This window comes from Panthera leo, chromosome D4, assembly GCF_018350215.1.
Source record: "Panthera leo isolate Ple1 chromosome D4, P.leo_Ple1_pat1.1, whole genome shotgun sequence".
NCBI classification, from domain to species: domain Eukaryota; kingdom Metazoa; phylum Chordata; class Mammalia; order Carnivora; family Felidae; genus Panthera; species Panthera leo.
This window is the reverse complement of record NC_056691.1, coordinates 65,250,258-65,394,436: the sequence shown is the minus strand read 5'-3', so window position 1 is coordinate 65,394,436 and position 144,179 is coordinate 65,250,258. Positions and strand designations below refer to the sequence as shown.

The 144,179-nt window shown below is 36.9% G+C and overlaps 1 protein-coding gene and 1 long non-coding RNA gene across 4 annotated transcripts; both read right to left on the bottom strand.

Moving 5' to 3' along the window:
- Window positions 1–57,796: 57,796 nt before the first annotated feature.
- Window positions 57,797–124,222, bottom strand: SMC2 (structural maintenance of chromosomes 2). Of its 2 annotated transcripts, XM_042912676.1 has the most exons (26): window positions 124,048–124,222; window positions 122,738–122,963; window positions 121,640–121,789; window positions 119,571–119,693; window positions 118,289–118,327; window positions 115,171–115,281; window positions 114,948–114,992; window positions 113,621–113,854; window positions 113,261–113,410; window positions 110,388–110,621; window positions 108,828–108,987; window positions 101,075–101,192; window positions 100,256–100,394; window positions 99,780–99,899; window positions 97,577–97,781; window positions 87,934–88,069; window positions 85,513–85,637; window positions 81,530–81,723; window positions 80,419–80,562; window positions 76,980–77,174; window positions 74,315–74,515; window positions 72,021–72,137; window positions 65,814–65,974; window positions 61,968–62,115; window positions 60,782–60,958; window positions 57,797–58,118 (listed from the first exon to the last, which is right to left on the bottom strand). In XM_042912676.1, exons 2-25 carry the CDS (start codon window positions 122,903–122,905, stop codon window positions 60,800–60,802), a joined length of 3,576 nt encoding a protein of 1,191 aa, XP_042768610.1. In that variant the 5' UTR covers window positions 122,906–122,963; window positions 124,048–124,222; the 3' UTR covers window positions 57,797–58,118; window positions 60,782–60,799. The 2 variants fall into 2 exon arrangements, with proteins under 2 accessions (XP_042768610.1, XP_042768609.1); XM_042912675.1 differs by lacking the exon at window positions 57,797–58,118 and having other exon boundaries at window positions 58,731–60,958.
- A 2,186-nt stretch (window positions 124,223–126,408) lies between these two features.
- Window positions 126,409–141,843, bottom strand: LOC122205032. Of its 2 annotated transcripts, XR_006195878.1 has the most exons (4): window positions 136,765–137,093; window positions 135,615–135,747; window positions 129,310–129,400; window positions 126,409–126,844 (listed from the first exon to the last, which is right to left on the bottom strand). It is a non-coding gene; the product is annotated as an uncharacterized LOC122205032 (long non-coding RNA). The 2 variants fall into 2 exon arrangements; XR_006195879.1 differs by lacking the exons at window positions 135,615–135,747; window positions 136,765–137,093 and adding an exon at window positions 141,670–141,843.
- Between the last annotated feature and the right edge of the window lie 2,336 nt (window positions 141,844–144,179).

Here is a 144,179-nt window from a genome sequence, read left to right as displayed (position 1 = left end):
ACATTGGAGATCTCCTGCCATTCGTTTCTGGCCTGCCAAGTTTCAGTAGAGAGATCGGTCACGAATCTTATAGGTCTCCATTTATATGTTAGAGCATGTTTATCTCTAGTTGCATTCAGAATTTTCTCTTTATCCTTGTATTTTGCCGGTTTCACTATATGTCGTGCAGAAGATCGATTCAAGTGACATCTGAAGGGAGTTCTCTGTGCCTCTTGGATTTCAATGCCTTTTTCTTTCCCCAGATCAGCGAAGTTCTCAGCTATTATTTCTTCAAGTACACCTTCAGCACCTTTCCCTCTCTCTTCCTCCTCTGGAATACCAATTATGCGTAGATTATTTCTCTTTAGTGCATCACTTAGTTCTCTAATTTTCCCCTCATACTCCTGGATTTTTTTATCTCTCTTTTTCTCAGCTTCTTCTTTTTCCATATTTTATCTTCTAGTTCACCTATTCTTTCCTCTTCCTCTTCAATCCGAGCCGTGGTTGTCTCCATTTTATTTTGCAGCTCATTAATAGCATTTTTTAGCTCCTCCTGGCTGTTCCTTAGTCCCTTGATCTCTGTAGCAAGAGATTCTCTGCTGTCCTTTATACTGTTTTCAAGCCCAGCGATTAATTTTATGACTATTATTCTAAATTCACTTTCTGTTATATTGTTTAAATCGTTTTTGATCAGTTCATTAGCTGTCATTATTTCCTGGACGTTTTTTTTTTTTTCTTTTGAGGGGAATTCTTCTGTTTCATCATTTTGTATAGTCCCTGGAGTGGTGTGGAACTGCAGGTCACTTCCCCTGTTCTGTCTTGAATAACTTGCGTTGGTGGGCGGGGGTGCAGTCAGACCTGATGTCTGCCCCCAGCCCACTGCTGGGGCCACAGTCAGACTGGTGTGTGCCTTCTCTTTCCCTCTCCTAGGGGCGGGATTCACTGTGGGGTGGCGCCGCTCGTCTGGGCTACTTGCACACTGCCAGTCTTGTGGTGCTGGGGATCTGGCGTATTAGCTGTGGTGGATCGGCAAGGTGCACGCGGGCGGGAGGGGCAGGCTCAGCTCACTTTTCCTTCGGAGATCCTCTTCGGGAGGGGCCCTGTGGCACCAGGAGGGTGTCAGACCCACCGGAAGGATGGATCCGCAGAAGCACAGCATTGGGTGTTTGCGCGTGCAAGCAAGTTCCCTGGCAGGAACTGGTTCCCTTTGGGATTTTGGCTGGGGGATGGGCGAGGGAGATGGCGCTGGTGTGTGCCTTTGTTCCCCGCCAAGCTGCGCTCTGTTGTCTGGGGCTCAACAACTCTCCCTCCTGTTGTCCTCCAGCCCTCCCGCACTCCAAGCAGAGCTGTTAGCTTGTAACCTTCCAGATGTTGAGTCCCGCTTGCTGTCAGAACACACTCGGTCTGGCCCCTCCACGTAAGCCAGACTTGGGGGGCTCTGCTTGGCCAGCGGACTGCCCCTCCACCCCGGCTCTCTCCCGCCAGTCCGTGTAGCACGCACCACCTCCGCCCTTCCTACCCTCTTCTGTGGGCCTCTCGTCTGCGCTTGGCTCCAGAGAATCCATTCTTCTAGTCTTCTGGCAGTTTTCTAGGTTATTTAGGCAGGTATAGGTGGAATCTAAGTGATCAGCAGGACACGGTGAGCCCAGCGTCCTCCTACGCCACCCTCTTCCCTTCCACATCCAATATTTGTTCTTTTAATCCATGGACATGGAATGTTTTTCCATTTCTTTGTGTCATCTTCAATTTATTTCATCAGTGTTTTATAGTTTTTAGAGTATAAGTCTTTCTCGTCCTTGGTTAGATTTATTCCTAGGTATTTTATTATTTTTGGTGCAATTATAAATGGGATTGTTATCTTAATTTCTTTTTCCACTGCTTTATTATTAGTGTATAAAAATACAACAGATTCTTGTATATTGATTTTTGTATCCTGCAACCTTACTGAATTCATTTCTCACTTCTAGAGTTTTTTTGGTGGAATCTTTAGGTTCTTCTGTATATAGTGTCATGCATGTTACCTGCAAATAGTGAAGGTTTTACTTCTTCCTTGCCAGTTTTGATGCCTTTTATTTCTTTTTGTTGTCTGATTGCTGTGGCTAGGGCTTCTAATACTGTGTAGAATAACAGTAGTGAGCATGGACATCTTTGTCTTGTTCCAGACCTTAGAGTAAAAGCTCTCTGTTTGTTCCCACTGAGTACAATGTTAGCTGTGGGGTTTTCATATATGGCCTTAATTATATGGAGATATGTTCCCTGTAAACTCATTTTGTTGAGGTTTTTTCTCATGAATAGATGTTTCACTTTGCAAATACTTTTTCTGCATTGAAATGACCATGTTGTTTTTATCCTTTCTGTTGTTGATGTGAGGTATTGAAACTGCAGTCCTGAGGCAGAACTTCTAAAAACCTCAGTTTTTGCTTTTAAGGCCTTTAATTGATTGGATGAGGCCCGACAGCATTCTCAAGGGCAATCTCTTTTAAAGTCAACTGATTGTGGATGCTAACTATATCTGCAAAATACTTTTACAGTAGCTCCTAGATTAATGTTTGATTAAATGACTAGGTACCATAGTCCAGCAAGGTTAACACATAAAATTAACCATCACATAGGCTAAACACAGATCTCAGCTATCTGTCTAAGACAAATGAAGCAAATGATTGATAATGATCCAAGGTGCACGATATCAGCCATTTCTGAGTAGTAATAGGGAGATCCCTAAGGTAAGAACATCCAAGAACTGGGTACAAAGTAAGAAATCTAGTATCTAATAGGAACTGGAGAACATGGCAGGCATTAAGTCATTGGGGCACAGAGAAAATGGACAGAAGGTTATATTACTGGATACTGGCTGTGAAAAAAGACATAGCATGTCAAATGAGCAGTTTTAGAGTCAGAGTTCTGGGTTCATAGTCCAGCTCTGCACTTACTGAGAAAACTGTACCTCTATAAATGTTACATTTCCGCCACTATTATGGATGTTATGAAGCCATACAGAAGGTATATGATGAAAATGAAATAACATCATATAAAATACATGGTTAATAGTCACTGTAACATAAGAGATGCTCACCATTTTTGAAACTTATCCCTTTCTCTTCACACGTAGGGAAGTAAGATGAGGTGGGAAACAGGTCACTAAGATCAGAGCAGAATCAACAGCAAGCAGTCTCAACTGAGACCTGCAAGCTTTAGGCCAACACTTCCATCTCCCCTTTCCATTTCCCTGAGGTCTACAGCTGATAATGCATTTAGTCAAGGAGAGGAGATGATTCTGGGATAATCTGGGAATTTAAAATTTCTTACTGTTTATGAAATTCATTGGATCAAGTTTTGAGCTTGTAAGTATGAAGGTAAATTCCATATGTCTCACAGCCAGGAGGTTCCAGGTCATTATTCAGCACATGCTGTGCAATTCTATAATTCTTGTAATATCATCATCATATCATCACAGGTGGTGAGCTAGGTTCCTAACAACCTGACTAAAGGGCTCATTTCATTGATGAACGCCATTTGGGTCATTTATGGGTTATCTGCAAGAGTTAATTCCTTGAACCTGTGCCCCAGCCTGGCCATATGGTTCCAGACTTTCTGAAAGGATGCTTTCAGGGCAAATGTACAGTGTCAATTAAAAAAACAACAACAACAGTATCTTTAGCACCTGGAGATATAAAGTGTAGCTGATTCATTAGACCATTGGTGTCAGGTACAAAAAGAAAACTCCAGCAAATCAGTGATGATGAAGTGACTTTGACACTTTGATGGAGGCATTTTATAGACATTTAGGATATTTTCAAAAAACCAGATGGATAGGAAATGAAGGACTCTTTGTCTCCCCACCCCTCAAAATCTTAACCAATTCCCAAAAAGGACATGTAACTATTTTCACAAAAGAATCCAATAGCTTCTTAGGGCAATAGTCATAGGACAAGTAAAGTGTTACTGTACTACTGCAAATTAACAGAGGAAGCACAAGTATTGTGAAACGGTAAAGAAAAAGATTTTTTTGTAAATGAACTAACCTAGCAAGAATATAATTCATGAAACTGTGTGTGAAGTCCTTGCTGCTTTTTTTGCCAGACATACAAGAAGGTACTTTCTTCTTTGGTTTTAGGAGACGTTTTTTAAAATATTAGGGGAAAATGAACAATTATCCTCTCTCAATAATCTATTTGTCATGTTTTACCATCTAGTGTTTGTCTTCATATATCATATTTTACAGTTGTAATCGGTGTAAATACCATTTTATACTGACAATACAATTACTATGCTAACAGAAAATTTTCCATATGTCTAAATAGAGTTTAAAGTTATTATTTTTTCTCAGTACTTTTTTTTCTTATTTTATAGCTCTCCAAAGAATAGGAGGTAAATACTGCAAATATTTATGGCTTGCCACATCTGTCAAATTTTTAGGGCAACTATTAGGGGCACAGTAGGGCCTCCCTTCAAAAAGTAAAATCAAATTGTGGCACAGTGCATCTTATGCCACAGAGGAGGAAGCTCAATGTGTGGCAAGCACTCTGGGTTCTGGAAGTAGCATATTTCACACTGTGAATACTACTCAGACCTCTCTACTATAATCGCAAAAACAAAAGCAAGCAAACAAACAAAACTTACCAGTTTGAGTAGGGACCAGAATAGGAAAGTCTGCAACTGGACCAGATTATGGTTCAAGAAGTCCTTCCATGAGTGCAATTAAATATGGCAGATTCTATGGCAGAATACATAGGTTATGAATTATATGCATGATGACTACCCTTTTAGATAGCTTTTAATGTGAAATTTCATCATAAGATTTTGTAGTTCTCATAGTTACTTTATTAGAATCCCAATCTGCATGTCTACCTATTCACTGGACTCCTACTTATTTCTCAGATCTAACCTGAAATGTCATTTTGTGATAGAAGAATTTGTGGACTCAGTTGAAATTATTCCATCCCCAACTCATCCAGAGTTATTCTGTCTTTCATAGACCCTGTTATTTTCCTTTGTAATAATGGGCACACTTGGTAATTATATTTGTGTGTCTATTTGTTTTATATCTGTATCTTTCTATATCTGTTTCAATGCATTATGAGAACTGTGATCACCAAGTCTCTTTTGTTCACCACCATATACTCAGTGCCTAGCACAGTGCCTGGCAATAGATAAATGTTGAATGAATGAATGAATGAATGAATGAATGTTTAAAGTTTTTTTTTTTCTATTCTCCTTTGTATGAAGCTTTCTTGTAAATAAATGTGATAAAATTTACCAGTTTAATGGAAATAGAAGATGAACTTGTTAGAATTCTGGCTTTCATGGGGCTTCTATTCTGGTCATGGAGCATCTTTAAGAATGTAACATCTGAGCTAACTCTAATTATTGATAGAGGCCTATCCTGAAAAGGGAAATGGGGGAGCCTGTTATATACAGAGATGGTAGCAAGTGAAGAGATTTCATGCTGGAATTAGGTTTGGCAAATATGATGAGTAGAGAGGTACTCAGTGGGTCTATTGAGCATGGTAAGAAGATAATTATAGAAGCTGAGGCTGGGAAGGTAGGCAGAAACAACATCATATATGACCTTGTGAGCTTTGGTGTGAATATTTACCTTATTGTAAGTGAAGTAGAAGATCATGGAAAGTTTTAAGCAGAGCAACAATATCTAATTCATACCAAAAAATGTCATTCCTTATGGAAAATAGATTGGAGATAAAAGTAGATGTAAAGAGTGGAAACAAAGGTACCAGTTAGGAGACAACTGCTTAAGTAATTGAGAAATGTGGTGGCTTAAACAAAAGTGATAGTTTGGAGGCAGAGAAACAAGAAAGGACTTTGTACACATTTTCAATTCAAGCATGAGTTGAGGCTGGGTGGGTTGTGAGACCATGAAGGAAGGAAAGGAATCAAATATGAGGCCTATATCTTTGGCCCAAGACAGGGAGTGGAAGGTGAGATCATTTATTGGCAGTAAGGGCAGTTTTGATTGGAGGAAGAATCCAAAATCAAAATTTCTCTTTGGGGCATGTTAATTTTGAAATGCTTACTAGAAATCTAGCTGGAGATGTCCACTAGACAGTTGGATAGCTGAGTTTAGGATACAGGGAAGAGATCAGCACTGTGAGGATATATAAGTGAGAAATCAGTATGTAATTGAGATCAAGGGGGTGTGAGAAGAGAATAAAGAAAAAAGGGAAAAGTGTTGGTTTCCAAGCCCATTAACATTTACAGATTAATTGGAAGAGGAGAGGCCAATAAAGGAGCCTGAGAGTGAACATGATAATGTTTTGTCATAGAAGCAAAGAAAATAATTTCAGGAAAGAAAGAGCAATCTAGTCTACCAAAAACTGTAAAACAGAGTATAATAAGGACCACTGGATCTGGCAAGCTGGAGACCATTGGTGATCATGGCAAAAGTAGTGTTGGTGGGATAGAAAGAATGGAAACTTAATTAGAGTAGGTTGATGAAAGAACACCTTAATACTATTGGTAATATCGCTATTCCACTGTAATGCCTATTCAGCAGATTAGATATTTAATCAATAAATTCCCAATTTATTTATTCAGTCATTTAACAGTTCTGCCTAGATAAAAGCTAAGATTTCAGAGTAATTAAGGGATTATTTCTCTCCTTAAAGATATTTTTTAAATATCTCAAAAACCCTCAGAAATATATCATTCAGTTCTGGAAATTTTCCTAATGTAGTTGTTCAATTTTGTATCTGCCAAAATATGACTTAAAATTATACACCTCCCTGGGTGGCTCAGTCATTAAACATCAACTTCAGCTCTAGTCATGATGATTTGTGAGTTTGAGTCCCACATTGGGTGAGCTCGAGCCCCACTTTGGGTGAGCATGAGCCCCGCTCCTCTCTTTCTCCCTCCCTCCCTCCCTCCCTCCCTCCCTCCCTCCCTCTCTCTCTATCCTGAGATTCTCTCTCTCTCTCTCTCTCTCTCTCTCTGTCCCTCACTCACTTGTACCCTCTCTCTCTCAGAAAAATAAAATAAAATTATATACCTCCCTGATGCTTTACTCAGTAAGGAATGAAGCTAAGGCCTGATTTAGTCATACACCTTTTTAAATTCTTCACCCTGGCAGAGTGTTTTCATTCATTTCATAATGTCTTTTCCATGTTTTATATACTAAAAAATCTTTTTATGGGCTTAAATGAAGGACAGGGTGGCTATTTGTACTTGTAACTTCTTTATTTGGCCTATATTCTTGTCCTAAATGACTTGGCAGTTTGGGGTCAATAACTGACTATGAATAGATACTCTTATTAAATTTCTAGTTCTTCAGTAACAGCAGAGAATTCATTACAATGAATGAGTTTCTTAGTGCAATAATTAGGGAGTTTGATATTGATTTCCCATGCTATGACAATTGCTGGCATTTCTGTGACAAAAATCACCATTATATTTAGAGAATCCTTTAAGTACTGGATAGAAATAGAAGTTTGAAGTATAAATACATCCATTATCATACCAGAACTAGTTTTAAAAATGTTTTTCCCTTTACCACAATCCAAAGATACAGAACTGTTCTTTTACCTTATTGACTGGAAATACAGGTTAGAATGTCTCTTCACGCTATTCTACTTTCAAACTGGAAGGTATTTACTATTATCCCTGATGCAGGGTTAGGGCTTTAAAAAAATGACCATACAGAAATCTTAAAAGTAAAAGAAGTCCATGATCCCAATATCCAAAAATAAATATTGTTAATATTTTTATATATAATCCCTTGCAAATATTTTCTATGCTTATATCTTTAAAGTTAATGTGTAGCTGAGAACCGATCTGGCTGGTGCAGCAGCACTTTCTTCATGCTTTTCAAGGACTATTTTCCTTGTTGTTGAATCTATCTGCTTTTGAAGAAAATACGTTTTGTAGAAAACTAAAGTGCTATTGAGTAAAAAGAACCCCCTTATCATCACTACCACCAGTCTCATTACCCAAATATAAAAAGAGCCACTATTAACATTGGGGTGGTCCTCCTTCTAGAAGGCATCTGTGATTAGTTTATATTAGTAGAGAATTTGCTGTGGATAATTTTATATAAGTTAAATCATGTCACCCGTACTTTTTCAGCTTGCTTTTTTTTTTTAAGACATGATATCTTTCAATGGCAATGAACACAGAATATGTACTTACATGGTTTTAATTTACTATTTAATCAACCACTAATTGATGAGTGCTTAAGTTCTCAATCATTTTTTCTCTTTCAAGTTGCAATGAACCTTCCGGCACGTTCACATTTGCACTCTTGTTGTTTTCTCTCCTTTCTACCCTTAATCTCGGAGTAGTATTCTCTTAGAATTGCATTCAGGTGTTTTTGCAATTTAAATGATATGGCTGTAAATACCTATGATGTTAATTCTCCCTCTCTCTCTCTCTCTCTCTCTCTCTCAGGGTGTTCTGGGCCCCTATTTCTGTCCTGGTTTTCTTTTATGAGGAAGTCAACAGGTTCATATGGGGCCATAAAACATCATTTAACAGGTGAGAAGGAAACTACGGCATTGCAACTCCATCCTATGAGACCAGTAACTACACACTGAATAATTTTTTTTGAGAGAGAGAGAAAGAGGGGTGGGAGGGGCAGAGAGAGAGAAAAAGAGAAAGAGAGAGAGAGAGAGATTGATTCCCAAGCAGGCTCCATGCTCAGCATGGAGCCTGATGTGGCGCTCAGTCTCACAACCGTGAGATTATGACCTGAGCCAAAATCAAGAGTTGGATGCTTAACCAACTGAGTCACCCAGGTGCCCCTGAATAATTCCATTTATATAAAGTTCTAGAAAATGCAAATAAATCTATGAAACAGAAAGCCTATCATCATTTGCTGGTAATGGTAGTGGAGAAGGGGGAACAGAGCAGAGAGATTATGAGGGCGATTAAGCTTTTGGAGGTTATTAGATATGCTCATCATCTTGATTTACTAATGATTTCATAGGAGTATACATATGCCAAAACTTAGTAAATTGTACACATTAAACGTGTTCAGTTATTATATGAAGATTGTATTGACAAATTATTGGTAAATCTGTTAAAAGCAAGACAAAAACAAGTATTAATAATGAACACTAGAGAGTTTTTGAATACACGTGGTTGCTGACCTATCACCTAATATTGCATATTTGTGTTTTGCTTTTCCAATTTTTAAAGTATTTTAATTACATTTTCCCATTTGATTCTCATAATAGTTTTGTGGTGCATTGGATAGGCATTTTTTAAGTTTATTTATTTATTTATTTTGAGAAAGTGTGAGAGTGCACAGGAAGGTCAGAGAGAGAAGGAGAAAGAGAGAATCCCAAGTAGATTCTGCACTCAGTGCAGAGCCTGATGCAGGGCTTGAACTGATGAACTGTGAGATCATGACCTGAGCCAAAATCAAGAGTTGGACACTTAGCCACCTGAGCCACCCAGGCGCCCCTGGGTAGGCATTTTTATCCCATTTTACATATGAAAAAAAGGAGACTCAAAAAAAAAAAAAAAAAAAGGAGACTCAGAAAAGTTAACTTGCCCTAGATCAAAAAGCTACAAAGAGTGAATTTAGACTTTCACCTATTTTATGCTGAATTTATATTCTATACAGTTTTCTGTGATGTCACATTGTCTCTCACATTTTCATGATCTCTAATTTGATACCATTCATTAGGCAGCACAAGAATTTGGAGCTCTTACTATGGAAAAATCAGTATCAAAACATATGAGGTTTTTACCCAAAAGAATTAAAAGCAGGAATTCAAAGAGATATTTTACACCCATGTTCATAGCAGCATTATTCACAATGGCCAAAAGATAGAAGCAACTCAAGTTGTCCATTGATGGATGAATGGGTAAACAAATTACTGTATATATACACAATGGAATATTATTCAAACTTAAAATGGAAGGATATCCTGACACCTGCACATCATGGATGAACCTTGAGGACATTATGCTAAGTGAAATAAACCAGTGACAAAGGGAAAAGCATTGTGATTCCACTTATGTGAAGTGCCTAGAATAGTCAAATTTATAAAGATAGAAAGTAAATGGTGTTTTCCAGGAACTTGGGGGAGAAGAGAATAGAGACATTATTTAACGGGTAAAGATTTTCACCTCTACATGAGGAAGAGTTCTGGAGATGGATGTTGGTGATGGTTGCACAAAAATGTGAATATACTTAATACCACCATACTATATACTTAAAAATAGATAAGATTAATGTTATGTATATTTTACTACAATTTAAACAGAAGTTTAAAATGAGGTTTTTAATGTACTGTTTATATTTATTTGGAAACTTGGAAACCTAGGAAGCATGTGGGGGTTTATTACAAAAAAAAAAAACCCAAAGTGTCAAGTATTTACTTTGTCACCATTCTCAAATGTGCTTCTGAGACACAATATAACCTCTAGCAAACTCAGGCTCAGTGAGCCTATATGCAAAGAGGTGGAATGAAATAAAGCACATGAGATGTTTTCTGCTGAGGCTTGCACTCTGACTGAGAATCTCATAATTTGGAGCCTTGCTGACTTGGAAAAGCCAACTACTGGATTTGGTCAATTCCACCATAATTTTTAACTGCAATCACCCTTCCTGGTTTTCTCTCTTGACTCTTAGTTCATTCTCTACATAGCAGCTAAATATCTTCTTTAAAAATATATTATGTCATTCTTCACTCATATGAGGACTTTAAGAGACAAAACAGATGAACATAAGGAAAAGGAGACAAAAATAATATAAAAACAGGGAGGGGACAAGACAGAAGAGACTCATAAATATGGAGAACAAACTGAGGGTTACTGGAGGGGTTGTGTGAGGGGGGGATGGGCTAAATGGGTAAGGGGCACTAAGGAATCTACTCCTGAAATCATTGTTTCACTATATGCTAACTAATTTGGATGTAAATTTTAAAAAATAAAAAAATTAAAAAATATATATATATATATTGTCATTGTGCTAAGTGAAATGAGGCAGAGAAAGACAAAATACAGTATGATCTCACTTATATGTGGAATCTAAAAAAGCTGACTTACAGAAGCAGTGAGCAGAATGATGGTTGCCAGGGGCTGAGGGTTCGGGGAAATGAAAAGATGTTAATCAAATGGGAAAAAATTCCAGTTATGAGATGAATAAGTTTTGGGGATATAATGGATAGCATAGTGATTACAGTTAACAGTACTATATTGTGTATCACTTGAAAGTTGCTAAGAGCGTAGATTTTAAATGTTCTCACCAAACGCAAGAAAGGTAATTATGTGAGGTGATGGAGGTATGAACCTTATTGTGGTGACCATTTTGCAATAAGTTCATGTATCAAATTATCATGTTGTACACCTTAATTTACATAATATGACAGTTATATATCTGTAAAGCTAGAAAAGAAGACTTTAGGTCAATCCACTACTTAATGGCTTCCCATTTCATTAAGGATAAGATCTAAACACCTTGTGTGGCGTATGAGGTGCTGTGCCATCTGGTGCCTTTGTGATAGCTTGTAGCACTCTGCCTCTCTCAGCACTCCCTAGACCACTGGCATTCTTAAACTTTTTGAACATGCCAAGTTTCTGCCACAGGGCCTTTGTACAGGCTGCCCCTATGCTTGAAATGCTCTTTTCTCCACTTTTCAAATGGATGCTTCTTTGTCCTTAGGATGTCAAATATCCATTCTCCACAGAAACCTCTCATGAATACTTTATTTCACATAGGTCTTCCTCTTATTATTCTCTACCTCTTTTTCATCTTTCTTGACTTCCTGGCATTTGAACACAATTTGTACTTATATAATGTAATTGTTGGTTCACTTTTTGTTCCCCTCATTTGGATCCAGGTTCTTGAAGGGCTGGGACTGTATTTGATTTGTTCACTGTTAGCTGAGCACCTAATGGAAATATGGCATATAATATGAAATCAATAAAAATTTGGGTAAATAAAAATGAGGATTAAATATAACCTACATGTCCATCAATATAAAAAATTATTTTCCTATAAAATACCATTCAGTTGTTTAAAAGAGTGACAAAGATTTTTATGTACTACTGTTAAATGAAAAAAGCACGTTGCATAACGGCATTAATTACAGTCATATTTGTATAAAATGTGTATATTTATGTGTGAGTATATACACACCTACATGTATATACACAGGTGTCTGTGTCCAGTTCTGAGCACCTAGAGAGGAAACTATTAACAATGATTACAGCCAGGTAAGGAAATAATACTATGAAAGTTGGGAATTGGATGATTGGAGGTTTTAGCTTTTATTTTATTGACTTCTGTTAGAGATCAGATTTTTACTTCTGTGGGCATATTCAGGTTTTTGGTGTAATTTAAAAATAAACATTTTGGGGGCGCCTGGGTGGCGCAGTCGGTTAAGCGTCCGACTTCAGCCAGGTCACGATCTCGCGGTCCGTGAGTTCCAGCCCCGCGTCAGGCTCTGGGCTGATGGCTCGGAGCCTGGAGCCTGTTTCCGATTCTGTGTCTCCCTCTCTCTCTGCCCCTCCCCCGTTCATGCTCTGTCTCTCTCTGTCCCAAAAATAAATAAAAAAAACGTTGAAAAAAAATTTTTTTTAAAATAAACATTTTGTTGTTTGCTGATGCCTTTATTTGCTATGTTGCAAATTAATTTAGAAAATTGAATGATCGAATAGGTGTGGTTTACCAGGATCAATAAATGGTCCAAATAGGGATGTTATATATAGAGATAAAGAAATTTACAGCCCTTAAACTGAAATTGTTAGACAAGAATAAATTTTTGATGTTGGAAGCACTAGGGGGAAAACACATTTTTCACTCTTTTAAGAAAATAAGTGGTTTGCGGGGCACCTGGGTAGCTCAGTTTGTTAAGTGTCTGACTTCAGCTCAGGTCATGATCTCATGGTTCCTGGGTTCGAGCCCAGCATCAGGCTCTGTACTGACACATCAGAGCCTGGAGCCTGCTTTGGATTCTTTCTCCCTCTTTCTCTGCCCCTCCCCTGCCCCTGCCCTGCTTGTTCTCTCTCTCTCTCTCTCTCTCTCTCTCTCTCTCTCTTAAAAATAAATAAACATTAAAAAAATTTTAAAGATAAGAAAATAAGTGGTTTGCTATTTTCATGAGTTTTAAGGCCTAAAATATTGATTTTTTATCCTAATAAGATATGTGAGAGTTTTACATTTTATTCAGCAGTGTTGCAGTTGATAATGAACAGAGACAAGACATCAGAAGATTTTACAACCAAGCACAGTTGTATACATTACATTTATACATTTGAGCAGTTCTGTCATATTGTCTCAATGTCCAAAAAACAAGCAAGCAAACAAAGAAAAGAGTTTTGTCTGTTTACAGGCTGTTGGATCAGTGTGGTAAGGTATAGTGTCCTTTATGTACCTGCAAATTTGAATCGAAAAGACCATTACAGAAATGCAATTAAAGGTTTCCTGAAAGAATTATTATAAAATGTAGACCAAAGGACGCCTCAAGAATTCTGACAATTTGACAGCTTGCACTTTCTCACCTGGAGTAGGCACAGGTGCAAGACAGCTTTGGGTCCTCGAGGATGAGCATCCGATCAGACAGCCTTAAGGACTTTCACAATGTTGAGCTTCAGGCCTCTTCTTCTTCTTCTTCTTCCAAGTTCTGCTTTGATCTTTTGCCTCAGGTGTTAGAGTCTCTTCCTGCATACTATCATCTTGAACATTGTTGTTACCAACACACCTGCCTCTTTTCCCTGCCTCACTGCAGAGTAGAACAGTCTCCCAAGAACCTACTCTCCTTGGTATTCCGAAGAGAGTGTGTAGCCTTTGTGCCCTTGGGCATGAAGTAGCTCAGCAAAAATGCTTCAGAGTCTCAGGCAGAGCAGGAGTGATTGGGGAAAACATCCTAATGGTATAGAAGGATTGTGGTATAAAACCATGGTATAAAATTGTAAGTCTCTGTCAGTACCAAATGGGGAATTTCCAAGATAGTTTGGATGGCTGCCATTTCTCTGGTATATAGTTTCATGAACACTATTTCCAAAGCATTTTCTTCATCGAGACAGTATGCATTCTAAAAGTATTTTTTCTTGCTGTTCATTCTTCAAACTTTTTGTTTATTTATTATTGAGAGAGAGAGAAAGAGTGCACGAGTGAGGGAGGGGGCAGAGAGAATCCTAAGCAGGCTTTATGCTGTCAGCATAAACTCACGAACCATGAGATCATGACCTGACCTGAAGTCAGACGCTTAACCATCTAAGCCACCCAGGTGCCCCTCTTGCAATTCTTGATTGTAGGGAGGACAATCTTCTCCCTCACCCCAAGGTCCCTGCATCTAATTGTAAAATAGGAACTACTATCTTCTTGAAAGTATTAGCAGAACATGTTCTGTCCTCTCCTTGCCACTCATGCTAGCCAGCGAAGGAAGACCTTAACTGAATGGAAGGGGATGACCAGGGGGAAGGCCACTGACTTTCTCTAAGGATCCACTTGCCCTATGGGTTACAGACATTCATTGCCATTTCCTCTCCTGGCTCCTCCCTGTAGTAAGCCTAGTAGAAGATTATTTACCAAAAATAATGCTGAAAAATTAAAAGCTTTGTTTCAAAGTTTATTTCTCAATTGTTTCAGAAATGTAAGGGAGAAAGTTCTCATAGAAGTGTTCACTGCCTTCTTGGGTTAAGTTTCAGATAGATGGTTGTATGTCTCTGATCGACAAATCACCAAGGAATGTGGATATTTGAGAAAGAATGAGGTAACAGTTTATAAATGTAAGTAACATTTATTGAACTTAGCACAGGAAAGAGACATTTACCAAACAAGCCTGACAAAAGAATGAATGAAGATAAAAATGGCTGATATTTGATGAGTAACAACTATGTGCCAGATGTACACCCATCTGGTAACATGCCCCATCAGTCAAGGTCCTGCAAGAAACAAAATTCCCCCAAGATAATTTCAATTCAGGGGCCTTTAAAGAAGGAACTCTTTACAGAGGACTGGGCAAAGAGAACCAACAACAGATGCTGAAGGGCCCAGGAGCTAGAAACAGGTGAAAGCCATTAATTATGACACTTAAGCCAGAAGGACAAGTAAGAGCTGGTGCTGTGGAAGAGGGACCATGGGACAGAAGGAGGGCCCAATCTCTCACCATAATATGCCAGAACCAGGACACCTAAGGAGTGTTCTGTCTCCTGTCTCCTGTCCATGCTTTGCATTAGCCATGGTACGCCTGGGTGCCTCAGTCGGTGAGCAGCCAACTCTCGATTTCAGCTCAGGTTACCATCCCAGGTGGGATGGAGCCCCACATCAGACTCTGTGCTGAGCATGGAGCCTGCTTGAGATGCTTTCTCTCTCAAATAAAAAGAAGAAGAAGATGAAGAAGAAGAAGATGAAGAAGCAGCCGCAGTAGCAGCAGCAGCAACCAGAAATCAGCCAGCCCAGGGGGTCTGGGCAATGCAGTGTGTAGGGATCAGCCTTGGGGCACAGAAGAAGGTGGAGAACAGCAGAGAAGATGTACAGAACAGGGAGGGAGAAAGCAACCAACATAAATGCATTATAAGAGTTTTCTTTTGGGATGCCCAGGTGGCTCATTCAGTCGAGCCTCCGACTCTTGATTTCAGCTAAGGTCATGGTCCCAGGGTCATAGGATCAAGCCCGGAGCTGGCCTCTGCACTGAGCATGGAGCCTGCTTGAGATTCTCTCTCTCTCCCTCTGCCCCTCTCCCCACTTCATGCTTTCTCTCTCTAAAATAAAAAAATTGTCTTTTAATTTTCAAAACTATCTTATAAGATAGATATAGTAACTCTCATTTTTAAAGTAAAAAAAAAAGATTGAGATTTAGAGATGGTAAAAATAAGTTACTCAATTCCTTGAGTTGAAGGGCTGAATGATGAAACTACTCTAGATGCAGAGTATGTGCCCCAAAACATTTGCTTCAATAATTAATTGGTTGAATGGGGGCTATATTTGATGTAATTAGGCATGCATTGTCTTTATAAATGTAAGCTAATTAACTATGGTAATTATTGGTCCGTAAAAAAGAGATGACTTTTCTCCCCTGAGTTACCAAATGCCACTTAATTAGGATTAGGAACAACTGAAGGAACATTCAGGATTAGAGTTAAAAGGCAGAGGGAGCAGAGATTCACTAGAAATGAAGAACTGTATAAGGCAGGTTTTTCTCAGACAGCCAACAGAGCATAAACTAGCTGAGTTCCCAAAAACATTTCTCCTCAAGCCTCCCATGTGGTTCAAGCAAACCGTGTCAATTTAGTGTCTGGGCATGTAGTCCATGCTCTGATTCTGAGCTGTTCCCTCGGCCTGAAATAGCTTTCCTCCCTTTTCCGGATCTAATTATCCAACTTACTCTTCAGAGCCAAGTTCAAAGCCATTTCCTCTGTGAAACCCTCTTGAAGGCAAGCAAGGTGTCTTACACTTCTGTGTATTTCTCATACCTTACAAACAGCCCGAAACATAACATACTCAGTGCATGTGTTTAAATTAATTAAACTGAGGAGAAATGCAAATTGGGTTCTAAAGTCTGCAGACTTTAGGGGAAACAATGTAGACGGACCTAGGATTGAAATAAAGTAGATGTTAGAGGGTAGATCAAAAAAATATAAAATAAAGAGCCAGAAATACCATTTATGTACAGCTGGATCTGAACCCTATTCCCCTGCAATTGCCCACAACGCCGTGTAGACGTCTGTTCAGAGTCTACCACCTAAAGTCTCCCTGTGCCTCTCTTCCTTTCTCTTTGGAGAATTAAACACTTGTGTTTCATTACCTTTTTCACTTTTACATTTTATCCTCTCTTTTATGATATACAGTTAAAATGGACTTGAATCATTTTGCTCACAAGTAAACATACTCTCTTCTCTAACAGAAGGACTACATTTTAATGTCACATTAGTCATTATTCATCTCAATCTGATTAGTCTTAACATCCATTATTAAAAGCTTCTCTTGCTCCAAAGTCCACCTGCCCTCCTCCCCTCCCAGATTTAGATTGAGTTGATTGCTGTGATGTTAGTTAAAGCATCATACAAGACATGGAAGAGGCTCTGAAGATAAATAAGATTGTGGTTTCTGATGCTAGGAAGTTTAAAGTGTAGCAGAAAGGGTAAGAAAAATACAGAGTAATCTCAAGAGTTAAAAATTTTTGTGGTGCAAAAATAATTTCTAGGAGGTAAAGAAATGAGAGAACTCATTTCTTTTTTCTTTTTTCATTTCTTTTTAAAAAAATTTTTTTTAACGTTTATTTATTTTTGAGACAGAGAGAGACAGAGCATGAACGGGGGAGGGTCAGAGAGAGGGAGACACAGAATCTGAAACAGGCTCCAGGCTCTAAGCTGTCAGCACAGAGCCCGACGCGGGGCTCGAACTCACGGACCATGAGATCATGACCTGAGCCGAAGTCGGCCGCTTAACCGACTGAGCCACCCAGGCGCCCCGAGAACTCATTTCTTATAAGCAAAACAGGAAGGGCTTCATGAAAATATATAAATATATAAAAAACATATTTTATTTTTATCCAGTTTTCAAAGTGCCGTAGACCTTATGTTTATGAACCAAGGAATGGATGGGAGAATGATCAAGGTTTTTTCCTATGTCTTTTAAAGAGATAAGAAAGGGAATGGCACTCCGTAACAAGAGTAACATTGCAAGAAAGAGGGACAGCACGCATGAAATGGAGGAATGATTTATAAAATTATCCAATTCAAGGGAAGCAGAAGCTCAGAACCTTCCATGACTCAGGAGAGTCACAAATTCCTTCCCTTCCCATCCAGGACCACCATGCTGGACAATATGAGATGGCATGTATATCATAGTCAATGTAAAACAGTAGGGAGTCTTAAGGAGTCTTTTTAGATATTTTTTTCCTTATTGCTTTCTCTTGAAATTTTAATACCACAGATATACTGTATGTCCATTTATGTACTATATGTATATTTGTACTTCATACATAAAAGAGTAAGAGTTTTTTTATTCCTTCCCGTCCCCACTCCCACCAATAAGAACAAACACTCACCGTTTGGGAAGTGAAATCATCTGTGGTGAGAATGTATGGTGGATAAGAGGTACCCATTTATGTTGCAATGGACATCTTTACTACAGACCACACTGTGAATGTTCTCTAGTTTCCCCATGGCACTTGGAATCTCTTGAGAAAGTAGGCAGTAAGCAATCCTATGGCAGGCAAATTTCACTTTGAGTCATTTTAATTTCACTCTCAAATATTAGGTTATCTCAGTTGACATCTATGTCACATTATGAATAACAACAAAAGCCATTGCCAGATACAAAGGAGAATTCCCACATTTTTACAAAGCTGATGGAATGTTTTTGAAAAGCTCTAAATTATCAGCCACACAGGCATGTGAGTGGGCAGCAGACTTTAATGAGAGATTAGGGCTGCTCATCCTCAGACTTTCCCACTCAACCCAGTCCCCCAGACTTTATTACGTAGGCCGACTGGCCCTCCTGATTCTGCATCTCTAACACCTTTGTATCATAATTAGCATTATCTTCATTAGGGTTGTTACTCTGAACTGGCAGAGACTTTGAAATATCATTTGTTCATTCTCACTCCTCCCATTAAACTTTTCTGTAGAAGAGGACAGTGTAGAGACTTGTTTTCATTCTGATATGAATTATCTCCCCAGTACACAAAGATATTAAAAGGTTGAAGTGGTTATTGTTCATTATAGTTTTAAATAACTTCTTTTTTCCATTAAGATGAGTCATGTATCATTATAGGGACTTTAGTTTAAAATTGAAAAAACTCTATTTGAGGTTGTTAGCCAAACTCATTTTTCTTCCCATTTTTCAAGTATTGTTCTTTGTAATGGCAAACAACAGCAAAACACTTTCACTGTTCTTTAATGGAATGATCTGTCTTGAGAATAAATTAGATCCTCAAGGGCCTATTCAAGCCTAAGACTCAAAGGCTACTTTCAAGTTTATTAAATATAAGGAAAATTCTTAAATAGAAAACAAGTGTAGACCTTGAAACCACTTAAGGTCCCATCTAACTCTTAGGATTCCAAAAACAGTATTTTTTTTTTTTTAATATAGCAGGAACCTTGGAGGATGTCAGTGCACAAGATTCAGGTTATAAGCCAGAACCATGATAAGTATTTCACCAGCCATTTTCCTCCCCAATATTAGCCAGAGACCTGGTCTATATCATACCCATCAATCTCCTTTCTTGTCTAAATTTTTGTGATATTTTATTACTATAAGTTTAGGAGATTTTATTGTATAGTGTAAAGGATGTGTGTGTCCACGCTGAAAAGAAACACAAAAGTACCTAAGAAACTCTTCTTTAAAACATCCAGTCTTCCTACAGTGTGATTCCTTCCTTATCCCCTAAAGACAGATCTGATCCCATCACACCAGGCCGTCAGTAACTTCAAATTGCCATCAGCAAAAAGTGGCAATTGCTTAGTATGACACACAAAATCATCTCTAGCCTGATCCCATCTATATTTATGACCTCGTTTCAAGCTAGCCTTTCTCTTGACTTTTTTTTTTTCTGTTACAGGGCTTTTCTAAACAAAGCTCCCCCCACCTCATTTTTATGCTTCTTTGCATGTCATTCCTTCTGACTAGAAGTTACTTTCTCCTTGTAATGACCATCAACAATTAACAAGTGACACCTTCCCTAACAAGCTCTTAGATGACTAGTCATGCTTTCTTCCCTATTGCCATGACATTTTGCATGTCTCTGGCACAGTTCTTCTCTGAATGAAATGCAGTTATTTGTATGCAGACGTGCTCCTGCTGATAGGCAGTCTCTTTTTTGAGGGCAAGGGCAGTGTTAACTCAGAAAAATGCTGTGACATTATGCATTCATTTATTAAGCTGAACTATATAAAACTGCTGATATTTAACCATTTTTGACCTACAAAAATGACAACACTTATATTATTTATAATCTACTTAATTCTAAAACTACTTCTCAAAACCTTGTCAAAAATACATTGAGACAGAGGCAGTCTGCTCACCAAGTGTTCTAATCGAACCGTTACTTTTCTGGACCCCCCTGTCATTGGGTCGGGCCTTGCAGCCAAGTATGGTCAATAAAGCAACAAAAAGATGAACAGAAGTGAGTTCTGTGAAAATAGCACATGCATCTTTCCAGACTCTTCTCTAGCTACAACAACCAGAGACTGCATATTCCAGATGGTGCAGCTACACTTGGTAAAACTTCAGCATGGGCTGCTGACTGACATATGGAGCAGACCCCTACACCAACCTACGATGTGCATAAACAAGAAATAAGCCACTGTTGTGGTAAGCCACTGGGGTTTCAGCTTTAAATGTGGCTAATCTTATGCATAACCAAGTTAAATAAAATAGGCAAGGAAATGAGGGAAAGGGACATAGAGAAATAAGGCAGGATAAGCCTAAACCCGAATACAAGCCATTAATTATGTCTTCTATGTACTAAAGGTATGATACACATTTGATTTGGGCCTCCCTGTGATCAAGAAAATAGGAGAAAAACCATCTCTTACAAAGTTCAAAGTCTCCAAAAAATGAAAACTAACTTATAACAATGCTTTAAATTCTTTAAATATTTTGAAGGAATAAACATATCATTTTTATGTGTGTACTATATATCAGGAAAATAGAGATAGCAACATTAGCTCTAGAAAGATTAAAGATTCTTCCTGAGAGTAGGTCAGAGAAACCTCACAACTATGTGGAATCTAGTCTAACATTAGGTCAATTATCTTTCTATCTCTAGAGGTATTAACCTCAAATTTCCAGTTAGCAAATGATTCTAAACAAAATAAGGCTGTTATGGAGGTAAACCACTCAATTTGTGCCTAAATGTTTAATAAGCTCTTTTTTAAAATATTATTTTAGGTAATGCTCAAATGCATATTAACAAATTCACAACAAAAGATTTTATATTAATAAACTCTTAGCTCAGAGGTGAGAATAACACCTCCAATAATTTTGTGAAAATCACAGGGCATAGAGACTGATAATAAGATATCAATAACTTTATCCTCTAAACTTCTGGTGAAACTAAGACAGTAATCATTTGCATTGTTTATCTCTTCTGTACATATTTCCAAATTAAGATATAAAGATAAACTTTTTATGCATATACAGTATATACGTATATAGCCATTTAAATCAAAAGGCTTGTGAGATTATGGGTAATCTCTATTATCTTCTTAATCCTTTGCTTTTTTTTCAAAATATTTAATAACAAATTGGATTATTTTTGTAATCAGAGAAATGCATTTTTCAAAATATATGAATTCAAACACTTTGGTATTTTGATGCAGCTTTTTCTCAAGACTACCCACCCACCCACACTTCCTCATTCACATCCTTCAACTGAAGTTTCTTTAAAGATGGGGATCATATCATACTTACCATTTATTACCCTGTTACTACCTCTATCATTGAGAGCTTCTTTGAGGACAGAAATTCTTATTATAAATAAGCCTGATAGGTGTATGAACTACAAAAGCCTCTGCTTTCCCGCTGGCAAAATTCATAGAGAAGCCCACTCCTAGTTTACTTTAGATACCCCTGCTTCAGCTAATGTGCACCAGGGTCTCATCCTCAATAATGCAATGTTCTTGTTTATTTAATATGATCTTGGGTTGTTATGTTGTCTCTTTTCTCAAAGCCAAAATCATTCAAACACTTTCTTTTTATGCACTTTTTATCCATTATTGTAAGCACACTACTCATTTCCAGAAATGCACATCCAGTTTTTATTATTCTATCCAAAGCAGATGTCATCTCTGCACAGCAGTTCACTTCTCATACAAAGCTTTAATAAAGTGGAAAGAAGGAAAAATAGGATTGGGGTTTTTTTTTCACATTAATCTAAAATCTGGAACACCAATCTTTTCACTTGGTGTTCAATAAACAATTATAAAATGAGTCAATAAATTATACCATATTGCAATAATATCTTTATCTAAAATTTAGTAAAGGAAGGGGCGCCTGGGTGGCTCAGTCGGTTAAGCATCCGACTTTGGCTCAGGTCATGATCTCGCGTTTCATCAGTTCTAGCTGGCGGCTGATGGCTGGGAGCCTGGAGCCTGCTTCAGATTCTGTGTCGCCCTCTCTCTCTGCCCCATCCCTGCTTTTGCTCTGTCTCTCTCTTTCAAAAACGAATAAACATTAAAACAAAATTTTAATTTATGAAAAGAAACTTAGGAAAATGAAAGGAATACTTCTCTATTCAAACCATTGAACCCTCCATGTTTTGAGTACGCAGCATTTTGTGCACACACACACACACACACACACACAAACACATACATGTTCACACAACTCTCCAGGTAGGGCTGAGTGGCTCACCAAAGTCCTCATTTTGTTCTCCCAAATCTTTAGATTCAGGTCCTCCTTAAGTATAGTTCTCACAAATAATCCAAAATAATGTCATTATATTCCCCAAATTCAGGTGCTTTTGTTTCTATTACTCCTGGGACCAAGTTTATCTCCACCACAAAGGAGCTACCTGGTTTTTTCCTGAAGAAATGCAAAAAAATACATCATTAATACTTTGACAGAGCTGGTAGGAATATTTAATTCACACAGTCTTTTGGAGGGCAGTCTTGCAATATATCCAAAATGTTAAATGTCTACTTAAACTGTGACCCCAAATTTTTATTTCTAATCATTTATCCGAAGGAAATAATAATGGATGTATGCAAAGTTTAAAAGAATATTTATCATAGGGCGCCTCAGGGGCTCAGTTGTTAAGCATCTGACTTCGGCTCAGGTCATGATCTCACAGTTGGTGAGTCTGAGTCCCACATTGGTGAGCAGAGCCTCGCTTTGTGTAAAAACATGAGCCCTGGGTGAGCCCTGCTTCTCTCTCTCTCTCTCTCTCTCTCTCTTTCTCTCTCTTTCTCCCTCCCTCCCTCCACCCCTTGCTCACTTGCATCCTCTCTCTCTCTAAAAAAAACAAAAAACAAAAACACCTTATGTTGTTCCTGGAAAAAAGATCAACAGCTTTTATTTCAAGATATTGTGACTATGTCTTTTGTTTTCTTCTGGATGATTTTTTCATGTATTTAAATTTTCTTGAAAAAATTAATCAGACATAAGAATTCCAGTTCCTGATCTGAGGACAGGCCTTGCCTACAGGCAATCAGCAAACTGAGATGACTGACATGAGTAATTTCACCTTTCATGGAAGACTCCTTCCTCCAGAATCAGGAGGGCCTTGTCAAAGCCAACATTCAAGAGTGTTCATCTAAAGTAAAATGAGGGCCACTTACCCACATTGCCAAACAGGTTTTCAAATTCCCATTTGAACTATCTGAAGCAATTTCTACTAAAGTCCTTTTTTAGCTACTCAGTTTAATAATCCATATTTGCTTTCTTATACAGGTATAAGTCATCAGCCCCCTGGCTTAGTTTGAATTATTGACAATGCCTCAGTAGCAGTGCAAATATAGAAATATTGCTTCCATGTATTAATGTTCCAGGGAATAATCCTGGCCAAAGGCTGTAGCTGACACCCAATAGCTAGTTGATGCCAGACATTTGCTGACAAATGTCTGAAACACTTGCCTCAATTTATAAAAATCTCTGAATTGCTATTTAAACCTCAGAGTTCCCTATGAAACTGACTGGGGCAGCAGTATGCTGGAGCCAGGTCATAGCTACTCAAAAACCCAATTTTTAAATATTCAGGGAAAGCACCCTGGACTTGGTGACCAAAAAACATGGGGGCTGGAACCTGGCTGGGTCATTACCTTATCCTCTTGAGTAAAGTTATTTAACCTCTTAGAGCCTTAGTGTCATTATTCAAGAATTCAATAATTGCTGCCTCATAAGAATATAGCAAGGATTAAATATAAAAATGCCTGGATCATAGTAAATATTTGCTGAAATAAGAATATGCTAGCAAATTAAACCTGACCACAGGAAAATTCTCCAGCATGTCCAGTGAGATCCTGGCCATTTTCCTTTACAGTGTCCCCCACCCCTCTTTTTTTTTTTTAATTTTCTCTCTATTTTTTTTTTTTAATTTTCTCTTTTTTTAATTTCTCTTTTTTAATTTTTTTTTTAATTTTCTCTTGACTGGAAAAAAAATGTTGCAGTAGAAATTAAAAAGACTTGTGTTTCAGTTCAAGCTCTGAACCTGTGGTATGGAGTAAAACTTTCTGGGTTACAATGACTATAACTAATATGAGGCAGGATGGTTATTTAAGGTACCTTCAAGTTACAAAATTGTATGTTCTCATTTTTTCAACTTTTCCATACAAACTTTCCTTGTGACTCGAGCTCAAACCCCTCTGGCTCTCCAATTTCTCATAAAACAGCATCCTTTTCCAAGTAGCTTTAAATATTGTAGTCCCAGCTCAGCTGTGATATAGGTTCAAAGAGAGACAAAGGGGAGCCTGGCTACCTCAGTTGGTAGAGCATATGACTCTTGATCTCAGGGTTGTGAGTTCAAGCCCCACATTGGGCATGGAGCTTCCTTAAAAAAAATTTTTTTTAATTAAAAAAAAGATAAAGAGACCAAGAACATTGTGATGCAACTTAGCTTAAGTTGCTTTCAAGGAAGTTGTTGCCAAATGGAACTTGCTCGTCTTAGTATTGCAGTTATGCATTGGGACTCACTGTATGTGATTACCACAGGTCTCCACTGACCTTCTAGCCCACTGGCTAAGCTCAGGTTTGCCTTGAAATTGGTAAACCTTGGGTTCCTCTTGTTTCCAGTCTAGACCTTGGGCATCACACAAACATCTATTCACTCACCTTGATTGCCTTAGTAACCTTTCCCTTTCACTCACTGGAGCCTCCGGGATGTTTTCTTTTTATCCTCCACAGTAAAATATCTTTCACAATTGAGATCTCATGAGTCTCAGATAAGAAACCAATTAAGGTATGTTGGGTCATTTTCTCTGCACCTTGAAAAGATATTATTGCCATAATATGTTGTTTGCTAGTTTTTTCAACAGACTTCCCCTTCTGAGATCCCTGAGTGTCTCTTAGTGCCTCTAATTAATTACTCCTGACTTCGAATAGCAGCATTACAGATTTAATACAAAAGATAATACTGCCAAAAGTCCAAATTGCTTTAAAGACCATGTTTATAAATGTAACTGGCACCTAAAATGTATAAAATGTTATCTTTTAATTATGAGATCAATATTTTATTTTCAATATTTATTTCACAGCAGAATTTTTACAATTCACTTAAGAAGTAACTTGGTAAGGGGGAAATAATCTATTAGGCTTTTGAACTATAGTTTAGATCAGTTCCTATAGGTGCTAGAGAGTCTCCATAAGAGAAACCCCTATGTGAACCATGTAACAGCCCAAAGCTTCTCATTTTGGGGGAAGCTTGCAGGGTATGTATTTGAAGAGAAAAATCCAAGACAGCTGTTGAACTTCCACCTGAGGAACAGGCACCTGAATGTATCATAAGATATAGTTTCTGCTCCATAGTATAAGCGCTCTCCAGCTATTCTTTGGGGGCAAAGCTCTTGCTAGCCAAGGAAGATTTTTACGGATACCAGAGCACTCAGTAAGCCTGGTGGCTCCCTGGAAGCAGCTGAGATTGTAGCAGTGACTGGGACAACCTTGGTGCCCTGGGCTACAGCAACAGAGGTATTAAGTGTAGGCCTAAGTGGACTACATAACTATGTGGTAGGTGAGTGATGTCCAACAGACACTGAACAAAATTCAAGAGGATTGTAAAATCATGGAGATGGTCCTGACAACTATTGGTGTTTAGCTTGGAGCTCACCGGGTCCCTCACTCTGGGCCCTGCAATGCTTATCCAAAGGTTACGCCTTTAGAAGACAATACAAAGTGTATGAGAGGATCTTATGTTGATGCAGCCCAAAGAAAAGCAAACTGAAAAAGAACAGTCACTGCTTCTTTTTTGGTCCTTGTTGGATAGAAGTGGGTTCCAATTCTAACACCAACATTCACCAGCAATATGATTTGGGACAAGTTCCTTCAACTTTCTAAGCCTTGCTTTCCTCATCAATAAATTAGATAAAATAACATATACCTTATAAGGTCATTGTAGGAATTAAACTTAATGGCATATGTAAAGTACTTACTATATAATAAGTCCTTAATATGGCAGCTGTCATTACTGCCATCCTGATGATGAGATGGTGATGGTGATACCGATTTTTCAACAAATACTTATCACAGAGTTTGGCATACAGTAAAAAATCAATTACATTTTCCTTCCTTCTCATTTTGAGATTTCTTTATGTCAGATATTTATAGTGTAGTCTTCCTATAGCTTTTCTCCCTGGTGCCCTAAAGAAAAACGTACTGCATCTTTCTCTCAAAAGTTATCACTAACCTCTCCATAAGACAGTCTATTGTAGTTGCTGCTAAGATGTGGGAACAATGGCCTTTGGAGGCAGAATACTTGAATTTCTCCTCTTTATTCTCCAAGTATTAATGGACATTTGTGTTAGAGTCATTTTTCTCTTATTAATATAGAAAACAATTAATTAAGTTAGATCATAGAAGGCATTAATTGCACCAAAGCTCCTGAATCTTACTACATCCAAAATATAATGACCATTTGAGAGCATCTACAGTGTATAGGTATACCACCTCATCTAATGCTTATAATTCTATTAAGTGATTATTACTGCCATTCTGAAGAGAAAAAATTGACAGATAAAGGTAAAATAAAACTGGACCAAGGTCACATAACTAATAGGCAGTACAGTTAGGATTTAAAACTTCTGTCTGACTCTAAATTCCATGCTTATATCCGCTATGCCATTTATCTCCTTGTCAAAGATGAAAACTCTTAGAAAGCTTATTCTCTTAGCGAACTATGAAATAATAAAAATCGAGTGAACAAAATGTCAACTTGTTCATTAAGATAGGAAGTACACACAATATAAAAATGATAAATCAGTTGACTTTTTTTTATAACCTCAGTGTTCCGTGAAAAAACTAAACTCATCAATCTTCCTCCCAACTAATCTTTTCAACATTAATAATTTCCTAAAGTAAATTAGGAACTGGGAATTAATTTAATGAGTTTTTCTTCCTAATGACATAAGCCTCATATCATTGTAGTTTCCAAAGCAAATCACCATTTAAGTTATCAAAAGCTGTGGATTGCAGCCCTCTATGGAACTCAGAGTTAAAAACAGAATTTAATAATTAGAATTTCTCATTGAAGTGGACACTTTTCATTCTCAGAAAGAAATTATGTGTGTTAACTATGACAGCAGCCTGATTTCTGTAGCAACTTAAGGATGTTTGTTTCTTGTCATGTGTTACTGCTCTGCAAAACACATGTTGCTGATATAAAATATGGCTTGTATACATTTTTAAATACACAATTATAATTTTCAGGGCGCCACATACAAGAGATATATTGGTTCATGTCACTTGCATAAAATGTCAGTCAAGTTGGCAGCTAGTTCATCCTTTCACTGTCCTTGAGGCAGAGCACAGAATGCTGAATCTCACACTGCCATTAGTGATGCCAATCGTAATAATAATCAGTCACTCACTTTTAACTAAAAGAATAAAAAACTGAATTACCTCTGATTTGTCAAATCATTTCATGGAGTAACGATACTATTAATAAATCATATTAGTCCAACAAAAGGACCAGAATTCCCACCATAACATTCATGAGCCAATCATTATATTTGTGGATTAGGAGGATTAAATTGAAAGGTTTGGACATTTCTTTAAGTATATTAGTACTTGAAAAGGATTAATTAACTTGAAGTATTTATCTGTCCAGTCAATCTACATTGGTTTGTTTGTTTGTTTGTTTGTTTGTTTGTTTGAATGTCCACCCTGGACAAGATGCTTTTGATAAGGGGATGACAGAACAGTACAAAAAGTTGAGTTGGGTTTATACCAAAGAATGAGAAGTTTACAAAGTTTAGAGGAGAGATGGATCCATGATGGTAAGGAGTCTTGAAACATATTAGGAGTGGTTGATGAAATTGGATTTATTTAACCTCAAGAAGATTCAGCAGAGGACATGCGAGGTGTTTTCATTTATTTGAAACTGTCCTATGGAAGTTGATTAATAAACAAAAACAAAGGCAAATTGGTAGACACAAGAAGGCAGATTTCTACTCATCATGGCAGGAGACTTTGTAAACATCAGAGCTGTGCATTACTGTGTAATCCAGATACCGTTGAAAATATTCAAACAGGTGGAGGTTGAGAACATTATGGGGGGGGTGTACACAAGAAAACTAATGTTTTCTTTCAGTAATGTTTCCTTCAAACCTAAACTTCTCTGGTCTGGAGAATAAGACACAGACAAGAAATTACCCAATAAATTTTTTAAAAAATGTTCCTTTATTTTGAGAGAGAAAGAGAGAAAGTATGAGTAGGGGAGGGGCTCAGAGAGAGGGAGAATCTTAGGCAGGCTCCAATCTCAGCTCAGAGCCCAGTGCAGGACTCAATCCCACAACCCTGGGATCATGACCCGAGCTGAAATCAGGAATCAGATGCTTAACTGACTAAGCCACCCAGGTGCCCCTACCCAGTAATAATTTTAAAAGAAAATGACAGAAATTAACAAATACAAAACAGAAAAATTCAAATTGAGTGTGAAGTATTGTTACAGGTTGGGTTCTTCCAGAAGCTGACCCTAAGACTGGGTTTAGTTTGCTGAATGTTTATTAAGGGACCCCCTTGGAGACAATCACTGTGAAAGGGAGGAGAAGGAAGTAGGACTGAGCAGAGAGAGAAGTCCAGCGATGAGGCAGCCAGGGCGAATGGCATCCTCAACCTATTCCCAGAGTTGCTCTGGAGCTAGAATATCCCTTAGCAGTTGTCCTGAGTTGGGTCAAGATGGCCAGGCTTTATAGACTTATACCAATCGTTCATTAGACGTAGACTCCCGCAGCAAGGAGTTCAACCTTGGGCAAGGTGACTCACTGCAGCTGAGGTAGACCCTGAGATAGCTGGCAGCTGAAGGCTGTCAATCTGCGTCACTCCCAACAATTGGGGCAATAAGTTCTTCACCGAAGGGAGATCTGGGTGATACATCGTAGTGTCTACAAATCACCCCTTGTGCAAGTTGAATCTGCTTCAGATACAATTTGGGAGCAACTTCTATAGGATTCTCGTAGACCTCTCTTTTTGAATGAACTTTGCAGGAGAGGAAATTTGTTGGGACAACTGTAGCCACTTCAGCTGGTTTCAGAGCCACAACTGATACTCATTGTCTCCCTCCACCAATAGACCAGCACTCTCCATTCTAGATACCCCTCCCTAGCAATATTAGCTCAGTCAGCAATGGTAACAGAAAATCTATACTACTGGGCATAAGCATGGAGCCCTCTGTACTATGTTCTATTGTGTCAAGTGGCAGGAACAAGACTTAAAGGAGGAGTCTGGGATGAGAGACATCTGACATCTAGAGCAACCAAGTGTTTCTCATCCCAGAACTCCCTTGCCACCCTCTCCCAATTCCCTTATATTTCCCGAGATTCCACAAGAGCAGGCTTCCTCTGTGAAGAGTGGTCATGGCACAGATTCCACCATTCTCTGAGCTGACGCTCAGCACATCCCAGACCATCCTCTCCCTGTGCCTCCACTGGACCCACGCTTACTCCCCCACACACCAAATGCCACATAGCCCACCTTTTGGGCTCCTGTTTGCCTTCCTGGGAAGCTTCACATTCCCCTCCTCTCCCTGGTTCTGGCTTTCCGGTGTCACTCTTGGTGTTCAAAGGAGAACCTTTCCTGATGGAAGCACTTGGGTGGAGGGGCCAGCTCCTCCATATCAGGCTGCTGGCAATTGGGCTGGGTAGAAAGAGGACTGTGCTGAGGCTGTTCTGGGGAGGGCCAGAGATAGCAAACAGCGACGATCTCCTGTGATGAATTCAAGACAACTTTCAGCTGTTGGGAGGAAAAACTGAAGCCAAGGATAGTATAACCGAGTGATCAGGTTGAAGCAGACTTTGACTTTGCCGGAGGTAAGTCTTTCATCCCTGGAGCATGTGCTGTATCCTCAGACCTGGGCATCCTGGAAGGTAATAGACTTTAGGTATTTGCATGTGTCTCTCACTCCTTGCCAGCCACTGGGATGAGCCACCATCACAGTGTGACTCAGACCATTGGGCCGGGGTAGGTTTGGTGTAGGGCAATCGTTTTGACATGGTCTCCTGAGATTGAACAGGTGTGGATAAGATTAACCAGATGTGTAGGAGGATGGGAGTATAACTGGTGAATTACATGGAGGTTGTGTGCTAGATGATAAGGGATTTGTGATTGATTTTTGATGTTGCAATTTTATCTTAAGATGGATTGTTGCTGGGCCCACCTGACTTAATGACTTGTTGAGTCTGACAGAATCTAGCTAATGATGGGTGATTAGGGCCAAATGGTCACTTGGTAACCCATGGTTTGATACTCCATTCTCTGTAAGGGGTCAGTAGCACACCAGAAGTTGTTTTTCTACAGATATTGGGGTCTCTGCTGCAGGTGACTTGGCCCTGCCCCATGGGTCTGCGTCATGAATATCTCATTGGGGCTTGTGGTGGGTTCCAACATGTCATTTTCCCCCATAGCTTGTAATACCACATGTTCCAAATGGCAAAGCTGCTTCCATCATAGCCTGGGTTTGCTAAAGAGCTTTTACTGTTTTGGGGCCCACTCAGAGCTTCTATGTCATTTGGTATCTGGGTCAATACAGTACACCCAGTTGCTGAATACATTGCCTTTAGAATCTGAAGAGGCCTATTGGTCATCATTTTTCTTGCTTTGTATTGGAAGGTGAAGATGCATTAATTTATCTTTTACTTAGTACAGAATGTCCTGGAATACCTGTGATCACTAAATTACTAAAATTTTCCTAATGCAGCATACCAGAGTCATCATAGGGTTTATCTTCCATCCTCTGGAGCACATGTGTCTTAGCAAGGTCCCTAAGATACTAGCCCTTCTTGCTCCTCTAGCATAATTCACATGATGTCATTGATATAGTAGATCGATGTGGTATTTTGTGAGATGTTTAGTTTGTCCAGACCTCTTCGTAATATATTATGATAGCAGAAGGAAAACTTAACATAATCCTGAGCTAAATTGTAAATATATCCTGTTGTCTGTTATGTAAATTCAAACTTTCTGATTCTTTAATTTGATAGTGATGGAAAAGAATACATTTGATAAATCAGTAGCTACATTTTCTGTACCTAGGGCTGTTTTAATCTTCTCAAGCAAAGATCTCCCACTTGGTGTGGTGGCTGTAATTAGGACTACTCTTTGGTTGAGTTTGCCATAGTCTAATGGTAGTTTCTAGAATCCATCTGGTTTTTGGCAGGAACTAGTGAAGTAATACTAGTGAAGTAAGTGGAGAAATGGCTAGACCACCAACCCTACACTCTGTAGATTACGATTGGCACTAATATCTACAAATCCCATGAGATATGGGATTTTTTATTTGCTGTATGGGAAGGGAGTTTTGCAGTGTCAGAAGCTTCCACTTAGAATTTCACATTAGAATGGTTTTTAGATGGTATGCCATTAGCAAGGATGTCTATTCTGAATACATTTGGAACCAGGAAAAGGACTGCTAGGTGGGTCCATGTACCCAGTGTCCCCCTGTGAGCCAGTTTTCATTTATTACCTAGCCTCCATATGTCTCCACTCTAACAGATCATGATGATACTTGAGGCCTCCAGGTATCACTTTAACTCAGATTATTTACTCATCGTTCCACAAAATGTTTGGCTATTTACTTTTCCCAAGGGCACAATTATCCTAGCATATAATTAGGTCATCTTTGTTTACTTAATCTGAAAAATATGTCCTTTAATTGGTGTGTTTGCATTATTTTCATTTAATGTTGTTATTAGTAGACTTGGATTTTGGCTTACCACATTCTTACTAGTTTTCCCTTTGTCCTTCTGTTTTTCACTTTTCTGTTTCTTCTAAAAATTTAAGTATGTTTTGGTATTTCACTTTAATGTGGCTGTTTGGTTTATGTCTTAGGTTTTGTTAGTGATTGCTGTAGGGATTACTGTATATATGTATATAGTAGGATGAGAGAAGGGGGGGGGGTGGTGAAGAGGGAAGAGGACATGAACCAGAAAGTAATGAACTAAAGAAAAAAGACCCTGCAAAAAGGAGCAGTGAAAAAGTACCTAGCCTCTAAATATTTGTGTCCTATTAACAAAAAAGACACCTTCAACTATTAGGTTTTTTTTTAGTAATTAAAAAAAAAAATTTTATCCCAAGAAGGCTCCACACTCAGCAAGTAGGGCTAGATCCCATGACCTTGGGATCATGACCTGAGCTGAGATCAAGAGTCAGACACTCAACTGAGTGAACCACCAGGCTCAGTTTTTTTTTTTTTAAACACCGAGATTTTAAGTGACATTTAAAATTCTTATTTTCATTCCTCCTATCAAATGTAACAATATCCCAACTATGCATGTTCCTTATTTCACTTATCTATATGCCTCTTTTATAATTTTGGCCATGGCTAAGAAAGGCTTAAAGGCTGCCAAGGTGGGGTGCAGGGGTGATGCTTTGGAGAAAATCTGTATATTTAAGATCAAGCAGACCCAATGAAAACCCCTGAAAGGAATTTATAAGCTTTCATACATATTTTAGAGAATTAAAAAGTTTATCTATTTACTATTTCTCTGTTTCTTCATTCTTAAATTCCAAGTTTCCCTCTGGTGTCATTCTTCTGTCTACACAACTTTCTTCTTTTGGAAAAGATGAGCTAAAGATAAATTCTCTTCATTTTATTTCATCTTAGAATGTCCTTATTTTTTCCTCATTTCTGAAGGCTGTTTTCTCTGGATAGAAAGTTTTCTCTCTTAGCCCTTCAAAAATACTTTTCCACTGTTTTCTGTCCCTCATGGTTTTATGATAAAAAACAAATGAGGTGATTTAAATTGGCATTTGCCTGTATGTTGTGTGTTTTACTCCTTGGATTGATTTTCAAGACTTTTCCCTCTTCATTTTCAGGTTTTAGTAGTTTGTTACATATTGTGATGTAGTTTGTTTTTGTTTGTTTGCTTTTTGTTTTTGCATTTTTCCTGGTTGTATGTCACCAAATTTCTTCTATCTGCTCAATAAGTCTTTCACCACTTTTAACTTATTGTTTCTTTCTCTTTTTTTTAAGTTTATTTATTTATTTGGAGAGAGACAAAGACTGTGAGAGCAGGGAAGGGCCAGAGAGAGAGGGAGATAAAGAATCCCAAACAGGCTCTGCACTGTCAGCACAGAGCCCTATGTAGGGCTCTATCCCACAAACCATGAGATCATGACCTGAGCTGAAACCAAGAGTCAGATGTTTAACCAACTGAGCCACGTGGGTGCTCCTAAATCACTGTTTCTTAAAACAAATTTTCTGCTTTGATTTTCTGCTTCTCTCTTGCTGGGACTCCAGTGACATGAATACTTACTTTTTAAATATTGTTCCACAAGATCCTTGAGGCTTTGTCCATTTTTTCCAGACTTCTTCTTTTTTCAGACTGGAAAATTTCCATTGGCCTGTCTTCAAGTTAGTTGATTCTTTCCTCTGTCATATCCAGTTTGCAAGTGAGCTATTTAAGCAATATTTTTAAATTCCATTGTATTTTTTAATTCTAAAATGTCCATATTTTTTCTATAAAGCTTCTACTTCCTTATTGAGAAATTTTATCTTCTATTCATTTTAATAATATTTGTCCTTACTTCATAAAACATGGTTATTTCTCTTCTAAATTGTTTCATAACCCCAGCATGTGGGTCATTTCAGGGTTAGCATCTGTGAGTTTTATTGAGATTTTACTGGTACTTCTCATCAAGTACTTTTCAAGTGTATCCAAAATTTTTTAGATGTTATGTTGTGAGCTTGTTAAATTCTTCAGAGAATGTTGATATTTTAGTAGCAACCAACCCCATTAGGTTCAGATGCATATCTTAACCTGTCTTTTGTGGGCCTTGTTTAGATGTCCATTTAGTTTTCAAAGTTTACACAGTGCTGTTTGTGCCAGTCTGGGAACTGGTCAGTTCCTGAGGTGTGACAGCACACCTCAGGTCAGATTTTTGTTTGTGCAATTCAGAGGGTGAGTGTTGGACATGATATACAGACAAATATCTTACTATAAATTGCTCCTTTATGTGATCTCCACAACACCCAACTTGATCTTCAGGAGATCCTTTTTGCTGATTCTATGGCCATGAAGCTAAAATATTAGTGTCCTATGATATCATATACTTCCTAGGATTGTGTCTACCTCAGCAGCAAAGTTGTGGGAGAAAAAAAGAAAAATAACCTGAATCCCACACTCTTTGGATAATAGAGACTTCTTTTCTGGGTTCTTCTGGTCAGAAAGAAAGATTTTATCTCACAGTTTTAGGTGCCTGAGTGGTCACCACTGCTATCCTTGCTAAGCAAGGGCAACTTCATGGCTGGGGCTTGCATAAGGCTAGTCCGGGAGATTCTTTTGTTTTTGTTTATTTGTTTTTAACTGGAATTTCCTTTACAGCTGTTGTACAGGGCTCCCTTTCCTCATCCTTTGGCCATCCTTTCCTCTCTCCTGTGGGGAGAGAGTTTCTTGGTGGCTTTTCTGTCTATACCCACACATTTGGGATGCCCTAAAACGTAAGGTAGGAGTCATGGGAGGAAAAAAAAAAACAACAACAGGATACTCAAGGCTGTATTGGTTATTCTTTAAGTTCGTAATTCTCTCTCAACTCTGCTTGCTATTATTTACTTTTCAGACTTCTCAGTGTCTTTATGTATTTGGTGGAGAGTTCTTAATAAGTTTTAATAAGTGGGAGCAATAAGGTAGAGTGTGTTCACTCCATCCTAGTTGGAATTTGAACCCCCAAAACTGGTTTTAAAAACTAGGAAATAAATTATTGTAAATCTCACAAACATTGTTAAGCATTACTAAGTCATTACTATTTTGATTAAATTAGGGTCATGCCATTTAAGAAACCTAAAAAATATCAGGAACAGTCAGGTACTCTTTTCCTATTAGACCATTTTTACTTAGTTGGTTGGGTTTTGAATTATCTTATAGCTTCAGTTCTTCTCATGCATTAAATGATTTCACCACTCCTTGACATAATACTTTAAGTGTTTTGTTTGACAAATGGCTCATTTTGACCTATTTATGAATAAATGCAGCTGTTTCACATTTCTACTACAAAGAGTAAAGATTTCTTAATTTTTCTTCCTAAGCGAAATGACTCCTTAAATGTTAAGGGTTATAGTCATTTTTGAGTATAAATTGCTTTGTAGCAAAAATGATTTTAACATCTGCATCACAATAAATTATATAATAGCATCTATATGCTCTGTGTGCAGCTAAATATTTTCTAAAGGTACCATCACAAGCAAGAACATTGACAGTAATACTATGCCTTGATGATGCACTAAATTAGTTTTCATAATAAAAAGGGACAACTTCGCTTCTAATAATTGTGATGCCTTCTATAAATTCCTACCTTTTCAAATTCCCATAAATATTTTAGTCTCGATCATGACATTTAAATTAAAAAATAAAAAACTTTCTCTATTCTGCCTCTTACTAACCATTTTGAGCAAGTTGCTTCATCTGTTTATGCTGTGGCTTCTCTAAATCGTGGTGTCAGTGCAATGTATTCTTTCTTCAGTGCCTCCCATTTTCTCTTCGGTAAAAAATCTTGCCAGAACAACACACTATCATTACACTGAGCAAAAATCACAAATCCTATTCTTTGTTACATTTTCATTAAAATAGTGAGAGTCAGAGGCCTGCCTTGTAACAAGAAAAGAATTAAGGATGCTATCTGCCCTGAAAGCAGATGAGGTCCTAGCAGCTCCTATGAAGTGTCATGGACCACAGAGAAGGATACACTTCCATGGCAGATTTGCTTAAGCCTCACTGCTTGCTTATGGTTTCTCTAAGTGTGTTTCAGTGAGATACTGTAAATCCCAGTCACATCTATTCTCTCTCCAATTATTCATTTTAATCCATATAGCTCAGAATTCTCCTCTCTAAGTGCTCGATGGGAACAAATACACATATAGAGTGAGAGCAAGTTAAGCCTGTTTTCTAAGGGGATAGTGGGAAATAATTGAGTTTGAAATAATAAGAATGTTGATGGGAATATATTAAATGCTTAAGTGGGTTACAAACTGCTGAACATAGCCTCCAGCCCTAGATGACCAGACAGCCTGGTCAGACACTCCAGGCAAAATCCGTCAGTCCTACAGCCCTGCCACTGCATGAACCAGGGCAGAAGTCCTGCCCAACTGGAGTATAGACTCCAGCTCCACCTGACCACGGAGCCTGAAAAAGGACTCCAGGCAGCCAAGGGGCCCAGACTGTGGTACCAGTTCAATGTGTACTTTTTTCCCCCATACCACTAAGAAACTCAATTCTCTATGGACACTGACCCCATGTCCCCCAAATTTAACCCCATTCTGACACTGTCTACCTGGGGGTGGTGTCCGATTCCACAGGTTAAGGACTCAGTTCCACAAGACTGCCCCCACTTTGGGTATCAATTTCAGGTCCAGACTGTTACCTAGGTTTTTGACCCTGGTTATAAAGGTCCCACAATCTTCTTGTGTTTCATTAATTTGCTCGAGCGGCTCACCAGTTTACTTACTTACCAGTTTCCTTACTTATGGGTTCATTATGGAGGATTTTAAAGGGTATGAATGAACAGCCATATGGAGACATCATAGGACAAGGTGTGGGTAAGGGGCCTGGAGCTTCCATGCCCACCCCACTGCATCACTCATTCCCCCAGCACCTCCACAATTCCTCATGCTGGAAGCCTGCCCAAGCCTTGCCTTTGGGGTTTTTATGGAGGCTTCATGATTCATTAAATCATTGGTCACTGGCAATTGAATTCACTCTCTAGCCCCTCTCCCTTCCTCTGAGGTTGGGGAAGTAGTGGGGTTTGCAAGCTGAAAAGTTCCCACCCTTCCCTGGAATGGAACAGTTGGCTCCCCAAGCAACCAGCCCCAACCCCTTAGGTTGCCAGAGGCAGTTCAAAAGGCATGTCGTTAACATAACAAAAGACACCTTTACCATTCTCAACATTGAGCAAATTTTAGAGTTTTAGGAGCTCAGTGCCAATAATGGGGACCTGGCCAAATACAGGTGTCCTATAATCACAACATGATAAAAACCCACTCTGTAGAGAGCCCAGCCTACAGCTCCCTCAGCAGCCAGTCCAGGATAAGCCTCTACCCAAATACTAAGCCCAGCCACTGACCCCACCCAAGAATAGCCTCCAGCCGCACTAAACTGCAGGTTGTAGCTAGAGGCCCCATCTGAATAGAGAGCCCAGGCAGAAACCTTCTCTAAATGCAGAGCATAGATAGCCAGCTGTCTGCCCCTTCAGTAAGCCCAGCCTGTGGCTCTACCCAAGTGCTACAGGCTTCCTGTGGCCCTGTCTGATCTCAGAGCACAGCCTGTGTCCCTGTCCAATTGGGAAGCCCTGCCTCCTCAGTGATTGAGGAGTGCAGCGAAGGTCCCCGGCTGCCTCCCCACCTCAGAGCGTGGGCAGCAGCCTCACCTGACTAGAGACCCCAACAGCAAGCCCTGCCTGTTTGTGGATGCCCCCCAGGTGACCCAGCACCCCAAGCTGAGCTGACTGGAGGTCTTTCCCTAACAAAGCAAACCTGTGAAAACTGGTAGAGCAGATCCAGTGCAACAAGATGTTGTTCAAAGGGTACAAACTTCCAGCTACAAGAGGAGTAAGTTCTGGGGATCTAATATATAGCACGGTGTACTTGATAGTTGCTAACAGAGTAGATCTTAAATGTTCTCACCACACCCACACAAAGGGTAATCACGTGGTATGATGAATGTGTTAACTAACTTTATCATGATTAATGATTTTGCAATATGTATCAAATCATCACGTTGTATACTTTAAACTTCTACAATGTCGTATGCCAATTATATCTCAATAAGCCTGAAAAAGTAAAGTGTTGTAACTTTTTTATTCTCTCCATACGAGATTGGCAGTAAGACTGGTGTAGAAATAGAGAAAACTTAGTATTTGCCTTTTGTAACTCATTTTAGCGTTTCCTTTTCTCTTTGCTCCTGTGTCTCTTCAATCCCCACTTCCCAGAACTTCCTTCTCCACTATTGTTTCCCCTCTACCCCCATCCCACCTCCCAACAACTCCTAGCATTAGTCTCTTAGGCTTCATTGGTAGCCAGAATACCTTAGCACATCAGTGATAAGCCCTGGGTCCCTCAGACTGAATCATAACACTCTTTATTCACTCCCTCCTTGGCCCAGTTCTTAGGACTGAGTTTCTTTCTTATTTACTATTCATGTTCTACTTTCCTTCAAGTCATGGCCCCAGGACTACCTCCCTCTCCGATAATATTTTCAGTCCCAACTGCCCTTGTACAGGTATTCTGGAGCCAACATGTCCCCAACCACTTGGGTAAACGCATTCATTCCAATTCATCAAGCTATACCCTTATGACTTGTGTACTTTTCTTTAGCATGTTATATTTAACAAAATGTTTATTAGAGTAAAAAATAGAAGCAAATAACAAGAGGGCTGAGTACAAAACACCAAGGTTGTGGAAAAGGTGATTTTATATCTTAAAGGAAATAAGATTTGGGAAGACAAAGTCTAGATGGTTGAGGGGACTAATAAAAGCTGCTTAGAGGGGTTGGATACACTGATCTCTGTTTGGCGTAGAGAGGGGTGTGTGTGTGTGTGTGTGTGTGTGTGTGTGTGTGTGTGTGTACAAAGGCAAACGTATAGAAAAGCTCCCAGAGATGATGAATCTTGCCTTTAGTTAACCCAGCAATGGTTTTTACAAAATGGCTACCTGATACTTTTCTAATGAGATGCTTCCATAGCCTTTTTGTGACCCCAGGTATTCCATCATGCCTAGATTTTCTTTACTATGTCCATAACTGCCTAATTGGCATCTCCAGGTGACAGAATAAGGACTCTTCAACCCTGGTGCCTTCTTAAGAATCAGCTTGCATCAGGGTCAGTTTTTGTAGGCCCTGCCCCACTTCCTGTGCCCTCTTGAACACCCAATCTTGTATTGACCCCAATATGACTAAATCAGCAGCCTTTTATAGCCATGTCTAACGTTTTCTCACATAATATAAATGTTTCCGTTCTCTACTGTTGAGGCAGGTCATAAAACATATTCACTACTGTGATTTAAAGTTCATCTTGACCTGACTCCCTTGTTGGCTGGGGTGAGCAAATGCTGAGTGTGAAAAGGTTACTAGTTCCCATGAATCAGGAAAGCTCATTTAAGGGATAAATCTGGAGGACAAGAGTAAAAATTGTCTATAGATAAATTATATCACAAGAAGACCGAATAACCCTAATCTACATAAACCACGCTATCCTAGATAAAACTTTAATTCTCTTTCCTTTAGGATGCTCTGAGGTTACTATGAACTATACTTTCTAAATATTGTAGAGATGTTGGTTTTTGGTTTTTGGTTTTGGTGTGTGTGTGTGTGTGTGTGTGTGTGTGTGTGTGTGTGTATTTATCTCCTATTCACACAGAGGAATACAGAGCTCGATCAAAGAAAAAAAAATGAAACCATATTACAGAGGCTACATTTTAAATTCATTTTGTTTGAAACTGGAGATAGGTGAACTATGGAAGTCAGTTGTAGTGTCCTGTCTCTTTGCCCAAAAAATGGACTTTGTAAATGCCAAGTTCCTGAGACTACCAGTTCTGCTCTGTAAAATGTAATGGGTTTGGTCACTTCGATTACTGAAAACGGGGTACAAAAATCATCAGAAGTGTGTGAAACATTGTAGTTACTATTTATTCTGAATACACAGTGAAGAAAATGATTATTCACTAACTGTCATGAAGGTGCTAGGGAAGCATAGGTGAATAGACTGTTCTTGAACTCAAGCAGTTGACAGTCTAGTTTAGGATATAGAAATATAAACAAATAGATACTGTTTAGAGTCATAAGGGCTGTAATAGAAGAACTAGCTTCTTGGAAGCCTAGCTGTATGGAGAAATGCATGATGCAAAGAAAGGCATGCTTACATTAGGCTTTCAAGAATAAGTGATCGGCAGGAAGAAATGCTGCCTGGCGTGTGGGGCAAGAATGAGTGTGTGCATGACACTGAACCTGGAGCAAGGTTTGCAGGAGCACAGGAGCCTGTGATGGAGGCTGGCCTGGCAGTGCAGACCACAGCTTAAATATGATTGCCTTGTATACTCAGTTTGTGGACAATAGGGAATGAATAGAGAGTTTTAAGGGAATAAGATAATCAGTTCTGCATTTTAGAAGGATACTGGAAGTAGAGTGAGCAATGGACTCACGAAGAAATCAAAGATGAGACTGTTACAAGGCCATAGCAAAAAATCTCAGAAATAGAAATACTATCATATTTAACATATTTTCAGTGTTGGAAAGATCTTATCAAAGGCAGAATGATGTTTGAAATTACATCTATAAAAAATAATTCATTTAATAAACACCTGTTACATATGTATCATCTACCAAGCAGTAAAAAAAAAAAAAACAGATATATAGGATGTGTGCAAAGATTTAATTATAGCACTGTTCATTGCAAAGTTACTTATAACTAAAAAATCTGCAAGTAATCAAAGGACCCACAATTATTAGATTGCCTAAAAGAATCTATTTTTCTATTTTATACATACACACTATACATATAGTATGTATACATAGAATTTCTTTTTTAAAAGGCATAGGACTTTTATACATTCTTTTCTTTTTTCTTTTCTTTTCTTTTTTTTTTTTTTTACAAAATACGAACAATTTCCATAATTATTTGTCATTTAAATGTAAATGCATTCCATCATGTTACCAGATAGAGAACGATCTGGTTCCAAACTCAGGTTCAGCTGCTCACTGCTTAAAAGTCAATACTCAAGAGACAAGTGATAGTGGGAAAGAAAAGTTTGTTTTATTCAGGAAGTTAGCAATCTGGGAAGATGGTGGACTAATGTCTCAAAGTCCATCTTCTCCATCCAGGCAAAGCCAGAGGGTTTTAAAGGGGAAGGCATGAGAAAAATGGAGGGGGCTGGTGCAGAAAAAGCAGGTGCACAGGTAGTGACTCATATGTGGGCATGACCCTGAACAGATCTGCTGGCATCTTCAGCAGCTGTTTGAGAAGGTAGTCAGACTTCATCTTCTGGGGAAGTCTCTTCCTTCACTCTTCAGAGGCCATTTGTCTGCAGATCTCAAAGTTCTGCTACAAACCAAGAGACTTAAGTCAACAAGCAAGGAGTGCATAAACTTGAAGCAAGTTAACCCTTAAGACCAGTTGGAGTGCTGTTATAATAGTTACAGCATGTATATATACTGAAACATATATGTGTATATTAAAATGTTGCATATAAAAATAAAGGCTATAACTGATGTATATGTATAATTATACATATAATTCTAAATTGCATAGTAAAAGAACATTGAAAGATATCAAGTTTTTATTTACGTGTTGTTAAAGAAAAAATAATGTAAAAATATGCACTAAAAAAAAAAGAATGTATATACCATACATAAAAGAGAAGTACGAAAACATGACCATATGGAGTGGTTATAACTGGGTAATGATATTGCAAGTGATTTTTATTGTCTTCAATATGTTTTCTATAGTGAACCACATATTTTTGTACAGAGAAAAATATTGTTGAAAAATATATAGTCAAAAGTTTTCCCTCTTTTTATGAAGTTGCAAAGGCCAATAAAAATTTGTATCATCTATTTTATGACCTATGTATGGAAGATGAAGTGTGAATGTTTGCCTGTGTTTGAATTGGTGACTATTTGTGATGGTTACTTATAAATCTTTTCAACTTTATAGTATCAATATCTGAATCTTGGTTCCATCCATGCTTTTCCTGAATTTCTGAATGTTACTTTAGCTTTAGACCAGAGTGATTTATGCCAGACAATGACTGTCTCCAAGTTCATACCATTGAAGTATTCATTCTAAATCCAGATCCACAGGCACCAGTCTAAACCACATGCACTTAATTAATACTTAAATGCACACATGGAGTTAATTTGGCCTGCGAAGTCCACTTTTTCTTTTAACAGTATGTCAGTATATTGGGAGCTAAATTGTTTCTAATTTCACTTTAATGCTTCTAATAAAATTTAAAGCCCCAATATATTTAAGGTAGCATAATTATGATTATGATATTAACAAATTTTTATCTTGCGTGAAACAGAGATTTGTGACCACTTAATAATTAGAATGTAGACTTCTAATGGAAATGTAGTAAACATTACTATGCTATATAGGTTCTCTGTTTTATGAAACTCAGGTGCGCATTGTAAATCTAGCCTGTTTGAATTCTTTTCAGGTAGTATGTCAAATTTAAAAATCAGAAGGAAAAGCATTTAAATTGGGCACCACTTGCATATAATAAGGACTATATACAATTAAAATTTTTTTAATTCCAATATAGTTGACATACTGTGCTATATTGGTTTCAGGTGTACAATACAGTGATTCAACAACTCTATACATTACTCAGTACTCATCATGTTAAGTGTACTCTTAATCCCTTTTACCTATTTCACCCATCCCCCCACCTACCTCCCCTCTGGTAACCATCACTTTGTTTCCTAAAGTTGAAAATCTGTTTTTTAGTTTGTCCTTTTTCCTTTGTTCATCTGTTTCTTAAATTCCATATATGAGTGAAACCATGTGTTATTTGTCTTTCTCTGACTTATTTCACTTAGCATTATACTCTCTAGATCCATCCATGTTGTTGCAAATAGCAAGATCTCATTTTTTTTTTTTTATGGCTGAGTAATATTCTGTTGTGTATCTATACAACATCTTTATCCATTCATCTATTGATGGACACTTGGGTTGCTTCCATAATTTGATTACTGTAAATAATGCTGCAATAAAGACAAGCGTGCATGTCTTTCCAAATTAGTGCTTTCATATTCTTTGGGTAAATACCCAGTAATGGAATTACTGGATCATGTGATAGTTGTATTTTTAAATTTTTTGAGGAACCTCCATACTGTTTTTCCATAGTGGCGACACCAGCTTGCATTCCTACCAACAGTGTACGAAGTTCATTTTCCATCCTCGCCAATACTTGCTGTCTCTTGTGTTTTGATTTTAGCTATTCTGACTGCTGTGAGGTGACCTCTCATTGTGGCTTTGATTTGCATTTCAAATGCAGTGATGAGTGATGTTGAGCATCTCTTCATGTGTCTGTTGGCCATCTGGATGTCTTCTTGGGAGAAATGTCTGTTCATTTCTTCCCATTTTTTTCAAGTTTATTTTGGAGAGAGAGCACATACAAGTGGGTGAGGGGCAGGGGGGTGGAGAGAATCCCAAGCAGGCTCTGTACTCACATTGCAGAGCCCAGTGTGGGGCTCAAACTCATGAACCATGAGATAATGACCTGAGCTGAAGTTGCACATTTCACCAACTGAGCCCCATTTTTAATTGGATTATTTGTGGGGTTTTTTTTCTTGGTGTTGACTTGTATAAATTGTTTATATTTTGGACACTTTTTATCAAATATGTTGTTTGCAAATATTTTCTCCCATTCCATAGGTTAGCTTTTAGTTTTGTTGATTGTTTCCTTCTATCTGCACAAGGTTTTTATTTTGATGTAGTCCCAGTAGTTTATTTTTGCTTTTGTTTAATTTGCCTTGGGAGACATGTCTAGAAAATGTTGCTACGACCAATGTCAGAGGAATTACTGCCTGTGCTCTTTTTTTTAATTTTTAATTTTAATTTTTATTATTATTCTTGTGTGTGTGTGTGTGTCAGATCTCACATCTAGGTCCTTAATCTCTTTTGAATTTATTTTTGTGTATGATGTAAGAAAGTGTGCCAGTTTCATTCTTTTGCATGTAACTAGCTGTCCAGTCTTCCCAACAGTGTTGAACAGACTATCTTTTTCCCATCATATGTTCTTACCTCCTTAACTGAAGATGAATTTGCGACATAATCTATCTCTTGGCTCTCCATTTTGTTCTATTGATCTATTTTTGTGCCAGTACCATACTGTTTTGATTACTACAGCTTTATAGTATATGTTGAATCTGGCATTGTGATGCCTTCAGTTTTGTTCTTCTTTTTCAAGTTTGCTTTATTTGGGATCTTTTGTGGTTCCATACAAATTTTAGGATTCTTTGTTCTAGTTCTGTGAAAAATGCAATTTTGATAGGGATTGCATTAAGTCTATAGATTGTAGACTATATGCAATTTTAAATGGCAACTTTGCTTTGGAATTATTTTGCTGTGTGAAATCACAAATAGGACTGTCTGTTTTAAAGGTGATATATATAGTGTATGGTTCTCTGTGATGATTTTTGGTAACAATCATCATGCATTTTAAAACTGGTCAAACAGGTATAACCTTGGAATGACTTATAAATTACACACTGTATATGGGGAAAAACTGAGTCCTCTCAATGTTAAACTGCTAAGCTTAGCCTAGGATGAGCTGAAGATAAAAAGTTTCCATCTTGAGTGATTGGTGAAATTATTTACTTGGACTTTGATGGGAATGGTATAATGTGGACAGGGAGTACCCAGGTTTTGGAATGACATGAACTGTATTCAAATCTCAGTTCTATCATTTATTATCCATACAACCTTGGGTACATTATTTAAACAACCTGATTCTTAAAAAAAAAAAAAAAAAAAAAAAAAAGTTTTTTTTTAATGTTTATTTATTTTTCAGAGAGAGACAGACTGTGAGTGGGGGATGGGGGCATAGAGAGAAACAGAGACACAGAATCCAAAGTAGGTTCCAGACTCTGAGCTGTTGTCTACTTCTGTATAACAGACCTGATGATGCTACCTTTCAAGGATGTTGTCAGACTTAAGCACGCAAAAATAGCACCCAGTAGAGAGTAAAGAGCCTAGTAGAGATATTACACAAATATGAACTAAAAAATTTTTCTATCCACTTTATCCCATTTCCTGTGGACAAATAGGACATCAGTACTTGTTAGCATACATATATGGAAGCAGAATTAAAGCCCTTCCCTGCAACATCCAATTAACATTCCTGATAAATAATTCTTTAATAAAATTATGTGCTATTTTGGCACACATCAAAGATCGATTCTGCCTACAGTGCTCCCTTTGTTGGCCAGGTACATCTCATGGTCAATTGATTGCCTTCTTTCAGTAATTATTTTTACATTTGTATTGTAATTTTATTTTAGAATAATTTCAATGATGATTTCAGTGGTCACCATTAAAATCTTAAACTGTATCTTCCCTATTTGATACTGTATTTTGGCTTCTGTTTTTAATTTTTTTAATGTTTATTTACTTTGGAGAAAGACAGAGAGACAGAGTGTGAGTGGGAGAGGGGCAGAGGGGGACACAGAATCCAAATCAGGCTCCAACTTCTGACAGTATAGAGCCGATATAGGGCTCAAACTCAGGAACCATGAGATCATGACCTGAGATGAAGTCTGACACTTAACCCTACTGAGCCACTCAGGTACTCCTGATTCTGTATTGTAGCTAGACTATTTATTGGAGGTGTTTCATTGTTGGTTTGTTTTACTTTCCCAGGAAGACTAAGTAGGTGCCGTGTGTGTGTGTGTGTGTGTGTGTGTGTGTGTGTATACACACATGTATGTATGTATGTGTGTATATATATATATATATAAATATATAATTTTATAGGTGCCATATAATAATTTTGTAGGTGCCATATGTGTGTATATATATATATATACATATATGTACATGTGTGTGTATATATATATATATATATATATATATATAAAATTTTTAACTTTGCACACCTCAGGTACTATTCTATTGCTTTCTCACCTGATTAACAAATTGGCTGAATATACAATTCATCTGTTACAACTTTGTCCCATGTAGATTCTAAATATCTTCTGATATATACTATTGTGAAGGGGATATCAAGGCCAGTCAAGAGGTTTTCCCCTTTGTACAACATCTTTGCCAAAATGCATATAAATTCTTTATTTATATTTTAAATAAGGTAATATTTCTATATTATCTATTTACATTTAAATTTTATATATTATTTATATATTTAAAGGATTTATCCATGTGTTTTTATTAAGCATTAAACATTCAGTTAGACATTTTCAGCTCAAATTTTTCTTCACCTCAGGAAAATATTCTTTTATATCTTTATTTTTTTGGTCCATGTGTTCTGGACTCTTCTTCAGGAACTAATTATTTTGTATTAAGTCTCTTTTGGCTAAACTCTACGTTATTATTTTAATTTTCTTTTTCTCTGTTCTTTTTCTGTGAGTAAAAGAGTACCTTACATTTTCTTTTTGTCCTATTCATTTGATTTTTCAGACTGACCTTAACTGCTTGTAATGGAAATTTTAATTCTATTTGCTTTTTAGTGTCACTATAACTTATCTTATGCAGTTTCTTTTAATTTGTCTGCCTCTCAGCACTATTTTATTTCAGTTTCTTGTTTCATTTAATAAAATTTTGTTTTATAATTTTTTTTCTTGTTTCATATATATTGGGAAAAGGAATTACCTAATTCCTCAATTTAGTACTGTTTTAAAATTTTTGAAGCATTTTTCTCTGTATTATAAGTACTTTACTATTTTTATATTACATATTATGTTTATATTGTATATCATGTCATACACAATATTCTAAGTGATTTTTTGTTGTTAATTTTTTTACTAGAAGCTTCTGACAGCCTAGTGCTACTCATATGTAGGTGATTATTTCTTAGACATTCTATCCACTTTCATTGCTGTTAGAATCTTCCTTCAGATGATTGCTAATAAATTGCTACGACTATGATCAGCTCAGACTAGGCTGATTTGGAAAAAGAGTGAAGGATAGTTCAAGCAGAGAAATTTCATATTAGTCACTAGGCAGCTTCTATATTTAAATCAGTTTTCTTTAACTTGTTTTGTGTCCCAGCATCCAATTCAGATATAAACTATCATTGTTCCTAGACTTCTTAACAATGTTATCCTCAGTACCATAATTTTTGGGGCATCTGGGTGGCTCAGTTGGTTAAGTGTATGACTTTGGCTCAGGTCATGATCTCCCTGTTTGTGAATTTGAGCCCTGTGTCAGGCTCTGTGGCGAGAGCCTGCTTCAGATTCTGTGTCTCCCTCTCTCTCAAAAATAAACAAACATTAAAAAAAACATTATTTTTGGGGGTCCCTGGGTGGTTAGGTCAGTTAAGTGTCCGACTTTAGCTCAGGTCATGATCTCGCAGTTGTGAGTTGGAGCCCCGCATTGAGCTCTGTGCTGACAGCTCAGAGCCCAGAGCCTGCTTCGGATTCTGTCTTCCTCTCTCTCTAACCCTCCCCTGCTCACACTCTGTCTCTCTCAAAAATAAATAAACATTTAAAAAATGGTTTTAAACCAAAAAAATTAATAAAAAAGAGAAACTTGCTCAAATAAAACCTTGGAACGTTGTGATACTGACACATAATACTAACACAGTAAGGGAATATTAATTAGGAAAGAAAGACTAAAACAGAAATGATCTCAAGTGGTGAGTATGGAAATAGGAATGTGGGTGGAGACGGGGAGAAAGAATTTTCTTTTCAATTTATAGATATAAATTTTACATTTCTTTTGCTATGCACATACATTTTTCTTATAACTTAGAATAAATTTTTAAAATTGTAATGATTTTAATGACGCAATTTAAAATTAAAAAAAATAGGAATACTCCAGAATAATTCTAAAATCCTAGCACTACTATTAGTACTTTTTTCATTTCATATATAAATGGAATGGAAAAACTATGTTTGGGGCTATTTTGCTTTCTTATGACATGGCAGATAGCATAAGTATTCAGCATATAGCTTGCCTCCATATTTTCTAACAGAATCGATGCACAAAGTGATGCCACTCCCTCTCAAAATAATTGCTGCCTACTTATTTTGTATCCTTTATCATGATGATCAAAATGAAGGTGTAGGTTTTAATAAAAATTCATTTTGAAACCTTTTAACATTGAGTAATATATACATGCTATGAGAAAATACAAATTGAAATGGGGTGTTTTCTGCAAATAGGAATTTGGATTAAGAATGGTAATTTGGGGGGCACCTGGGTGGCTCAGCCCGTTGAGCAAGTGACTCTTGATTTTGGCTCAGGTCATGATCTTGGGGTTCATGAGACTGAGCCCTGCATTGGGTTCCATGTTGCCAGTGCTTGGGATTCTCTCCCTGTCTCTCTTTATCTCTCACCCCTCCCACACCCCCTCCCACACCCGCTCCCTGCCCTCTCCATGCACACACACATGTGGTCTCTCTCTCAAAATAAACATAAAAAAAGAGAAAGAAATGGCAATTTGGGTGAGAAGTCAAAAATTAGGACTGCAAAGCTATGATGAGCATGTGTTCTCAGGAAAGATGTACATGAAGACTGCTAACTGCGTTTCAGTGGAATATGTAAAAACTGCACATGAATAAACAGGCCTTTGTACCAACACATTAATCTGATATTTTTCATCCTGAATGATTCTGTGCTAAGAAATTGCTCCATTTGTGGCAGTTGCTAAATAATATAAACGTAATGTGCAACAAGCCTTTGTATCTGGATTATTTGCTAATGTTTCCAGTGATAGAGGGCATGATTTATTTAAGGGATTCTGTAATAACTATGTTTGCTTAGATTAGTTGGCACTACTCTTTCAAACTTTGGATGTTCTTTTAGAGAAAGAAAAAACTTTATGACTCAAATTGCTTTTTAGGTAACTGTTGCTAAAAATATTTACAAGGGTCCATATTTCTTTCCCAGACAAGCAGGGGATCCAAGGCTTAGCCTAGCCGGTATTTTTGTTCTAGAAGCTAAGGTTGGACCTGGGAGTCTGGTAGGAGCAGAGCTTTGGGGAAAAAACTGGTTGTGGAAAAAAAAAAAAAATGACCTGCAGAAATAGTGGCATGGGACCTACAAGAGCTTGGCAGTGTTGAAAGACCAAAAGGAGGCCCGGTGAAAATGTGAGATCAGGTTTGTCAGCAAGACTTGCCTGGACAGGCTCAGGAGGAAGGAAAAGAGGAGGGTACCTGAACCGGATGAAACAGAGAGGCAACTTAAAGCCACTTGTTGACTCTGATAGTGTGTCACCGTCTCCAGGGGTTAAGCACCTAATTTCGGCCAAACTTTATTCCTATAGTGGGTAACTGAGTTGGTCTGTTGTCATGTCTGTAGTTTAGACAAAGCAGGAGGCATCCAAAAAAGTGTCGTAGGTTTTCAGTGTGTTGGGAGTTGAAGAGTTAGTGAGTTGACAATTGACATACATGAATTCGAGTTTGAATATATCAAACTTCAATTTAGTTGTGGATGATGCCTTTATGACAAAAAGAAAATTGGAAGTAGAAAAAGTGTGTTTTCTTTTCCACCAATTTTGCCCAAAATCCATGAATTATCTTTCACCTGCCTTTGCAGTATTTTTCTCCCCACTCAGGAAGATTTTAACCATGTCCCTAGTTACTATTTTTGTTAGAATTGTGTAAATTTCAAGGTTGGATCTTGGGTCCATATCCACATATTAATTATTTTTTTCACATTGTTTTTCTCCTGTTTGACTATTTTCCTTTTATATTTTAGGAGGGCGTTTCAATTTTATTTTCCTGATTTCTGATGAGGTTTTCTAGCATCAATTTTCCATTCAAACCAGAATTTGGTTAAGAGGACAGTTTAAAGTCAAATAGACTTCTGAGTCCAGTCCTTGACTGCTTTTCCAGCTTCTTATTGACATTTAACATTGTATTAGCTTCTGGTATACAACATAATGGTTCAATATTTGTATATATTGCACAATGATCACCACAATAAGCCTAATTAGTGATTCAATATTTTTATATAATGCAAAATGATCACCACAATAAGTCTTGTTAACATTGTCACTATACGTAGTTACAAATTGTGATGGGAACTTTTAAGATACCTCATAAGAACTTTGAAATATAGAATACAGTATTATTAACTATAGTCACTATGCTATACAACCCCATGACTAGATGTTTGTACCTTTTGACCCATTTCACACACACACACACGCACGCACACCCTGACAACCGCCAATCTCACACACACAACACCCCCCCCCCCTCCCCCCCCCCCCGCCAACCACCAATCTGCTCTATCTATGAGGTCGGGATTTTGTGTTGGTTTATTTTACATTCTACATATGAGATTATACAGTATTTCTCTTTCCCTGACTTATTTCTCTTTGCAAAATGCAAAGTCTATCCATATTGTCATAAATAGCAAGATTTCCTTTTTTATTGGCTGGGTAATATTCCACTGTATATACGCACACCACATTCTTTATCCATTCATCCATCGATGGACACATAGGTTGTTTTATTTTAGATATTGTAAATAACGCTGCAATGAACATGGGGATGCATGTATCTTTTTAAGTTGGTGTTTTTGTTTTCTTCAGCTAAAAACCCAGAAGTAGAATTGCTGGGTCATATGGCAGTTTTAATTTTTTAGAGACCTCCAAACTATGTTTTCCTTAGTTTCTGCACCAATTTATATTTCCACTAACAGGGCCCAAGGTTCATTTTTCCTCCTTACTCTTCAGCTTCATTTCTTGATTCTATTTATACAATCTAAATATAACCCAGGCATATAGAAACATTTTCATTTCTCCAACATTCAGTGTCCTGTTTTCATGCGTTATGCATGCTCTTCCCTTTTGCCTGGAATGGCATTGCCTTGTGATTTCAGTCTGGTTTTGCTCATGCTCTTCTCAATGTGAAGAAATCACCCTGGGTATGCTGTTGGAAAGAATGGTATATTCAAGGTTCTATTCAACAGACACCTCTATGATTCCTCTCTATTCCCATCCCCCCCCCTTTAAAAAAAAATTTTTTTTAATGTTTATTTATTTCTGAGACAGAAACGGAGCATGAGTGGGGGAGGGGCATAGGGAGAGGGGGACACAGAATCCGAAGCAGGCTCCAGGCTCTGAGCTGTCAGCACAGAGCCCGACGCCGAGCTCGAACTCACAGACTGCGAGATCATGACCTGAGCCGAAGATGGACGCTCAACCGACTGAGCCACCCAGGCGCCCCTCCCATCCCCCTTTTGTAAGGCATCAAAAAAATTCCATAATAGTAACTGAACACATCTATCTTCTTGCATTAGTGTTTTTGTTTTCTTTGGGTAAATACCTAGCAGTGGGATGTTGGATCATATAATAATTCTATTTTTAATTCTGTGAGGAACCTCCGTGATATTTTCCACAGTGGCTGCACCAATCTACATTCCCACCAGAGTGCATGAGGATTCCCTTTTCTCCACATCCTCACCAACACTGTCTTTTTGACTTCAGCCATTCTGACAGGAGTAAGGTGAACTCATTGTTTTGATTTGCATTTCCTTGATGATTAGTGATGTTGAACATCTTTTCATTGTCTGTTTGCCATCTATATTGCCTTCTTGAAAAAAATATCTATTGAGGTCTTCCGCCCATTTTCAATAGGATTATTTGTTATTTTTTGTTTGTTTTTGGTGTTGAGTTGCCTAGGTTCTTTACATATTTTGGATATTAACCCCTTACTGGATATGTCATTTGCAAACATCTCTTCCCATTCAGGAGGTTACCTTTTTGTTTCGCTGATGGTTTCATTCACTGTGCCAAAGCTTCTTATTTTGGTGTTGTCTCAATAGTTTATTTTTGCTTTTGTTTCCCTTGCTCAAGAGAACAGAGTTGTTAATATATACATGGGTAGGTGATGACTAAATGCCTTTATGATACACTGTACAAGGTTTTATTGTGGTGCATAGTGAGGGAAGTGTTGGGGAAAATTAATTGTGGTTCACATTAATGTGCTAAAATTAAAAGAATTTGCTCTTTAGAAGGTAGCATCATAGTCTCATTCAAAGCAACAACTTTATTTCACCCTTCATCTGCATAAGTAGATAAATGTTGAGCTAAATTTTGGTTTTGTGGTTTCTACTTATATTTTGTATTTTCCATTTATTTTGGTTTTATAAGAATACAAGTGAAAGGAATTCATTGTAAAGTTTATGCTCACACATGTCTAAATTTTGTATGAAAAGTTTCTCCCTTTAAATGGTTTTTACATTATTAAATAATGTATTGGAAACAACTGTGTAGTTGAAAGACCAGGATCCTTGGAATTAGATACATAATCAAATTATGACCAGCTGCACCTAACTGAGCAAGTAACTTCTCTGAGCCAGTGTTTTCTCATTCTGTGAAAATAACAGCAACTTTGTTGAGCTGTTAAAATCAGGTCATAGATGAAACTAGGTGCAGTAACTGTAGGCTTGTTTTCTTTTCTCCTTATCCTGAACCTAAAATTTTCAGCAGCAAGCAGGGAATAACACAGGCTATGGATTAGCATCACAGTGCATTTTTGGTTCATTTAACCCTGATAAAAATGATGGGAGAGGGAGTGGAAAATAAAGCTTAAAGTATTGGAATTAATAAAATACTCATGTTTTTCCTGGTCCCCAAAAGCCGTGGTACTCAGGATGTTTAACACCTGCTTCCTTTACCCCCGAAACCAAGAACACACTGTATACACTGTATGTTAGCTAACTGGAAAATATATTAAAAAAATAATACCTTATTCCTTTTACTGAGCTGGAAGCAATCTCAGGTAATAATTTTCAGATTTTTTTTCTCTCTTCTTCAAACATGCCTTGAAGTTTTAATCCCAAGTAATTAGCACAAAAGCAAACTTCTTTACCTAAATTACAAAGGGATTTAAAGTTCTGTATATTCTTGCCTCCTTTGTGTCAGATGAATTAACTAGATAAGTATGAGTTTTATTTCTAGGCGCTCTTTATCATTGCATTGATCTATGGGTCTACTTTTGTGCCAGTGACACACTGTTTTGATTACTACAGCTTTGTAATGTATCTTGACACTGGGGATTGTGATACTCCCAGCTTTGTAAAGATTGCTCTGGCTATTTTGTAGTGCCATACAAGTTTCAATATCATTTGTTCTAGTTCTGTGAAAAATGCTGTATTGGTAATTTGATAGAAATTGCATTGGATCTGTAGATTGTTTTGTGTAGTATGGACATTTTAACAACATGCATTCTTCTGATCCAGGGGCATGAAACATATTTCTATTTGTGTCATACTCAATTTTTATTAAAGTTGACAAATGTGAAATAAAAACCTTTCAACTTTGGGACACAATAGTTCAGACTTTCCACACCTACGAAAATAGAGTAGGACACAACATATAAAAGGGCTGTTATAGATTCTATTAATTCTTTGGAGGAAAAGTCTCTGTTGCTTATAGAATTTTATTGGGAGACTTCCTTACAAGTATGATAGTATGACAAAACCCTAATAGGAACTTCTCAGAGTGAATATGGGTCTGATAATCTCATTCTAGTTAGTTTACTAATCCATAGTGTGGTACATGAGCTAAATACCATGGTCTATTTCATCTTGAACTTTTATGAGTTCTTACACTCTCATTAAGAAAATCACCTTTGGGGCGCCTGGGTGGCTCAGTCGGTTAAGTGTCCGACTTCAGCTCAGGTCATGATCTCGCAGTCTGTGAGTTTGAGCCCCGTGTGGGGCTCTGTGCTGACAGCTCAGAGCCTGGAGCCTGCTTCAGATTCTGTCTCTCTCTCTCTGACCCTCCCCCATTCATACTCTTTCTCTGTCTCAAAAATAAATAAACGTTAAAAAAAAATTAAAATCATCTTTGAGCTCAAGCCATTAATAGGTTATGGGCTCTAAAGAGTTGCACTCAGGTGTTTACAATCTACTAGAACTAAGATGTGTTCATTTACTACTATTATCCAATACTCTTCGATGCCTTATGAAAGGGGGATGGGAATAGAGAATGATCTGTAGAGATGGTGGTTTCTAAGTACAACTTGGGAGGTTGACACAGCATTAAGAACATGAGCAAACACAAGAAAGCTGTATTCAGGAGTGGCAACTGTTGCAGACTGGGTGGCATGTAGGGTTCACAAAGGCAGTTAGTTTAGGATAAGCTGAAACTCCATAAAGTGGGCTGTTAGAGGCTTAGAATGCCAAACTGTTAAATGTGTAGTAATGTACGTGAGGAGCAAGATGCAGAAAGGAGTAATGAGACTTACACTAAACTCGAGAAGATGCTTATGACCATCAATAAGAGCCCATCCTACAAACCACATCAGAAAAGTTGTGTAAAGGATAATATGTAAAGCTTTAACCTATCAAAGAAAACTCTGGCCCTTAACTGATGGCAAGAAAAGGGGCAGCTTATGCCTACTGTTCTGTCATACAATTAAGGGATTATTAGCCACATTTCACTAGATTGGTATAAAATGACCAGTGGCATGAGCTGTAGGATTAAATCACAATCTTTGTTCTCTACAGTGGATGTAAGTGTATCTCTCCTTGCTCCCACCCATGCATGACAAGTACCTTGTCTATTAAAGGCAGAATGTGAATGTTAGCTGAGCTCCAGGCACAAACACAGGAGTATACCTAACACAGTTTGTTATAAGGACTAAGAGTATGGGCTCTTTATCTGGACAGTCTTGAGTTTAAATCCTGGCTCCCCTCTCCCACCCCTTATTTTCTAGCTGTGGAAGTTTAGACAAGTTATTCAAGTTTCATACCTAGAGTTATATGTACTAGGAAACCCCCCCAAATTTTTTTTGCTTTGTTTTACTTGCTTTATTGTGGTAGTATAAGACTGAACCCAAAATGTCCCCAGGGTATGCCTGGTTTATAGGATTCTGTTTGCTACAGTTGAGAATAAATATGTAGTTGGAGTATTACATAATGTAGATAATCCTTTCTTGATACAAATAACACAATGCAACAAGGGATCGCTTCTTAGTTGCCATGTGGAATCTGAAACTCCATTAATAAAAATATTGCCCCTTATACCATTAAAATTAACTGGTGATTCCTGTACTTAGAACGGCTATTTTACTTACCCATGCAGGATTTTGTAGCATCACATATTAGTCAAGGGAAACCACCATTGATTGGGTTATGCAGATCTTCAAAATGTTAACACATTTCACAATACAATATAAAAAAAATCCTGTTAATATGACCACCAGTATTATCAGAACAGTCTTTATTGAGATGTCCAGCTCACAATGACAAATACAAGTTTGCCAGAATTCTAATTTTCATTTGAAAGCTACAATTTTAGTATTTGCAACAAATGTCAGGTTAATATGACAGGTTCATTCTGTTCATTTTTAAGAAATGTCTAACCAAATGCCATAGACTTAATAACCATAGTTTGTCTTAGTCACCTGTCCAAGTAAAAATGCTTTTCCATGAAAAGTTATTTCAGACTACAACAGAAATAAGAGCATTTCTGCAAAAGAACCATGTTTTGGTATGCAGAAATGCTTTATAATATAACTCCCATTTTATCAGATTATTAAAGACGTACTCAGGAGGGGGGGGTATAAAAAAATTTTATAGCTTCATTAAAGACACTTTTAAGTGAGACCACCATTAAAAAAACAACAAAAACATTCAAATGCATGGAGGTGAAAATGCTATCAGTATTGCTAGCACAGAGTGCTGCCCCACCCTGGTTTATGCCTAGGTGACAGTTCTGCCCACCATTCATGCCAACGTCAACATGTGAGTTGACACATTCTGCACCCAACTCTGTCAGCTCCGAACATTCCAAATTTCTCCTATTCTGTGCTTTGACTTTTCATTTTCTTAAGACTGTCTTTTGAAAATATTCTTAAAATTTTAATGTTGCTTGATACTTTTCTTCTTCTTTTGAGGTTTGTGTTTTTTTGGTGTGTCCTAGGAAATCTTTGCCTAATCTAAGGTTGCAAAAATTTTGTTTTCTTCTAGAAGTGTTATAACTACTACTTTTAGGCCTATGTCTCATCTTTAGTTATTTTTTTGTGTATGTTGTGAAGGGCAATTTTTTTTTTTTTTGTATAAATACCTAGCTGTTGGTACCATTTATTGAAAAAAAAACTGAAAATGGCTTATTATCGCCTGTAAATGTTATCAGATTCAGTTTGCTAATATTTTCAGGGTTTTTGCTCTTAAGACCATGAGGGCTACCAGGCTGTAATTTTCTTGTTTTATGTCTTTGTCAAGTTTTAGTATTAGAACCCTGGTCTTATAACAGGTTGGAAGTGTTCCCCTCCCCCCCCCGCCCCCGTCTTTGAATAGTAATATTTACAAATAAAACCACATGGAACTAAAGTTTTCCTTGTGAGAAGATATTTAATCATTTCAATTGCATGAACAGATGTGAAGCTATTCAAGTTCTGTCTACTCTTGTCAATTTTAGTGAGTTTTATTTTTCCAATTTTCCATTTTGTCTAAGTTATTGAATTTACTGGCATGAAAAGCATCATAATTTTGCATCCTTTTAATTTAGGTAAAAGCCACAGTGGCAACTCTTCTTTCATTCCTGATATTAGTGACTTGTAATTTCTCTGGTTTGCCTGAATGGTCTAATTACAGATACCTGGTTCTCAAAACAACAAAATCAATATGTCAGCTTAATTTTCTCCATTGTTTTTCTGTCCTGTATATGTTGACTTCTACCTCTTATTATTTCCACCTTTCTATTTAATTTGGGTTTACTTTTTACTTATCTAGAATATAGATTAAGGTAGAACCTTAGACCACTGAATTTGTACCTATTTTGTTTTCTAAATCTATCCTTTTTTAACAATTAAAACAAACGGATTCCTGACATAACAGAACAAACTAGAAATCAGTAAGAGAATGCTACCTGGAAAATCCCGAACTATCTGGAAACTTAAATAGATTCCAAAAGAATTCAATAGTCAGAAGAAATGTCAAAGCAAATTAGAATATATTTTGAAGTTAAAGTTGAAAATGCAACATATCAAAATCTGTGAGATGAAGCTAAAAGATTACTACCTAAGAGGGCCAATGATAGCATTAATTGCTTGCTACAAAAAGAGATCTCAAATCAACAATCTAAACCTCTACCATAAAACTAGAAAAGAGCAAAATAAGCCCAAAGCAGAAAAAAGGAAATGAGACAAAATCAGTAAATGAAAACAGAAAGACAATAAAGTAAATGAAATAAAAAACTGGTTCTTTGAAAGACAATAAAATTGACAAACTTCCATCACGACTGACAGAAAAAAACAAAAATTACCAATATCTGGAATGAAACAAGTGATAACTTCAGAGCTTGAAGACATCAAAAGGATAATGAGGAAATACCATGACTGCTGCACACAAATTTGACAGTTTAGATGAAATGGAACAATTCAGCAAAAAACACAAACTATCACAAATCACTTGTTGTAAAACAGATAATTTAAACATTCCCATAACTATTAAAGAAATTGTATTTCTATTCCCCCCATCCCGCCCCCTAATCTCCAGGCCTAGAGAGTTTCATAGGAGGATTCTATCTAATATTTGAAGAATTGTTAACACAAATTCTATATAATTATACAGAAAATAGAAGAGGTAACATTTCCCAATTAATTTTATGTAGTATTACCCCAAAAGCAAACAAAGCCAGTAAAAACAAAACAAAACAAAACCCATACAGACGAAAGCCCTTAATGAACACACACAAAAATCACAACCAAGCTATTAGCAAACAGAATCCTATAAAACAGGCATAACCTGGAAACATTTTGGGTTCAGTTTGATACTACAATACAGCAAGCAAAACAAGGCAAAAAAATTTTTTTGGCTTTCCCAGTGCATATAAAAGTTCTATTTATACCCCCCTTTACCATATATTCATCTGTTTTGATTTCTTAAAATCAGATGCTATTTGTCTTTCTCTGATGGACTTATTTCACTTAGCATAATACATTCTAGCTCCATCCACATTGTTGCAAGTGGCAACATTTGATTTTTGATGGCTGAGTAATATTCAAAAAGAGATCAAATCACAAAAGACTTACTGATAGAGAACAAACTGAGGGTTGATGGAGGGCCATGGGTTGGGGGATGGGTTATGGGTACTAAGGCAGACACTTGTGATGAGAACTGGATGTTGTATGTAAGTGATGAATCACTGAGTTCTACTCCTGAAACCAATATTTAAATTTAAAAGTTATATTTACACTGTAATCCATTAAGTGGGCAACAGCATTAGGTCTAAAAAAAGTATGTATCTTAAAAATAGCTTATTGCTAAAAAATGCTAACTATCATCAGAGATTTCAGTGAGTCATAATCACTGATCACCATAACAAATATAACAAGGAGAAAGTTTGAAAGTATGTGAGATCAAACTGTGACAGACTCAAAGTGAACCAATGCTGTGGGGAAAAAGGGTGCTGGCAGACTTGGTGGGTGCAGGGTGGCCACAAACCTTCAATCTGTAAAAAAAAAAACGCAGTTACCCGTGAAGCATAATAAAACAAGGTATGCCTCTACATAAAGAGAATTATAGACCATGACCAAGCAGGGTTTAATTCAGGAATACCAGGCTGGTTTAATATTCACAAATTAAGCAATGTAATTCATTCTCTTAACAGGCTAAAGCACTTACATGATCATATCAATCAATGCAGAAAAAGCAATGAACAACATTCAATAACCCATCCATGATAAAAGTGACCAAACTAGGAACAGAAGGAAACTTCTTTAACTAGATAAAGAATATAAACCAAAAAGCCTATGGCTAACATTATACTTAGGTGGTGAGAGACTGAATGCTTTCCTCAGAATTTTGGGGAAAAGGAAGATATGCCAGCTCTCATTATTTATACCACACAGTGCTGGAACTTCAAGCCAGTACAGGAAGAAAGGGGAATAAAGGCCCACAGATCAAAAAGGAAGAAAACCTGTCCTGATTTGCAGACGACATGATTGCGGGAGTGGTTGGCCTATTTGATTACCTCACTGTATCAGAAGAGAATGGATTCTCAAGTTTTTGCTTTTGCATTTGTTAGGGTACATGAAATGCCAAAACAAACCCCCCCCCCCGCCCCCCCGGCCCAAACCCAGAAGGAATCCTTTTCAAATGTTTGACATTCTTCCTAGAAATAATTTTCTCATGTTGTGCATACTGCTCACCCAGGTGTGTCTTAAATTTATTATGTACAATGAACACAAATGTTCAAACTGTCAGAAAGGTAATATTCTGGAACCCAACTGCCAAGACTGGTATCTTGGCTCTGCCTCTAACTACTATCACCACAGACAAGTCTGTTAACTTTTGTGCTCAATTCAATTTCCTCAATTATGTAATGCCGATCAACAGTACTTACTCAAATGTGAAAACAGATGCAAATACGAATAGCCTCTGATGTCTAGAAAGAGCTCTGTAAAGGTTACTTATGTTATTGCAGAACTTTAAAGGTCCCCGACTCTCCCCTTCATGTCGTCTTCTAATCACAATATACTGACATTACTCATAAAAATTTAATATGTTTGAGGATTATCATCAAAAAGCATGATATATAGGAGACAAAAATTAAGGAAGCAAATAGAAAATCTGAGGTAAATAAAATTAGTTCAGATGTCAAAATATTCAACCTCACAAGTTACTTATCAAATGTTAGTTAAAACAGCAATGAACTACCATTTTATAACTAGTAAATCAGAAATAATAAAACTAACAGCCAGTGCTGACTGGGTTGTGGTCAACAGATATGTGATCTTACTGCAAGTGTGAACCGACCGAACTGTTTTGGCAAATAATATTCAATACATTTGAAAGGAAATAAAAAACTCCTGTCTGTTATAGGTGAAATTAGACTTCCTGTAACTCAGCATTTATAACTTTGTCTCCCTCTCCTCCCATAGTGGACAGAATGAATTTCAGATTCAGTCCTTTCCAGTGTGTCCCATTGTATCAGTTACCTGGATGTTATCTGACATCCTCAGTTGTGTATGAGAAGGATGAGGAATGTTAAAGCCAAAGCCAAGAACCATAAGCATATATTAGGGAAAGGGTAACATAAAGGAACTGAGTATCAAGAAGGGATACAGGGCCAAAATAATATACTCAAGATCAGATTAGATCATGTGAGCGCTTTCAAAATTCAGAGTTTGGAGACACTCTGGTGATGCAGAACTACACATAGTAACCAAATGGTGTTTGTTAGCGCTTCTTTTGAGTTCTTAAAGGAACTTCAACCTTTTGACCTGGAAAGCAGAAATCACTAAGATATATAATAATCATCAAATTTTGAGTTCTTTCAGTAGAATGGGTGGATCTATTTATATATGCATCAGACTTCAAGGAAAAAGATAAATTTGGTTTAGTCTGCTGGCTTCTACATTCTCATTCACCAAAAGACTGTTATTAATTGGATTATGAAAAGGCTAATAACAAAAATCTTTGAAAACATGAGACTTAATGCAACATAACTTCTCCCAGGCTTCTATTAAAATACTAGTGAAGATTTTTTAAAAACTTAAGATTGCACAGACCAATTACTAAGCATACAGAAACATGATCTCCAAACATCATTAAAGTGAGAGAATCTTTCAAAAGGTTTCCCATCTGGGTCTCAATCAGGGCTCTGCCATTGTATCTTCACAGAACTAACAACAAATAGCTTGGTGCATGCCTAACAGCTTCCTGTGTGTTCCCTTTGTTGGTCCAGACACTTGCTTTATAATTCTTACCTAAATGACGTTCTTAACAACAGAAAACACATTAATATTACCTTAGGAATTAAACTAATTAAAAGCTGACTATCAGCTATATTTATCTTATAACTTAATTCCATCTGTTTCTTTTTATTTTTAGCTTTTACAAACAATGCACCACCAACCAGGTATCTCCGGCTCCCTAGTATAAAGAATTGTGTAAGAAAAAACATTTGAGGACATGCATAAAATCAAAATCACAGTAACTGGACCATAGTTACACTGATTAAGAGGCATCTATGTTCATTTATAAGTGATTACATAAAGGAAGAGAAAATACAGGTTAAGTAACAAAACAACATTACATTTTACATAAATAAGTAAATCCCAAGGTCTTTATGTTTAAAAAACAGGTCAAGGTAAAGGAGTAAATCTGTACTTTTAGCTTCAAAGGTGGTCATTTGGGTCCTTTTGCCTTGGATGTAGTTTCCTTAGGAATCTTTCCATTTTGACACTGAGTAAATCTGGCTACTGTAGAAACACCATCCACAAACTTGGTTTTGAATAGGACATTCGCATTGTTGAACATACCCTCCTTTAGGGACACCACAATGAACTTGAGGGAAAAAGAAAAAAAGCATAAAAGGTATTTTGTAATTTGAAGAAAAGCACTCCTGTTTTTATTCTGGAACTAAGAATTGTCTAGAGATATTTTGATTTTATTTCTTTCAATGCGTGGCTCAAAGCAAATGCAAGTAACAAATAGTTATAATATTAGGCACCTAAATGAATTCTAGCTTTCTATATTTGGGTTTTAGGAGTCTTAATTTTACCTTGAGTGCTTCATTACCCAAGTTTACTATTTCCTGCTGGTTGACTGCTTGTTGCTATCTCTGCAGCTGGCATCACTGTTTTGTTGCTAGCTCTAAATGCTCTGGTGAAATATTTTTCTTTGTGATATTGCAAAAATATCAAAGGCTACAAGTTCCCACAGCACTACCACTAGTCAAATGGAACACTTATAGAATTCAAAATAGGTACCACTTCACTGTTACCTGGTAAAAATGGACCATAATAAATAAGTCTATGCTAACTACGATTAAGTGAAACCCCCGAGTTGTACACTGCATTATCTATATAACCATACTTGGCAGCCCCAGCTCCTGCAGCAACAGTTCAATAAAAACTAACTGTTCTTAAAGGGGCTTTTCTCTACTTCCGACCCAGGAAAAATGACGGGTACCCCATCAAGTACCACATGATTTTCTGATGCCTAGGTATGTTCCTAAGCCAGTCTTGCTTTGATTGTGTATCCTTTGGCAGCAAGCTAGAGAAAATAATGACATTAACCATATTTAATTTCTAATTATGAAAAACTTAGACTCTCCCTCATGATACAACCAACAATAGTCATGCCTGGCTCTTTCTGTAACAGTAAACCAAACCTTCTTTCCTTATTCGAATGTGCATACGTGTAAATAATCACTGTATATTTAAAGAGATACAATGCTTTCATATTCTTCAATCCTAAATATCTTTGTATTGGCCATTACTAAAGAATAGTTTTTGAATAAACACATACTATACGAAAACTATCACGGAGACATTGTCTTCCTGGTTCTCACCTGAGAATGCGTGAAATGAGTCCGCAGCATTTGTCCGATGTTTTGGGTGTGAGAAAGGTCCAAGGCTGCATCTACCTCATCCAGGATATAAATTGGAGCAGGTTTGAAGAGGAGCATGGACAATATTAATGACAAAGCCACTAAAGACCTAAGAAAAGACCAGAAGAAAAGTTATCAAAATTTGATTTTATTATTTTTTACCAAAATACTGAAGCAAATCTGCTGTCCTTTTATGGATAGTGCAGATTTAGCTGAAAGACTGCCATGGAAATAATTTAAAGTTTCAAAGTTCAACACTTTTGTTGGTATTAAAATGTTTATTTCAGCTTTTCAGTTTTTCTCTTCAAGTTTTATTTTGAAACTTATTTATCTTGAAACAGGTTTACATTCTTTCCCGTCAAATAATCAGGATATTATAATTGGCACTTATCCTTAAGGAAAGAGCATGTTAATTTTTTTCTTTCCTTCCCCAGTTGCTATTAGATGCCTTGGTAGCAGGCGAGTGAAGTCTTAACAAGTATACAGTCAACAGCTACTATCTTTGTAATAGAACTGGTTTAGGTACCCTCTTTCAAACTTTTACTATGTCTGCATGTGTGTGCACGTGTGTGCGTGTGTGTGTGTGTGTGCACGTGCGCGCACACACACACACTCTTTATTGGCACCATTTAAGAGTAAATTGTATAGATTATGACCGAGTAAGTAATTCCCAGTGTCAGAAATTCAAACAATTGTATGATGGTTAATCTTGTGTGTCAACTTAACTGGATCACAGAGCACTCAGATATTAGGCTAAACTTTATTTCTGGGTCTGAGAATGTTTCCGGGTGAAATTAGCATTTGAATTGGAAGACTGTATAGCAGTTTGCTCTCTCCAATGTGGTTGGACATCACATAATCTGCTGAAGGCCTGAATCGTAAGAAAGGTAGAGAAATAATTTGTTTTTTCCTGCCTCATTACTCGAGTTGGGACATGGATATTCAGCCTCAGTGTTCCTGGTTCTTAGGACTTCAGACTCGGACTGAATTATACCACTGGCCTGCCTAGGTTTCCAGCTTGCAGACAACAAACTGTGGGCCTTCTCAGCCTCCACGATAAGATGAAAATTCCTTTTATACACACAAACATACCCTACTAGTTCTGTTTCTCTGGAGAATCCTAATACACCTTATTTAAAATTTGCAGTTACACATCTGAGTTTCTATAGCTCTTTTTCAGTTCTCTTCTAGCTAACCATCCCCATTACTGTAGCTGTTTTTTTTTCTAATCAGGTATCATGATAATTCTTAGATTTTTTTCTTTACCATAAAAAACAACAGTGAGATTGATATCTACTTCTATAAAGGGCAGCTGAGGTCTCTCAAGCAACCTAAAGTTATTTTTTATTGGCTTTCTCTGTACCAAATGTTTAAGGCATTGCGCTTTCTTTCAACTTAATTTTGCAGGGGGGAAAAAAAAAACCTCACCAAGAAAAAAAAATTCTCATCAAGAGTTAAACTAGTATGCTGGGTATGTATGTAAAATAATGGTATTTATGTGAAAATTGTATCATCTTAATTATAGAAATAATTTTCAGGTCTCAAAAAGAAAGTAAGCATATATTTTCTGTTCTCCTCAAAACATTATCTAGGACTTTGGCAAAAAAGTTAGATGTTGGGATTTGAACTGTAGAATTCAACTTTGGTTAACAGGCACCAGAAGGTGTCTTAGACTGTTAAAATATTTAGGAATTTTATCATAATGAAATACAATCAGGGAGTACTATTCTCATAAAAATGGCAAAGGCCTTCCTTAGGGAAATTAACAGGTCTTGGTATTTTCTACATACATAAAAGTTACATGATGGCATCATAGGGCACATGAGAACAATTTAAGAATTACAGATTGCACATCCTACAGGGGACAAAATACAAAATTAACAACTGTCTTTAATTATGTGAATATTCACAATTTTCTCTCAGTAGGCTTTAATTATTTGGCTCTCTGCAGGTAAGGAGTTAGTCCACATGACCTCTTAAGTTTTTCCTTAGTATGCCAATTGTCTGAATCACCATGTAAGGCTGGGGAAAAACTTCCCTGAAGTCTACAGCATGCTATTTCCAACATTATTCATTCCTTTATGCAGATCTGAGTTTTTTCATCTGGTATCATTTGCCCTTCATCCAAAAACTTCCTTTAACTTGTACGGTTCTGCTGAGAGCAAATTCCTCCAGCTGTTGTTTTTCTGAAAAAATATTTACGTTGACTTCCATTTGAAGAATATTTTGATTAGACACAGAATTCTAGGTTGCCACGTTTTTCTTTTAGCACTTACTAGATGTTGTTCCAGATACCTAGCTTGCATAGTTTTTGACAATAATCCTAAAGTCATTTTTATATTTGTTCCTTGGTATGTAATACTATGCCTCTGGCTGCCTGAAGACAAATCACAATTTCATATAACATGGCTTGCTGTGTTACTGTATGTATGTCACGGGAGAGGTTGTGTGGTGTTTATCCTACCAAGGGTTCATAGACATTAAGTCTGTGGGTTTATAGAACTCATCAAAACGGGAAAATTTGGGGCCATTATTTCAAGTATTTTTCTTTATCTCTTCCTCTCTTTGGAACTTCAATCACATATATGTCAGATGGCTTAATATTGCCCCACAGGTCACTGTTTACAGTTCTGTGCTTCTCACTTTAGCTTTAACTTTCTATTGCTGTGTCTTCAAATTCACTCACGTTTCTACACTGTTTAATCTGCTAATGTCATGTGAGCTTTTCCTTTTGGGCATATTTTTTATCTCTAGCAATTCTACTAGATTCTTTAAAAAAATTTTTTTTAAACATTTATTTTGGGAGAGAGAGTACATGTGAGCAGGGGCACAGGGGAGGCAGAGAGGATAGAGAATTCCAAGCAGGCTCCGCGTTGTCAGTGCAGAGTCCAACACTGGGCTCAAACCTGCAACCCGTGAGATCATGACTTAAGACGAAATCAAGAGTTGGACGCTTAACTGACCAAGCCACCCAGGTGCCCCCTAAATTTTTTTTTTTTTTTTATAGCTTACATTTCTCATCACATTCTTTTCTCCTTGTAATTCTTAGATCTAATTAATGTAATACTATAACTTCCTTGTCTGCTATTTTCATCACCTGTCATTTCTGGGTCTGTTTCCATTGAATAATTTTTCTCTAAGTTACACGTCATTTTCTTGATTTCTGTCCAGTACTTTTTATCAGATACCAGACACTGTGTTCCATTACAGTCTCAAATTTTGTTGTCTTTCTTTAAAAGCATTAGGCTTTGTTCTGAGAAACACTTTAGTTACATGAGGATCAGCTTGACTTCTTCAAGGCTTACAATGAACTTTTGCTGTGTGTAAAGACTAGCCTTCACTTCAGGGACATTACAGACTGAATGCTAGGGTGCAGCTTACTGGGGCCTCCCAAAATTCTAATCTGTTTCTTTAATTTAGTGAAACTACTATGATTTGTGTTGATTCCCCCTCCCTGCATCTGCAATCCAGAAATTCTATGGAGAAAGGCAGACATGAACCCTGAGCTTAGCACTTTTGTTTTATTGCTCACAGGTTTCATACTCTTGGGCTACTAATTTCCCAATGTCTGAAATCAATTGTTTTTCATACATTTCATCTCATTTTCTAGCTGCTTACCCTTATTTCCTTTGTTGCCTACTATTTTAATCACAAGTTCTAACCACAATCTGCAGTCTTACATATTAACCTCCTTAAATTCTACATTTAAGATAGCTAAGCAAAACAAAACAGCAAATAGGTCGGCAATGAGATGATGGATTGTAAAAGAGGATTGAGAAATTCTAAATCTGTAAAGGGATTACTCACCTCTGACCACCACTAAGTTCAGTTAGGTTTTCTTTCCAAGTATTTCCTAAAGCAACCTTGAATTCCAGACCATCCAATACAGTTTGCCCCTCTGGTGGTGCAAGCATAGCATTAGCACCAGGCAAAAGAGTAGAAAAAATAGACCCAAAGTCCTTGTTAACCTGGATTAAATAAATAAATAAAATATTATAGAAGGCTTTCAAAGACTCAAATTTTGATATGTGTATATTCAATCCAGCAGATGCATTTTGTTGTCTGTTACTAACTCAGGTGTTGGCGAATTATGGCCTATGTGACAAATCTGGCCATGCCCATTCTTTTATGTTTTGTCTATGGCTGCTAGCACTAAAACAACAATCTAGTAACTGCAGCAGAGACTATATGGCTCACAAAGCCAGAAATGTTTATTACCTGTTCCTTTACAGAAATAATTTACTGAGCTCTGCTCTAACTTTTGATACCTTTGTAGGCCATACTGTAGGAATCTTGAGAGACATACAACTGTATAAGACACTGAGCTTGGAGTTGGAGAAGCAGAAACAAACTTTTTGGCATAACATATTCTCTTCTAAATCTTGTTCTCGTTTGACTGCTTTGATAGGCCAGTGGTTATCAGCTAACCTTAAAAAGCCCAAGATGAGGGTAAAGTCCAGGAAAAAAAGAGTCATGAAATCAAACAACCAGATCTGTTCAAGGTGTTGACTGGTCCTTTTCTATAGGCTGTGTCTCAGCCAAAGAAGTTGTCAAAAGACAGGAAAAGGATTGGACCCCAACAGAAAAAGACTAAAGAAGCTGTTTGGCTTATCCCATCAAGCCCCAGTAGATTACAGAGAGACTTAGGGTCAATATTTTAGTTTGAAACTGGGTAATTTTTGTGCATACGCACTTGATTTGAGAATTTGGCCACCTGTCTTCAAATACGTGACTAATAACCTTAGTTCAGGAAATCTGAGAGTGTATACATACACATGCACAACCATGAGGATCTGACAGTCATGTTCTCTAGAGAAATCTCTAAATTCAAGTGCAAATAAACAGCTCATGAATATTTGTAGTAATAAGGACCTCTACATACCAACAATCAGTGCTACTGAATACAGATTTATCAAGGAATACAGTTTTAAGAGCAACAGAATACATGCTGGGCAGTACCCTACACAGAGGAAACAGGTTTTAGTTTTATCTGGGATACATTTCTACAGCTAAGTGAGGTTCACCACAATGGGAGAGGACCGCTGTCTTTTTTTGAGAATGATGAAGATAGCAGAGTATTCATAAACAGTTTTGGTTCTTTTGCTTTTAATTTTTTGGCCAGGCAGGAGAAAGACACTAAAGAGAGGATTAAAATAGTGGAATGCTACTCAACCCTGAACCCAAGTGAAAACTCCTCCAAAGAAGAAAAGAGAAACTTATTTATAGGCAAAATATAGCCCTATTCAAGATAGAAAATGCATTATATTCACAGATAGATGAAAGGTGAAATGCAATCAAATTCTGGAAATCTAATATGGTTAAGAAGGAAATAGAAAAATAAAAGACACAGCCAGTGCTGAAAATACTCTGGCTCTGTGAATTGAGTATGCTAGAAGCCAGAAGGAAGTATATAATACTGATAACACTATTACCTCAATAGGTTATTATGAGGATTAAGTGAGAAAATTACTATGAGAATAGTCCCTGACATATAATAAGTACTCAATAAATTTACCTGCTTTGAGACAACTCTGGAAATTGGGGGAACATCAATTTAAAGGATAAATTTGTACTTGCATTAATCCAGGAATCACGTGGAAAACAAGAGACAAAACCTCTCAGACCTAGTGTTATATCCACACTTATACAAGAGTAATGGGGCCAACTTTATGCATCCATTTAAAAAGAGACAAACACCACAGGGAGATGGAACACTGACAATAAGTCCTAGGGTACTAAAAACCAGGTGACTGAAAGGGATAATTGTACTACCATTACTAAAAATGAAGTTTTCAGAATTCAGAATAATTACAGAATTAAAAAGCAAAAAAGAGGCAAGGTGCCCAATTAAATCCCAGAGGCATGGGACTGTTAAAGTACCAAACAGCATAGTAACTATGTTTGGAATCTTCTGAATGAGAGTCTTTTGCTAGGATGGATACAGGAAAACTTCCACATAAGTGGATAGGGAATTATCCTAAAGGAGACAAACATATGCAACTAGGGAAGCAGAAATAAAAGTAAAGAACTGTGAAATTTGCCAAAGTTGTCCTAAAACAAAACAAACGTACTTGGGATTTTGTTGAATGAGAATCCAGTGAAAAACAATTCTAAACCTCTTTGCTTACTGCCCCAAATTTAGAGCAACAAGGGTGACAGGAGTTGGCAACTAAAGACAATTTTAACTGGTCTTAATTTAGGAAAAGAGAATCCCAGTTTTTCCACCTCTGGCTATCTGATCTTAGGCTAGATCATCTATGTATGTATGCATTATCTACCCACTCATCCATCTGCCTTCCTACCTACCTACCTATTCATTTTTAAATTTACATCCAAATTAGCATATAGTACAATGATATCAAGAGTAGATTCCAGTGATTCACCCCCTATGTATAACACCCAGTGCTCATCCCAACAAGTGTCTTCCTTAATGCCCCTTACCCATTTAGCCCATTCCCCCACCCCCAACTCCTCCAGCAACCCTGTTTGTTCTCTATATTTAAGAGTTTCTTATGGTTTGTCTCCCTCCCTGTTTTTATATCATTTTTGCTTCCCTTATGTTAATCTGTTTTGTATCTTAAATTCCTCACAAGTCATATATTTGTCTTTCTCTAATTTCACTTAGCATAATACCCTCCAGTTCTATCCACGTAGTCGCAAATGGCAAGATTTCATTCTTTCTGATTGTCAAGTAATATCCAGTGTGTGTGTGTGTGTGTGTGTGTGTGTGTGTGTGTGTGTGTATACCACATCTTCTTGATCCATTCATGGACACTGGGGCTCTTTCCATACTTGGGCTATTGTTGATAGTGCTGCTATAAACATGGGGTGCAGGTGTCTCTTTGAAACAGCACACCTGTATCCCCTGGATAAATGCCTAGTAGTGCAATTGCTGGGTTGTAGGGTAGTTCTATTTTTAATTTTCTGAGGAAACTCCATACTGTTTTCCGGAGTGGCTGTACCAGTTTGCATTCCCACCAGCAGTGCAAGAGATCCTCTTTCTCTGCATCTTCTCCAACATCTGTTGTTGCGTGAGTTGCTAATTTTAGCCATTCTGACAGGTGTGAGGTGGTATATCTCATTGTGGTTTTAATTTGTATTTCCCTGATGATGAGTGATATTAAGCATTTTTTCACGTGTCAGTTGGCCATCTGGATGTCTTCTGTGGAGAAGTGTCTATTCATGCCTTTTGCCCATTTCTTCACTGGATTATTTTTCAGGTGTGGAGTTTGATAAATTCCTTGTAGATTTTGGATACTAACCCTTTATCTGATATGTCATTTGCAAATATCTTCTCCCATTCTGCTGGTGCCTTTTCTGGAAAAAAAAATTTTTTTTTTTTTTTTACATTTATTTATTTTTGAGAGACAGAGCACAAGTGGGGGAGAGGCAGAGAAAGAAAGAGACACAGAATCCGAAGCAGCCTCCAGGCGCTGAGCGGTCAGCACAGAGCCCAATGCGGGGCTGGAACTCACAAACTGTGAAATCATGACCTGAGCTGAAGTTGGACGCTTGACCGACTGAGCCCCCCAGGCGCCCCAGTGTTGGTTGCCTTTTATTTTCTTATTTTTTACTGTTTACTCAGAGAGAGAAAGAAAGAGAGAGAAAGCACAGCTGGGGAGGGGCAGAGAGAGAGAGGGAGACACAGAATCCAAAGCAGGCTCCAGGCTCTGAGCTGTTAGCACAGAGCCCGACACAGAGTTGGAACTCACAAACTGTGAGATCATGACTTGAGTCAAAATCTGAAGCTTAACCGACTGAGCTGCCCAGGAGCACCCCCATTGTTGGTTGCCCTTTAGTTTTACTGACTGTTTCCTTTGCTGTGCAGAAGCTTTTTATTTTGATGAGGTCTCAGTTTTCTTTTTGTTTCCCTTATCTCCGGAGATGTGTTGACTAAGCAGTTGCTGCGGCTGAGGTCAAATAGGTTTTTGCCTGCTTTCTCCCCTAGGGCTTTGATGGTTTCCTGTTTTACATTTAGGTCTTTCATCCATTTTGAGTTTAGTTGTGTGTATGCTGTAATAAAATGGTCCAGGTTCATTCTTCTGCATGTCGCTGTCCAATTTTCCCACCACCACTTGCTGAAGAGACGGTCTTTATTCCATTGGACATTCTCTCCTGCTTTGTCAAAGATTAGTTGGCCATACATTTGAGGGTCCATTTCTGTCTGGGTTATTATGTTCTATTAAACTGAGTGTCTTGTTTTTGTGCCAGTACTATACCATCTTGATGATTACAGCTTTGTAATACAGCTTGAAGTCCGGGACTGTGATGCCTCCTGCTTTGGTTTTCTTTTTCAAGATTGCTTTGGCTATTCAGGCTCTTTTCTGGTTCCATACAAATTTTAGGATTGTTTGTTCTAGCTCTGTGAAGAATGTTGGTGCTGTTTTGATAGGGATTGTATTGAATATGTACTGATTTGGGTAATACCAACATTTTAACAGTATTTGTTCTTCCAATCCATGGGCATGGAATCTTTTTCCATTTTTTTGTATCTTCTTCAATATCTTTCATAGGCTTTCTATAGTTTCCAGTGCACAGATTTTTCACCTCTTTGGTTACGTTTTTTTCCTCAGTAGTTTATGGTTTTTTGTGCAACTGTAAATGAGATCGATTCCTTGACTTCTCTTTCTGTTGCTTCATTACTGGTGTACAGGAATGCAACCTATACCGATTTCTTTGCGCTGACTTTATATTGTGCGACTTTGCTGAACTCATGGATCAGTTATAGCAGTTTTTTGTGGAATCTTTTGGGTTTTCCATATAGAGTATCATGTTTCCATATAGAGTATCAAAGAGTGAAAGTTAGACTTCCTCCTCACCGATATGGATGCCTTTTATTTCTTTGTTATCTGATTGTTGAGGCAAGGACTTCCAATACTAGGTTGGATAACAGTGGCAAGAGTGGACGACATCCCTGTCATGTGCCTGACCTTAGGGGTAAAGCTCTCAGTTTTTCCCCATTGAGGATGGGGTGGGGTGGGTCTTTCATATACGACTTTCATGATCTTGAGATATGATCCTTCTATCCCTACTTTCTTGAGGGTTTTTATCAAGAAAGGATACTGTGTTTTGACGAATGTTTTTTCTGCATCTATTGAGAGGATCATGTGGTTCTTGTCCTTTCTTTAATTGATGTGATGTATCATTCTGATTGTTTTGTGGATATTGAACCAGTCCTGCATCCCAGGTATAAATCCCACTTGGTCATGGTGGATAATTCTTTTAATGTATTGTTGGATCTGGTTGGCTAGTATCTTGTTAAGGATCGATTTAACCTTTCTAAGCTTTGATTTCTTCATCTATAAAATATGGATGGTTAACTATCAGTTATGGAATTGTTTTAAGAGAAAACAGAGTATCTGCTTCATATGTGTTAACTAATAACATGTACAAAATGCTCTGCCAGAAATCTACACAATTGTTAATGATTTCTGAAATGCCATGAATAACTTGTAAGTGGTAAGGAATATGCCAATCTTGTTAGAAAAATGTCCTGATAACAAATATTTGAGCTCTGTTGAGTCTGGGTAAGAAAAACCAAGGAAGTTAGAACAGAACGGATCATTGGGAAGTTTCCAACAATCAGAGCTTTCCCAGTGCAAAACCGAGCTTGCTTCCAGCTTCAAGCAGAGGGAGTGGGGTATGGCACATATTGGACAGACTCCAAGGTTTCAGACAAATAGCATCTCCCTTAAAGGTAACACAGACCTGGAAACAAGGTAAGAATGAAAAATAAAGAAAACTAGAAGGTCAGAAATTTAATATAACTTAAGGACCAGAGAAGTAGACTGTGAGACTATGATGTAGAGACACAAACTTAGCTTTGCATTATCAGTAGTACTCAAGTCCAAAAGTACAAAATGCATTTAAAAGTCAGGAGGTTTTAATTAAGGCGTGTGCCTCATTCAAACACAAATCAGCCATTTCAAATTCATCTTAGAGTATAAATCTATTGACAGTATTCTTCATCTTTGCCTCACAAAGAATAAATGATAATATTTTGGGTTCAAATACCTTTTGCCACGCAATATTTAGGGCTTGGTTTTTCTTCTGGTCAAGGTCTTCTATAGTTGCAAGGATTTTGGATTTATCATTTTCTACAATTCTCTTCTTCTTCATCAAGTCATTATACTGGTAAGATAAAAAGCATGCTTAATTGAAAAAATGTAAAATTTTCTATTCTAGAATTCAGTCAGGAATAGAGGTTTAGTTTGTATGTAGAATATATACACTTCTGTTTACCAGAAAGATACACTTCATTAAGAGTCATAATGTGAACCAAGTTATGAGAAAGGTAAATATATCGCCTATATGTAAAATTTAGCTGCCATAATTAAGAATTTATAGGACAAGCTCCTGGGGTACTTTGATACTGATATTCTCATATCCTTCTAGCAGTCAAGGCAAAAAGGAAAATGTATGTAAACTCAAAAGTAGCCTTGCATGCTTTCTTCTTGAGGTCAGTCTTAGCAGTAACACAAAGTTTCAGTTCTTCACCATGATGTCCAAGTCCTACATAATTGGGCCCTTATTTATCTCTGACTTTTTGACATCCCAATCCTCCCCAGGGGCCAGCCATGTGGTCTTTTTTCAGTTCCTTGAACATAAGAAGCTCATTATATAGCCTTATAGCCCTTGCATTGTTCTCTCTTCCCTGAATGCTCTTTTTCTGTATACGACAGAATTGGTGCTTCAAGTTTCAGCTCAAACATCACATCTTCAGAATGGGCTTTTCCTGGTTAATGTAGAAACTCTGGGAAAAAAATTTAAAGGAGGCTGCAAAGGGAGAATTATTACACCATAAGTAGCAACAGAACTTTATGAAAATCTTAACTCATTTCTCCTCAAAGCCTCACATTTCAAGTAGTCTTCAAATTCTCCCTTAAATTGTAACCAGTCCTGTTAGCTTCCTCGCTGTCTCCCTCCTTTATAGCAAAGCTCCTAAAACTTCCTCTACATTTTTCTCTTATTCCTTGCATAATTCAATTTCTTATGTGTACAGACACAAAATACAACAAAACAAAACAAGGGTCACCTGGGTGGCTCAGACGATTAAGCGTCGAACTCTTGATTTCAGCTCAGGTCATGATCTCACAGTTTGTGAGTTCAAGCCCCATATCAGGCTCTGCGCTGACAGTGAGGAGCCTGCTTACAATTCTGTCTCCTGCTCTCTGCCCCTCCCCCATGCGCTCTCACTCTCTCAAATAAATAAACATTAAAAAAAAAAAAAAGGCCATCTTGCTTATCAACAATAGAGCCTTCCCTTTGGGTAAGAAAGCGAGTTGGTGAATTCTTTAAAACAAACAAACAAAAAAAGACCCAATTATTATTATCTAATAAAACCAAACAAGTGAACAAGTTTCACGATACACAGTTCAAATTCAGACCAAAGATTTTCTTCCACAAAACATATATTGCAAAGCTTTAATGGAGAAATAAAAACCAGCGGGAACATTTATAGAGAGATCACAACACGGGCATTATTAGCCTGTTTGGTATCTAACATAATACAGGTTCTTTATAGATAGTAATGTCAATAACAATTTAAAAAAACCCAGTACAGTAAAACTTTTTAGAAGTAATGGAGCTCATAAGTATTGCCACTTTTAGAGAGTTCTCATAACTCTCTGATACAAATTCAAACAGAATCTTAGAAAAAATAAAGTATAGGGCATTATATAAAATTAGACTGCTATCTCCTATGGAGCTGTTGAGAATATGGATTGCTTTTCCCTGTGGATTTTTCTAGTGACACAGCGGATTCAAAGTTCTGTCAGGGTTGGGGAGATGACAACATTGCGTAAGTGAACATTAAAACAGAAGATGATGCTGGATTTACAGATTAGGAAAGGAGTGGTTATGCATATAACAATTTTAGTCATTACTTATGTAATGGTTCTAGTATACCCTAGAGTCAAAAGGAACACCATATTTATGGAATGACTGGTAAGGAGGCAGACAGCAGAGTAGCCTTATTTTTCAAGGCCTTTTCAAGGCAACTGAAAGAAATTATAGAAATGGGAGGAGTAATCATGAAAAAATGTTTTTATTTACACCAAGAATAAGAAAAGGATAGATGGTATTCTGGGCAAAGCCAGGAGAAAAGCTTTTCAAGGGACAATGGACTATATAAATATTTGATGCAAAAACAAATAAGAGAGAACTGAAAAGGGAGAACAAGAAAACAAATCCAGTATCAAGAGCATCAAGCCAAAGATTGACTCTAGTAATTGCCACAAGGGTCACAGAGAGCTATTAGTGCTGCTCATGCCCTAAGGAGGCCAGAGAGTCCAAGGAAAAGGACTTACCCGCTCTTCAGCTTCTGTCAGTACATTCATAGCTCTCATGTTGACATTTCTTCCTAGTTTCTCCTTCATTTCTTGCAACTTCTGAAGTCTCTGACCAGCTTCTTTTGGGTTGTTGGTTTTGAAATCATAGGCACTATTAGGTTGCCCAAAGAGGTGTTTCTCTGCATTAATCCAGTCATAGTCCTTCAACATTTTGGAGACCTAGCCACGGAGGATAATGGAGGAATCTATCATTGTTTACAAACCGACATTTAAAAACTAGTTTCTGGGGCACCTGGGTGGCTCGGTCAGTTAAGCATCCGACTTCGGCTCAGGTCATGATCTCACGGTCTGTGAATTGGAGCCCCACGTCAGGCTCTGTGCTGACAGCATGGAGCCTGGAGCCTGTTTCAGATTCTGTGTCTCCCTCTCTCTCTGCCCCTCCCCTGTTCATGCTCTCTGTCTCAAAAATAAACATTAAAAAAAAAAAAAATTAAAAAACAAAACCAAAAACTAGTTTCTTAAATGTTTACAAATTTTAAGTATTTAGGAGAAAACCCCACAATGACTCATCTGCAAAAATGAGGTTCACTGTTAGTATAGGTTTACTATTAAGTATGAATATTTTTACCTAGAGAATAGGTTAAAAAAAATTGTATAGGAAAAAGATTACTTAAGCATTAAAAGAAAAGCTAGCTCAGAGAAATTTATACATGTAAATCATTTCCATTAGAATAAATATAAGCCTCCTTCAGATTTTACCAAACTCAATCTATTGCTTCAAAAATAATTTGTGAAAATTAAAATTCTCCTAAGAATACTGAAGTCATAGATTTGGTAAACTTGTGGAAGCCTAATTCCGACTGATTATAATTCTTTTAATTTTTAATGTTTTATTTTATTTTTGAGACAGAGACAGAGCATGAACGGGGGAGGGTCAGAGAGAGGGAGACACAGAATCTGAAGCAGGCTCCAGGCTCTGAGCTGTCAGCACAGAGCCTGACGTGGGGCTCGAACTCACAGACTGTGAGATCATGACCTGAGCCAAAGTCGGAAGCTCAACCAACTGAGCCACCCAGGCGCCCCTGACTAATTATAATTCTAAATATACTAGGTAAATAAAAAGCTGCTCTAAACTTTGACTCCATTGCCTCGTCACCCTCTTTTGACAAGGCACAGTAATGTATTTCTTTATATGGTAAAAAGAGTTAAAAAAAAATTTTAGATTATAGTGCTTAAAGAAGACTTTCTTCTACTAAAATCGTTCAAGGTTGGTTCTGACTGATAGAGTCTAATCCTTGTCAGTCTGTTTATCCTCATTAATTCCAGGGGAACAGTCTCACCTCCAGGCTCCAAAGATGATCATTTCCAATCTACCTTCCCTGCTGATCCATAGGCTCAATGAAAGCATTCTGGGTACATGTTGCTCATCCTTATCATTAGTGCCTGGCCTACTACTATCTGATACTAGTTGGTATGTAATTAATATTTGACCAACTATAGACTTCAAAGAATCCTGGACTTTTTAGCAGTTCCACTTTTAACTCTCCTTTTCACCTTAACCGTAAATAAAATCCCCTAGCAATCACCACTACTAGCACTTTCAATTACCAAAAACCTATTAACAGTAATATTAACATTGGTAACATTTCAGTGAATCCACTAATACTAGGCTACCAGGCTAATGGAAAATCAATACAAAAAAATATTAGGAAATTAATGATGTGGCTATGAAAAAATATTTTCTTTAAGTGTGAGCCTGAACAGGCACACAGGGCTCTTTCAGAGGGTGGGGTGACTATTTTGTATGTTCTGACTTTTTTGAAGTTAAATCTCATACTTTTAAGATGCTAAACAAGATTTAAAAGGCATCAAACGGTTACACACTCGTAAGAAAACATGATGGGCAAATTACTAAGATTTCATGAGTGCAGCCTCTTAACCAAGCAGCGAATTTCTGCAAAAGCATGTATTCTCTTTAATGTTTACTTATTTATTTTTGAGGGGGATGGGAGGGATAGAGAGAGGTGGTGAAAGAGAATCCTAAGCAGACTCCCCATTGTCAGCAGAGAGCCCGATGTGGGGCTCGAACTCATGAACTGTGAGATCATGACCTGAGAGGAAACCAAGAGTCAGACGCTTAACCGACTGAGTCACCCAGGTGCCCCAGAAAGAAACTTTCAGGAGTGAACAAAAAACTGAGATAACTTCAAAAAAGACGGCTGCTAGCACAACATCAGATTTCAGATGAGGCTGCAAAATTGACTATACTGATCCTCTTAAGGACATCTGGAAGCCAATTAAGTCCAGGTTTTGGAAGTTGCCTGTAAATATATATCGTTTACCTTATTTCAAAATAAATTGAAAACTCACAGGCAACAAAATATATAATCACAACTAATATATTAATCTGAATATCTGGGGATTAAAAAATGGCTAGTTCTATGGGAGACCACTGAAACATCTTATACATAGGAATAAATACTTGAAATTTAGAAAGATTTATGCCAGGTGGTAAAAATAAGCATTGCTGAGAAGCCATTAAAATAGCAGTAAGCCTCAAAATTCTGTTATACCACATTTCTGCCATTTATACTGAATTCTCCATTGAGCACTTTACCAGAATATCTCAACAACTCAGAAGCAAAAATCTGATTATGAGTAGAAATAAGCAACACAAACGTGCCTTTGCAGCAGCATCTTCAGCTTCCCGTTTATGTTTGCTGATGTTGTGGTCCAGTTCCTTAATTTTAAGCTGAGAATCATTGTTTTGTTCCTTGTGTGTTGCAACTTCAGCATATTTAGCTTTAATTACATTGTCTTGGGCTGTTATCACTTCTTTTTGCTTGGTCACCTCTTCTTGAGCTTTATTTACGGACTCCTGGAACAAATAGAAGATGATATATAGCAAAGTAATGTGGGCATATTTTTAGTTTATTAAAAGATCATCTAAAAAGCGTCTGGGCAAGATGGCAATGTGATTACAGGCAGATGGTCACCTAACCCTCTACATTGTATATCCCCATTAAAATGACTAATTAATTGGCATACAGGAGAAAACTTGTTCTATCACTAGAAAAAAGATGGGATACAGTGTTCGTGCTGGAAGCAACAAAGTTTCTGGGGATACAGTGAACTACAGGAAACTGACTTGTGAGGTCTCAGTAAAGTGGCATTTCTGGGTAGTTAACAAGAAGATACTATGCCAGATCCCCACATGTCATTTATCAGGAAGGGAAGGATGTAGGCCAGGTTTTCTGCTCTTCCCTTTGTAGATATAAGCCATATTTATCGGTGCAACAGAAGGTCATAATGTTTGGTTCTAGCACAAGGGTCAAAACAGAAAAATACAAGAAACTTTTTTCAATAAATAGATTTGTGGCACAAAGAAAAACTTTCTTGCTTTGACTCTGAATATCCCCCTACCTCCCAAGGTTGGAGCTACTCAATGTCAGAAGTGGTAATTGTAACTGCAATTCAGTCTATCACCAACCTGCCCTGCAAATCCCATTGCTTCACCCAAATCTTGAAAGAACTCACACAAATATCTAAACCAAAAAAACCTAGTTCAACCCATATTTAGGTAGGGGGAAAACCAAAGTAGGACAACCTGCTTTAAGTTTCTGAGGAAGAATGGATCTTCATGATGCAAACCACAAGGAAAAATTTAGGAATGTTTTTAGGCATGCTCATTAGGAAACAAGATGAGCAACAAAGAATACCTGATGTTATGGTTAGGGTACTCAAAGTGCCTTAATTTCCCTATAATGTTTAATCTGTGTCATCAGAGGTCTTTTGAGGAAAGAAAATAAAACATGACATTCATATAAAAACCTGAAGATATTTTAGCTTTTTGAAACCTGTGAAGAGAAACTGAAAAATACTCTGCTTAAGATATTAACCAAAGGGAAATATAAGTTTATTAACTAACACTGTATCTTTAAAAAAAAAAAAAAAGTGTTTATGAAGAAGATTCTCTCATGCCTACAGGTTAAAAACTGCAATGCAATTTTCACTGTTTTAACCTTTTTTTTACAATGATAGGAAATCTGTTACTTAAGATTGAACAGAAATGAAATTTTAGTTTTGTTTGTCTAATTAGTAGGTAGTTTCTTTTCTTAGTTCCCTGGGAGTTTCCTTTGATATTCTTATCTGCAAAGGAAACAATTTAGAATGCAGAGCCCAAAAAAACAACCTTTAACAACCAAGTGATCTATTTTATACTTCTCCATAAAGAGAAATGGAAGTATGTACATGTTCAGACTTTATTTAGATCAGGAAAGGAGTAGCTTATTTATTTTCACAATTATCTTTAAAAACATATCTAACTTTTAAAATTCTACAACATGATGTCCATGAAAGACAGCAAAAATATGCACGGGAAAAATGAGATTAAGACAACAAATCAGAAGGGAGCTAAAAATATTTTTAAAAACTAAAATTTACTTTGGAGGCAAAATAAAAACTGAACAGAAATTAAAAAATTTAATCAGTAACACAGAACACACAGCTGAAAAGCATTTTGATCTTAACTTCAAAAAAAGTAGTTAAAAACTGTTCTATTGATTTGATAAATAATGGGTTAAAAACAAAAAACTTGAATTTATCCATGAAGAGAATCAAGAGGAAAGACCTACTTTCCAAAAACACCATAGGCCACAACAATTACAACAATCATATCAAAGGAAAACATAAAAGCATGTAGAGGACACAAACAAGACAAAAATACCACACTGAAAACTGAATGGAACTACCCTGTTGAAAGCTATTACATTCAGTTAACATAAAAATCAATGTTAGTTACAAACGGTATCAATTAGTAACAAAACAAAACTTAAAAAACATGATGAGTGTAGTCAGTGGTACTGTATATTTAAAAGTTGCTGAGACAGTAGATCTTAAAAGTTCACATCACAAAAAATATTTGTAACTGTGTGGTGAGGGATTAACTAGATTTATGGGTTGGTCTTTTTGCAACATATACAAATAACAAATCATTATGTTGTATACTTGAAATTAATATAGATCAATTATACCTCAATATGAAACAAAGCAATTCAAAGACAAAATCAAAGAAAGGGGCAAGAGAATTTCCAATATTCATTAGGGACAATCTCTAATAAAGATATACCACAGTATGAATTTGCAGGTGACAGAATGTCTTCATAACATTTGAAATACCCTCAGTCCTAAATCCATCCTTCACTTCCCTGCTTCTGATAGAACATTTCTCCCCAACCAGCTGCAACTATAGTCAGCCTCAACAGTAAAGGATGCTGTAAGGAAACTGTAGAAAGAAGAGGCTTTACTTCCCAGTTCTGGTGTGCTTTTCTCAAAGGCAAGTTTGTCATGTGCAAGGGCCAGCAACCTACATGGCTTCCCTGACATCCAGCAGATGGGGAGAGGGGAACAGGGCTTTGCAACATGTTCACATGGACTAATTTCCCCTACATCCCACGTGGCACTTCCCTATGGATGACTACCCATGGCACTCCAGCAAACTTCACAACCAGGGGGCCACAGTTACATCTTCAACTAGATCTGGTTTTCAGCCTATAGTTGCTATGGCTCTTTTCCAATTTGTTCCTTCCATGGGTGCACTCCCTCAGCCCTAAGGGTGGTAGTGGCTATTCCCTGTAAGGGCTGTTCCTATATAATTTAGAATTCTCTTTATTCTTTAGTGATCATCCGTTATCATTCCAAACTCCTACTGTAGTTAAATTTTTTATTTAAACTCTGCCTGTTCAAATTACTGTGTAGTTTTCGTCTTCTGAGTAGACCCAGATTAAAACAATTAGTAATATTATTTCAGGACTCTTTCTGGATCAGGAATCATCATTTTTGCCTCTCATCAAGACAAGAATGAAGAGGGGCACCTGGGTGGTTCAGTCGGTTAAGCGTCCGACTCTTCATTTCGGCTCAGGTCATGATCTCAGGGTTTGTGAGTTTGAGCCCCACATCGGACTCTGCTTGAGATTCTCACTCTCTGCCCCTCCCCCACTCATGCTCTTTCTCTCTCTCAATAAGTAAAGAATGAAGAGATCAAGACTTCTAAAGTCAAACATCTTCAAGCCAACATTTCATAAGTGGATTAACATTTGTAATTTCTCCAGCACGGTAAGTACCTTATTTTTAGCCACCTCAGCTGCCATTACTTCAATCTGACCTTCATAGGATTTGATAGCTTCATTTACAGCTTCAAGCTGTTGTTTATAGGATGCATGCTCTCTCTTGAGCTCTTCCAGCTCCAGAGTGATAGCTTCAACTTCCTAAAAGAATGTTATTCAGACATTCAACAGACTATTAACTACTGAAAAATAGATACATGTCAACAAAATTATTAAGATTCCCATGCAAGTAACACCCACAGCTTATTCAACTACCAAAAACACATGTAAGCTGCTTCTCCAGAAGAAGTGAGGAGAAAGGAAATTTATTTTCCTTTAGTTAAACATTACAAATGTATGTACAGTTTTTACAGGTTCAAAGAACTGGGCATAAACTGTTTATTTTGTTATTCCTACAGGGAAAAACAATCTAGAATTCTACGTAACAGATAAATTAGCAAAGGAAAAGCCTTTTTTAAATGTCAAAAAAACCCAGCTGCTCAATTTTCTTCTTTCCCTCTATAGCCTTTAGTTTGTTAGAAAATACTTTGTGCAGCTATTTAGTGACAGAATATGAAGAAAAGCAGATTTAAATAGAATCATATAGAAAAGTGATGTAGAACAAAGCCTTTAGAGGCAGACAAGGCTAGGTTCAAATTCCATCTGTGGCACTATCAAAAGATAAAATCAGGTATCACCAGTCTACAACTGAATGGTACTTTGTAAATATAACATGCTTTGTCATGTATCAATCTTTAACAGGATCCATTCATAGATGATCACCAAACAGAAATGTCAATACTTGGAGCTGATAGGACATACCTCCACCGCATGACATAAGCTTTGGTCTACTCTTAAGTGCAGCATTTACCAAAAGGCAATTTTGCTCTTTCTCTAAAATTAGAAAGACAATGCAACCTATCCTTACCATTATGACACTCCATTACAGGGTTTTCAGAACGGAATGTTTTAATTTGACTCATACGACGCATAATTATTTCCTAAAGAAGCATACTGTGCTTTTAGATTTTGTGATGAACACTGATGAGTGAGGCTAACCCAAGATGCTCTACCACCTTCAGCTCTATACTGATGTTAAAGATTGGTTCCATTTCAAGAAAGGTATTACCTGTTGTTTTTCTTTCATTTTCTTGCTAGAAGCATCTGCTTTTGTTTTGGCAAAATCCAGTTTTTTCTGAGCATCCTTCAGTTCTCTCTCTCTTTCAGCTTCTGCATTTTTCATTTTATTCTCCAATACTTCATATTTTTCTTCTGCTTTTTTCTGAATTTCTTTGGTGTTTTTTAAAGTCTCCTCACTTTCCTCTGCATCATAAAGCAGGCAAATATAGCTAAATGAGGTCCTTGAACTATTAGCAGTTATAGGCAATGGTTTATGAGTGCCTTATGAATTCACCTTTTAATAGAAGATATGATCTAAAGAATTTAGGCTAAAATTTAAAAAAAACTGTTCCAACCTTATTCCAGAAATGCTACGTTGAAACATAAACCCTGCCTAAGAACCACACTTGAATTACCTAAAGACTATGAGGAAATTATTTCCCAGCCTATGAAACTGAGTAACAAATTTTGTCTTTAACTTACTAAAAAGATCACAGACCACCTTTTAATATACTTGTAATATGCTTCCTAAGCCAGAATCAAGAGTATAACTATGGTATTTCTCCTTTACTTAGTGGACAAAAAGCTTAATTTCATAAACAAACTTACATTGTATTCTTTGCCTATTTAGCTCTAATTTGTACAGGAAAAAAAGCAAGATAAAATGAGTAGATGAGTGTCACAATTGCCATACACTGTGTTAGAATGCAGATACAAATACAACCCTGGAGACCATTAACTACATAATATCCTATGCTACTTTTCAGTGCACAATATCACTGCAAATAAAAATCAAAGAAAAAATTTAAAAAGTACCTTCAAACAAATTAACATGGAAATACAACATACCAAAACTTAATGGGATGCAGCAAATGCAGTTCTAAGAGTGAAGTTTATAGTGCTGCCTCCATCAAGGAAGGAGAAAAATCTCAAAAAACCTGACACATAAAGGAACTACAAAGCAAAAAACAAAGCTCAAGGTTGGTAGAAGGAAGGAAATAAAGATCAGAGCAAAAGTAAAATGAAAGAGACTAAAAGATAATAGAAAAGATTAATGAAAGTGAAAGCTACTTCTCAGAAAGAATTGATACACCTCATGCCAGCCTAAGAACAAGAGAGGAATCAAGTAAAATCAGAAAAACGAGGGAGACACTACAACTGCTACCACAGAAACAAAGGATCCCAAGAGAGTATTATAAACAATTATATGCCAACAAATTGGACAACCTAGAAGAAACAATAATTCCCAGAAATATACAACCTACGAAGACAATCATGAGAAACAGAAAATCTGAACAGACCAATTATTAACAAGGAGACGGAATCAGTAATCAAAAATCTCTGAATTTTTGATTGAATTCATTTGAGTGAATTCATAAGAGAAAAAAAAAGAAAGAAAAGAGAAAGGCATCCAAATTCTAAAGGAGTAAAACTTTCTCTAGATGATCTATTATATATAGAAAACCCTAAAGATTTCACTAAAAAACTGTTAGAATAGACAAATTCTGTAAAGTTGCAGGATATGAAATCAATGTAAAAAAATCTGTTGCATTTCTATACAATAATAACTATCAGAGAAAGTAAGAAAATAATCCTACTTATAATTACATCAAAAAGAATAAAATACCTAGGAATAAATTTAACCAAGAAGGTAGAAAGAACTGTACACATAAAGCTATAATGCACTTATTGATAAAACAAACTGAAAAAGACACAAATAAATGGAAAGATATTCAGTGCTCATGGACTGGAAGAATACTGTTAACATGTCCATACTATCCAAAGCAATCTACAGATCTGTTAAAAATCCCTATCAAAATTCTAATGGCATTTTTTCAGAAACAAACGAATCCTAAAATCTGTATGGAATAGCCAAAGCCATCTTAAGAATAACAAAGGCAGAGGCATCACACTCCTTATTTTAAATTATATCACAAAGCTATAGTAATCAAAACAGTATGGAATTGGCATTAAAAATAGACAAACCAGGAGGGGTTGTGGGAGAGGGGATGGGCTAGATGGGTAGGGGCATTAAGGAATCTACTCCTGAAATCATTGTTGCACTATATGCTAACTAATTTGGATGTAATTAAAAAAAAATAAAATTATAAAAAAAAGACACACCAATCAATGGAACAAAACAGAGCCCAGAAATAAATTGTCATAAACCCATGCATCAATGGTCAAAGGAGCCAAGAACATACAATGAAGAAGGAACAGTTTCTTCAATTAATGGTGCTTAGAAAACTGGACAGCCACATGCCAAAGAATGCAACTGCACCATTATCTTATACTACATATCAAAATTAACTCAATAGGTTAAAGACCTGAATGTAAGTCCTGAAACCATAAAACTCCTAGAAGAAAACATAAGTGATAAACTCCTTGACACTGGTCTTAACAGTGATTTTTTTTGGACTTCACACCAAAAGCAAACACAACAAAAGCAAAAATAACTAGGACAATTATCAAACTAAAAAGTTTCTATAGAGCAACAAATTGAAAAGACAACATAATTAATGGGAGAAAATATTTGCAAATCATATCGATGAGAGGTTAACACCCAAAATATGTAAGAAACTCCTACAACTCAAAAGAAAAAGCCAAACAGTCTGATTAAAAAACGGGTAGAGTATCTGAATAGACCTTTTTCTACAGAAGATACATAGTCACCCAGTACATGAAAAGATGCTCAACATCACTAAGCATCAGGGAAATGCAAATCAAAATCACAATAAGATAGATACACGTTAGAAGGGCTATTATCAAAAAAAAAACAAGAAATAACAAGTGTCAGAGATGATGTGGAGAAAAGGGAATCCCTCATGCACTGTTGGGAGGAATGCAAATTACTGCAGCAACTATGTTAAACAGTATGGAGGTTCCACAAAAAATTAAAAATAGATATGATGTAAAAGTTCTACTCCTGGGTATTTGAAGAAAACAAAACAGTAACTCAAAAATATATACACACCACAATGTTCACTGCAGCATTATTTACAATAGCCAAGATATGGAAACAACTTAGGTAAGCATCTACTCATGGATAATGGGTAAAGAAAATGTGTGTGTATATATACTGGAATATTACTCAGCTATAAAAAAAAGAATGAGATCTTGCCATTTGCAAAAACATGGATGGAACTCAAAGCCATTATACTAAATGGAAAAAAGAGAAAGATAAATACCATATAATATCACTTACATGTGGAATCTTAACCAATTAAAAAAATCTTAGTACAGAGAACAGATTGGTGGTTGCCAGAGGTAGGGGGTAAACAAAATGGGTAAATTTTTTAAATTTTATAAAAAGGAAAGAAAATATTAGTGGGTAATAGGTAGGTGGATATTGTCCTATGGAATGAGAAAAACTAAAACTACTCTATACAATTAAATTCTAATTAAAAGTGTAAGACAAGTTCTTAAAATGAGGGTTCTGTAGAAGCAGCTATAAATTGAATTAAACATTAAAAGTTTCTGTTTAACAAAAATCCTATGAACAAAATTAAAAGACAAGCACATAAACCAAAAGATATTCATAATGCAGATAATCTATAAGAAATCATAACTCTTAAGTATGAGAATAGAAACAAACCATAAGCAAGTCAATAGGAAAAATAGTTGAAAGAAGTAGAATATTCACAGAAGTAGAAACCAAAAGGTCTGAGGAACAGATCAAATAGATTCTAGGCTTCCCCTGCAATATCTGCAGGTGAAAACAGTAATGTGCTACCTCTTTCTAACAATCACATTGGAGATATTTTAAAGACTTTCTAGAAAAGAAAGGATTTAGAGAACTGACAACTTTCATATGCCACTGGTGAAATGTATACTGCTCCAAATGGGCAGAACTTGGCAATATAATAATAGTATCTAATAATTAAAATATTTAAGGTAACTAATTCAAACAAATATATAATAAAGATGAGATCTAAATATCTAAAGTAAGGTTATCAGTATAAACAGAGGACGCACAGAATGTTTTTATCTTACCAATGGTTTTTTTAAGGGCATCTAATTCTTCTTGTTGCTTGTGATAGGAGCTTTGCTGGAGCTTGGTTTGTAATAAATCTGCCTCCTCAGTTTTCATCTCCCACTGCTGTTTTAGTTGGCGATACCTTAGAAAAAAAGAAGTTTACAATAAATGATCACAACTTTTCTGATATTTGAGACATGCATTCAAACAATAGGCTCTTACCTAAAATAAACTCACATACAATATAAACAATTTTTTTTATGTGTATTTATTTCTGAGACAGAGAAAGACAGAGCATGAGTGGGGAGGGGCAGAGAGAGAGGGAGACACTGAATCCGAAGCAGGCTCCAGACTCTGAGCTGTCAGCAGAGCCCGATGTGGGGCTCGAACTCACAAACCATGCGATCATGACCTGAGCTGAAGTTGGTTGCTCAACCGACTGAGCCACCCAGGTGCCCCTCAATATAAACAATGTTAAGATGCCACTTATTACAAGAATAGTTTTGAAGACTCAGTTTTTGAGGAATCAAATTCAAGTCTGATTTGATCACCGAAGGTAAACGACTCTAAACGGCCAAGGCTGACAACTATTTACAGAAATATTCTTAATTTTAGAAAGCACTAAATATAACCTTTAAATAAATAGGTTTCCTTAAAAATGGTCTCTTCTACTGAGCCTTACCAAGAAGAAAAACTCCAAACTCCACAACAGCTTCCCACAAGAATACATTAATATGCAACAATCACACAAAATTTCAAAAATCTGGTTATCAATTCCTATTTTCAAATACTAATAAAAAGTTCCCCCCAACATTCTGTAATGAGACTGATAGTTTTAAAAGACCTAGTACTGAACTAAACATTACATTGTGCTCTTCTTGCAAACCCTGTAATCTAGCCCATTTCTAGCTGCTTAATATTTTCTTTGGAAGGTATTTAGCTAATTCAGCCGCAGTGAAATATCAAGTTGTAATAAATTCACAAGGCAGCTTGACACTAGAAATTCATGAGGTCTGAGGAAAAAGGAAGCAACTTATAAAACATAAATACTCCCTTGAGTATTCTTGGCTGACAATGCTGGACAGCAATTAAAACTGTAATTTTAAAGCCATTTTTCAATTTATTTAAAAATGGGGAGTATAGAAACTTGAAAAAAAAAAGATAAAAGCTATTTTCCTGATATGGTCTGTGAAAGAATGGCTTTAGTTGATACTTCCACTCTCATATTTTTAAAAATCTATTTCCTTTCCTTGACCTCAATGCCACTATCAGTCCACAAGACAACTCTGCAAAATAAATGATCCAATACTACTGAATAAAGGTAACAGCACCAAGCCAAATGCCAACTGCAAACTCATTGCCTTGCCAAAGTTTCCACAGATATTCACTTTTTGGTAATTTATGTTAAAGAAGGTAAAAGCAGGCTTTGTATGTATATGTTTGAGAGTGGACATTTTGATATAATATCTATGTTGGAATGACCACTTTGACTAATTATGAGCATCTCTTCTATACATATAATATTCCAAAAAAGTCTTGGCAACATTCTAAGTTTTGATAATTTCAGAAGATGAATGTTTAAAATTTACAAAACCATATATATTTTGAAGTTTATTTATATATGATTTTTAACCTTTGTTCAGTATTGTGAATTCTGAATAAAATGTCTGATTTTAATTTTAACTCAGTTCCCATTTGTCATCTTTGGAGACTGTAGGTTTGTGGCATTTTTCCTCTTAGAACTCAGTGTTACCTAACATGTTTTACCAATTTAACTTTGAAAGCAAGAAGAAGGAAGAGATTTATCTGTTTGGTTCGCTGCTGTATTCCCAGCTCCTACAAGAGTACTGGGCACTGACGTTAAGTGATGAAAAGATACATGAGGTAGCATGACGCCAATTTAAAAAAAAAAAACAACAATGTACCTGTATCATACACAAACAGAAGTAATATTGAAAGGTACACATACATATGCATACCCATACCCCTACAAAAGAAACACAGTAAGGAAACACTTTAACAGTGACTTTCTTACATGCCTCAGTAGGCAGCTCAGTGATCTTTAATAATCTATAGGATAGCCACGATGCTACTAAACTTAATGTTGGTATCTGATCAATGCTACATTGTGTATCATTTCAAATCAAAGACTCCAGTACCCTCTGGTATCAACATCCAGAGTATGGATTTCCCCACCAATCCCAGTAGAATGTTAACAGTGTATCTCAACAGGGAAAGAAAAATATTTGGCTGATGTATTTTCTTCCTTTTAATTAGCTTTCCCTAATTTCTTATAACAATGACATTCTTATCAGAAAAAGCTAACTGATAAAAGTCAGAAGTTGTATTTCTTTAGCTAAAATTCTTTCATCTTCTACCATGCAAATCTTTGACCAAAAAGAAACTTAAAAATACAACTTAATTCAACAAAGTCTTACTTTTCAGCTGTGTTTTTAAGACCTGCTAATTCCTCATCTAGAGCCTGTAGCTCATTCTCCTTAATTCTCAGCTCATCTTGAACACCTTTCAGTTCTTGAAACTTGGTTAAAATAGAAGCTGCCTGGGATCGAGCACCTGATTGAAGCAAATTGAAACAGACCTTAGTCATTAAGTTACCACATATTTAGTAAACAATAAAAAAATTTCTGAGAATTATACTTGAAAAGATTCAACAGCAAATCTTTTATAGTGAGCTTATGAAGATACAGATTTCAATGCATCATTGGAATCTCAGGACATACATACTTGATAAGAAATGCTTCTAAGAAGATGTGATGGATTATTCATTCAAATAATCACTGCCCCTGCCTTCTAGGCCCACCCCTCCCAGGGCCACTAATCTCTCCGATAGTATCAGCTTAGCCACGTGATTGGCTCTGGCCAATGAAATGAAAAATGTGCCTTTTTTGAAAGTAAGCTTAAAAGGCAGCACATAATTCATCATTTGTCTCCTCTCTCCCATGAGAAAAGCATGTTCAAAGTAAGGGCTATTTTTCCTTCAGTCTGGGTCCCACAATGAGAATAACACTGAACAGAAATAACTGATCTACAGGTAAAGAAGCATAATTATTGAATGAACTTGTAAACCATTGGGATTTGGGGGCTATTTACTACCACATCATAACCTGGCCTGAACTTTGATATAGCAGAGGAAGCAGCTAAATTGGTTTCACTTTACAAACAACTGTGAATGTCTGACAATACTAGGTTACATTGGCAAGAATACTCTAGGTTTGATGGGAGAATACAAAAGTCAATTAGCAATGCTATTATGAGCACTTTGTTATTTAATATGATAAAGAGTTGCATATTTGCCATTCCTAAGTAGGAACTTCAAGAACATCCAAATCAATGAAATCTAAAGTTTCTCCTATTTTAGATACTTAATATTTGATCTCTCTTTATCCTCCAATTGCAGATACTAATCCTCTTATTGTATTCTTTGTTGGCTATTGTTTTCTTGGCCTAGAAAGAAATTATGTCACTTAGTATCTTAACAGGCATTATTCAGTCTCTTGGTTTGGTTAAAGGCACAAACTGTAAAAACAGACTACTTGAATTCAAATCCTGGGCTTTGCCACTTACCAGCAAGTTATTTCACTGCATACTGGAGATGACAGTAATATACTCCCCATATAGTTGCTATAAGGATGAAAAAGCACTGAGAATAGATCTTCATTAAAGGATAAAAATGTCCTCTATCTGCATTGCCCAGTTACCCATTAACTATTAATGGTCACTGGGTCCTTGAAATGTGACTAGTACAATCGAGGTTATTATTTTTATTTATCTTATTTAAATGTAAACAGCCACGTATGGCTACTGTACTGGACAGCACAGTCTTACAATGTTGCCTGGTACTAAGTACTATTCAGTCTGTTATTACTCGACCACTCAACATAGATCTGCAAATTCAATGTGACAAACATAAGAAGAATATGATCATTATCTTATTCTCAAGGGTAGATTTAATTTTTTCTTTTACTTTTGAAAGGAGAAGTGACATACAAAAATTCGAAGTTAGTGGTTCCTGATGAAGTGGGCAAAGTAAAAATGTACTGAATAAAAAAATTTCCCAGTGGCTAGAATATCCTAATAGGGCAAAATGCAAGAAAAACAAAATAAAAACAAAACAGGAACAGACTACATGAGAAGAACAGAAGAAAGCAATACTGTTGATTACTAAGCTGTGAGCTCCTTGAGGGCTATGACACTTTATAATTTCTCAGTATTATTAAGTAGCTGTGACACAGTAGGTATTCAAAAGAAAACCCAATCCTTAAATTAGGAATAGAACTCTGGATTAAGTCATTCCAAACCCACACTTTCCTATTTTAAAAACAAAACAACAAAAACCCCCATCCTATTTACCACACAGAATTTTGAGGACAAAATGATATAAAACCTACCTTCAAGATTTGTGGGGAAGATGGAAGCAGAGTAGGAAGACCCTAGGCTCACCTCGGCCCCTGAATCTAATCAAATCACCTGAAATACCCCAGAAATTGACCTGAACTGCAGAAGAAACTCCACAAGGAAAGGCAGAGAAGAGACCACATCAAAGAAGGCAGGAAGTGTAGAGACACAGTTTGGGAGAGAAACAGATTGTGGCCACTGTGGTGGGGTGGGAGCTGCAGTCACAGAGACGCACGAGCACATAGAATACAAATCCCTGTAGCAATTGGCTTCAAAAGAGAGGGACCAAATTTTGTGAGTTGTGGCAACCAGTGGGGATTAAAACCTGGAGTTCTAAAGGTCAGCATGCTTGGCTATGGGAAAGCCCCAAGGGTACTGGAGCCCCTCTTTGGAGACACAGTGGGGCAAACAGCCTGCTACAAACAGTATGGTAACTGCTTTCTGAAGAGCATCTGGGGCACATGGTGGGGAAGCTGTGAGCTCATCTGGAAGCTTGTCCCAGAGAGGCAGCATTCACAGAGAGATCCCTTTAGGACAAAGAACTAGCAGGCGCCATTTCCCTCCCTGCTCCTCAGCATAAGCACAGGGTCATCTGTGGAAACCAATACAGCACAGACACTTGCTACCTAACATGCTTATACCAAGTTCCATCTCCCATGCTCAGGTAGATGCACCCTTCCCAGTCATGCTTGCCTCAAGTCCCATCACTGTAGGCTCCTACCCCCAAAAGACCAGTCCAACCCTTGCCAACACATATCTCCAGACATAGGAGTTTAAATTTTTTTTTTAATGTTTATTTATTATTGAGAGACAGACACAGAGCTTCAGCAGGGGAGGGGTAGAGAGAGGGAAGACACAATCTGAAGTAGGCTCCAAGCTCTGAGCTGTCAGCACAGAGCCCGACACGGGGATCGAACTCAAGAACTGAGATCATGACCTGAGCCGAAGTTGGTCGCCCAACCAACTGAGCCACCCAGGTGCCCCTCCAAACCTATGATTTTATGCAGCCTCGACTCCACTGGCAATAGGTCTCATTTCACAAGGAGACTAGAGCATACCTAGTTAATAAAATGCTTCACATTCAGGCCAGAGACCAAACACTGCCCATGACAGGCAAAAAGAGCTGCTGTAGACCACTGGCCTGAAGGATAAAGAGGCCAGTACACAACAGCAGAACGTACACAGGACACACTGTAGATACTCCCAGAAACTCCAAACCTGGAGAACAGGGGATGCTATACTCCAGGGAACTCTTCTCCATCAGGCCATTACCATTAAGAACAGAAGATGTAACTGACTTTCCTAACACATGGAAACAGGTAGAGACTTAGACAAAATGAGAAGACATAGGAATTTATCCTAAATGAAAGAACATGACAATGCCACAGCCAGAGATCCAAACAAAACACATACAAGTAACATGACTGACAGAAAACTTAAAGTAATAATCATAAAGATACTGCACTTGAGAAAAAAGTGGAAGACATCAGTGAGACCCTTAATACAGAGATAAAAAGAACCAATCAGTGAGGAAGAGTGCAATAGATGAGATTACAAACACCCATGATGCAATGGAAGAGAAACAAATTAATTACCTAGAAGACAGAGGGGTGGAAAATAATCAAACTGAACAGAAGTGAGATAAAAGAATTATTCAAAAAGTGAGTATACTAAGGGAACTCAGTGACCCCATCAAATGTAATATTATTTGAATGGTAGGGATCCCAAAGAATAAGACAGAGAAAAGGGGGCAGAAATTTTGAAGAAATAATACCTGAAGACTTCACTAATCTGGGGAAGGAAACATGTCTACTTCCAAGAGACACAGAGAACCCCCAACAGAATCCACAAAAGCAGATTCACACAAAGATATATTGTAATTAAAATATCAACATGTAGTGATAAACAATTTTAAAAAGGAGCAAGACAAAAAATAACAGTAACATACAAGGGAAACCCCATAAGGCTATCAGCAGCTTTCTTAGCAGAAACTTTGCAGGCCAGAAGGGAGTGGCCTAACACACTAAAAGTGCTGAATGGGAAAAATAGGCAGCCAAGATTACTTTATGAAGCTAGGCTATCATTCAGAATAGAAGGAAAAATAGTTTCCCAGAGAAACAAAAATGAAAGGAGTTCATGACCACTAAACCAGACCTGCAGGAAACTGACTGGAAAGGAAAGACCAAAAGTGACCATATGTAAGCGGGAGACAGAGAAGTTACAAAAATAAGTATTTCTGTAGAAAATCAGTCAAAGAATTCACAAAATACAAAGATGTAAAATGTGACACTAAATACCTAAAAGGTGGGGAGGAGAGCAGTAAAGAATGGGTTCAAACTTAAGCAAATCACATAACATAGACTGCTATATGCAAAAGACGTTATATACAAATCTAATGGTATCCAAATAGAAAAGTAGAAGTAGACATGCAAAGGATAAAGAACAAGGAATGCAAATATAGCACTAAAGAAAACCAGCACACCATGAAAGAGGAGAAAGCATGAGGGAAAAACTTCAGAAACAAAACGACAATAAGTACCTACGTGTCAATATTTACTTTGAATGTAAATGGACTAAACGCTCCAATCAAAAGACATAGGGGACAGAATGCAAAAAAGACCCAACTATATGCTGCCTACAAGAGACACATTTCAGGGGCACCTGGGTGGCTCAGTCAGTTAAGCATCTGACTTGGGCTCAGGTCATGATCTCACGGTTCTTGAGTTCAAGCCCCATGTTGGACTCTGTGCTGACAGCATGGGGCCTGGAGCCTGCTTCAGATTCTTGTCTCCCTCTCTCTCTCGCGCGCACGCTCTCTCTCTCTCTGCCCCTCCCCCACTCAGCCTCTCTCTCTCTCAAAAATAAACATTTTAAAAAAAAAAAAGAGAGACACATTTCAGACCTAAAGACACCTGAAGGTTGAAAATGAGAGAACGGAGAGACATTTATCATGTAAATGGATGTCAAAAGAAAGCCTAAGTAGACATATTTATATCAGACAAAATAGATTTTAAAACAAAGACTGTAACGAGAGACAAAGAGGGACACTATATAATAAGAAAAGCAACTATCCAACAAGGAGACATAACAATTTTAAATATTTATGCACTCAACATGAGAATACACAAATATAAAAAATAGTTAATAACAACATAAAGGAATTAATCAATAGTCATACGATAATAGTAGGGGATTTTAACACCCCACTAATGTCAATGGAAAGATCAAAAAATCCACAAGGAAACAGTGGCTTTGAATGACACACTGGATCAGATGGATTTAACAAATATATTTAGAACATTCCATCCTAAATAGCAGAATACACATTCATTTCAGGTACAAATGGAAAATTCTCCAGAACAGATCACATATTAGGCCACAAAAGAAGTCTCAACAAATTCAAAAAGACTTAAGTTATATCATGCATCTTTTCTGACCACAATGCTATGAAACTAGAAATCAACCACAAGAAAAAGTCTAGAAAGAACAATAAACATATGGAAGATTAAAACATGCTACTAAATTATGAATGGGTCAGCCGAGAAATCAAGGAAGAAATCCTAAAATACATGGAAACAAATGAAAATGAAAACAGTCCAAAACCTTTGGGATGCAGCAAAAGCAGCTCTAAGAGGAAGTTTAGGGCAATACAGGCCAACTTCAAGAAGCAAAAAAAAAAAAAAAAAAAAAAAAAATCTCAAACAACTATATCCAAAGGAGCTAAAGAAAGAAAAAACAAAACCCCAAAACAGCAGAAGGGAGAAAATAAATATTAGAGCAAAAATAAATGATATAGAAATTAAAAGAACAAAACAGATAAATGGTTCCTTAAAAAGATGAACAAAATTGATAAATCTTCAGTCAGAACCATGAAATAACAGAGAAAAAGGACTCAAATAAAATTACAAATGAAAGATGAGAATAACCAACCTCACAGAAACACAAACAACTGTAAGAGAATATTGACTATATGCCAACAAATTGGACAATGCAGAAGAAACAGATAAATTCCTAGGAACATATAACTTATCAAAACTGAAACTGGAAGAAATAAAAAATTTGAACAGACTGATTACAAGCAAGAAGACTGAATCAGTAATATAAAAATTCCCAAAGAGCAAAGGTCTAGGACAAAGTGGCTTATTCTACCAAACATTTAAAGACGAGTTAATACCTACATTTCTCAAGCTATTCTGAAAGTAGAAAAGGAAGGAAAACTTCCAAATTCATTTTACAAGGCCAGCATTAACCTGATACAAAAACCAGATAAAGGTACTAGAAAAAAAAAAAAAAAAAGACATCTACAGGCCACTATCTCTGATGAACATATATATATAAAAATCCCCAACAAAATACTAGCAAATCGAATCCAACAATACATGAAAAAAGTCATTGACCATAATCAAATTAATCAATGTGATCTATCATCAAGAGAAAGGATAAAAATCATATGATCACTTCAACAGATGCAGAAAAAGCATTTGACAAAGTACAACATCCATTCATGATAAAAGCCCTCAACAAAGTAGGTTTAGAGGGAACATACTTCAACATAATAAAGGCCATATATGAAATACCCACAGCTGATATAATATCCAATGGGAAAACAGATTTTACTGTAAGATCTAGAACAAGATAAGAATGCCTACTCTCACTACTTTTATTCAACATAGCACTGGCAGTCCTAGCTCAGGCAATTAGGCAACAAAAAGAAATAAAAGGTATCCAAATTCGTAAGGAGGTGGTAAAACTTTCACTACTTACAGATAACATGATACTATATATAGAAAACCCTAAAACTCCACCAAAAAACTATTAGAACCGATCAGGGAATTGAGTAAAGACACAGGATACAAAATCAATGTGCAGAAATATGCTGCACTTTCTATATACTAATAATGAAGCAGCAGCAAGAGAAATGAACAATCCTACCAAAAACAGAAAATACCTAGAAATAAACTTAGCCAAGGGGGTGAAACATCTGTACTCTGAACACTATAACACTGATGAAAGAAACTGAAGATGATACAAAGAAAGATATTCCATGCTCATGGACTGGAAAAAATATTATTAAAATGTCTATACTACCCAAAGTAATCTACACTTTTAATGCAATCCATTTTCCACAGTACTAAAACAAACAATCCTAAAATTTATATGGAACCACAAAAGACCCAAATAACCAAAGCAATCTTGAAAAAGAAAAGCAAAGCTGGAGGTATCAGCTTCAAGTTAGATTACAAAGCTGTAGGAATGGAAATAGTATGGTACCAGCACAAAAACAGATACCTAGATCAATGGAAAAGAACAGAAAGCCCAGAAATAAACCCACAACTATATGGTCAATTAATCTTTGACAAAGAAGGTAAGAATATCTAATGGGAAAAAGACAGTCTCTTCAGCAAATGGCATTGGGCAAACTGGTCAGCTACATGCAAAAAACAACAACAACCAAAACAACAACAAAAAAAACCTAGACCACTTTCTTATATCATGCACAAAAATAAACTCAAAATGAACTAAAGACAGAGCTGAGACCTGAAACCATAAAAACCCAGGAAGAGAGGACAGGCAGTGATGTCAATGACATAGGTCATAGCAACATTTTTCTACATACGTCTCCTGAGGCAAAGGAAAGGACTACATGAAAATAAAAAGCTTCTGCACAGTGAACAAAACAATCAGCAAAACTGAAAGAGAATCTACAGAATAGAAGATATTTGTACCTGACATATCTGATGAAGGATTAGTATCCAAAATATAAAGAATTGACAAAACTTGACTCAAAAAACAAAAAAATCCAACTAAAAAGTGGGCAGAAGACATGAAGAGACATTTCTCCAAAGAAATACAAATGGCCAAAAGACACATGAAAAGAGGCTCATCAAAATCACTCATCATCAGGGAAATGCAAATCAAAACTACAATGAGGTATCACCTCACATCTGTCAAAATGGCTAAAATGAAAACACAGGAGACAAGTGTGGTAGAGGATGTGGAGAAATAGGAACTCTCCTGCACTGTTGGTAGGAATGTACACTGGTGCAGTCACTGTGGAAAACAGTATAGAGGTTCCTCAAAAGGTTAAAAATGGAACCACCCTATCATCCATCCATTGCACTACTGGTACGATTTTGGTGTTTACCAAAAATACACAAAAACACTAACTCAAAGGGATACATGAACCCATACGTTTATTGCAGCTTTATTTACAATATCCAAATTATGTAACCAGCCCTACGTGTCTGTCAACTGATGAATGGATAAAGAAGAGGTGGTGTGTGTGTACATGTACATATGTATATATATACATACATATATATATATATATATATATATATATATATATATATATAGACATAATATTCAATCATAAAATAGGAAATCTTGCCATTTTCAAGGACATGGATGGACTGAGAAAGTATAATGCTAAGTGAAATAAGTCAGTCAGAAAAAGAAAAATACCACACAATTTCACTCATATATGCAATTTAAGGAACAAAGGAAAAAAGAGAGAGAAGCCAAGAAACAGACTCGTAACTATAGAGAACTGATGGCTACCAGATGGAAGGTTGGTAGGGTGATAGGTGAAATAGGTGACAGGGATTATTAAGGAGTGTACTTGTTGGGATGAGCACTGGGTGATGTATGAAATTGTTGGATCACTAAACTGTACACCTGAAATTAATATAACACACTATATTAACTATGCTAAAATTAAATTTAATTAAAAAAAACTTATATAATCAATAGAGCATGATCATTTTTCTTTTAATACATTTAGTACTGAGTATTTTTTTGGTATTACTCTTGTCTTCTAGGCTTTCTTTTTGTTGCTGTTTATCTCATACCTTGTGTATCTTGTTAATATTTTACTTTTACCTTTTTGTTCATCATTTAGTTTTAAGCCCAAAAGTAAATAAAGCCAAAAAAACCACAATCAACCTTAAAAGTAAATAAACAGAAAGTCAAATCCATAGATCTTTGCACTTCAATAAAAGATTTTCAAGTCACTAGAAAACGAGTATGCTTAATAACTGTTTTCTACTTCTACTTTTTATAATTGTACCTATCTCATAGATAAGCTATAGAAACGTTAAATGAATTAATGGCATGGTTCCTGGAGTATCATAAGTTATCAATAAACATACAGAGGAAACCATAGTAGTGGTTCAACATTAGCTCTGTAATCCAACTGAGTTAAAATACTAGCTCTAACACTATTTGCCACTGAGTGAATTACTAAACTTTTCTCATTTAATTCCCTAAAAAAAATGGGGAAAAAAACTACTTTATAAAATAGTTGTAAGGAATGAGAAAAAAGAGCAAATATGTATATCAGGGTGCCTGGGTGGCTCAGTCAGCTGAGTGTCTGACTTTGGCTCAAGTCATCATACTGTGGTTTGTGACTTCGAACCCCACATTGGGCTCTGTGTAAACAGCTCGGAGCCTGGAGCCTGCTTAAGATTCTGTGTCTCCCTCTCTGTTGCTCACCAACTCATGCCCTGTCTCAATCTCTCTTTCTCTCTCTCTCTCAAAAATGAATAAACGTTAAAAAAATTTTTTTTAGAAAAAAAAAGCAAATTGTAAAGCACCTGGCATAATATGAATTAAATAAATGTTAACTATTTTTATTTTTTGCAAAAAAACAAACACATAACGTACCTCCACTCAATGTTCCATGAGGATCAAATACATCACCTCCTAGAGTAACAGTTCTGGTCATTATCCTTTTATCAAAGGCCACTTTTTTTGCATTATCCATATTATTACAAACAAATGTTGTTCCAAAGACAAATTCCATTGCTTTCTGAAGTTCTGGTTTGTATTCAACAAGGGAAAGAGCTACATGAACATTGTTAGGGCCAACCTATGGAAAAACAACAGATCTATCACAGTAAATACTACTCCTTTCTTTTCAAATATTATTTTATAAAACAGAAGTGCTATACTAGAAATTTAAGTAATACTTAACCGAACACTATAATTCCTTTTGAACTTTCTAAAATGCTATGGAAAACTCAAGAGTTTTAGAACAAATTTCAAGTTTAAACACTAAAAGTTCTACAGCTACATAAAATATTTAACTAAGGCACCAGGCATTATGAGAGTGTCTATTAAGCAAGAGCCAGTACCAAGTTTCTAAATTCAAAATGGACTATGGACACATTCTCTTAATTAAAATACAACAGTTGCTTGGGGCGTCTGGGTGGCTCAGTCAGTTAAGCGTCCGATTTTGGCTCAGGTCATGATCTCGTGGCTTGTGAGCTTGAGCCCTGCATCAAGCTCTGTGCTGACAGCTCAGAGCCTGAAGCCTGCTTCCGATTCTGTCTCCCTCTCTCTGCTCCTCCCCTGTTCATGCTGTCTGTCTGTCTGTCTCTCTCTCTCTCTCTCTCTCTCTCTCTCTCAATAAATAAATAAATAAATAAATAAATAAATAAATATTAAAAAAAATTTAAATACAGCTGTTGCTGGATCAACCCAATTATATAAAATGTTTTATTTCAACTATTAGTAATTTGGTTGTTCCACAGTGAATACTTTTTCATTCAAATTAAACATGCTAGGGCAAACAAACAGACCAACAAAAACACATGCTAGGGCAGCCACCTACCAACTACCAAAGTAAAAACACAACTAACAATTGCAAGAGTCAAAAAAAATTTTTTTTAATTCTTCATTTTTTTTTTTAATCCAACTGCCTCTTCTCAACTTTTGTTTATAATATTTTCTTCTGCTCATCTTTTTAAAATAACTAAGCATTCTTTAAGGAGCCTAGTAGTAGCAAGAGAAATCAAAATGAAGGCAGCTGTTTAACAAATGTTCAGCATTGTTCTCTGACACAGCAGCTACCGTTAAAAAGGTCTAAGAGATCTGAATATAAGTATTTTTGCCGTTACCTGAAATCCCAATTTACTACTTACACTCGGACTTGTCCGAAAGCTGAAATAACTTCCAAAACCTTCCAGACCCATTGGTAATTTTTTAAAGTAAATGAAGTACTAACTAGAACACCACCTTTTAATTACTCTGCACTCATTTTCCTTCTCCTAATAGTATACGTATCAATACAACTGTATTTTGAAATAATTTTCATTGAAGGCTTCTCAACATCAGCAAGAACACTGAGTATACATTTAGTATCTTAAATACAAATGCATTTCTAGGTTTCCTAACTGCCATTTCAACTGATGCTCAATAAAAAAATGGTATCACTGGTGAACATTAGGATTGGCTTCATGTTATTACCTACAGTCACACAACCATAACCAAATGTATGGTCTTGTACTCCTTTGGGGGGAGGGGGGGTTGTGTGTGTTTTTGTTTTTGTTTTTTAACTAATAGCAATACCACTTTAGGTCTACCTTAGCACCTGACTGGGTATCCCAGTTCCTGCCTTTGTATGCCCAGAGGTTGGAAGGCAATGTAGAGATACTTTAATAGAGAAGCATCTCTGCAAGACTGATGGACACCTTCCAAAACCATTGTCACTGTGGGCACTTTGTGCCTGACAGGAAAAAAAAAAAAAAAAACTGAAGAATTCTGGTATTTATAAGCTTTGTATATCTAACAACTCAGAGATCAGAAATTTAATGTTATGTGATAGTCATGTGACTTCACTTAAGGTTTAAAGACATTTTAACATTACAACTCTGAAATATCAAAGGGAGTTTGTCTTCCCCCATTTCTATTCTCTTTCTATCTAATTTCACATAAGTCAACTCTTACTTTTTTTTGTAGCTTAACTATTTGAAGTATGGTAACAATACAATTTTATGGTTCCATATATGATTATGTCCCCCAAGTTAATGTCCCCTAACTAAATAAACCAAGTAAGATGCACATAAAACATATAAATAAGACTTACAAGATTCTGTGCGACCCTCAGAGTTTCTGGAGCAATACATCTGGCTGAAATCTTATTCAGTGGAATTATAGTGTATCGACGCTTCAATTCCCCCTTTTCTAGTAGCTTTTTTCCAGTCACCTAAAACATTGTGCATTTGAAATAAAGAAAATATTAATGACAGAAAATATTCAGATGGAAAGAGTACAAGTTTAGGAATCCACAATTAAATATTTAGTGCCTACCATCCTAAATAATCAAAAGTCTAAGACTGATAATAAGCATTCTGGGCTCCTGAATAAGCATGTGACTTCTTTGGGAATACAGTTAATCAAATACGATATAATCAGTAATAAAATAAAAGTCATTAACTGAATTACTGTACTTATAAACCTTAGGAACAGCTTAAAACATAAAGAAAGTACTCCATTGTAGAAACTCATGATTTTTCCAGCTAAAGAGCAATTGTAAATTTTCTTTCATTATAATTAATTTACCTCTGTGTCTACTACAACATTGTAGAGCCTTTCCCCAGCCACCAATTCTAAAGCTGTCGTTGCAGAAGTATCTTTCACACTAATCAGAGAAGCTACAAGTCCTTTCACACAATTTCTATTCCAGTTCTTCTCTGGATCCCTAAAATACAACAGATGACAAAAAATTAATGTGAAACAATAAAACAGATTAAGTTATATTTTACTAGTCAAGAGCTCTTTCTGACAACACATTCATTTGAAAGAGAAGCATATACAGTTTTAAGAAAAACAAAAATTTTTAAATGTTCCGGATGACTAGTCAGCTATTGCTTTAAGTCAATCAAAAACTCTTTCAGTATATATTGTTTTCAACACAGCAAAAATAATGTTGATGTTCTTTTTAACACATTACTTTGAGTATTCCATAAAAAAAACCCATGTAGCAAAACAAATTGTAAAATGCTAATATAGATATTTACAGAAACTGTGGACTAAATTTCCCTCATTTTGATCTTAAGAATTCCCCTGCCAACATCTGAAACGTTTCAATAAACATCTAAGAAAAAAATACCAATTAAGGAAAAGCAACTTATAATATTTTTCATACAAAAATCGTAATGTTAACAAAATTTTCGGACTGCCTTCCAGCTTAAATGAAAATATATCTTGGTTAACATTTCAATAAATGTTTAGGGAAAAAAATCCCAATTAAGGAAAAGCAGCTTACAATACTTTCATACAAAAAACTTGATGTAAATGAAATTTTCACTGTCTTCCAAGCTTAAATAAAAATATATCTTGGCTATTGCTACATTAAAATTTTAGGTTTAAATCTCTTACCTGTAGGCAAATTGAATATTGGGAAATCTGGCTAAGAGAGCTTCATATGTTTCTTTCAATCTACTGATATCACGAGATAACTGCCTGCGCTTTTCCAGAAGTCCTTCCTCTTTGTTTTCTGAATAGTAAATTACAAGTAAATTGAAACAAAATTTTAAAAATACAAATATTCTGTTTTAAAGAAACTATCAGTTTTGGAAACCTCTGTTTCCAAAGCATTCCTAGAAGCAAAATACAAATTTCTGGCATCAAATAAAAAGCATGCTTAACATGAAGAGTCAAGTAGACAATACTACCAACAAATAACAGTAATTTTCACTCTAAGAAACAATATATGAATTGAATAACCACTAATGTGGAAATAAATAACATTTTGGGAATTCTCTAGTGGCACTTCAGTAACTGAAGCAGGAAACTGTCAGTAGTAAGTTTCACAACTTCAAAGAGCTAGAAAGATGATGGAATAGGAGAATCCCAACTTCACCAAGTCCCACAGATGCTACCAGATAACACCCACATAAGTGTAAACAACCCAAAATGGCCCAAACACTGGCAGAACAGACTCTCCACAGCTAAATGTAGAGAAGAGGCCACAAGGAAGAGGGTAGGAAGGACAGAGATAGAGTCAGGAGCCAAACAGAACTGCAGGAATGCCAATGGGAGGAAAGGACACCAAGGGCACAAACAGAAGAAATGGACCTTCAGTCACACCAGGCACCCCAAGCGCAAGGAACCCATAAGGGGAAGACAAATCCCCATAATATTTGCCTCTGAAAACCAGAGGGGCATAACTTCACAAGTTCTTATCATTAGCAGGGCTTAACTCCTGGCACTTTAAAAATCAGTAGGGTCAGCTCTAAGAGAGCCAAGAAATTGAGAGGAAACTAACTCCTCACCCTTAAAAAGACAGCACAACAAACAGCCCCGCAGATGTATAGCATTTAACAGTAGCAGTTCGAAAAACGCCTGGAATATACTGGTGGGAGATTTGTTTATTAATCTCAAAGAATGTGCTGGAGGGGCAGGAATCCTTGAGAGACTTCTCCAGGAACAAAAGAACTGGCAGGCACCATTTCCTTCTTTAGTCCCTCGGCCTAGACACACAGACACTTACAGGAAACAGCACAGCTCTCTATCTAGCTTTGCTAACAGTGCTCAACCCCATGTTATAAAACTGTCCCTTCTAGTCAGACCTCTGTTCCAGGTCCCCTCCCACAACAGACCTGTGCAAACCTTGATAATTCTGCTGCCCCACCCCACTTTCGGCTGTGGGCCTACCGCTTCCAATATGCCCTGGGTTGGAATTCATCCAAACCAGTGCTATAAGCCAGGCAGGGTACAAGTAGCCCTGACAGGGGACCCATACCACTCCAAAATAACAGCTACACTGTGGAGAAGAGAGGATAATTACACATATCAGTCCTACTGCAGCCCTAGCAGTGGGCTACAATCAGATATCTGGTTTGACTGTAGGCCTCACCCACCAAAGAAAGTTTCTCAGGGTACAACATAGGGAAAGCAAGAAACACTTCCGTGCTACCGCATCTCTGGCAAACACTTGATCTGACTCAACTCAAGCCCACAATGGCTCCAGACTGGCCCTCTTAACAACACAGGGACCAAATCCTGTCCAAGACAGGCAAACAGAAACATTCCAGATGACTGGACTGAAAGCAAAAACAGCTTAGTCACAATACTAAGGTACATGCATTACACATAGGAGATACAGCTAAAGCATCAGGTTCTAGTGCACAACAGACATTGCATTGCAGGGCACTACAGGAACTCTTCTTCATAAGGTCATTACTTTCAAGAGCAGGAGACATAACTAGTATTCCTAACATGTAGAAATAGACACACAGAGTTAGACAAAATGGACAAGAGAATATATCCCAAAGGAAAGAGAAGGTAAAACCACAGCAAAAGAGCTGAATGAAATGGAGATGAGTAATATGTCTGATAGAGAATTTAAAGAAATGGTCATAAAGATACTCACTGGACTTAAGAGTGAACAAAGAGATAGAAAACATAGAAAATAACCAATCAGAGATGAAGACCTCAATAAGTGAAATTAAAAATACACTAGATAGCACACATAGCACACAAGAGGAATCTGACAAATGAATGGATCAGCAACCTAGAGGATAGGGTAACAGAAAACAATCAGGCTGAACAGGTGGTAGAAAAACATAATAAAAAATGAAAACACATTTGGGGAGCTCTGCAATACCAACAAGTGTAATAACTTTCCCTTTATAAAGATCCTGGAAGAAAAAGAGGGGCTGAAAATTTGAAGAAATAATAGCTGAAAACTTCCCAAATCTAGGTAAGAAGAAAGAAATCCAGATCCAACAGGCACAGAGACCCTCAAACAAAATCAACCCAAGGAAGCCCACACTGAGACACATGGTAATTAAAATGGCAAAAAACAGTGATATATGGAACATTTTAAAAGCAATTAAGAGAAGATAGTTACAAACAAAGAAAACCTCATAAGGCTATCAGCTGATTTTTCAGTGGAAACTTTGCAAGCCAGAAGGGAGTAGCAGGATACATTCAAATGCTGAAAGAAAAAAAAAAAAAACCTGTAGCCAAGATTATTTAGGCTATCATTCCCAAGAAAGAGACAAAGAGTTTTCTAGATGAACAACAGTTTAAAGAATTCATGACCACTAAACCAGTCCTACGAGAAATGTTAAAGGAGACTCTGAGTGGAAAAGACCATAAGCAGAAATAAGAAAAATAAGAAGTACAGAAGCAGTAAAACGAAGTATACCTATAATGTGGGGGTTGGGGTAAGAGGAGTAAACAACAGGTTCAAACTTAAGCAACTATCAACTTAACATAGACTGCTACGTGACTAAGATGTTATATACAAACCCAATGGTAACCACGAATCAAAAGCCAGTAATAGATATGCAAAGAATAAAGACATGGAATCCAAGTATATTCCAAAAAAAAAAAAAAAAAAAAAAAAAAAAAAAAAAGCCAGCAAGCCATGAGAGAAGAGCAAGAGAAGAAAGGAACAGAGAACTATAAAAACAAGTAACAAATTGGCAATAAGTATAGACCTATCAATAATTACTTTGAAAGTAAATGGACTGAATTCTCTAGTCAAAATATACAGGGTAATAAAATGGATAAAAAAACAAGAGTGCTGCCTACAGAGACTAATTTCAGACCTAAAGACACATGCAGATTAAGAGTGAAGGGATAGAAAAGCATTTATCATCCAAAAAGTGAACAGAAACAAAGAAGGGTGCTATATAAGCAATCAAACAAGAAGATATATCAGTTATAAATATTTATGCATCCAACATGGAAGCATCCAAATACATAAAGCAGCTAATAACAAACATAAAGGAAACTAACTGATTGTAATACAATAATGGTAGGGGATGTTAACACCCCACTTACATCAATGGATAGATCATCCAAACAAAAAGTCAACAAGGAAACAGTGGGTCTGAATGACACACTGGAGCAGATAGATCCAATAGATATTATTCAGAACATTCTATCCTAAAATAGCAGTATATACATTCTTTTCAAATCAGTGCACATGGAATATATTCAGAAGAGATCACAAATTAGGCCACAAAAGGAGTCTCAATTCAAACAGATGAAAGTCCTACCATGCAACTTTTCCAACCACAGCACTTAAGAAACTAGAAATCAACCACAAGAATAAGTCTGAAAAAAAAAAAAAAAAAAAAAAAAGAATAAGTCTGGACAAATATATGAAGGATAAAAACATGCCACTAAATAATGAATGGGTCAACCAAGAAAATGCATAAATGAAAACATAATGGTCCAAAATCTTTGGAATGCAGCAAAAGCATTTCTAAGAGGGAAGTTTACAGCAATACAGGCCTACCTCAAGAAGCAAAAAACATTTCAAAGGATCTAACCTTATACCTAAAGGAGCTTTGAACAACAAACAAAACCCAATACCAGCAGAAGAAAGGAAATAATAAAGATTACAGCAGAAACAAATGAAATAGAAACTAAAAGAACAGTAGAACAGACAAAAGGAACCAGGAGTTAGTTTTCTGAAAAGATCAACAAAATTGACAAACCTTTAGAAAGATTCAGCAAGAAAAACGATTCATGAGTTTGAGCCTGTATCGGGCTCTGTGCTGATAGCTCAGTGCCTGGAGCCTGCTTTGGATTCTGTGTCTGCCTCTCTCTGCCCCTCCCCCACTCATGCTCTGTCTCTCTCTCTCTCTCTCTCTCAAAAATTTTAAAAAATTAAAAAAAAAAAAAAAAAAAAAGATGGGGCGCCTGGGTGGCTCAGTCAGTTAAGCGTCCGACTTCAGCTCAGGTCATGATCTCACAGCCTGTGAGCCCCGCGTCAGAGTCTATGCTGACAGCTCAGAGCCTGGGGCCTGCTTCGGATTCTGTGTCTCTCTCTCTCTCTGCCCCTCCCCTGCTCATGCTCTGTCTCTGCCTCAAAAATAAATAAAAACATTAAAAAAAAAATTTTTTTTTAAGAAAATTTGAACAGGCTGACTACCATCAATGAAATTGAATCAGTAATCAAAAAAACTCCCAACAAACAAAAGTCCAGGACCAGATGGCTTCACAGGCAAATTCTACCTTCTCTTAAAGAAAAGTTAATACCTATTCTCAAACTATTCCAAAAATAGAAAAGAAAAACTTGCAAATCTCCTCCTAAGAGGCCGGCATTGCTTTGTTACAAAACGAGATAAAGACACTAAAAAAAACCAAAACCAAAACAAAAACACTACAGGCCAGTATCTCTAATGAATACAGATGCAAATATTCTCAACAAAATTTTAGCAAACTGAACTCAACAATATGTTAAAAAAAATCACTCACATCAAGTGGGATTTATTCCTGAGTTGCAAAGAACATTAAATATTCACAAATCAGTGAACTTAGCACATTACATCAACACGATAAAGGATAAAAACCATATAATCATTTCAGTAGATGCAGGAAAAGCATTTCACAAAGTACAACATCCATTCATGATAAAAGCCCTCATCAAAGTGGGTTTATAGGGTATATACCTCAACATAAAAAGACCTTATATGAACAACCCATAGCTATCATATTAAATGGGGAAAAACAGCTTCTCCTCTAAGATCAGGAACTAGACAAGGATGCCCACTCTCATCACTTTTACGCAACATAGTACTGGAAGTCCTAGTCACAGCAATCAGGCAACAAAAAGAAATAAAGGCATCCAAATTGGTAAGAAAGAAGTAAAAGTTTCACTATTTGCAGATGACATGATACCATATATAGAAAACATTAAACACTCCCTCAAAAATCTACTAGAACTGATCAAAGAATTCACTAAGGTTGCAGAATACAAAAATCAATATGCAGAAATCCGTTGCATTTCCATATACTAGTAACAAAGTAACAGAGAAATTAAGAAAACAATCCCATTTACAGGTGCACCAAAAGTAATAAAATACCTAGGTATAAATTTAACCAAGGTGGTGAAACACCTGTACTCTTAAAACTATAAAACACTGATTAAAGAAAACTGAAGATGAATGGAAAGATATTCCATGCTCATAGACAAGAATAAAAATAACATTAAAATTTCCATACTACCCAAAAGCAATCTACAGTTTTAATGCAATACCTATTAGAATACCAACAGAACTACAACAAACAATCCTAAAATTTGCATGGAACCACAAAAGACCCTGAATAGTGAAAGCAATCTTGAAAAAGAACAAAACAGGGAATATCATAATCCCAAATTTCAAGACACACTTCAAAGGCATAGTAATCCAAACAGTATGTACAGGCACAAAAATAGACACACAGATCAACAGAAGACAGAGCCCAGAGACCCATGGTTATATGGTCAACTAATCTTCAACAAAGGAGGAAAGCATATGCAATATAAAAGACAGTCTCTTCAAAAAATGGTGTAGGGAAAACCGGACAGCTATATGAAAAGAACGAAACTGGACACTTTCTTAGACCCTATACAAAAATAAACTCAAAATAGATTAAGGACCTAAATGTGAGACCTGAAACCACAGAAGTTCTGGAAGAGAGCACAGGCGGTAATTTCTCCAACACAGGCAATGGCAACATTTTTCTAGTCTCCCGAGGCATGGGAAACAAGTAAAAATAAACTTGGGAGTACATCAAAATAAAAAGCTTCTGCACAGCACAGGAAACAAATGATAAAACTGAAAGACAACCTATGGAATGGGAGAAGATATCTGCAAATGACATATCCGGTACAGGGTTAGTATCCAAAATATACAAAGAACTTATACAACTCAACACCAAAAAAACAAATAATCCAATTAAAAATGGGCAGAAGACATGAAAAGAGGTATCTCTAATGAGGACATACAGATGTTCAATAAACACATGAAAAGATGCTCAACATCACTAATCACTAGGGAAATGCAAATCAAAACCACAATGAGTTATCACCTCATACCTGTGAAAATAGCTAAAATCAAAACCAGAAGAAACAAGTGCTGACAAGGATATGTAGAAAGAGGAACCTTCATGCACTGTTTATGGGCATACAGAGTGGTGCTGTCACTGTGGAAAGGAGTATGGAGGTTCCTCAAAAAATTACAAATAGAATTACCATACAATCCAGCAATTCCACTACTGGGTTTTTACCCAAAGAAAATTAAAACATCAATTTGAAAAAATATAAACATCCTGTGTTTATTGCAGCATTATTTGCAATAGCCAAATTATGGAAGCAGCCCACATGTCTATCAATAGAATAATGGAAAAAGATGTGCTATACATATACAATGGAATATTACTCAGCCACAAAGAATGAAATCGTATCATTTGCAATGTGGATGGATCTAGAGATTACAATCCTAAATTAAATAAATCAGTCAGAAAAAGAATTACGATATGATTTTACTCACATGTAGAATTCAGGAAACAATAAAAAAAGAGACAAACCAAAAAACAGATTCTTAACTATAGTTAACAAACTGATGAGGAGGTGGGTGGGAGGATGGGTGAAATGAAATAAGTGATAGGGATTAAGAGTACACTTAGGATGAGCACTGAGTAATGAACGGAACTGTTGAATCACTAGGTTTTATACCTGACACTAATATAGCACTGCAAAAAAAAAAAAAAAAAAAAAAAATCAAAGACCTGTTTTATACTTAGTTGACCCTTGAACAACCGGGTTGTTCTGCAGGAGATCAGGGGCACTGACAGACACCTCCTTCCTACACAGTTCCAAATTCATGTTTCACTTTTTTTTTTTAAGTAGGCTCTACACTCACTGTGGAGCTTGAACTCACAACTCTGAAACCAAGAGTTGCATGCTCTACCAGTTGAGTCAACCAGGTGCCCCTAAATCTGTGTTTAACTTCTGATCCCCAAACTTAACTAATAGCGAAATGCTGACAAGAAGCCTTACTGGTAGCATAAACATTACACACACATTGTATATGTATTGTATATTGTATTCTTACAATTAAGTAAGCTAGAGAAAGAAAATGTTAAGAAAATCATAAGGAAAATACACTTACAGTACTCAACTGTATTTATCAAAAAAAAAAAAAAAAAAAAAAGCATCAAGTAAGTGGGCCCATGCAAGTTCAAACGTGTTGTTCAGGGATCAGTTGTATTTACGAGTATGTCTTATACTAACACCCATTAATACGGTAAAAAAAACAAACTCCTACTTGCTATTTCCTTTATTTAGTTTTTATCAACAATCACTACCTCCTAATGATTTAATATCATGTGTTTCAATGCAAACCTTCATAATTTAGCTTTTTCATTTCAGCTTCAAGTTTTTCTTTAAGTTTCTTCACAGCTTCTAAAGCTTCTTGATCCTTCCTATAGCCACTATCCATCTTCTTAACTTCAGCTTGTTTAGTCTTTAATTCTTGTTGGGCATGTTTCAACTTCATCTGAGCCTGTTATTGAAAATTTAATAGACTATGTGAGGCAGATAGTGCTAGTGATTAAATGGCCACAGATGCAGATTAGTTTAAGAAACGTCAGCTTGGAAAATGTAACTGGTCACTTGCATTAATATCTTAAAGAAATCAATCATTTCCCAATACTTTCTGCTCATAAAACTACTCAGAGTATAAAATATATGCTTAACATAAATCACTAAGTTATTTACTCCATATTTTTAATACTTACAAAGGATGACATTAATGAGTCCAAAAATTATATGAAAGAGTAATTGTCATTAGCTGATTAAATTAAAAACACATCAGAAAGCTACTAATCAGAACACTAACTAGTTCCCTTCCTTTCCACTTAGGTATGCATATTTGTACTTGTATACTATTTGTGAGTGTTGTTCAATTAACAGTGGAGAGACTGTATTGAGCAGTAAGAAAATTATACAGGAAAGTGAACTTAAGCTGACAAGAGAAATTTCAATGCTTGGAGTCTGATATGCGAATGCTAGTTTATATAAATGAGTACCGTTCCTTAAAAGCATGAACTAGTACTTTGAGATCTGGCTGGATGTCTCCTCCCCCTAAAACTGAGTAATGGCTTTTTCCCAACATATAATAAGTTAACAGAAAAACTGAGAGGATTTAAAAGTTTTTCTGTTATTGATTTCTTACAAATTTTTTGTGACCTTCAGCGTTGAGTGGAAAAGTTGCAAACATTTAACAGAAAATGCTGAATATGATTAATACAAACACACACAGGAACATGTATATTTGTAAAGATGAGCCCTCTGTTAAAAAAATAAAGACTGTGTGTATATATATATATTTTTTTTCTGCAATCAAAACTGTTGCATTCATAGGACTTTAAAAGATGCACAACTATCTAAACAAATTTGAAAGTCTTTACTGACAAGCTTCAAAGGTTATGAAATCCGTATAGGGAAACCAAAGACGAGAAGGGGGTAAGTGGGAGGGAGAGATACTTCCAAGGATGAAAGGTAAGAACTAAGTGTGGTGACCACAGAAATGGAAAGGATGTTTGTTTTCCTGTTAAAGCTTAAGACTTCGACTTTATGTTGTCAATAAAAAAGTGAAAAGAGCGCAAAAAAAAAATTAACCTCAAATATTCCGTACAATACTACAAAATAGAATAAAGCATTTATTGCATTTATAATTTCAACTAACCTATAAGGGTATTTAATATTTTATAGCATCTTAAACTATCATCAATATTTAGCAGTTAGCATATTTGAATTTCACTGCACTGAGCGCTACTGAGTAGCAGAGTAACAAATTCCTTGACATTGGCAATGGTTATAAAACGTTGAAAATAATCAGATCACCATAATGTGGAGCTTCTAAAAAAATGCAATCACACAGCGCTGAATGTCTATATTTACCTGTTTGGCTTCTGTCTGAGCTTTACTTATGTCGTTTTTACAGGCCATCATTTGACCAGCAAGAGTTGCTTCTGCTCCATCTTCATTACTAGACAGTCCAGCGGAAACAGCGTTGAAGTGCTGCTGTGCCGCAGCCAAAGCTTCAGCATCTTTATTACTTGCTTCCTGAAGGGCATTCAGCCCATCTGTTATCTTCTTAACCTCTTTTTCCTTTGCTGCTAAAGTTTTAGAATCCTTCAGGAAGATTTTAATATTGAAGAGTATTATATTTTAGGAAACACATCCATTTTTTCTTATCTACCCATACCCTTATGCCATCAAATTTCATAGCAATTTGAAGTGGGCATGGTTAAAAGGAAAATAATTTAACCATCCCAACTTTAAATACTTAATCCTCATTTTAAAATTCACCCTGTTTTTAGGATAAATGTGTCCTTAGTATTCCAAATACTACTGGAAATACTTTCATTCTGTGTGTTACGGTCTAATCTAGAAATTAGCTAAAACAGCATAAACAAACGATTTGAAGCAACTAAAAATCACTTCCTAAAGCTCTAAAATTGAACTAATAACTATCCTACTCCAAGCTTCAAAGCAGAGATTGTAGGATGAAGAGCATGTACATGAAAACATATTTATAAACTATTAAAGACCATAAAATTTAAATATTAAATACTAGTGGAAACAGCATTATTAATAATTAACCCCTTTTAAGTTATATACACGAACACCATAAACACTAAGATACCAACACTGGAAAAAAAAAATCCAGCTATACTATTTACATGAGAGTGACCAGAAATTTTGGCTCACAAGTTTAATTCATGATTCATTAAATATTTATTAGAGGTTTACCATGTATCAGTCATTGTTCTAGACATTAAAGACACAGATTCCTCAGGGACCCTATATTCTAGAGAAGCATAGTAAAAAAATAAAGCAATGTAAAGGGATAGAAACTGATGGAAACTATTTTAAGAACAATGAAGGAAGGCCTTTTTGTGATGACATTTTGAGCAGAAACCTAAATGAAATAAAAGGAGTGATCGATCATGCTAATACTACGGGGACCCACACTAGGCAAGCTCTGTGAAATATGCTTGGGTGTTTGAGGAACTATTTGGTGTTGGACCACCGTGAGCAAGTGGAAAGGAGCTAGGGTCTCATAGGCCATGGTGAAGACTAAATTTAATTATACATGTGACTTTGAAACCATTAATGAATTTTAAGAACAAGAGTGATGTGATCCAGTTTATATTTTAGCTTTTGTAAAGAACAGATTGTAGAATGGCAAGAGTAAAAAGCAAGGCAACTAACAGGGACATCATTACAGCATCCCTCCTAAGACATGAATGATGGCCTGCAGTAAAGCAGCGATAGACATGAAAAGTGGCTATATTCAGGAAGTACTTTTAAAGTCAAGAGAATTTGCTGATGGATTAGATACAGAGTTTGAGAAAAAGGGGGGAATGCAAGAAGACTCTAGGATTTCTGGACTGAACAATTAAATTAATAGTGGCGCCATTTTCTGACATAGGGAAAAATTCAATAACTCAAGGAGGTTTGGGTAGGTAGAGTTTTATTTTGGATATATAAAGTTTTAGACTTTTTGTTAGTCATCTATGTAAATATCAATTAAATAACTGGACAAATAAGTTTTAGACATTTTTTAGTCACCTATGTAACAATGTCAATTAAATAGCTGGACAAAAAAATCTAGAATTCAGGGAAGGAGTCAAGGCTAATTATAGATCTGAAAGGCATCAACATATAAATATTATAGGGCTACAGGCCTGGATGGAATTAGCTGAGAAAGGAGTGTATATAAAAGAAGTCTGCACTAGCCCAGGGGCATGCCAACATCTGTTATTTTGATTTCTATTTCTAGACTGGCTTCAATATTCCTATATTCAACTACCTAATCAACAGATCTACTTAGACGTCTAACAGGCACCTCAAGCCTATTATGTTCACACCGTACTTCCTCCTATTCTCTACTAAGCTAACGATATTTCCAATTGTCAAGGAGAGAAATCTGTAGTATCCTTCAGTCCTTTTAACAACCAACTCAACAACCAATCTGCCAGGTCTAACTCGTTGGACCTACCTTTACAATACTCATAAAATCCCAAAACTTCTCTCAATACACCTGCTTATATACTGCATTTATCCAAGGGCTATCCTCTAGACTGGTACCTACTACCTGGATTTCCTCCCTGATTCTTCCCGTTAGGTTATTCTCTAAACATCAAGAAAAGTATGATTAAAATATAAAAAATGTTGTTCCTCTGCTCAGCCAACTCCAGTGGCTTCCCATGTCACTCAGAATAAAGGTCAAAGTCCTTCACGTGTCTTATAAAATCACATGTGATCCTACACCTTTTACCTTTCTGCATTCCTACTACTTAGTGCTGAAGAGCCACACTGATCAATCTTATATTTCCAATATCTTTGGCACCTGGGGCAATTGCTCTTCTGCCTCGTACATCTTCTCCCACAACCAATTTATTTACATGGTTCTCTGACTTCCTTCAGGTCTTATTAATGAAATAGCACCCTCTCAATGAGACCGTCAGTGGTTACCCAATTTAAAATCCCACACCTTACCCACCTCCCTTATATTCCTAAAACTCTACCCTGCTTTTTCTCCAAATCTGTTACCACTATATAACACACTGCAGATTTCATTTATTTTATCATCATTCTCCTCATTGGAATGAATACCCAAAAGGCATTTTGTCCATATTTGTCATTTTGTCCACTGCTATATCCCCAGCCCAAACAACTATACTGTCCGTAGCATACACTCAATAAATATTAATAAAATGGATAAGTGTTAACCAAGAGAAATTAAATCAAGCTTATTTACTTACCTCAACCATATTTTTTTCCAGCTCTTTGCGTTTGTTCTCTTCACTTGCCAGATTTTTCTTCTTGAGATCAAAGGCACTTTGAGATTTAGTATTAACTCGCTGAGCGTCTGCAAGAGCATCTTCTAAAGATCGGAGTATACCTCCAATTTCCTATAATCAAATGCAGCCAATCCAATCAGCATACTTGTAATTTGTTCATGTCATCATGTTCTTGTATAACTTCTGTAAGATTTACTTTTTATAAGCTATGTTATTATCACACGTTAAGATGATCAATACAGAAGACAATGCCAGTGGACCTCACTTATTACAATTTTTTTTCCCACAGTATATTATCTGTTCTTACATATTATGTCTGACCTTATCTTTTCTTCTTTCCAACTCTTCTATTTCATGGCTAAGTGCTTTTATTTTTTTATCATTCTCAGACAATTTTTCTTGAAGCTTTACAACTTTATCTTGCATTTCTTTTAACTCCTCAGCTGAGCGTTCTTTTGTATCTTTAGCCAGCAAAAACTGATAAGCAATATATAAACGACTCAAATGTTCTATTTCCCTCATTACTTTTTGGTACTCCAAGTAGGAAGATCTTTCCTGGAAGAGAAATCACCAATAAAGTATAACTCAAACTTCAAAATTTTCAACAAACTTAGAAAGACTCAAACTACAGCAACATGTATAAAATTTCCCATCACATAATAGACTTTGTCTTAGATTAGTGATCATGGATTATAGAAATTTTAACATTAGATCTCTAGCTTTTCAGATACCATTATACCATCTCCAGTGAATCCTGTGTGGTTGTTTCTTTTAATATATTATCAGGCAGTTGAGATTAACAAAGAAATGTGGACACAAGGTTCACAGACTGGGGGGTAGTAAGTAGTCTACAAACTACACAACCACCAATGATACATTATTACATGTATTTTGAAATAGTATTTACCAGGATGCCTACCCAACATTCAATCATGTAACTATTTACAAACATTTGCTCACACATTATTAAACTTGATTCTGATAAGGACCCCCTAGGGCAGACAGAATAATCAAAATCCCTAACCACACCTTTTCAGATTTGCCAATAACATCCACATTATTGGCAAATCCATAATACTTTATGGATTCAGAATACAACTCTGAGAAGTATCAAATTTTAATGAGCATTTAATGAAATCCTAAATGTGAAAGTTTAAAACCAATGTGCTATAAATGCATTTTTTCACTGAAATATTATGTCAGAAGCTACAAAGATGATAGAAAAGACCTGGACATTTGTTTTAGTACCTTTCACTTATCAATGGTCTTGACAGCAATAATTGCAGTGGTAGCCCCTATTATCCTAGAAATTATTCACTCTACCAACAGGATTACTAGGAGTGTCATGTCCTCAAGAAATGTTGTTCTGCTCAATTCTACCTCTCCATCTGGGAGATCATTTTCTGAGATTATGAAGAGCAATCTCCAAAATCACTATGATTAATAGGTATGAATGAAGTACATGTCCTCTATAAGCAGAAGTCTGATTAACAAGTACCAACTCTAACTCCTTATCTTATCCCATAGAAAAATTCCTGAGAAGTGGTGTACATTTCATCTCTATGTGTATGATCTTGAATACAATGAAAAATTGTCACCAATTTTGAGAGACATTCTAGATGGCTGTCCTCACATACACAGTATATACCTCTTTTAATTTTTGAATGGTTGGAGTAATCTCTTCTTCAAGTATCTGGAAAATAAAGGAAAATCAAAATTTTCAGTATGTAAAGTACCATTAAAAAATCTGAAAGGAAAAGTAGCATGGAAGTTTAAGGAAAACTGGGGGAGGGGAAATTTCCTCTTTACAGCAGGGAAACTCTAAATGCAAAATTACTCTCTTTACAAACATTTTATATAAATTTAATTACCGTCTTAATTTCTTTCAGCTTAGCCTCTTTTTTTTCTATAGTTTTCTGGGCAGCTATTTTTTTGTATTCATACATCCTGGTTCCAGCTGCTTCTTCTATCATGGATAAAATCTGGAAAGATAATTACATTAATGTTTCAAGAACACAAGATAAATCTCATTGGAGTTTACATTAAGTATATCATTTAAGGTCTTAACCTCACTAAGCATGCTTATCAAAAAAAAGGCCCAAATGGACCAGAGACATTAAGTACATAAAAATGCACGTATTGCCCACAGCCCTAACATTCAAGAAACATTTCTGGCCTTTACTCCAATTCTAAAATTGAACTTCATGCAACACTGAGGCAGAGTAAATCTCTTTTAAAATTGAAGCCAGGGGCATCCGGCTGGCTCAGCAAGTAGAGCGTGCAACTCTTGATTTTGGGGTTGTTGAGTTTGAGCCCCATGTTGGGTATTTAGATTACTTAAAAATAAAAATTTTTAAATAAAAAAATAAAACTGAAGCCAATAATTCCTCTTTTCCTTCAAACATAAGTTTAAAAAAAATAAAGGCTACCAACATTCAGTTTTCATTTTAGAAGCTTCTACTTAAAATTGTTCCAAGAGACTTCAGCCATTTTGTGCCAACAGGATGAAGCATGACATAACATGTGCATCCCAACTATGGCATGTGCTTTAAGAACTTGGGCAAATAACTTAATCTTCTCTGTGCTGCGGTTTCTTCATCCATAGCGTATGGATAATATCTCACAACACTGTTGAGAATTACACAAAATAATTCATGTAAAAAGCACTCTAAAAAAGGCAAGTACTTATCAATTATAATTTCCTAAGTAAAACAATTTTACCAGCACTCCTTTTTCAGAAGCTTCTACACACCATCAATCCTTATCTCAAAAGGATTATTTCTCTCAAAACTATTCTCATTTCTATGTATTTGGCAGGTTTCAAATTAGAAGTTTCCCTTAAGACATTATCTAAAGAAAATATGCATGACCTACGTTCAAATCAGACTGCTATTACCAATTATCAGTTTTCCCCTTAGTTCTCAATAAAAAATAGTAACTAAAGAGCCTTTGTTCTTGTTGAAAACATTCATTCCTTTACACCAACTCTTTTCAAGGGGGCTCCAAGAAAAAAAAACTTTAAGTCTTAATACCCTAAGCAATCCACTGAATGCAATGAATTAATTTCACTGAAATCTTTTTCTGTAGGGTTTAAGTCTGACATGGAACACTGGTTGAGAAAGGCTGCTTGATACAGTCAAAATTTCTTTTAATACTGGGCAATAAAACTCTTAGAAGAAAACACAGAAGTTAAGCTCCTTGACACTGGTCATAGTGAAAAATTTTTTGGATTTGACACCAAAAGCAAAGGCAACGAAAGCAAAAATTAACAAGTGGGACTCTATCTGACTGAACTACCTTCTGACTGAAAACCTTCTGCATAGCAAAGGAAAACATAAACAAAATGAAAAGGCAACCTAGGGAAGAGGAAAAAGTAGTTGTAAATCATTAATCTGCTAAGGGGTTAATATCAAAATACATAAAAAACTTGCATATACAACACAACAGGAAAAAAACAATCTAATTAAAACCTGGGCAGAGGATGCGAACATTTTTTTCACAAAAGATAGATGAAAGGTATATGAAAGGTATTCAACATCATTACATCAGGGAAATGCAAATTAAAACCATGAGATAACTACCTGTTAGAATAGCTATTATCACAAAGACAAGAAATAACAGGTGCCGGTGATAATGTGGAGAAAAGGGAAACCTTTTCTATATTGTTGATAAGAATGTAAATTGGTGCAGCCATTATGGAAAACTATGAAGATTCCTTAAAAGATTAAAAATAGAACCACCATATGATATAGCAATTATATTTCTGGGTATTTAGCCAAAGAAAACAAAGACACTAACTTGAAAAGATACCTGCATCCCCATGTTCACTGCAGCATTATAATACCAAGACATGGAAACAACCTAAGTGTTGGTGATGAACAGATAAAGAAAATGTGGTATATATACACAATGGACTATTATTCAGCTATTTAAAACAAATGCAATCTTAAATTTTTTTTTTTAATGTTTATTTATTTTTGAGACAGAGAGAGACAGAGCGCGAGTGGGGGAGGGGCAGAGAGAGAGGGAGACACAGAATGTGAAGCAGGCTCCAGGCTCTAAGCTGTCAGCACAGAGCCTGACGCCGGGCTCGAACTCACAGACCGTGAGATCATGATCTGAGCCGAACGTCGGATGCTTAACCGACTGAGCCACCCAGGCGCCCCTAAAACAAATGCAATCTTGCCATTTGTGACAATGTGGATGGAACTGGAGGGTTTTATGCTAAGTGAAATAAGTCAGGCAGAGATAGAGAAATACTGTATAATCGTATTTGTATGTAGAATCTAAAAAGAAAAAAAATGAGATCCTGGAGAACATATTAGGGGTTGCCAGAAATAGGGGTTAAAGGGTGGACAAAATGGGTACAGGTGATCAAAGGTACAACCTTCCAGTTACAAACATTCTGGGGATATAAGGTATAGGATGGTGACTACAGTTAATAAAACTGTAAAAATACAGTTAACAATACTATATTTGAAAGTTGCTAAGAGCTAAGAAGATAAACCTTAAAAGTTATAAGAAAAAGAAAATTGAAACTATGTGGTAATGGATGTTAACTAGACTTATAAGGATCATTTTGCAATGTCTACATATATTAATCACTATATTGCACACCTGAAACTAATAGGTCACTTATACCTTCATTAAAAAAAAAATGTTAAAAAAATCTGCTCGACAATGTTCCACCCGTGCCTTTTCTTATACATTCTCATTTAATCCTCAAAAAATACCTGAGGTAAGGACTCTTGACTCTAATTTATGGATGAGGAAACTAAAGCTCAGAAAGGTAATGTCATATAGCTTTAAAAAGGTAGGGGGCCAGAGTGCCAAATAATAAAAAAAAACAAAAAACTTTCTTTACTAATTATTCTTAATAATGTTCCTAAGAATTTTAAGAATAGAAGAAATTATGTTTAAAAATTGACTTAGAAGATTAAAACAGTATCTACAATTATTACTTTTATTGTCTACAAATAGTATCTTTACCTCTGGAGGTTTCATGTTCAATACTTTTGTAATTCGGCCCTGAAAAATAAAATGGCAGTTACTGTAATGATAACAAATTAGAGTCAACTAAAGGCATACACATTTACCTGCACTGAAGTTGTTATATCCTAATATACCAACCTTTTGGGAATTCTTTCTCTTACCTACATGAAAAGATGTTTCTTCTAGAATTCTGCTATTCACACTTTCACTTACCAGTAATATAGTTTTTAAATAACACAAAGTCAACTCAGATCATATTTCCGAAACAATATTAATGATACAGAAGTCTCCAATAAGTATATAAATACATAAGTATATACAATTTAGCATAATTGTTGGACATCTTTTGATTTTTCTTTTTACTTGCTGCACTCCAAGATAATTTCTAGAAATAGAAATTCTGGGCCTCAAATAGAATAGTTACATGTTTTATTTCAATGCCAGATTATCAGTACCAAAAAAAACCAAAACAAAATTCCACTACCCAATTCTCAGACCATCATATTACTTATGATTTCGATTCATTTAAAATAAATTTTCAGCCTTGAGGCTGTGATATACTGAAAATAACGTTATTTTGGTCCCATCAGGATCCTGCCATTGACCTTGCTGTAATTTTCTAAGAGGACAGTTGGATGGGGCAAGTAAGGACAAGATAATATTAGCACTTAATTTTCATTTGAATAAGTCTCCATGTAAGAAATTTTTTTTTTTTTTTTTTTTTTTTTTTTAGTGTTTAATTTTGAGACAGAGACAGAGCATGAGCGGGGGAGGGGCAAAAAGAGAGGGAGACACAGAATCTGAAGCAGGCTCCAGGCTCTGAGCTGTCAGCACAGAGCCCGATGTGGGGCATGAACTCATGAACCCGTGAGATAAGGACTTGAGCGAAGTCCAACACTTAACCGACTGAGCCACCTAGGTGCCCCTAAGTAAAAACATTTCTTAAAATTTAATATATATTTGAAATAACAAAATGCTTGAGTCCAACACTCAAAGGAATTCCTTTAAAAGGAATATATTATGACAATATCTTTTTAAAAAATTTTATAGTGTATTCTTGTAAGTCAAGGAAAATTATTTCTAGACATTCTTCAAACTTCAAATGTGTATGTTAGAACACATCAGTACATATTAACTAAATCAACCTCTTAACAGGTGCCCAAACACCAGTGTAATGGTATATAAAAAACGGAAAACCCAAAAAGAAGCAATTCCCGTATTATAGTATCATAAAAAATAAACAATGTCAAAGTGTATATAAAGGCCACAAACAAAATACCTGCATGATGAGAAAGTGAGGGTTGTTAACGTTAAGGCCAACAGAACAGAAGAGATCTTGTACTCTGGTATTGTTTGCATTTACTCCATTGATTAAATATTTATTTCTACCACCAATAACCACCTAAAAGGGAAATATTTTAAAAGATATAAATGAATATATAAATCTTGAAGTAAGATGATACCTTTCCAAATATATTTCACTTGTTTGTTCTGTCCTACTAATGATAAATAAAACCAATCCTGAATAAATAATGGAGGAAGTGTGACATGGTCAAAAAGAATACAGAGTCAGGTCAATTGGTTTCTAATCCAAGGACATTCCACACACAAGCCTCCTAATCTCTCATGCGTTGGACTAAATCTCTAAGGTCACTTTTGACTTTATGTTTCCTAGTATGTATAAAACATATTCTATACCTAATCATTCTTTAGAATTTTCCCACCCTCAGAGGTTAACCCCTCCTTCCTCCACTTTTTAATTTCCAAAAAACAGAAGTCAGATACTAAAAACTAAAGACAAGGAGTTTGATAGCAGTGTGATAGTTTGATCCTTGACAAGATTCTAAAATGGGTCAATAAAGACATGACTTGTGAATACTTGAAAGAAAAAGAGTAATTATGGAGCTTCAAAGAACAACTTATACCAGACATCAGCGTGTTCACACTCTGCTATAGCACTTACATTGTCACTTATTGGGCATAATCATCTCACCCATCCTATTTTGAGGTCCTTCTTCTATCTGTATTTCCCAGGGCTTTCAAGATTGCCCAGCACATACCAAACACTTAATAAAATACTGAATGAGTGTTAATTCAGTTCTTTTCTTGACAGAAGCATTAAGCTGATAGATCACATACTACTATATTTGGAACAATAAACCTAGTATACACGTAAGTATTTTAACAAAGTCCTTCTAACAAAAATTTGGTGAAAATACAGGCATATGGATTATATGAGGACAGGAATTTTAGGTAGATTAGTAGGAGACTTACTAAAAATTCCTAAAAGGTGAGTATTTGATGGATGCTTAATGACAAAGAACAGGATTTTGTCTCAAACTAGTCAATGCCTTACTTTTTTTTTTAACTAGAGGTTTTTATTAAAATAGAAAAGGGAATCAATAAATTACATAATGCTAAGATGGAGAGTCAAAAGGACTTAACAGAATTTTTAAACATAAAACTGACAAAGTAAAAACACTGTAGGACTATAGTAAGAAAAAGGGACAATGTATGGTCCCTGCTTTGGTTTCAAAAACCTGCTTACATACAGAAATGGCAGTAACACAGCTAATAACACACATTTAAAAAATCAGAGTTTAAGTGAAGTGGATATGAACTCATAACATATTATGAACTCTCCAAAGACATACTGGGGAAAATAGAAGAGTACGTAAAATGAAAGAAGTGACAATTCTGCTTAATCCTGTCCTAAGGAGACCAATTCTGGGACATGCAATTTGATATACCATGCATTAAAAATAATTTAAAAAAGGCATAAAGAACCTAGAGCAAGTTTGTATTCAGTGTGATCAGACAAGTTAAGGAAATAGAAACAATTATCAATTCAAATACCTAGAGAGATTTAGCTTAAATATTAAATATTTAAACACCTAAATATTAAAACATGGAATACATTAGATTTGCTTTTTGATGCTCTCAAAGAATCAGATTTAATGTGTAAAATTTGATGACAGTACTTCAGCTCATTTTATAGGAATAACTTTCTAATTAGACTCATCCAGTAACAATAGGTTACCTCAGAAGATGGCAAGATCCCAACTATTATAGGTACTCCAGTACAGAGAAAATTCAAGTATAGTTCAAGATTTAAAGCATAGTTATTAGTGCTTATCCTGATTGATGGCTTTTTAGATCCCTTTCAATCCTCTTGGTAAATGGTGGAATTTGCACGATCAAATTTTTAACATAAGGAAGATATTCTTAAGAAACCTAGTCAGTTTTTGATCAATTTTGCTCATAAACTTTCTCTCTCCAGCAGTCTCATTGCCAAAAACCGTGTCAGACAAAAGTTCTTAGATATCCAAATATTTAGGAGTCACTCACCTGCCTCGTTACTGTAATTTCATCATGAACCTCAAATCCTAAAGGACTTTGCTTTTTGTCAGAATTATCAAATGTGATTGACACGGAGGCTTTGGTAATACCAGCCTGCCCATTTTTGTAAACTAAATCTTGTAAATTAGAAGCCCGAACCTAAAACAAAAGAAAAGTTTGTCAATTACAAAACCCCATATTGCATAAAATGGCACTAAAAATGGGTTTCTTACTGTTGGAAAACCACCCATGTAGTATCCACTAAGTAGCCAGCCAGGCAAGGAAAGCAAGGAAAATGGGAAACCACATAAAATGAGTGCCTTTCCCCACAAAACTGTTCCAACCCTGCACTGGATTGTTTTCTATTCATTTCGTAGCTGAAGTTCATTTGAAAGATTTAGGAAGACGACATCTAAGAATTTCACTATTCATCCAATCCCATTAGATCCTGAAAAGGCATTATAACGCAGAGTGAGCGGGTAGGAATACAGCTTCTGGAATAAGACTCCCAAATGCCCGAGTTTGAGGGTTGCTCCAAATACCTTAAGGGGATGAACCTTAGGCAACACTAAATTTCTATTTTCTCATCTATAAATAGAGTAGAAAAAAAAGTAGAGTAATAACATCTACCTCTAAAGGACCGCAGTGAAGTATATGCACTGTATTTAAACTCCATATAAAAACATATTGAATAATTCTGTATGGTTATTTCAGAATTTGGTAAAGTACTAAAGTACTTGTAAGTTGTTTGATATTATAAGACAAGTTATTTGATTCTTACAAAAAACTTTACTGACCCCCCCTCCTATAGTGAATGCAGTCAAGGCTTTTAAAAGTGCCCTAGATTATGACAACTATACTTCATTCAAAAAAACAAACAAAAAAAAAAGTGTCCTGGATTATAGAAAACTCAAGCTTTATTCTAATTTTAAACAAAGAATGGTAGGTTAAGTTCAGTAAAAACCCAACAGAAATGAAAAAAAAAAAAAAAAAGATAATTCACATAAACTTAAAAATGCAAATGAAAACTGGCAATAGTGTCCAAATTCAATGAGGATTCTCTTGAGGTTCCCCAAACTTATAATTCATATATATCAGAAAGTTTACCTGAGACAGGTTGGAGATGCCCAGCAAAAAGCAGATGGAGTCCAATATGTTGGATTTCCCACTACCATTTAAACCGGTGATAGCATTGAAGAGGGGGTCAAAACCATTGACTTCAGTCCTCTGAGCATAGGACTTAAATCCCTCAAGAATGATTGACTTAACATGCATCTTCACTACTGACTTGGACAGGTAAACTGCTAGGAATCAAACAGGCCACAAAGCAGTTCTGTACAAAACAGAAATACAATAAGTGGAACAGAAATCTGGAATCATGACGTATGTAGAAAGACTAAAACATAAAAACGACTTAATGGCTTAATATAAATAAAAGAGCCACTTGCTGAGCTACTTCCTCTGAAGTAAGGACACTTTTTCCAACTTAATTAGAAGTTAATTAAACCATTAATTCAACCTGGAAGTCAACGACTTAATTTTCCAGCCTTCCCTTCCATCTTTATCATACTCTTAACAGAAACTACCGATTATTTCATATCCCACTCCCTCTGCCCCCAGTGTCCTTCTCCCTGATACAGACATGACTCACTCTCCTTTACTACACTCACGACTTTGCTTAAATGTCACCATACTGAGGTCCTGACTTCTCTATATAAAAACGCACCTGTCCCCATCCCCTCTGCCTTTTCCTTCACTGTACTTAAAGATGACGCTAAACTGGGGTGCCTGGGTAGCTCAGTCGGTGAAGCCTCTTGATCTCAGGTTCGTGGGCTCCAGCCCCCCATGGGGCTCTGTGCTGACAGCTCAGAGCCTGGAGCCTGCTTGGATTCTGTCTCCCTCTCGCTCTGCCCCTCCCCAACTCGCACTCTGTTTCTCTCAAAAATAAATAAACATTTAAGAAATTAAAAAGATGACGCTAAACAGTATTTTTGTATTTGTCTACCCAAACTACCATAATGAAAGTTTCTGTAAAATCTTCGCCTGTTCCACCGCTGTATGCCCTAATAGTGCCTGACTCGAGGGCGCGGGGAGTCAGTCAACATTTACTTAAATAGATGAATCCCATATATTCTCGAGATTCTGTTTTCACTCAGCCTGTTCCCTCGCCCCACCAGGACTTTCTATCAACAATTGTTTGCACCACTCCAAGGCTGGAGAGAAAGTAGACATTCTTCCAGGAACCCTTTAGGACTAATTTTAGTTTGAGGTCCAGTCTTGCTAATCCCTCCTTCCACGCGCACACACACACACACACACACACACACACACACACACACACACACACACACACACAACCCTATCCTCCTCTCCAGCCAGGAATGCCTGACTAGGCCCAACCGGCCCCGCTCACCCACCTGCCTCACCACTGCGCCAGGCCCTCCGGGCTTGAGGCTCCCCAGAAGCTACTCCTGGTCACAAGAACAGAGACTGGGTTCACCCTTGCCTGGCCTTGGGCGCTACTAAGCGAATTGCAACATAGTGGCTAAGACACCCGCTCCGCGATCTACACCCAGGCCGGAAATGTTTATGCCTTTGAATTTCGGCGCGAGCAAAGGACCCCACCTCCACTGCAGATTTCATTGCCAGGTGCCTACGAGATGCCTAACTTAGAGGTTCTAATTTTCCCTCCCATCGAACAATCAAAGTGACAGAGGGATAGGAAAGAGCGTCACGACAATGGTAACTCCAGGGATGCAAGAGCTGGGACCTGAAGACTAAAGGAGAAAGCGGCATTTGCTGAGCTCGGCGTCCGGCACCCCACGGGCAGCCCCATACTGCAGCCAAGGGCCTCGCGTCTCGCCAACCCCACCCCACTTCAAGTCCCATCTGGCCTCTGGCTGTCCCGGAGGCCCCGCCCCGTCCAGAGTCTCGCGGGTTTTGCGGGGGGAGGGAGGGGAGAAACTAGCTGGTGCGGACGGCAGCTTTCTCAGAGTCCTGAAGGCAGGGAGGCGGGAAGGCTTCTAAGTAGTGTTACCAGTGTATTTCAGAAGACTCAGAATTTATCCGATTTGGCTCAGATTTGTCAAAAATAGAATCTGTGCTTTGTCGGTGCTGGAAGGCGCGGAACTTCGGGGCACTGTTGGGGGGGTGGCGTTCTGGCTCCGCCCCTCGCGGCTCCGGTCTCTGGCGGGCTTTTTCATCTCAAATTTCGCGTGGGGGCGGGACGTTAGTACTCGCTGTCGAGAGCTGTGCTGATCCCATAGGAAATTGTGTGGGGCTGGCAGGTGGTGGGCAAATAGGTGTTTCCTTCCCTGCACTTCCGTTAAAGCAGTGGCAGAACTAACATTTCACAGAATTTCTTTGGAAACCGGATTGTTAATATATTTATGCCAGGCTGGGTTCCAAGGGCTTTCAAATCCTGTCGCAACTCTGTGAAACCCGTGACATTGTTTTCATTTCACAGGTGAGCGAACACAGGTCAAGCAACTTACTCCAAGTAATAAGTGGAGAAGCTGGGATTTGGTCCCAAGCAGTGTAGCTTCATATCGCGTATTGTTAAATGGTTATATACTATTCCTCTTCGTGTTCAGAATCCAGTACCATTAATAGGATTCTGTATTTATCAGTGTGGGCTGTTATCAACAAACAAAACTGACCAGTTTACTCACAGTTGAGCGTTCTGATACTACTAAGGAGGGACAGCGGCAGATTGCACTGTCGTGCTGTCCCTATGTGAGGTATAAAAAGATGGTGTAGCTGGTATGCTATTTTAAGCCATATGTTTAAAATTTCTTCACCCAGGAATGGCTTTGCAGCATTGGACGCCAGTAGAACTATCAAGAACCGCCAATAATGGGCCTATGTTTTGAAATTCATTCTCTTCCTAAGAGGATAAAATAAGTTTTTTTTTGGGGGGGGGGGTTAGTTTTGTTTCCTTAAGAACTATGTATTGTCATATCCCACCTCCTTCTGTAATGTCAGTGGTTACTGGCCTAACATCTTTTAGTTAAGCATTTATCTCTTTGCCTTGGTTTCTGCATTCCCTACATTCTACAGCTCACATATGCTGGTTCTATTCAATTTTTTTTTAAGTTTTTAATTCCAGTATAGTTAACATATAGAGTGTTACATTAGTTTCAGGTATTCAATATAGTGATTCATCACATCTATACATCATTCGGTGCTCATTACAAGTGCAATCCTTAATCCCCCGATCACCTATCTCACCCATTCCCCCCACCCACTTCCCTTCTGGTAACCATCAGTTTGTTCTCTAGTTGAGAGTCTTGTTTCTTGGTTTGTCTCTTTCTCTCTCTTTGCTCGTTTGTTTCTTAAATTCCACGTGAGTGTAATCATACGGTATGTCTCTCTCTGACTTACTTCGCTTAGCATTCTACTGTCTGGCTCCATCCTGGTTACAAATGGTGTATTCAATTTTAATATACATTTATTTTCAACTATGTCTCCATCACTTTGTGAGTAAAGAATTTTAATTTGCCAACAAACCCTAAAATGGGTTTTACCTAGTTGTGAAATAAACATTTCTTTGGGGTGAAAATGGACACAATTAGCCTTTGCACTTATTTAATAGATTAATAATTCACATATTTAAGTCAAATGAATGAAAACATATGCAAATGCACTTCTGGATGAGCACTTATGAGTAGTTATAAGACTATACATACCTACTCCCACTGAAAGTACTTACTTAAATGAAAATTGCTTATAAAGGGAGAGATATGTATCTGTTTTAGTTTTCCAGCAGGCCAGGAACAGTAAGGAATTTCTGTTCGTATGGAATGATGACAAAATAACTAATGGCTTACTTACAACTGCCTCCTAAGATCACAGGGAAGTGAAGAAGACCAAGGCACAAAGCCACTAACACTCCCCTAATTTGGAAAGGGAAAGTCTGGAAGTAAAGATAGGCTGCAGAGTAAATGTAGTAAAAATAGAGCACTGTTGTTGTTTCATTATCATGGATCAAAATCTTTTGAAAGCTTCAAGATGGGCAGGCTGGTAGAGTTTTAGTCCTTATGTACAAGGCAGCAGTACCAACAGGGGCACTGATCAAGCCATAAGAGGGACCTAGGAAAAAGATTTGGTCTTTTCTTCCAGAGCACTGGGAAGGACCCTCTTTCCCTGGATGCACATTTCTAATTTTAGGGTCCTAAAGTAGCTCTTCTTGGGACGTTGATGAATCCTCTCTCCCTGCAATTTAGGACAGAAGAAAAAAATAAAAGGACTTTACCTTGACTGCAGATGTAAGGAAAGGTTGATTCATTTTGTTGAGAGATAAACGGGGGTTCAAGGGCATGAACTGATAATGATGGGAAGTTCATATTGTAAAATTGTACTGCATGGCAGCACATTTTGAATACACCACATATAGCCTGTATGACAAGAAATATAGCTGAGCATAATTTCAAATAAGGAACAGAAAAAGAGGTGACTATATTCATTCACATATGGGATCTGGTTAGACCCATTCATTTTCATTTCAGTGACAATATTATTTTTAGTACTACATGTTCTGTTTGGTTCTTTGTGAAATCTACCTATATTCTTTCATCATAATTTCCATTAGTTGGCCTCTTTAATCAAGTGTCTTTATCTTCTCTTTCAGGTACTTCTATTATTTCCAGCTTTTGAGTTCCTAACTCTACAGTTTACAACATTTGCTGAGTTTTACTCATAGTGATTTATATCCTCCCGTGGTGCTGTTCTGGGATGGCGTTGTTTTGTTTTATGGAAGTCTCTTATGCCCTGAGTTGTGAAAGAGTCCCTTCAGAACAGTTATGTATTTGTTTCTGCCAGGGTTCTTTGGCTCTTAAATATCCTGGGGCATTTGTAAATGATTATTTCTCAGTTTGTAGTTCCTGAATTATGCAGATACTGTAAATTTATATCTTGCAGGCCGAGGTGTTTTATTTCTCACAGGTACCTTTTGTTTTTAACCCCTATTCAAAGCCCCAAGCAAAGAACAAACTTTTTTGCTTCTTCCAGACTAGGAGGTGGAATTTTTCCAGTCCCAGTGACTGGCTGTTGTTTAAGCCTCCAGGATTTTCCTGCTTCTCTGCCTCACTGAGGCTCAAGGCCTTGTTCTTGTGCACTGGAACTCGGCAGCTGGCTCCTGGGCCGTATAACTAAGGATAAAATGTTGGGAGGGCTGCCATGGCATCAGTTTCTGCTCTTCTGTTTTTCAGTTTATTTCTGGCACTGTGAGTTTCCTATATTTTTTTGTTTTTTTGCTGTTGAGTTTGGCATATGGCTTATATAACAATAATTATATTTTATCCAGTATTAGTTTATAAAGGGAAGTTCAACCATATTAGAGGAGGTCTCATTTTTGAAAACGTAAGTCAGATCTTTGTTTTGCTCCTTCAAGCCTTGCTTTCACATTCTTACATTCCATATAGAAAGTAGCTTTTCCTAAGAAAACAGAGAAGTCTTATGCCAACCAGCTCTTTAAGAAAATATTTTCACACAATATTCATAAAATGCAATATCTTCTTATTTCATATATGTATATTTTTAAGTTTGTTTATTTTAAGAGAGAGAGAGAGAGGAGAGACAGAGAATCCCAAGCAGGCTCCTCACTGACAGCACGGGGCTCAATCTCACAAATCTTGAGATCATGACCTGAGCTGAAATCAAGAGTTGGATATGATACTGGAGCCTGGATGGCTCAGTTGGTTCAGCACCTGACTTCAGCTCAGGTCATGATGAGTCTCGCATCAGGTGAGCTCACCCACTTCGGGTGACCCCTGCTTCTCTCTCTCAGCCTCTCCCTCTCTCTGTCCCTGGCTCACTTGCGCCCTCTCTCTCTCAAAAAATAAAAATAAGTTAAAAAAAAAAAAGAGAGAGAGAGATGGACGCTTAACTGACTGAGTCACCTTGGCACCCCTTCTTATTTCATATTTGTAATTTTAGTTTTTCAGCTCTCCAGGCTTTTATCACTTCCATGGTTTATGGCCAAAGCTACTCAGCTTACCTCTTCTGTTCTGCCACACCCCTTCCTTTATAGAGATAATTACTGGCTCCTTTGTCTCAAATACAATTCTCATTTTATTCATTGTTCTCTATGTCATGATGGTATCTTACTTTTTATTTCAAATCCATACACATCTGCTTTATCTTCTTCCAATTGGTTCCCTTTTATTACTATTATTTCTTATGAGATCCAAACACATCTTCACCCTTAGATTTTTATTTCACAAATTCTGCCTCTTCTGTAATTAACATTTTCTCTGTAGTCATCTACATTGTTTTTCAATTCTCTAGAGTCACAAGTATTTCTTATTCTTTGAATTCTGACTTAAATTCCTACTTCTGTAGTACTTATTAGTGCCAGTCTCTGCCCTCTCTAAAGTTCTACAAAATACTTATGTTACTCTATCAGAAATATGATATCTCTTCATTCTGTGTAAACCCTTGGTGAAAATTGCCTACAGAATTAATTCTAATCTCTTTAAGGTGGCATGCCAGGCTTTCCATAATTTATTCTCAACCTACTTTCCCAGTCTCCTGTTTCTTCCTTAGATCACCTTGTCTTTTTTTTGTGTGTTCCTTACTGTAAACCAAGCACCAACCAATGACAAAAGATAATGTGATAACTTTGTTAATGGATGGATGAATGAATGAATGAATTCAAAAAGCATTTATAGAATGCCTACCTTATGCCAAGAAGTATGTTAAGTGTTGGGATACAAAGATGAATAAGATGTGAGTCTGTCCCTAAGGAGTCCATAGTTGAGTAGAGATGACCTGTATAAAGACATAACCAGAGAAAAAGAGTAGAATGCATTATAAATAAAGTAGACTGCACAGTCAAGGGCATAGAAGAGACATAATGTTTGATGCAAGAAGTATCAAGATTTAGTGTAGGAGATCACAGAAGCCTCAGATAATGGAGCATTGTATGTGCCATTTTATTTTTTAAGTTTCTTTACTTATTTTGAGAGACAGCACGAATGGGAGAGGGACAGAGAGAGAGGAAGAGAGACTCCCAAACAGGCTCGTCGCTGTCAGTGCAGAGCCCACTGTGAGGCTTGATTTCACAAACCACGAGACACCTGACCTGAGTCAAAATCAAGAGTCAGAAGCTTAACCGACTGAGCTACCCAGGTGTCCCTGTATGTGCCATTTTAAAAAACTTTGTGTCATTTCTGAAATGTTGATGTTCTCCATCTCTGTGTTTTTGCACACGCTGAACTTGAAATACCCATCGTCTCTATATCTCCCCCCATGTGCATTTCTATTTCTATTTCAGTCCCCAGATCTGATCCATTTCTGGAGGAATTACTTGCACCCTATTTAATCTCTTAGTCCTTCATTCAGGTTTTTCTTCTGACCTTTATTCCTATTGTGACGTATCTTTGTGACATACCTCAATGCTTAGCACATGGTAGACAATAAATATTGGTTGTATATGAATAAGTTTAGAGGGTTCATTTGCCGCTTTCTGATTAAGGTAAAGGGAAAGAACAGATTTCAAAAAAGACTTGAAAATGCAGAATATTGCAATATTTAATATATTCCACAAATTATTCAATATTTTAAAGTTCAGCAAGTTAATGGTAGTGATTATTTCTCACTGATATAACATTGAAGCAATTTTTTTATGCCAGCTAGCAGTGTTCTATTTGTGTAATACCATCAGTGACCACTGTGATAATCACAAAACTGAGTAATCTGCCATGGAATACACATTCCAGTGTTTCGCTTCAGAGGGCTGTCAGTACCATATAGTTTCCCCATCCTACTTTTTTGACCTGTAAAGTAAAAACAGGCATCTATTATGCAGAGGAACAGCTGCAGTTTCAGACTGAAAGAATATGATTCAAATATCACCACCTCCTGGTTGTTGCCCAGTATAATTACTACTCCTCCTTTGTGCTCCTTTATTACACACACAGACTCCTGTTAACATGTTATTGTATTTAATCATTTATATGCTGTTTCTCCCCACTGTGAGCACCTTGATATCAGTGGTCTTGCCTTATTAGTCTGTAAACTTAGCATCCAGCCCAGTTGTTGACACAGTTGTGCTCCATAAATATTTACTGAACTGTTGAACAGCTACAAGGACATATAAAGATTATAAAGGTGGTCGTTCTTTCTAAACCAGAGAATACTCATTCTGTTTTTTAGACTTTTCAGATGAACATTGGTTGTTGTTTTGTTGTACTTTTGCCTTTTTATTTTTTTTTATTTTTTATTTTTTCAACGTTTATTTATTTTTGGGACAGAGAGAGACAGAGCATGAACGGGGAAGGGACAGAGAGAGAGGGAGACACAGAATCGGAAACAGGCTCCAGGCTCTGAGCCATCAGCCCAGAGCCTGACGCGGGGCTCGAACTCATGGACCGTGAGATCGTGACCTGGCTGAAGTCGGACGCTTAACTGACTGCGCCACCCAGGCGCCCCTGTACTTTTGCCCTTTTAAAAATTCCTAGAGTTACCTGTATACTCCATCAAACATTAACATGCACAGAACCTCAGGAATTACCTTGATCACTCTCCTCCCTTTCCCATTCTGACCCTATCTCTAAACATTGACTTCCATTCTACCTCCTCCCCACTCTGGGTGGGTGGCAGATAGAGAATCCACAGCCCTCTGGCTATTCCCTTTCAGTCTCCATTCTCTGAATACTCCATTTTCCCCAAATCCCACTCCCATCCATAAGGGTGGGGTCTTGCCCTTTGCTTCCCAAGGGACTTCAGGCCAGGATAATGTAACATTAATACATTTCTAAGAGTTTGAGGTTGTTGTTGTTGTTGTTTTACTTCAAAATGCAGCATTTGTGGGATATTCATGTGGGGCTTCAGCAATCCAAATTAAATTCTCTTTATGTCCTTTGTGACAATGTGTTCCTATGGCAATGAAAATCATGTCTTTCACTCTTTTCTGCCATTTCTAGGTCTCCTCTCCCAATCTCTATGGGTCACTGCTTGGAAAAACAAAATGCTTATCGACTTCTATAAGGACAAGCAATAATGTACAGACATAGAATAATTGAGATCGATACATAGTAGGGAAACATATTTTTAAGACAGATTCTGCCTAAATTAATAAAAATGTTACAATATTAAGCATGCTGTTTATTTTCTTTATGCTGTATATCTAAAATCTTTCTATTTCAGCAGAGAGTCATTGTTCTACATTTGTATAAACTTGAATATCCATTCAGAGGATTCTCCAAAAACAGAGTCTTTTCAGGCCTAAAAGTTTAACTAATCCTTCACATTTTAGGGGAAAAAACAGTGCTTGCAAATTTCAAACAGTTTTGCCCATCATTGTCCTTCAAGGGATTTAAAATAATCTTATTTCAGACTTAGCTTGAGGCATCTTATTAAGTTATTAAAAATTTTATTGTTTAAAATATTGATGTATTTATACTTGTGCTGCACAAGTTCCAAACACTTCTCCAAAGTTACTTTATGTAACTCAACAATTCTTTTATTTTTATCTCCATTTTATAGATGAAGAAGCAGGATCACAGAACTAGACTTTGATCATAGAAAAAAGCCAGGACTAAAGTCCATCCATTTATTCAACAAATGCTTGAGTGCTTACAATGTCAGTGAACAGTACAACAAAAAATTTTTGCCTTATGGAGCTTATACTGTAGTGGCTATCAGTTGTTATTTTATTGATTACAAAGCATGACTTTTTGCAATAATCTTACACTGCCCTAGAAGTAGCTAGCAGTCTTAATGCCTCCGGTCATTTTCCTTTCTCTGTGATTACTGAAGCCCTCGAGTCATTGAAACCTCAGCTGACCTATTTTACCAGATGCTGGACATTCTCAAGTCAAGTCTGGATTTATAGTGGGTACCCAGGTTTAGGTCAAAACATAAAATCTGAACAACTTTAACCACTGTTCACAGGGAGTAGATTCTCAGTGAAGGAGCAATATCCCACCAAGAATAAATGACAGGCTAAAAGGCAGATTTGTAAATGTATATAAAAAGTAGGTTGTATTTAACATAGGTCAAAGTGCTGAGCAGGGGCAACAGGAGGAAATATTCTTCATAGTGATGGTCAGTGGCATCTTCTTTTTATATAAAGAAATGTTGCCAGCAATCTTGCTTGAGCTAAGTTGAAGTCATTTTTATTTTGTATAGTTTTTATTAGTTAATGGGATCTAGGAGTGTAATAACCTGGTGAGAATTTCTCTACAAATGGCAATCAAATTAGTCTTATTCATGAAACTCATAAATAAGCTATAATTCAACTTTTTATGTCTAGGGAAAATAAACCTGGGGTCATGCTGTTTAAGGGTAAGGGAATTTAAGGGAACACTGGGGGATTTATAGCAGATTTATGATGATACATTCTAACTGGAAGCTTAATTGTGATTTAAATTATAGGACAAGCTGTGCAATGTGTTTTCTTTTTAGGGGGAAATCTTTGGGGAGATAGACTGTGCTTATTTAAAGAAGAAACAGGAAGCAGAAGAGAAAACAGATTGCATTTTCTGTTTTTCCTTTAAAATTTCAAGCTGCTTTAAGTCAAATTGCCCCTGAGTTCCTGATGATGGCTGTTGTGCAATTTCTTTGTTTTACTTTCTTTGTGTTATTCTCGCCCTCTGTTCCAGAGCAGTTATTTCGCTTGACAGTAACAAAAAAATGTAGGCAGCATATCTGCCAGCAAACTAATATGGAAACCAGAGATAAGGTATTCTCAACCTTTCTAGAATTGTGACATCCTATCATTTTAGGCTGACTCACATAAAATTAGTAACTTCTGCAGATAGAAGAGCCCTTGAAGAATTATAGCCACTCATTTTGCCAATGGGAAAATTAAGTCTTCTAGTGATTTCCCCAAATTTACTGTTTATCTCAAGTAAATTAAGGTCTAATGAAGAAATAAAACGTGCATATGAATAATGTTAATTTAAAGTATAAAGAAATTACTTCCCTGCAAAATAAAAATTAAAACAGATAAGCAGAGGTTGACTCTCTAGGGAGGAGTTCTACTTAGAAAAGAACAGTTAGACCTGACAGCTCAGATTCTTATTCTCTGACATTTCCCTCACCCTCAGCAAAATTTTCAATATCTAACACCACAACCATCATGGGATGGAGTCAGGGGTGGGAATGGGGGCAGAAGGCCTGGAAACTACGTGTTCTCCCTCTAAGTCTCTGAAACAAGGCCAAGCTCTCCCTCTAAGTCTCTGAAACAAGGACAAGTCAAGAATGGTACATGTAAACAATCTTCTACTGAAGCTTTAGGATAATAATAAGGAAAGTCCACAGAATATGGAGAAAGAGAGAAGAACCTAGCTTACAGGACATAACATGGAACAGCAGATACTCTGGGTCTCGCAGGCTTAGTGTCATCTGCGTGGGACCCCAGAGAAACAAATGGCACTAGAATGTCCTATCTGAATTTCTCATGTTATCCCCCCAACCCTACCATCTTCCATCTTCAATTCTCTACGCCTCAGATTTGATGAGCAGCTTCATAGTCATTCACTTAGAGGACCTTTTCCCCATTCAAAGCAAACTGATAACACAGGACTGGCGTCGAGTGTCAAGAGAGTCCAAAAGAGGAAAAACAATCATAGCTGAAAACAACATCAAGAGGTATTTCCTGGTAGGGTTTTCCTGGATGGTGTCTGAGCTGAATCCTTAAGGGTAAATATGCTTCTGACAGTTGGAGTTGGGAAACAACAGTCTAAGTGCACAGATCATTGTGGACAAAAACTAAGAGGTAGCAGTTTCCATAGGAGATAACCTAGTATAGGCTCCAGTGATCTTATTAGGAATTTCTATTACTCTTGTACTAGATGCTGGGTTGCACCACAGACTCCCCTTCAGGACAGAGGCAGAAGTTCCTTCAGCTGCCAGGAGTGGTGGCTGCTGATAGCTCACAACTGAGCCCCTTCCCAGTTTGCTCTCCTCTGAAGCAAGCTGCCCAGCTGAAATGACACCTCTCTGTGATCAGTTACCGCCAGTGAATGGTTGGTGCATAGACACAAAAGCTCCTTTGCTTCAACTAGGGCAAATAGAAAGGGCCATCTAAATAGCTGTCCATACAGTCAGCTGAGGCCTTGTGATTGCATCGTAGTTTGGCATCTCCCTGGGGCCACTTCTGTTTTCTGCACTTGGTCACAGGTGTTGTTCTGGACAGCACTCTCGCATTAACTTTCTGCATACCAGTCTCTAGTCTCACTGTATTCTCTGTGGAACCCACCTCGGGAAACTCCAGATATAATTTGAGACACTATAGCTAGCCTATTTTAGCAACGTTTAACATAGAATTTGGAAAGCCTAAAGAGTACATATGATTAGAAGTGCTGGCTTGTGCTCGCTGTGGTAACAAGTTGGCATCTCAAATTAAGTGCTGAATTACTAAACCAATTTATATTCCACTGACAAAGAACTGGAAAGGAGAGAAATTGTACTTGAGCTGTGATTCAGCTGTCCTCAAGCTTTGCCAAGCCCATCAATCAGTTCTGGTCACTAAGTATTAGGGGCTCTATCAGTAAGATTGTATCAGGAAGTTATGTTATGGGAAAAGAAAACAGAACAAAAACAAAAAAATATCACAGGTTTAAAAAGCAACGACTGTTTATTTCTTGCTCATGTTATAGATCCACTGTAGGTCAGCAGGGGGAAGAGGGATCTCTTCCAGAGGGAACATGAGCTCTGGGATGGTCTAAAACCAGAATTAAATTGCCCCACCCAACTTGGGCACCTGGGTGGCTCAGTCAGTTGGGTGTCTGACTCTTGATTCTGGCTCAGGTCATGGTCTCATGGTTTGTGGGATCGAGCCCCGCATCAGACTCCGAGCTGACAGCACGAATCCTGCTTGGGATTGGGGTTCTCTCTCTCTCTCTGCCCCTCTCCAACTCGTGTGTGTGTGTGTGTGTGTGTGTGTGTGTGTGTGTGTGTGTCTCAAAATAAACAAAATTTAAAAATAAAAACTAAAATAAAATGTTCCACCCAAAGTAAAATAATTTACACTCACAATTTACCACAACTGTTAGCCATAAGGGGCTCAGGAAGTGCAATCCCAGAGGTGCCCAGAAAGCCAAGGAAGGAGCAGAAACTGGAATAATTGGCAGGCTGCATTAATGAAGATTTGGGGAAAATCTTGGAATCTAGAAAATCAATAAAATTTTTTAAAAATCTGGTCACATTGGTAGTTGAATTCCCAATTTTCAAAGAAATTTTTAAAAAGCTTGGTAGTAAGTAATCATCGATCCTTTATTATCTTTCAAATCACATTTGCACTATTTAGATTTTATATTTATTTTATAAGCATGTGTTATGTAACTCCTATGGTTGTTTATGAAAAATCTCTGGAATGTTTCTTTACATACATTTATATCAAGTTGGAGATACAGGCATTTGAAGTATATAGGGGAAGAGAACAAACACAGGATGGGGCGATGCTAAGTGAGTGCAAAAGAGCAAATTGTTAAGTGCCAAGTTTCTATGTTTGAAGCTGGACAGGACAAAATTGTACCCTCTATAAGTATACTTGAAAATACTGTTCTGATCTGAGACATATGGAAGAGCTAGATAAAGAAAAGTGAATGTTACATTATTGTTTTTAAACCTACTTCTTGACTTCCATTCCCCTTCCCATTTAAGACCCTTCTATTTACATTTAATTTTTCCCCATATGTAGACCACGAATCTTTATGTGCTTAGGATAAATTATAATTAACTGAAAGCTGGTATCATTGTCCCTTGAAATCAGAAGCCATGCTCTTCTGGTATTCTGTACACTCTCTTCCCAGTTAATGATGATTTATGGTGATAATTATAATAAATTGTACCTCTAACGCATCTTACAGCTTACAAAGCAAGTTTACATACACTATTAAGGTTATTTCCACAACATTCTCATGAGATAGGTTCAGAAGTTTTAATAAAATGATTCCCATATCATAGAGAGATTGAGGCAGAAAGAAGTAAAATAATTCAATTATACTTGCAGTTATTCATAGCTGTGAACAAACCACCTTGAAATGGTGGCTTAAAATAATGACACTCATTTAGTTTGCTCATCTGAGGGTTGACTAGGCTTAGCTAGTCAATCCTCACTTGGGGTCATGCAGTGGTAGTTAGGTGATCACTGGGGCTGAGGTCACCTTAAAACTTTTACTCACATATTTGATGCCTGGGCTGGGAAGACTCAAACATCCAGCATGAGAACTGTTGGGCTTCTGAGGCCTAGCTCTCTCTGTGGTCTGTAAACAGTCTTTCCACTTTGGATGTGGGCCACCCCAGGAACGGTTGTGAGCTTAGCAAACATGCTTGTCTGCAATGGAAGCAATCCCTGAAGGTGACAGCTGAAGACTGTCTGCCAATAGGACATCCAGCAGCTGAGGCAACATGTTCTTCATTCAAGGAGAATTACCTCACTTTGGCTCCAAATCCAGTACTCTCCTATTATACCACACTGTCTCCACTAATATAACATCACTAACCTGGAGACAGTAATAAATGTTATGAATTACTCATACTGTGAAAACACACAATCGCAGTGGGACACTTTGTTACATAATTACATGCAACACTTTGCATGTGCATCTATTACCAGAACACACCATACCTTACTAATTTGTAGGTATCAATGAGATCACATGAGCGTTAGCACTCAAATCTTGCTCCCTTCAAGTTCCCACGTGCTCCTCAAACAATTCCAGCTCCTTTCCTTTCAGAGCAAACATCCTTGAACATATGTGGGAATACCCCTAGACGGGATATAAGGACAACAAGTCAGTCCAGGGAGCCGCTGGCTGTCAGCCTTTACTTACTGCTCCAGGCCGCACTACCAATGTTCTTAGCCCTAATTTCAGGCTTTCTGCAGTGGAGATTCATTGCTGTGATCCAACTGGTTAATCCTTTATCCAACTGGTTAATCAATGTTTCCATGCAAGTCAACGTCTCAAAATTTACTTATCCAAAATCAAACATTGATTTTGCCCACTGAAACCCCAGCACTCTGTGTTTCAGTAAACAGCATAATCGTTCTCCAAAACCTAGAAGTCATCCTGGATTCCGTTCTTTTGCATCCTGGGTGTAAACACCTGAAATTACATTATTTATTTACTCATCTATTTATTTTCTGTTTCTTCCTCCTAAAATTATAGCTCTATAAGAAAAGAAAATTCATTCCACTCCTATGTGTCCAGCACCTGCAAAAACTTAGGACTATGATAAATAAATTGGTAAAGAAGTTAACTTCTAATTAAATTCTTTTAACTAATTCAGGATTCCACAGCCACCACCAGCCTTAACAATTCTATAGAGATGCTGCCCCAAGAAGATGGATCTGCCCTAAGAAGAGATAGCTCTTGGTGGCCTTAGAATCAGGCCATCTATATCACTGCTATTTATTGAATACCAGCTACTCTTAAGATTTGCTGATGTCACAGCCAGGATCACTAACATGATGGAGATTTCCCAGCTTCTGGCCTCCAAAACTGTTTTGTCTTTATTTTAATGGCACCATGTCCAGTGGCCTATGGTGGCAAAAGCCAGCATTACTACCGCCACTACGCTAATGCCTCTGCACTGGTGAAGTATGTTATGTTCAGTTGTAAAAAGAAGCATTCCACAGCAGAGATGGTGGAGTCCCAAATCATTACTGAGTCTAGTGAAACAGACCTTTCAACTGACACACAGCCCCTTTTATTCTCCCTGGACCTATACACAATCATAGCTGGGTTAGGATGGATACAGATAAAAACTTAACACTGAAAGCAGCCAGATTCCTTTCAGACTAATTCCTGCCATTCTTAAAGAGAATTCTCTTGACTGAAGCCCTATTGTCCATTACAATAGCCTATTTCCAATTTAACACAATCCATCCTTCATTCCCTCTCCCTCTTTCTCCTTTCTACTTTAACAAATATTCACAGAGCACCTATTCTGTTAAATACTGGGGAAACAAAGATGAATTACAGTCTGTAATCCCAAGGTACAGGTATCTCCTTGGAAAAGTGCAAAAAAAATGGTTTCAGCTTCATGATAAATATATTTATGTTCAAGCCACAGTGGGTCACAAAGATAGGAGAGGTCAATTCTTGGTAATTAATAAGATCTCAAATCAGTAGGAGAAACAAGTTGTACCTGGAGATACGGTTAAATTTTCTTCTTTAAGGTGATACTGGAATGTTGGAGGCAAAAGGAGAAAAGGGGATACAGGCAGTTGCAGCAGCACAGTCAAAGCCATGAAGAGGCAGCCTAACTCATGACATAAAGTATTCCGTCAGTCATGTATTGAAGTATTATATCAATTTGGACACCTGCAGACTTGTCTTTGTCTTCCATTAAAAAATGTATTGGGGTGCCTGGGTTGACGCAGTCAGTTAAGTGTCTGACTCTTGATTTCAGCTCAGGTCATGATCTCACAGCTGGTGAGACTAAGCCCCGCATGAAACTGCTGGAGATTCTCTCCCTCTCTCTCTGCCACTCCTCTGCTCCTGCTCACTCTCTCTGTCAAATAAACAAACATTAAAAAAAGTATTATGTTTCAGATATAAACAATTAACAGAGGGGAGAAGACATCCCTTTACTTTTCTTTTATGAATTTTCTTATTATAAAAGTACCATAATTCATACTGGGAATTCAGAAAATGTAGAAAAGTACATGATAACATTCTGGCATATTTTCTCCTAATTTAAATATATGTTTGTGTATTATACACATATTCTTAATATTAATATAAGTCATATTTTATAGACCTTGTCACTTTTTTCTGATCTGTAATGCACATATAAATCTAACTGCTCAAGAGGAAGTTGTGGTTTGGTGTGTGATATAAATGCTTCCACCGAACTGGTTGTCTTTCCCACGACATAATTACTTTTTGGGTGTGGCCTAGCAGGATGCCAGTTCCTAAGATAAAATTGTGTCAACATAATCAAGTTTTTGATTGATCTGATAGCTTGCTTTATGAAAAAGGAGAGAGAGGGGTGCCTGGGTGGCTCAGCTGGTGAAGTGTCCGACTCTTGATTTCAGCGCAGGTCATGATCTCAAGGTTCGTGGGATTGAGCCCCACATGGGGATCTGTGCTGACAGCACTGAGCCTGCTTGGGATTCTCTTTCTCCCTCTCTTTTTCCCCCTCCCCCACTTGCACTTGTGCTCTCTCGCTCAAAATAAATAAATAAACTTTAAGAAAATAAAGGGAGAAACACACAGCACATTGAAAAATATAGAGTACTCTATGTAAAACTATGTGTATACAGCCAAATAAAATATACATGAAATATAAAAATATCTTTCCTATCGTAATGAAGCACAATCTACGTTTTCACTTAGAATAAGAGTTAGGCTTTATCTAGCACTGATAATTGGCAGATATTGTTCTCAGTTTCTAATGTATTACATCTAATCCTCAAAACTATTTCCCTGTATTTACAGATGGGGAAACTGAGGCTCGGGGAGATTAAATAATTTGCTCAAGACATTTTAATAAATGCCTAGACTGAAATCAAACCCAAGAGGATTATGGTAATTATTGTGGTGTTAAGTAAATACCCAATTTAGTTATCTATTCTCCTGTTAATGCTTCCTTCAGTTGGAGAAACAGACACTGATATTTTAATAGTTATCTCTGTTTGGTAGGATTTTGTAGTTTAGTTTTATTCTTTCTTTACTGTTACAATAAGGAAATATTAATATGACTATGGCTCTGCATGTTTCTAGCAGACACCCTCTTCCCATATTTAATTTTACCAGATGTCTGGGCGGCTCAGTCAGTTAAGAATCTGACTGTTGGTCTCAGCTCAAGTCTTGATCTCAGGCCTGTGAGCTCAAGCCCTGTGTTGGGCTCTGTGCTTGGTGTGAAGCCTACTAAAAAAAAAAAAAAAAAAATATATATATATATATATATATATATATATATATATGTATATGTATATATATACATGTGTGTGCGTGTGTGTGTGCGTGTGTGTATACATATATATGTGTATATATATGCATATATACACACACACACACACACACACATATATATATATATATATATATATATATATATATATACACATATACATACATACAGGGTTTTTTGAGGATCTTTTTGAGGATCCCTTCTTGCTCTGAAATTCTGTGTCTTGTACGACTTGACAGGAGACAGAATACTGTATGCAGAGGGTCTATATAATATTGAGTCTAAAGTTCATGCTTATATATCATTTCTAGAAATATATCATAAAACCCAATTTTCTCTAGAAAATACAAAAAAAAAGACACAAAAAACACCCACTTCAGAGGACAAACTAGAGAAACTGAAGGGAATCATTTTGGAAAAATGGTATAGTAGAAAAAACATTTTTCTAAGAAGCAGGACTGAGTTACATTTCAGGATTTGCTACATTCCGGCTGTGTTGAGAAAATGCTTTCCCTCTGATTCCCAACTCTCCCTCTGATTCTCCTATCATCAATGAGGCAGTTAGGAAGTGAAGAGGTTAATGTCTTGCTGTAATATCAGGCAAACCCGATGCTACCTGGAACATCAGAATGAGAGCACTAGGCAAAACAGGTTTATCACTTTCTGGGGGATGGAGGGAGGATGGGGAAATTTGCTGACTCCCGGATGGTCACACAACGCATACCAAAGGTGCCTCATTCCAAAGACAAAATGAGCTTTTTAATATAAATCTTTCTAGGAGAATCTGGGGGTGAAGGGGTAAGGATGTTTAGTGATTCCCAGGCTACACAATTCCGTGAGTCTTATCCTGTGAGATCTGTATGTTTATTTGCAGAGGACTCACTTGGAGATAGTCAATCTTTAATCACACATTCCCTCCGTATGGAAGCAGGGAGAGGTGCCCCTTTTCAATATTCCTGATATCTTCCTCCCACAGAATGAAACAAACCTCTCTTGCTGCAAACCATGGTGGAGGAATTGATATGGTTCTTCCCTACTGTGTAATGATGATCCATGATCTTGATGAAGAAAGTGTCTGGCAGCTACGTAGCTGAGTATACCCTGAGGTCAAAGAGGAGAAAGGGATCACAGTATGTTACTTTATAACAAGAAAGCATGTAACTTACTTTAAGGAAAAAAATGTGGATAAAGGGAACTCTCATATGCAGTGAATGAGCTGTAAATTGGTAATGTCTAGTGAAGTTGAAGGTGTATATTCCCTACAACTCGGCATCTTCTTTTCTAGCAGAGAAATTCTTCCATGTGTATACGAAGAGAAATGTTCAAGATTTTACGGCAGCACAGCACTGGTTGAAAATGGAAAGAATTAGAAATAATCGAAATGTCCATCAATAAGAGAAACAATACATTGTGGGATACAGTCACAAAATAGAATGCTATAAATATATAACAGTCAAAATAAACAAACCAGAGCAACACATACGTTAATACAGGCGATGCTCACAAACATAATGTTAAGTAAAACAAAGCAATTTGCAAAATAATACCTGTAATAGGATATCATTTATATCAAGCTTAAAATTCTGCAAAATTAAATTATATGTTATTAGAGATAAATGCAAGTATGGAAATATTAGAAAACCTAACTATAAATGATAAACATTGAATTAATGAGACCAGATTACCTCTGAGAAGGAGCAAAGGTAATAGAAATACCAAGGATTTTAGAGAGAACCCCAACTACAACAAAAGCAAATATGGAATAATGTGAAAGTATGAAAAAACCAGGTCCTGAGCATATGATTTTTATGTTATTCAGTATTGTTGTCTGAGTTTTTGAACTACTTCATCTTGAAACATTAACTTAAAAATCTTAAACATTATATGTAGCACATTCAAGCTTGTGTATTTTTTAATGGGTATAAAAACTTGCCTTTGACATGTATAAAAGATGAGATGCCAATCACATGGTAGAAACACTGAATTACCACCTCAGGATTCTGTAGAAACATATGAACCTACAAAAGGAGATAAATTAGGGAAATTATGGGTTTCATTATGATAGAAGATTTTATTCTCTTATTGAATGAGAGAAATTTTATCCATTTGTATGACTCATATTCCAGCTCTGAGTTTTACTACATATATAAACACAGGTATTTCAATTTTCTCTAATTTACCCATTTCTAAAATTGACATATTGGTTTGTTTGGTTTTTTTTTCAGATTATTGTTGCAAAGCTCTTTGACAAGAAAAGGTAGCTTCTAAAATCGTAAGTAAAGTCAGCATATTTGTTTGGCTACTAAACCCTATGTGTGCTTTATTTCAGCAAGTAAAACTCACAGGAATGCATTCTCACCATGTCTGTCTAAGACACATTGAGGCAGTGAAGTTCAAAGGTGTTATGTTCCTGTAGATTTCTATTATAGTAAAAATCCTTGAAGCATGAGAAGTGTGTAGCCATACTGATTTTCTCCCAGCGTGCGATGCAGAATTTATATACTCTATTTCTCTCCCATAAAAGAAAATCTATTGCCAAAAATAATGGTCCTGCACAAATTATATATTGAAAATGATCAAATACCTCCTTTTAAAATTCCCACTTTTTATATGACATAAAAATATGAATTAGGAAACAAGAGTTTAAGGAAAAATGGTTAAAATTGTCATGCTTTTAGGATCAGTTTTTATTTTGCTAGGTATTTTACATAACTTGAATTAAATATAATTTTGAGACAATAATGTGTCTATTTAATTGCGTATTTTTATTAAAATATTTTTTCAAGTCTTCTAAATTATAGATTTCTATAATCCATTCATTTGGTACTTCTTGTAGACTTACCATGTGCAGGATGTGGGGACCAAGATGTATAAGGAACACATAATTTAGCATGTGTTGAATTTATATACTCAAAGGATTTGCCAAGTACTTTTTACTCATATACCTTATTTTATAGTAGCTCTGAAATGTAGATATTCCCATTACACTGATTTTGGCAGCTCCTCCCATCAAGTAGAGTTTATTTCCCATGACTTGAATGTGAACTTTCCTTTTGATTAGTTTTGGTCAATAGAATGCAGTAGAATCGACTGTCATTTCTGAGCTCCGCTCTAAGAAATCTTCCACTTAATTTCTCTTGGCATTCTCACCTCCGTGTGGGAAAAGCTGAAGCTAGCTTACTGGAGGATGAGAAATTGTGTGGAAAGAACCAGTTGTCCTGAGAGGTTATCCCAGATCATCTTATTGCCAGCCAACTACCAAACATGGAAAGGAACCCAACCAAGATCAGTAAAGTTGCACCCTTGATATAAGTCTCATTGCAGATGCAGAAATAAGCCCAGCTAGCCCATTAGCCACCTAGCTTACTCATAGATTTAAGAGAACTAGGACTATCAGTTAATTACAAGACTATAATTAATAATACTGGGGGTAGCTGGGTGGCTCAGTGGGTTAAGTGTCTGACTTCGGCTTGGGCACGACCTCAGGGTTCATGATTTCAAGTGGGATCACTGCTGTCAGTGCAGATCTGCTTTGGATCTTCTGCCCCTGCCCCCTCTGCCCCTCTCCCACTTGCACTCTCTCAAAAATAAACAAACATTTAAAAACTGCAATTAAAAATAAAAATACTGACTATATATTTGACAGTTGCTAAGAGTAAATCTTAAAAGTTCTCAT

Bases quoted from the DNA above. Each gene is read 5' to 3' on its own strand.
- SMC2 (XM_042912676.1), bottom strand. From the start codon at position 122,905: ATGCATGTTAAGTCAATCATTCTTGAGGGATTTAAGTCCTATGCTCAG. The intron at 74,516-76,979 runs GCACGTTTGTGT...CTCCGTGGCTAG, and splicing joins CTGAAGATGCTGCTGCAAAG to GTCTCCAAAATGTTGAAGGA. The intron at 60,959-61,967 runs GTGAGAACCAGG...TTTTCCCTCAAG, and splicing joins CTCATTTCACGCATTCTCAG to TTCATTGTGGTGTCCCTAAA.